Source organism: Haliotis rubra, unplaced genomic scaffold (genome assembly GCF_003918875.1).
Source record: "Haliotis rubra isolate DU_JTF1 unplaced genomic scaffold, ASM391887v1 Scf164, whole genome shotgun sequence".
NCBI classification, from domain to species: domain Eukaryota; kingdom Metazoa; phylum Mollusca; class Gastropoda; order Lepetellida; family Haliotidae; genus Haliotis; species Haliotis rubra.
This window is the reverse complement of record NW_025765603.1, coordinates 962,528-1,106,706: the sequence shown is the minus strand read 5'-3', so window position 1 is coordinate 1,106,706 and position 144,179 is coordinate 962,528. Positions and strand designations below refer to the sequence as shown.

General features: G+C 41.8%; 9 protein-coding genes and 2 long non-coding RNA genes across 18 annotated transcripts; 4 read left to right on the top strand and 7 right to left on the bottom strand.

Annotated features, from left to right (window-relative positions):
• Positions 1–34,513: 34,513 nt before the first annotated feature.
• LOC124271852 lies at positions 34,514–35,332 on the top strand. Its single transcript, XM_046707003.1, has one exon. It carries the CDS (start codon positions 34,514–34,516, stop codon positions 35,330–35,332), a length of 819 nt encoding a protein of 272 aa, XP_046562959.1.
• A 5,734-nt stretch (positions 35,333–41,066) lies between these two features.
• On the bottom strand, positions 41,067–46,023 carry LOC124271838 (perlucin-like protein). The gene is made up of 5 exons (XM_046706988.1): positions 45,934–46,023; positions 45,465–45,529; positions 43,908–44,130; positions 42,215–42,367; positions 41,067–41,206 (listed from the first exon to the last, which is right to left on the bottom strand). The coding sequence occupies exons 1-5, from the start codon at positions 45,989–45,991 to the stop codon at positions 41,160–41,162; spliced, it is 546 nt and encodes a 181-aa protein (XP_046562944.1). The 5' UTR covers positions 45,992–46,023; the 3' UTR covers positions 41,067–41,159.
• Positions 46,024–49,893: 3,870 nt separating this feature from the next.
• On the top strand, positions 49,894–57,707 carry LOC124271837. Its single transcript, XM_046706987.1, has 5 exons — positions 49,894–50,071; positions 50,156–50,437; positions 50,980–51,120; positions 52,370–52,414; positions 53,668–57,707. The coding sequence occupies exons 2-5, from the start codon at positions 50,161–50,163 to the stop codon at positions 57,522–57,524; spliced, it is 4,320 nt and encodes a 1,439-aa protein (XP_046562943.1). The 5' UTR covers positions 49,894–50,071; positions 50,156–50,160; the 3' UTR covers positions 57,525–57,707.
• A 1,231-nt stretch (positions 57,708–58,938) lies between these two features.
• LOC124271851 (glycoprotein 3-alpha-L-fucosyltransferase A-like) lies at positions 58,939–60,328 on the bottom strand. The gene is made up of 2 exons (XM_046707002.1): positions 59,814–60,328; positions 58,939–59,077 (listed from the first exon to the last, which is right to left on the bottom strand). Exons 1-2 carry the CDS (start codon positions 60,326–60,328, stop codon positions 58,939–58,941), a joined length of 654 nt encoding a protein of 217 aa, XP_046562958.1.
• A 6,115-nt stretch (positions 60,329–66,443) lies between these two features.
• Positions 66,444–78,610, top strand: LOC124271888. Of its 5 annotated transcripts, none has more exons than XM_046707058.1 (5): positions 66,444–66,509; positions 71,518–72,041; positions 72,593–72,715; positions 73,128–73,169; positions 74,882–78,610. In XM_046707058.1, the coding sequence occupies exons 2-5, from the start codon at positions 71,861–71,863 to the stop codon at positions 78,145–78,147; spliced, it is 3,612 nt and encodes a 1,203-aa protein (XP_046563014.1). In that variant the 5' UTR covers positions 66,444–66,509; positions 71,518–71,860; the 3' UTR covers positions 78,148–78,610. The 5 variants fall into 5 exon arrangements, with proteins under 5 accessions (XP_046563014.1, XP_046563011.1, XP_046563015.1 ...); XM_046707055.1 differs by having other exon boundaries at positions 66,450–66,557; XM_046707059.1 differs by having other exon boundaries at positions 66,470–66,513.
• On the bottom strand, positions 67,434–70,164 carry LOC124271891. 3 transcript variants are annotated; one of them, XR_006897172.1, is made up of 4 exons: positions 70,021–70,164; positions 69,821–69,870; positions 67,557–67,606; positions 67,434–67,506 (listed from the first exon to the last, which is right to left on the bottom strand). It is a non-coding gene; the product is annotated as an uncharacterized LOC124271891 (long non-coding RNA). The 3 variants fall into 3 exon arrangements; XR_006897170.1 differs by lacking the exons at positions 67,557–67,606; positions 69,821–69,870; positions 70,021–70,164 and adding exons at positions 67,817–67,866; positions 67,967–68,173 and having other exon boundaries at positions 67,443–67,506; XR_006897171.1 differs by lacking the exons at positions 67,557–67,606; positions 69,821–69,870; positions 70,021–70,164 and adding exons at positions 67,667–67,866; positions 68,217–68,239 and having other exon boundaries at positions 67,466–67,506.
• Positions 78,611–78,922: 312 nt separating the features above from the next.
• Positions 78,923–79,118, bottom strand: LOC124271889. Its single transcript, XR_006897169.1, has 2 exons — positions 79,014–79,118; positions 78,923–78,978 (listed from the first exon to the last, which is right to left on the bottom strand). It is a non-coding gene; the product is annotated as an uncharacterized LOC124271889 (long non-coding RNA).
• A 5,044-nt stretch (positions 79,119–84,162) lies between these two features.
• Positions 84,163–93,023, top strand: LOC124271884 (signal recognition particle receptor subunit beta-like). The gene is made up of 7 exons (XM_046707051.1): positions 84,163–84,298; positions 85,738–85,832; positions 86,848–86,925; positions 88,229–88,308; positions 91,174–91,233; positions 92,131–92,262; positions 92,754–93,023. Exons 1-7 carry the CDS (start codon positions 84,184–84,186, stop codon positions 92,965–92,967), a joined length of 774 nt encoding a protein of 257 aa, XP_046563007.1. The 5' UTR covers positions 84,163–84,183; the 3' UTR covers positions 92,968–93,023.
• Positions 93,024–95,837: 2,814 nt separating this feature from the next.
• LOC124271885 (26S proteasome non-ATPase regulatory subunit 10-like) lies at positions 95,838–96,905 on the bottom strand. Its single transcript, XM_046707052.1, has one exon. The coding sequence runs from the start codon at positions 96,884–96,886 to the stop codon at positions 96,197–96,199; it is 690 nt and encodes a 229-aa protein (XP_046563008.1). The 5' UTR covers positions 96,887–96,905; the 3' UTR covers positions 95,838–96,196.
• Positions 96,906–97,035: 130 nt separating this feature from the next.
• On the bottom strand, positions 97,036–104,011 carry LOC124271883. The gene is made up of 4 exons (XM_046707050.1): positions 103,940–104,011; positions 103,490–103,727; positions 100,910–100,954; positions 97,036–99,954 (listed from the first exon to the last, which is right to left on the bottom strand). The coding sequence occupies exons 2-4, from the start codon at positions 103,641–103,643 to the stop codon at positions 97,046–97,048; spliced, it is 3,108 nt and encodes a 1,035-aa protein (XP_046563006.1). The 5' UTR covers positions 103,644–103,727; positions 103,940–104,011; the 3' UTR covers positions 97,036–97,045.
• Positions 104,012–108,062: 4,051 nt separating this feature from the next.
• Positions 108,063–137,760, bottom strand: LOC124271887 (SH3 domain-binding glutamic acid-rich-like protein 3). 2 transcript variants are annotated; one of them, XM_046707054.1, is made up of 4 exons: positions 137,635–137,760; positions 111,234–111,401; positions 109,125–109,220; positions 108,063–108,621 (listed from the first exon to the last, which is right to left on the bottom strand). In XM_046707054.1, exons 1-3 carry the CDS (start codon positions 137,677–137,679, stop codon positions 109,134–109,136), a joined length of 300 nt encoding a protein of 99 aa, XP_046563010.1. In that variant the 5' UTR covers positions 137,680–137,760; the 3' UTR covers positions 108,063–108,621; positions 109,125–109,133. The 2 variants fall into 2 exon arrangements, with proteins under 2 accessions (XP_046563010.1, XP_046563009.1); XM_046707053.1 differs by lacking the exon at positions 137,635–137,760 and adding an exon at positions 129,434–129,603.
• Positions 137,761–144,179: the final 6,419 nt, after the last annotated feature.

Sequence of the window (144,179 nt, the reverse complement as noted above, 5' to 3'; positions counted from 1 at the left end):
CTGAGATTACCACTTATAGGATATGACTTGCTGATACTGCAGATCTATTATGTTCCAAGATTCTAGCAGAACAAAGCAAGACTGGCACTGACAGGCTAATGTGACAAGCTGGAGTACTCTTGCAGGGTCACCATAATAGCGCTCATCGACTGTTGCTGTGACAACCTATAGGTATATGTGTCCTCTGCAGTGACACAGATATGTGCCAGCTTCCTCTATGACATGGTCGATCCTGTACTGGACATTAGCAGAAACCACAGACATGCAATGTGTTATAGACATTTAATCTGCATCCGAAACATCATTGACTTTCTGCCTAATGGGATCAGCCCAGATTTTAGATTTGACAGATTGCTTGCTCGGTGGTTTGGCAAACTGTTCTTCATATTGTCTTTGTCATTGATATTTGATGTCTGCAAGTGGATTCATTCCTAGACGGAGTAATTATGACGTGTAAGGGTCGGTCTCTAGGTCTTGATGAAAATTTCATGACTGTACATAATTCAAATGGAAACTGAGTTAAATGATGAGCTGGTAAGGTGTCAAGAACATTTCCCTAAAAGATTTCACCTGTGTAGGATGAAATATCAGGTGAAATAATCAGTAAGTGAGTATTTTCAGCTTCTAAATTCTTGATATGAGTCAACAAAGCATTCAACTTTTTCAAACAAGCATGTCTGATTGTATCTTGAAAACAAATATAAGGGATTAGTCCTGGATTCAAAACTAAGTGCCCAAGGCATGGTAATTGGGAGGAAAAACTAATAATTGTCTTCAAAAATTTGGATTAAAAATAATATTCTTTGTCCCAAAATCAGAAATTTCCAAACATTCAAGCTAAGTGTTAGTGATATTGTAAAGTTAATTGTTAGTGATATTGTAAACTAAGTGTAAGTGGTATTGTAAAGCTAAGTGTTAGTGATATTGTAAAGCTAAGTGTTAGTGGTATTGAAAAGCTAAGTGTTGGTGATATTGTAAAGCTAAGTGTTGGTGATATTGTAAACTAAGTGTAAGTGGTATTGTAAAGCTAAGTGTTGGTGATATTGTAAACTAAGTGTAAGTGGTATTGTAAAGCTAAGTGTTAGTGATATTGTAAAGCTAAGTGTTGGTGATATTGAAAAGCTAAGTGTTGGTGATATTGTAAAGCTAAGTGTTGGTGATATTGAAAAGCTAAGTGTTGGTGATATTGTAAAGCTAAGTGTTGGTGATATTGTAAAGCTAAGTGTTGGTGATATTGTAAAGCTTAGAGGAAGTGGTAGTGTAAAGCTAAGTGTTGGTGATATTGAAAAGCTAAGTGTTGGTGACATTGAAAAGCTAAGTGTTCATGATATTGAAAAGCTAAGTGTTGGTGATATTGAAAAGCTAAGAGTTAGTGGTATTGTAAAGCTAAGTGTTGGTGATATTGAAAAGCTAAGTGTTGGTGATATTGTAAAGCTAAGTGTTGGTGATATTGAAAAGCTAAGTGTTGGTGATATTGAAAAGCTAAGAGTTAGTGGTATTGTAAAGCTAAGTGTTGGTGATATTGAAAAGCTAAGTGTTGGTGACATTGAAAAGCTAAGTGTTCGTGATATTGAAAAGCTAAGTGTTGGTGATATTGAAAAGCTAAGAGTTAGTGGTATTGTAAAGCTAAGTGTTGGTGATATTGAATAGCTAAGTGTTGGTGATATTGTAAAGCTAAGTGTTGGTGATATTGAAAAGCTAAGAGGAAGTGGTATTGTAAAGCTAAGTGTTGGTGATATTGAATAGCTAAGTGTTGGTGATATTGAATAGCTAAGTGTTGGTGATATTGTAAAGCTAAGTTTTAGTGGTATTGTAAAGCTAAGTGTTGGTGATATTGAAAAGCTAAGTGTTGGTGATATTGTAAAGCTAAGTGTTGGTGATATTGAAAAGCTAAGAGGAAGTGGTATTGTAAAGCTAAGTGTTGGTGATATTGAAAAGCTAAGTGTTGGTGATATTGAAAAGCTAAGAGTTGGTGATATTGAAAAGCTAAGAGGAAGTGGTATTGTAAAGCTAAGTGTTGGTGATATTGAATAGCTAAGTGTTGGTGATATTGTAAAGCTAAGTGTTGGTGATATTGAAAAGCTAAGAGTTAGTGGTATTGTAAAGCTAAGTGTTGGTGATATTGAAAAGCTAAGTGTTGGTGATATTGTAAAGCTAAGTGTTGGTGATATTGAAAAGCTAAGTGTTGGTGATATTGTAAAGCTAAGTGTTGGTGATATTGTAAAGCTAAGTGTTGGTGATATTGAAAAGCTAAGAGGAAGTGGTATTGTAAAGCTAAGTGTTGGTGATATTGAACAGCTAAGTGTTGGTGATATTGTAAAGCTAAGTTTTAGTGGTATTGTCATTGTAAAGCTAAGTGTTGGTGATATTGAAAAGCTAAGTGTTGGTGATATTGTAAAGCTAAGTTTTAGTGGTATTGTAAAGCTAAGTGTTGGTGATATTGTAAAGCTAAGTGTTGGTGATATTGAATAGCTAAGTGTTGGTGATATTGTAAAGCTAAGTTTTAGTGGTATTGTAAAGCTAAGTGTTGGTGATATTGAAAAGCTAAGTGTTGGTGATATTGTAAAGCTAAGTTTTAGTGGTATTGTAAAGCTAAGTGTTGGTGATATTGTAAAGCTAAGTGTTAGTGGTATTGTAAAGCTAAGAGTTAGTGATATTGTAAAGCTAAGAGTTGGTGAAACTTCCAGTTTATTGGTCCTGTTGTCAGTGTTTCCTCTATAAAGCAACAACATTTCCCTCACCGCCTCATTCTTGGAGGGAGGCGGGGTAACCTAGTGGTTAAAGCGTTCACTCATCACGCTGAAGACCCGGGTTCAATTCCCTACATGGGTACAATGTGCGAAGCCCGTTTCTGGTGTCTCCTGCCATAATATTGCTGGAATATTGCTAAAAGTGGCATAAAACTAAACTTACTCACTCATTCTTGGTGAACCAATCCTTGAGAAAAGCACAATATAACTACATTTTTGAAGATAGTTCTGAAAAAAAGGCTTAATTTGAAATATCGATACAAACATGATTCAAAGGCTTGAAAAGTTTGCTTAAACTCACGTTGCACATGGTGCATAGAAAAGAAATGATAACCTGTAATAAATTAGATTTAATTCTAGTCATGTATTGACATTCCTCATCGACCCGACACCAGTCTCACTTCAGTTTATTACACTAAACCCTTACAGACAATCTAAAAAGTCTAGAGAGTCCCCTAATTCCTTGTTTTAATTCTCTTGCAAACACGTTGCCTACTAGACGAGCATACTGCAATGCGATAGAATGCCGCGGGACGTAAACACAGCAATATGGTTTGGCACAGGAGTAAATCAAATCCTTGACTACTACGATGCTCCCCACTACAGAATCAACCAATACCAAGCTATTGATTTTCTAAGAGGAATGACGTGAACTATCTTACTGACTTTCACGTTTGACGGACCTGTCGACTCCAATTTCCAACATGGTACCTATGCAACATTAGAAAAACTGTCTTAAGAGCATTAGACCTATCTAAGACTCTGTAAGTCTTTTATACACAGCCACATTAGTCTCCAATTCGAAACACAATTACCAAAATGACTTATTTTTTTTACACTGTTTTCATGTTTTGTCAAATAGTTTGATGCATCAGCTAAAATTTCATCATATTAAAGAAAGATTTTGATTCAACATGACATAAAGAGCTTTCTATTCCTAATATTTCAAATGACAATTTGTAGAAATGTCCCAGATAGTATCACTGTCTTTCAGCATATAGAAGGTAAGAACAATTTGGTTATTTCTTCTACAGATTTTTGTCACAAAATACCTGATCAAGCTAATGGCAGGAAATAATTTGGTGGTCTTTTTTTCATGAAAGAAAAATGATTTTCGAAGAGGAAAGCTGATGATTAAATCCTCGCAAGACAGCACTTGACATTTTGTCACAAGCGCTTCAATCGTTTGCTGCCACTACTACAATTATATATACAACAGCAGGCACAAATTGTTTAGACAAAACATCATATTTCCTTGTGAATGGAATACACTTTTCGCTGATAACATTTAGATAATGGATCTACTTTCTTGATATTTCCTGATGTTATACATCACAGGTATCATAATTACTATTAATTTATTTTCAGTTCATCTTGAGCCAAAGATGAGTGAGTGAGTGAGAGTGAGTCCTATGCCAGTGTTTAAGTGTAGGAGTCACTACTGTCTTCAAGGACTGTAAGCTTCTACAAGTTACTGTATAGTGAAGCTCCTAACACAAGCATGGGTACTGCCTTTAGATCTCTGTCACACACTGTGACCATCAAGTCCTGCTAATATTATGCTCTTACTACAAGCAGGGGTTCAGGTCCATATTCTGCCTTCAGGTCTCTGTCACACACTATGACCATCAGGTCCTCCTATCAGCATGCTCCTTCTACAAGCAGGGGTTCAGGTTTATATTCTGCCTTCAGGTCTCTGCACCCTATTTCTGGTGTCTGCCGCTGAGATATTACTGGAATATTGCTAAAAGCAGCATAAAACTCAACTCACTCACTCAGATCACTGTGGCAGGTCAAGCATGGGTTGAGGTCCATATTATATTTCAACCAATCACGTCGTAGATCGTGATCACGTGAGAGAACGAGGCGAGCCCAGGAGTCATTACGAATCGAGACCCTAAGGAGTTATACACGCTAATTAAGCTCTGACAATTCGGCGCTTGATTACTGGTGTTTTGCTCAATTGGTACAATTATCAATTGAGGCCACTTCAATTTGACACAATTGTCACTTGAGTGGGTATCATCTAGACTGCCGGCCATCAGCGAAGACATACCCGGCCGGAAACGTTTCTTGCCTGCGAGTCAGGACGAGAGCAGCCATTTTGAAAAATGGCGACCAACATGCTGCAATCAGCTGGTCCATCCCCATCACACTGTGAGCCTGTGAGTGAGGTCGACGGACAGATCGGTGACCAGAACATGCCTGGCAGGATAACGGGTATGTTTGACACTAGCGCTTCACACCCTGAGGCCGAGTTGACCATCCCTACAGGGGACATGGCAGAGACAGAGCATGTCAAGATGCTGTCCGCCGTTATGGCGCAAAATTTAAAAACTCAACAATTAATTGAAGGAATGGCATCATCCTTCTCCATGTTTGGAGACAGAGTTGCGAGTTACATTGGCAACGATAGCAAGGCTGGTCACAGACAGGGCGTGGGAAGGAAAGGTGGCGAGCATAGGTCGGATTATGCAACTCCCAGCACCAGTGCTCCGAGAGTGAGGCCGACATGGACGAGTTGTTCAGTGACTCCGCTCCCAATACACAGAGTGTGTATTCACCACCTCTAGATAAACCGTCAGAGTGTCAGGAGGATCATGATTTTGTGAATTGTGAAATTCAGGAGAAAGACTGTGAAGCTGAGGAGGATTTCTTCGAGTCTCTGATTGACGATTTCACATCAGACGACAGTGTTGGTGCTCCTATTCACGCCAAGTTGGCAGGGGCAATGAACAAAATGATGTTCAAAACAATGCCTGAGGAGAAGTTCAAGGACAAGAGCCAGGAATATGTAAGGCCTAAGAACTGTGAGAAGCTTCAGCCCACTCGGGTGAATGCTGAAATATGGACTAAGCTTCGGGGACAGTCCCGATCCAATGACATTAAACTGCAGAAGTTGCAGACTGGCATTATAAAGGCCACAGTACCAGCGTTGCAAGTGGCAAATACTCTCCTTAAAGTTAAACAAGGAGAAATCTCTTTGGCGAAGCTTGATGTGAGCAGTCTTGCCAAAAGACGACAGACTGCATTTCCTTTCTGGCACATGTGAACACTGAACTGAACCTCAGACGACGTGAGCTCCTCCGTCCGTCTCTGAACACACAATACCAGCAGCTGTGTTCGCCACAAGCACCAATGTCAACCCTGCTATTTGGAGACGACCTGGCTGAGACAGTGAAAACCTTGACCATCACTAACAAGGTCAGCAACCAACTCGCTTCTGGTGGTTACCATGGCCACAGGTCAGACCGCCCGCCTGTAACCCACGGAAGCAGGGGACAGCCCGCCTCTCGCAGATATACTGGTCCTGGCTACGGTCGTGGCAAAGGTTTTTAGGAGAGGTCAGCCAACTTAAAGAGGAGGAAGTTCGGGATGGACAGGAGATACTGAGCGCATCTACAGGAGACTCAGAGGTAAGCTGTCACAGTGATGCTACTCTTGCTGGTAGACTTCGATTTCATGTTAATGAGTGGGAGAAACTTACATCTGACCCCTTTGTCCTACAAACTGTGCAAGGTTGCCTTTTTGAATTTGACACTATACCCTGTCAAAGTCGTGTTCCAAACCCTATTCAGTTTAACGCTCAGGAATGTGCTATCATTGACGTAGAGAGCTCGAGAAGCTCCTAGCTAAGGGTGTTGTATCTGAGTCGGTCCATGAAGAGGGTGAATATGTGTCTAACATTTTCCTCGGGCGCAAGAAAGATAACACTTTTCGGGTTATTTTAAACTTGAGAAAGCTTAATGACAATGTGGAATACGTCCACTTTAAAATGGACACTCTGTCTCGCGGCTATTTCGTTAGTCAGACGAGGGTTGCTACATGGCTTCCATAGACCTTAAAGACGCTTACTACACTGTGCCAGTTCACTCATCGCATCAAAGATATCTGAAATTCTTTTGGAAAGGAACTTTGTACAAGTTTACTGCTATGCCAAACGGACTCAGTTGTGCGCCGAGGTACTTCACTAAATTGTTGAGAGTGCCCTACTCGGTTCTCCGATCACGTGGTCACACCAATGTCGGGTATATTGACGATTCCTTTATTGCTGGAGATGATTTACAGGAATGTAGTACTTTTGTGGAGGAAACCGCTGAACTCTTTACCAAGTTAGGTTTTGTGTTACACCCAACAAAATCAGTCATGGTACCTCAACAGGAACTAACGTTTCTCGGTTTTGTTATAAATTCAGTAGCAATGACTGTGTCACTCACACCGCTTAAAGCCGACCGGATTAAAACGGCATGTGGGACTCTCTTGAAGAAACGGCGTGTTTCTATAAGGGAACTTGCTGAAGTTGTGGGATATATGGTTGCTAGTTTCCCGGTGTGAAAGCAGGACCTCTGTATTACCGTCGCCTTTGACAACGGCAAGTCACGTGCCTTGGCGAGCCGCGTCTGGCAATTTTGACAGTGTATTCGAGCTAACTTCTGAGCACATGGTCGACTTGACCTGGTGGGTGACCAATATCCACGCCCGCTAACAAGCCTATTGTTGTTGCGCCTCCGGTTCTCACACTCCGTCTGATGCTTCGGCTACTGGGTGGGGGCAGCTTGTCTCGGTCAGTCGACCGGAGGGCGCTAGTCACGTGATGAAGCATTACGGCACATCAATTATCTTGAACTATTAGCAGCTTTCCTGGCGATCCGAACTTTCTGCTCATTGAAGTGTGACTGTCATGTGAAAATTCTAGTGGATAACACAACCGCAGTAGCTTACCTGAATAACATGGGCGGTAAGATACCTGAACTGAATTCTCTCAAAGGGAGATATGGGAATGGTGCTTGGACAAGCGGTTATGGTTAAGTGCAGCACATGTTCCTGGGACAGACAATGTTGTAGCAGATAAGGAATCTAGGGTGATGAAAGATAACACTGAATGGTACCTTGTGTCAGATGTTTTCTGTAGAATATGTCAGAGACTTGGTTCTCCAGACATTGACTTATTTGCATCACGGCTAAACTATCAGATTCCACAGTATGTGTCGTGGAAACCTGACCCGATGCATGTGCTATTGATGCATTCAGTTTTTTCATGGTCGTCTAAGCTGTTCTATGCTTTCCCACCTTTCAGTGTTCTGAATCGGGTTATCAAGAAGGTGGAGGAAGACCAAGCTTGCGGCATCTTGATTGCCCCGTGTAGGGCCGACACAACCCTGGTTCTCCAGACTGCTGAGACTGCTGACCCAACTGCCGCTCCTCCTACCCCCAGTCACTCAGATCCTCCGCCTGCCTCACAGCGAGGACTCCAGACACCAGCTCAACAAGATGAAGATTGCAGCATATCGCTTGTCCGGCAATCTCTCTCACGGAAAAGCATTTCGAGAGAACTACCAACATCATTCTCCAGTCTTGGAGGAATTCCACGAGATCCCAGTACTCAACCTACATCAAAAGGTGGATTAACTTTTGTGTTAAAAGGAAACAGATCAACTGTGTCCCACTGTGGTAGATGTGCTAGATTTTCTCGCGGAATTGTACCATGAACACAACCTTGGCTATAAGCACTGAATACAGCCAGGTCGGCACTGTCTACTATGCTCACTCTAGACAATGGATCTATTGGCTCACATCCGCTAATAATCAGATTCATGAAAGGTGTGTTCGAGTCTCGTCCGCATTGCCTCGAACTCTGTGACATGGGATACGAGTGTGGTGTTGCAATATCTTAGAACGCTTTCTCCAGTACATGACTTATCGTTGAAAGATTTGACATTGAAACTTGTGGCACTTATTTCTTTGTTGTCAGGACAAAGAAGCCAAACTTTACATAGTTTAGATATTAGAAACATTACCGTTACTGACAGTAGTTGCACTATTAGAATAGCTACTTTGCTTAAGCAATCTAGACATGGATTCCACCTTGGAGAAATCTCTCTCCGCATACCACGACCCTGATGTGAGGTTATGTGTTGTGACAGTGTTGAAGGAGTATCAAACAAGAACCGCCAGCCTGCGCGGGACAGAGACTCAGTTGCTAATTAGCTATGCCAAACCACATAAGGCTGTGACCAAAGACACTGTTTCCGCTGGGTGAAGGTCGTGCTCATGCGCAGTGGTGTGGACATGAGCATCTTCACCCCCACAGCACACGCATGGCTGCTTCTAGCGGCCTCGCAGCGGCACTCAGTGCCTCTGCAGACTATTTTACAGACTGCTGGCTGGAGCACCTCCAGTGCGTTTGCGAAATTCTACAATAAACCTGTCAAAGATCACGCATTTGCTTTATCACTGTTAAACAATACATGTAGTTAGAGTGTTCTTATATTATGTCTCACCATTGACAATGTTTTTGATATGATTGGATGTTTGCTGAAACCCATGTACATTTTTTCTATTGCTCCTTATTAAAAGTTGATGCTTAAACTTTGGGTTGTCTGTTTGAAACCCTGTGACTTTAAACATCTCCGTGATCACGATCTCGGCGTGATTGGTTGAAATATAATCGAAGATTAAGCGAAACTTACCTGTAAGTTGAAGGTTGATCTAGATTATATGAAACAATCACGCAGTAGGAGGGATCAAGTGCCCTCCCGATGCATTCCCACCCTTTTTTCTACAGGTTTTCAAACACTTTAAATAATGACTCCTGGGCTCGCCTCGTTCTCTCACTTGATCCCTCCTACTCGTGATTGTTTCATATAATCTAGATCAACCTTCAACTTACAGGTAAGTTTCGTTTAATCTTCGATTCTGCCTTAAGATCTCTGTCTACCATTTCTGGATAAGTGACATTACTGGAATATTGCTAACAGTTGCGCGAAACCCAACTCACTCACTCACTCACTCACTCACTCAGATGTCTGCGGCAGGTCAAACACTAATATTCCACACCGTCTCACTTACTAATTATTCCACAAAGCAGCCGATCTTGTATGCTGGCTAGAGAGGCATAAACTGGGTTAATGAGGTGAAAATGTAGAACTGTAACCTGATTGCAGTAGAAGACTGGCTCTCAGTTGATACTAAATTAACCATTCACTGACCTCTGTGTTCTACAACTGTCTCAACCAGCTTGTGCCGTCAAAACAGAGGGAACCATAGCACAGTTACTAAAGACACAGAAACTGTTAATTATGTTCTGTTTCAGACTCAATGGTATGAGTACATCAAACTATACAACCCTTCCAGAACTGGCATGACTGCAGGAAACAAATGACCATATTAGGTTAACCTTTTTTGGAAGGCCGAAAATGTTGCAAAAAAGCTGCTTTTTGATCCATATATTCAACAACTTGTTTTATTAAATACCTTTCATAGGAAAGCTAGACCCACATTGAGAACTATTCGGACTTTATATAACTCTGTTTCAAAACTTTGCTACTAAGTTAACTACCAAATATTTAAATTGTAAAGGCATTTCCACCAGTCCACCTACAGAGGTTAAAGTGGCAGCAGGTGGTGAGTGAGTTGGGTTTCTGTGTTACCTTGGAGGTGAGGTGAAATTGGGTTTAATGTCGTGCTTGAGAATATTTCGCTCATATGACGACGTGCATGTGTGTGTATGTGTATGTGCGGCTGCTTGTACTAGCCCAGACTGAAGCTGGTTTTATAGTGCTAGCCCACTGAGATACCATGCCGCAGTGAAGCATGAATACCCCACTCAGACACATTATACTGACTCCGAGCTGACCAGTCCTTGTTGTACCCATTAATGCTGAGCCCCAGACAGGGACCAACAAGTACCATATTTTAACGTCTTTTGGTATAACGCGGTCGGGGATCGAACCTGCGACCTTCCGCTCTCCGGGCGGACACTCTAACCACTACACCACGGAGGCGGTGGTGTTACCTTGGAAGGTCAGTTTAATGGGACAGTTAAATTGACTTTTGGTAACCATGGTAACCATCCATCTTCGATAATTAGCCCCAATTACAAGCATGGAAAACTGGAAACTGATTCTGCCCCCGAATTCCCCATAGAGTTTAATGTTTAAGTTAAAACTTGGAGTGAATTTTCATTTCACCTCAGAAGATCCTGCGATTGAAATAGGATGCAACTCTGCATAGCAAATTGGGAATGCTAGGACTTGAGTGCTAATGTAAGTTTATTTTCCCCATTAACCCACAATAGTGTCTTATATTCCTGTTTATCTGATGTATACCGTACTGCTACACTCCGTGTATATTCCTTCTGTATTACAGTGGCCGGTAAATAATCAACAAGACACACCTGTGATTGATTTTCTGGACCAGACAATCCAGTGACTGACATTATGAGCACTGATTCATACATTTAGGACACAATGACCAAGGCCTGATCAACCACACTTTGCTTGGACCTATTCTCCCTACAAACATATCTCATGTCCAAACACTTATATCCTTCAGGGGTGGAAATAACCCATTGCCCGACATCCGAGTCCAGTGTTTTTTTCTGTCAGGCAAGCAAATTTGTATATCACACTGTACCGGTGTCCAGTTGACTTTCCAATGTTAATTATGTTGCTTATTTAAAAAATCAACAAGAAAACGGCTGGTACAGTGGAAAAATTATCAGGGCAAGTGAGTTTACATGTGCCCCTGTACCGGAGTACACTAGCAATTTTAAAGTTATTTCCACCCCTGTCCTTACACGTCCGTATCACAGTAATGTCAATTCACAATGTGAAGTACAAGGCTATTTTCTAATGACTCCTTCTATTCCATCAATGCTCGTTAATCCATACTCTTCATGTCTATTGTTTATACTCGCACCATGTCCAGATATCCAATATTTTAGTAACAACCCAATTTTAGTGGAGACCTTTCAAGAAATATTGGTCACAAAACAGTAATTTAGATCACAAACCAATTTGGTCTCAGAGAACTGAATTAACTTCCATCATAACCACATGCCAAATATAATCAAATAATCTAAGTTATAGTTATCACACCAATAAAGGATAACTCGATCCCCATACACATGTCAATCATTTTAGGACAAGGCAAACCGTGATGTAACTGGAGGCAGTTCAAGTTTCGTGTGGGGTAACTGACATGTAATGTGCCGAGAGGGTGGTCTTCCTTAATATCTAGTAATAGAGCAAACTATGTCATCAGCAGTGTGCCGCAGAATCATCATGTCATCTGGATGCTATATCTTGGGATGCCAGTTAGATGTGGGGGAGGAAACCCTCAAATGATGCAGTATTTCAGTTATACCCCGAGATGCAAGCTAGATGTGGGGGAGGGAACCCTCAAGTGATGCAGTATTTCAGTTATACCACAGGATGCCAGTTAGATGTGGGGGAGGGAACCCTCAAGTGATGCAGTATTCCAGTTATACCACAGGATGCCAGTTAGATGTGGGGGAGGGAACCCTCAAGTGATGCAGTATTTCAGTTATACCACAGGATGCCAGCTAGATGTGGGGGAGGAAACCCTCAAGTGATGCAGTATTTCAGTTATACCACAGGATGCCAGTTAGATGTGGGGGAGGGAACCCTCAAGTGATGCAGTATTTCAGTTATACCACAGGATGCCAGTTAGATGTGGGGGAGGGAACCCTCAAGTGATGCAGTATTTCAGTTATACCACAGGATGCAAGCTAGATGTGGGGGAGGGAACCCTCAAGTGATGCAGTATTTCAGTTATACCACAGGATGCCAGTTAGATGTGGGGGAGGGAACCCTCAAGTGATGCAGTATTCCAGTTATACCACAGGATGCCAGTTAGATGTGGGGGAGGGAACCCTCAAGTGATGCAGTATTTCAGTTATACCACAGGATGCCAGTTAGATGTGGGGGAGGGAACCCTCAAGTGATGCAGTATTCCAGTTATACCACAGGATGCCGGCTAGATGTGGGGGAGGGAACCCTCAAGTGATGCAGTATTTCAGTTATACCACAGGATGCCAGTTAGATGTGGGGGAGGGAACCCTCAAGTGATGCAGTATTTCAGTTATACCACAGGATGCAAGCTAGATGTGGGGGAGGGAACCCTCAAGTGATGCAGTATTTCAGTTATACCACAGGATGCAAGCTAGATGTGGGGGAGGGAACCCTCAAGTGATGTAGTATTTCAGTTATACCACAGGATGCCAGTTAGATGTGGGGGAGGGAACCCTCAAGTGATGCAGTATTTCAGTTATACCACAGGATGCCGGCTAGATGTGGGGGAGGAAACCCTCAAGTGATGCAGTATTTCAGTTATACCACAGGATGCCAGTTAGATGTGGGGGAGGGAACCCTCAAGTGATGCAGTATTTCAGTTATACCACAGGATGCCAGTTAGATGTGGGGGAGGGAACCCTCAAGTGATGCAGTATTTCAGTTATACCACAGGATGCAAGCTAGATGTGGGGGAGGGAACCCTCAAGTGATGCAGTATTTCAGTTATACCACAGGATGCCAGTTAGATGTGGGGAGGGAACCCTCAAGTGATGCAGTATTCCAGTTATACCACAGGATGCCAGTTAGATGTGGGGAGGGAACCCTCAAGTGATGCAGTATTTCAGTTATACCACAGGATGCCAGTTAGATGTGGGGAGGGAACCCTCAAGTGATGCAGTATTCCAGTTATACCACAGGATGCCAGCTAGATGTGGGGAGGAACCCTCAAGTGATGCAGTATTTCAGTTATACCACAGGATGCCAGTTAGATGTGGGGGAGGGAACCCTCAAGTGATGCAGTATTTCAGTTATACCACAGGATGCAAGCTAGATGTGGGGGAGGGAACCCTCAAGTGATGCAGTATTTCAGTTATACCACAGGATGCAAGCTAGATGTGGGGAGGAAACCCTCAAGTGATGCAGTATTTCAGTTATACCACAGGATGCCAGTTAGATGTGGGGGAGGGAACCCTCAAGTGATGCAGTATTTCAGTTATACCACAGGATGCCAGTTAGATGTGGGGGAGGGAACCCTCAAGTGATGTAGTATTTCAGTTATACCACAGGATGCAAGCTAGATGTGGGGGAGGGAACCCTCAAGTGATGCAGTATTTCAGTTATACCACAGGATGCAAGCTAGATGTGGGGGAGGGAACCCTCAAGTGATGCAGTATTTCAGTTATACCACAGGATGCCAGTTAGATGTGGGGGAGGGAACCCTCAAGTGATGCAGTATTTCAGTTATACCACAGGATGCCAGTTAGATGTGGGGGAGGGAACCCTCAAGTGATGTAGTATTTCAGTTATACCACAGGATGCAAGCTAGATGTGGGGGAGGGAACCCTCAAGTGATGCAGTATTTCAGTTATACCACAGGATGCAAGCTAGATGTGGGGGAGGGAACCCTCAAGTGATGCAGTATTTCAGTTATACCACAGGATGCAAGCTAGATGTGGGGGAGGGAACCCTCAAGTGATGTAGTATTTCAGTTATACCACAGGATGCCAGTTAGATGTGGGGGAGGGAACCCTCAAGTGATGCAGTATTTCAGTTATACCACAGGATGCCAGTTAGATGTGGGGAGGAACCCTCAAGTGATGCAGTATTTCAGTTATACCACAGGATGCCAGTTAGATGTGGGGAGGAACCCTCAAGTGATGCAGTATTTCAGTTATACCACAGGATGCCAGTTAGATGTGGGGGAGGGAACCCTCAAGTGATGCAGTATTTCAGTTATACCACAGGATGCCAGTTAGATGTGGGGGAGGGAACCCTCAAGTGATGTAGTATTTCAGTTATACCACAGGATGCCGGCTAGATGTGGGGGAGGAAACCCTCAAGTGATGCAGTATTCCAGTTATATCATGGGGTGCCAACTAGATGTAAGAGGAAAGCCTGAATCGATGCAGTATTTCAGTTATATCATGGGATGCCAGCTAGATATGAGAGGAAAGCCTGAATCGATGCAGTATTCCAGTTATAACATGGGATGCCAGCTAGATGTAAGAGGAAAGCCTGAATCGATGTAGTATTCCAGTTATAACATGGGATGCCAGCTAGATGTAAGAGGAAAGCCTGAATCGATGCAGTATTCCAGTTATATCATGGGATGCCAGGTAGATGTAAGAGGAAAGCCTGAATCGATGTAGTATTCCAGTTATATCATGGGATGCCAGCTAGATGTAAGAGGAAAGCCTGAATCGATGCAGTATTCCAGTTATAACATGGGATGCCAGCTAGATGTAAGAGGAAAGCCTGAATCGATGCAGTATTTCAGTTATAACATGGGATGCCAGCTAGATGTAAGAGGAAAGCCTGAATCGATGCAGTATTCCAGTTATAACATGGGATGCCAGCTAGATGTAAGAGGAAAGCCTGAATCGATGTAGTATTCCAGTTATACCACAGGATGCCAGGTAGATGTAAGAGGAAAGCCTGAATCGATGTAGTATTTCAGTTATACCACAGGATGCCAGCTAGATGTAAGAGGAAAGCCTGAATCGATGTAGTATTCCAGTTATACCACAGGATGCCAGGTAGATGTAAGAGGAAAGCCTGAATCGATGCAGTATTCCAGTTATAACATGGGATGCCAGCTAGATGTAAGAGGAAAGCCTGAATCGATGCAGTATTTCAGTTATAACATGGGATGCAAGCTAGATGTAAGAGGAAAGCCTGAATCGATGCAGTATTCCAGTTATAACATGGGATGCCAGCTAGATGTAAGAGGAAAGCCTGAATCGATGTAGTATTCCAGTTATACCACAGGATGCCAGGTAGATGTAAGAGGAAAGCCTGAATCGATGCAGTATTCCAGTTATAACATGGGATGCCAGCTAGATGTAAGAGGAAAGCCTGAATCGATGCAGTATTTCAGTTATAACATGGGATGCCAGCTAGATGTAAGAGGAAAGCCTGAATCGATGCAGTATTCCAGTTATAACATGGGATGCCAGCTAGATGTAAGAGGAAAGCCTGAATCGATGTAGTATTCCAGTTATACCACAGGATGCCAGGTAGATGTAAGAGGAAAGCCTGAATCGATGCAGTATTTCAGTTATACCACAGGATGCAAGCTAGATGTAAGAGGAAACCCTGAATCGATGTAGTATTTCAGTTATACCACAAGATGCAAGCTAGATGTAAGAGGAAAGCCTGAATCGATGCAGTATTCCAGTTATACCACAGGATGCAAGCTAGATGTAAGAGGAAAGCCTGAATCGATGCAGTATTCCAGTTATAACATGGGATGCAAGCTAGATGTAAGAGGAAAGCCTGAATCGATGCAGTATTCCAGTTATACCACAGGATGCAAGCTAGATGTAAGAGGAAAGCCTGAATCGATGTAGTATTTCAGTTATACCACAGGATGCCAGGTAGATGTAAGAGGAAAGCCTGAATCGATGCAGTATTTTAGTTATACCACAAGATGCAAGCTAGATGTAAGAGGAAAGCCTGAATCGATGTAGTATTTCAGTTATACCACAGGATGCAAGCTAGATGTAAGAGGAAAGCCTGAATCGATGCAGTATTCCAGTTATACCACAGGATGCAAGCTAGATGTAAGAGGAAAGCCTGAATCGATGCAGTATTCCAGTTATAACATGGGATGCCAGCTAGATGTGAGAGGAAAGCCTCAAGTGATGTAGTATTTCAGTGATGCAGTATTTGAGTTATAACGTGGAATGCCAGCTAGATGAAAGAGGAAAGCCAAACAGTGATGCAGACAAATACCATTTTGCTGAAAACCATGACCACAGCTATGATGCAGGCAAACCTAGAAATATAATAAGATCAGTTCTTGAATTTAAACCTGCGAGTTAGGGATGCATCTCTATACCGGAAACAACAGCATCTTGGACGACCCATCAATACAAAAGGTCCCTACCATACGATTACATCCAGCATGCACAGTCTTCAGTACAATCACTGGCTTTACGTGTGACATTTCCCACTGACGTTATCTACCTATTTGATCAACACACAGGGGCAAAACTCAATCCTTAATCAGGACAATTTCACTAGATAATGGCATTGATTAACATAGTTTAACACGTTATCATCTTGTAATGGCATATGTTAATGACAATAATCACTAATTGTGCTTTGCTCACGGGTAAGAAAATCGATTGATGCCGTAATTACAGCTTTTGGTGAACGTGTCCAACAGCGTGAATGTTTGTAATCCATTCTACAGCTTAGAACTGTTGTTTAATGCTGAAATAATCCAAACATTCTTCCTAAAATACTTATTATTTGTTTATTGACATCCCAAACAACCTCAATTTTGTCAGTCAAACATTGCAAAGTTAAATTTCCATGTGATTTGACCTGAACATGCATTCTGTGATAAGTATCTTATTTTGACTTATGTATCATGATACGCATTGTATTGTATCATGCTCTTTCTGTATCAAGTCTTCCCTAATGACCATGAGATGTGTGTGTGTGTGGAGGAAACATACAAGACTGTACCATCTGTGGTCTTTTCAGGATGTTCCTTAGTTTACTCCACTTACCATTTCTATAGATAGGCAGAGGCGAACAAGAAAACAGAAGACAGGGGACTCAATCACACCTCTTAAGGGACCGTTCATAATTTATGGCTTTAGGGGAGAGAAGAGAGATGATGATTATTATGGAGAAGCAAATACAATGTGAATGACCCTGCCTAAAATATATATACAACGTAAGTGACTCCCCCCTCCCCTGCATGTCATGTACAAAATTGATGACCCCCAGAACAAAATAGGTGAAACCCCAACCACCAACAACACCCCCACCCCACCCCCACCCCACCACCACACACACACACACACACACACAAAATTTAAAAAAATAAAATCATCATCACCACTCCTAGCCATAAATTATGAATGGTCCCTAAACAGCAAAATTACTCAGCAAAAATCACATCCTTCCTCGCTTACTCCCCCACACTGGATGTCGGTAACCCTCCAATTAACTCTCCATGCTACTCTAAATACCTGAGTCCGGACCAGACAAACCAGTGATATATGTTACAAGCTAAGGTCCACGCCATCTGGGTACAAGTTTTAACTAATATACAGACTCATGTTTGGAGCCTTGATTTTGACCAACAATCGCCACTGGGGAGACATTTGCTGCGGACCAGTGCTAATCATGAATCACCGCTGTGAGATAAGCATAGGCTGTTAAAGATCTCTTCTTCATAACTATCCAGATCACACACAAAAAAGAAAACATCCTTTCTCACTCACTCACTCACTCACACCAGATGCCCATCTTGTTACTACTCAAGTATCAATCATCAATGTCAATCATCTGAAACCAACCCACTCACTCACCCGTTCTCTCATCCATTCACTTGCCCACCGTGTTTACACTGAACCACCCATTTTATTCCCCTCAAACCGACCAACCCATACTCCCTTCCTTCCTCAATAACTCCATTTTATTCCCCCCAATCGGACCAACCCAAACTCTGTTCCTTCCTCAATAACTCCATTTTATTCCCCTCAAACCGACCAACCCATACTCCCTTCCTTCCTCAATAACTCCATTTTATTCCCCCCAATCGGACCAACCCAAACTCTGTTCCTTCCTCACTAACTCGAGCTGCTCGCTAACAACCAACCTAATATCCTTCCCCAAAGCCTCAACATCAGCGTAGTTCAAGACGTAATTACATTATCTCCCCTATCCCCAGCTTTGACTCTACCAGTGAAGGTTATACTTAGACTGCCTTTTTGACGCAGACATGCTACATTCTGGCGAGGAAAACAAGAGTTTGCCTTTCACAAAGGATATACAAAAGGTCATCATCAATCCAGGATCTTCTCCTGCCATTTAACCTGCGTAACCACTTCTTGTCCTGAGGCCTGAGGTACCAAATAGTACTCCTTAATGCATTACAAGCAGACAATGTAAACAGGCTTGTCTCGCAATGTTGAAAAAGCGAGGCTCGAAGTCAAAAGGTGTTGAGGTGAATATCACCAAAAGCTGTGTACAAGTCCCCAGCAACTGTTGGGCACGCCAGACATCGATAGGGTCCTTAGATATTCAGACACTTAAGGAGCAGACCTTCAGGAAACTTGCAATGGCAATGTGCTCTCATGAACTCACTGCCCAAGTATCACACTTGGATTTACATACTGAATTAATTATTCATTATAAGACATCATTAATCCTCATAGAATCTAACAGCCGGCTTTGCCAGTCACAATCTTGATTAAAAACTTATGTTGGCAACCAGGCTGTTCTTTATGCAGTGAAGTGTTGGACTGACTGACTGATCAACATCGCACCAAAATAACAGTACCTGCTGGACCAGCTTCTAGTTAATGAGTGAGTGAGTTGAGTTTTACACTGCTTTTAGCAATATTCCAGCAACATCACGGCGGGGACACCAGAAATGGGCTTCACACATTGTGCCCATGTGGGGATTCGAACCCGGGTCTTCGGCGTGACGAGCCAACGCTTTAACCATTAGGCTACCCTACCGCCCCTGCAGTGTTGGAGTATTTACTTATAACATATCCTTTAGAAAGAATATTGATATTTGCTTCAGGAATTACCATAACTACAAGTTTCCTTGTGGCATCAGTTTTCGCTTTAATTGGAGATTCAGCAATGTATTTGTACCGAAGCAAACAAAGTTAACTGGGTTATGGGGACAAAGTGTGAGTAAATTAAGGAAATACACAGTTTATGTAGCCCTCTGTCCAAAAATGTCATAATATTCTACTGTCTCATTCTTCATATATAAGAGTGAGTATGGTTTTATGCTGCTTTTAGCAATATTCCAGCAATATAGGACACCATATGCGGAATTGAACACGGGTCTACAGCGTGACAAGCGGACACTTTAACCATTAGGCTACTCCTTCACCCCTCATATATGAGAAACAAATTCTACTGCGCTGTTGGAGAAGGACCCCAGTTTTGTTCCTTGTGTGTCAATGACATCGTACTCAACAGGCAATTAGCTGTAACCCACTTTTGTCTTCACTTGTGAACAGGGTGGTGGGGTAGCCTAGTGGTTACAGCGTTTGCTCATTACACCGAAGACCAAGATTGATTCCCCACATAGGTACAATGTGTGAAGTCCATTTCTGGAGTCACTCGCCATGATATTGCTGGAATATTGGTAAAAGAAGCTTAAAACCAAACTCACTCACATGTGAGCACACTCTCTGCTGTGCTCCCTCAGAGGGATTTGAAATCTGTGCTTTCCTTAATATGATTACACTAACTTCTGGCTATAGCAGTAGGATTTAAATCCAGACTTGAATTCCAGAGTAAGCAAAGGCCACTAGAGGCAAGTAACACTTCACGACAGCTGCATAAACATATACTACACTGAACATACAAGACTATTGATACTGTGAACGTACAAACAGAGGTGCATGACAACATAAACTATAACACAGGAATCACGAGAAGTGAGGGAGTCAATCAGTAGCCACAGTTGGACATACACCAGCAGTAACTCAACAATAACCCAGCAGTAACTCAACAATACCCCAGCAGTAACTCAACAATACCTCAGCAGTAACTCAACAATACCTCAGCAGTAACTCAACAATACCTCAGCAGTAACTCAACAATACCTCAGCAGTAACTCAACAATAGATCAGCAGTAACTCAACAATACCTCAGCAGTAACTCAACAATACCTCAGCAGTAACTCAACAATACCTCAGCAGTAACTCAACAATAGATCAGCAGTAACTCAACAATACCTCAGCAGTAACTCAACAATAGACCAGCAGTAACTCAACAATACACCAGCAGTAACTCAACAATACCCCAGCAGTAACTCAACAATACACCAGCAGTAACTCAACAATACCACAGCAGTAACTCAACAATACACCAGGAGTAACTCAACAATACACCAGCAGTAACTCAACAATACACCAGCAGTAACTTAACAATACACCAGCAGTAACTCAACAATACCTCAGCAGTAACTCAACAATACCTCAGCAGTAACTCAACAATACCTCAGCAGTAACTCAACAATAGATCAGCAGTAACTCAACAATACCTCAGCAGTAACTCAACAATAGATCAGCAGTAACTCAACAATACACCAACAGTAACTCAACAATACACCAGCAGTAACTCAACAATACACCAGCAGTAACTCAACAATACCCCAGCAGTAACTCAACAATACACCAGCAGTAACTCAACAATACACCAGCAGTAACTCAACAATACACCAGCAGTAACTCAACAATACTACAGCAGTAACTCAACAATACCTCAGCAGTAACTCAACAATACACCAGCAGTAACTCAACAATACCTCAGCAGTAACTCAACAATACCTCAGCAGTAACTCAACAATACCTCAGCAGTAACTCAACAATAGATCAGCAGTAACTCAACAATACCTCAGCAGTAACTCAACAATAGATCAGCAGTAACTCAACAATACACCAACAGTAACTCAACAATACACCAGCAGTAACTCAACAATACCCCAGCAGTAACTCAACAATACACCAGCAGTAACTCAACAATACACCAGCAGTAACTCAACAATACACCAGCAGTAACTCAACAATACACCAGCAGTAACTCAACAATACTACAGCAGTAACTCAACAATACCTCAGCAGTAACTCAACAATACACCAGCAGTAACTCAACAATACCTCAGCAGTAACTCAACAATACCTCAGCAGTAACTCAACAATACCTCAGCAGTAACTCAACAATACCTCAGCAGTAACTCAACAATACACCAGCAGTAACTCAACAATACACCAGCAGTAACTCAACAATACCCCAGCAGTAACTCAACAATACACCAGCAGTAACTCAACAATAGATCAGCAGTAACTCAACAATACCTCAGCAGTAACTCAACAATACCTCAGCAGTAACTCAACAATAGATCAGCGTAACTCAACAATAGATCAGCAGTAACTCAACAATACCTCAGCAGTAACTCAACAATAGATCAGCAGTAACTCAACAATACCACAGCAGTAACTTAACAATACCTCAGCAGTAACTTAACAATACCTCAGCAGTAACTTAATACCTCAGCAGTAACTCAACAATACCTCAGCAGTAACTCAACAATACCACAGCAGTAACTCAACAATACCTCAGCAGTAACTCAACAATACCACAGCAGTAACTCAACAATACCTCAGCAGTAACTCAACAATACCTCAGCAGTAACTCAACAATACCTCAGCTGTATCTCAACAATACATCAGCAGTAACTCAACAACAGCTCAGCAGTAACTCAACAATACCTCAGCAGTAACTCAACAATACACCAACAGTAACTCAACAACAGCTCAGCAGTAACTCAACAATACCTCAGCAGTAACTCAACAATACCTCAGCCATATCTCAACAATACCACAGCAGTAACTCAACAATAGATCAGCCATATCTCAACAATACCTCAGCAGTAACTCAACAATACCTCAGCCATATCTCAACAATACCTCAGCAGTAACTCAACAATACCTCAGCCATATCTCAACAATACCTCAGCAGTAACTCAACAATACCTCAGCCATATCTCAACAATACCTCAGCAGTAACTCAACAATACCTCAGCCATATCTCAACAATACCTCAGCAGTAACTCAACAATACCTCAGCCATATCTCAACAATACCTCAGCAGTAACTCAACAATACCTCAGCCATATCTCAACAATACCTCAGCAGTAACTCAACAATACCTCAGCCATATCTCAACAATACCTCAGCAGTAACTCAACAATACCTCAGCCATATCTCAACAATACCTCAGCAGTGAACAAATCATCAAAACTGAACTCATATACACCAAAACAGAACAAAAACCACCAAAACTGCAACAATATCCTCTAAAACCGAAACAATACATCTGTAATGGAAGACAAATCATTTGAAATGGAAACAAAACTCGCGTATGAGCTACAAGAGCGCGCGAGAACGGTCGCCGAGCTTTCAAAACGGCATTCATTAAGCATCCCAACACTACAGTCAAATGATCACTTAGATATGCAATTCACGGAAAATGAACAAAGTTTTTGTAAACTCGCCGCCATCTTTGACGATTTGTATGCCGTTTCGGGATGCTATGACTGGCGTGTTGGGATGCTAGGAATGCCGTTTTGTAATGCGTTCAGCACTATCTACCATTCTCGTGCGCTCTTGTAGCTCATACGAGAGTTTTGTTTCCATTTCAAACAATTTGTCTTCCATTACAGATGTATTGTTTCGGTTTTAGAGGACATTGTTGCAGTTTTGGTGGTTTTTGTTCTGTTTTGGTGTATATGAGATCAGTTTTGATGATTTGTTCACCGTTTGTATGGTAGGCCTGGTTAAGTTACTGCTGACAACACCTCAGCAGTGACTGACAAAAATCTCAACAGTAAGTTTAATCAGCCATTTAATCAGTAACTCAGCCATAGTGAATGTCAGCAAAAAATCTCAGCAGTAACTTATATCAATGTCAGCAATATCTCAGCAGTAACTTATATCAAGGTCAGCAATATCTCAGCAGTAACTTATATCAATGTCAGCAATATCTCAGCAGTAACTTATATCAATGTCAGCAATATCTCAGCAGTAACTTATATCAATGTCAGCAATATCTCAGCAGTAACTTATATCAATGTCAGCAATATCTCAGCAGTAACTTATATCAATGTCAGCAATATCTCAGCAGTAACTTATATCAATGTCAGCAATATCTCAGCAGTAACTTATATCAATGTCAGCAATATCTCAGCAGTAACTTATATCAATGTCAGCAATATCTCAGCAGTAACTTATATCAATGTCAGCAATATCTCAGCAGTAACTTACATCAAGGTCAGCAATACCTCAGCATTAACTGACATCAATGTCAGCAATATCTCAGCAGTAACTTACATCAAGGTCAGCAATATCTCAGCATTAACTGACATCAATGTCAGCAATATCTCAGCATTAACTTATATCAATGTCAGCAATATCTCAGCAGAAACTAAGTGATATTAATTTCAGCAACATCTCAGCAGAAACTAAGTGATATTAATGTCAGCAACATATCAGCAAGATAAGCAGAAACACAAAAATACTGCAGAAATATCAGCAATATCTGTTTATGAGCAATATCTTAGCTAAATCTCCATGATATGAGCATAATCACAACCACATCAGAGCACATGGGATAGTGGGTAGTCAAGTTGTAAAGCCATGGTTCATCACACTGAAGCCAAGGCCATGAGGTGAGGTGAGGTGAGGTGAGGTGAGGTGAGGTGAGGTGAGGTGAGGTGAGGTGAGGTGAGGTGAAATTGGGTTTAACGTTGTGCTTGAGAATATTTCCTTCATATGACGACGTGCATGCGTGTGTATGTGTATGTGCGGCTGCTTGTACTAGCCCAGACTGAAGCTGGTTTTATAGTGCTAGCTCACTGAGATACCATGCCGCAGTGAAGCATGAATACCCCACTCAGACACATTATACTGACTCCGAGCCGACCAGTCCTTGTTGTACCCATTAATGCCGAACGCCAGGCAGGGCCAACAAGTACCATATTTTAACGTCTTTTGGTATGATGCTGTCGGGGATCGAACCCGCAACCTTCCACTCTCCGGGCAGACGCTCTAACCACTACACCACGGAGGCGGTCGCCCCAGGCCATGAGCTGGAATACTGATGAAAGTGGTGAAAAACCTCATCTACTTTATGTCGGTTTCTAAACACATACCAGAATGATACTGACAAGGTCAATGAACAAATTGTGTGTCTTCTGATCTGAACCTGTCTTTCATTACAATTTTCAGTACAATTAAGCGATAGTGTATTGACTTTATTTGGTGATGGGGCCACAGGCCCTTTGCACAGAGTATTACACATCAGAATATTACAGAAACACAGGAAGCACCTGCAAACTGAGAGACACTGATGACAATAGAGGCAATTACTGTCAATGGCAAAGAATCAAGAAGCGGAGTGATCATGGTGATAGAAACTTATTCTGCAATTTAAATGCAAGAAATGTGTACTTTCCAAGATTAGTTATTCTTTCATTATGAGATAACAGCAGCTGCTTAAACTTGTCGGGAGATGGAAATTCACAGTAACATTTAGGATAAGATGTTTTCTGAGATCATCATGAAATGCACACTCTAAGGTGAAGTGGAACTCAGTTTCTACCACAGGAATAACACAGAGAGGGCAAAATCGCTGATCTCTGGATAATCCTAATTTGCGACCATATTCAATCCTGAGACTGTGGCTGGAGCACCTAAGAAAACATAAAGAATTACTGTACACTTTCACTGGAATGCTTGTGAGATAACTCTCAAACTGGACAGTATTTGAAACTGACTTATAGAGTGTTAGTTTGGAGAACTTGTTTAGGTTATCACACCATATCTGTTTATGAATATCGATACATCTTTGCTTAAAAGTTGGAAGGAATAACTGGGTATTTATAGTGTCCTGATGGAGCGATAGTGTTAGACTATGACTAGCTGAGTTTACTAGACTGAACACAATTTTACTCGGCACATGTTTCAGGCTTATACGATCCTTATCAGGAAAATCTGGGATTTGAATTCAGAATCTGCAACGAACTCTCCACAATGACTTTCTTAGACATGCTCCATGTAAGGATCCAGTGAACTTTGATAATGTTGAGATTCCTGAAGAGATTCCTGAAGATATGATTCTGAGAAATTTGGTATTAGAGAGAACTGAGTCAAAAGTACAAGCTACTTCAGTACCTACAGAGAACTCTACTGTTCAACAAGATAACTTGTGTGCTGATTTAGCTGTAGATCTCAGTACTAATGTGACTGAACCTGAAGAAGAAAATGAACTGAGTGGATCTGCTACACAATCAGCAGATACTGCTTGTTTAAGAAGATCTCGAAGGACACATCGTGCTCCTGCATATTTGAAAGACTATGTAAAGAAATGAACATTTAAATATGCTATATTAAGTCATTATGATTTATCAGTATGGTGACTTGTGTAATTATGAAAGTGGGATATGTTTGATGGTATATTTATTTGTTGAATCATATAATTTATTACATGTTTGAATGGTGGTAGATTTTAATATTTTCAAATTTAATATTTGAAAATAATTGGTATTTTCAGTACTAACTTTGGGAGGACTGTAGTATTCTCAATGAGTTGTACAACCTATATTATCTCCATGATTACTTTATGTGGATCACGTGACTTGTGTGCTACGTCAGAATAAAGCGGGTGATTGGAACTACTCGCATGTCATGTTGTCCCTTGTGTGTGTTAACAAGAGAGCCCATGAAGATACTACACAGTGTAAGAGAACATCAGGCCACAACAGCTTCTCACTGGCAGACACACAACAGTTGCACAACACAACAGTTCATGACAGACTATTCCACTACTCATACCTTTCGCATCGGAATCCCAAACATTTCAGCAAATGTAGACTGAAAAAACACATAGCAAACCTAAGGCAATCCATACAAATAAAGTATAAATAGTATTTCCTCTAATAACCACCCTGGCACATATATTTCTACAAGCTTCAAAACCTTGTGGGCAATGGAGGCCTGGTGCTTGATATTTCAGGTTGATATTTCAGCTGCATAATCATAAATGGGATACTTTGTTTCGAAGCTTGTATTTATTCCCGGCTGAATCAATAAAATCAAACTTACTAGTTACTTTCTTTGACCTAGCTCTTATTAGAGAAGAGGTGCCTGAGTTTCATATCTGGCACTTATGTAGGCTGGCGCCTATTGGCCGACTACGTACACACAGATTATTAGAGGAAATATGGTAGATATAATACAGACAATATTTCATTCCAGATTACAATCAAGAAAGTTCAGGCAAAATGTCATTCATAATTACATCTGAAATATACAAGCATTATTCTGCTAATGTATTAAGAACAGTCATGTATGTCTGATATATCAATGGATACTCTTCATGCATCACCAAACTCAAGTCTGAATAGATCGACATCCAAGCATAATTACACAAGGTACATCTACAAGTGAATTTCAGAAATAAAAGCATGTTGTTTTTTCTTGCAGATCATATCATGAATATTCACCTAAAGCATAATTCAAGATAAAGTTCATGCCAACTTTAATTTAGGTCTCTAGTACTTATACAAGGCCTGGGCATATTTACATTCACAATTCTTGTAAAGTTCTTGGATTGTGTAATGGAATATCAGGAACTACAAACATGTTTTCAGACCATATATCAGGTTATTTCCTTCGATAGAGGAAAAAATATTGTCATCCATTCTACATCTAGGACAATACAGTGGTTTTCCGATTAATTGAAATAATTGATTGGTAGTAATGACCAAATGGCCAAGCAATCGATAACATTTTCTCATAATCGAACACAAATTATTTTGGAACTACTGTTTTAGTGTTTGACACACTTGTCGATGGAACATATCTTAGATGTTGTCAGGTTCTGAAAATGTGTTTTATTCTTAGAAAACTCACTTCACTTACTGAATAGACATGACAATAATTCATGAAGACTCTTGGAAGTTTATGTTCATGATATATTAGTCATTACTTTAACACTTTTGTAGCAAGTTGCATCATTATACATTGGATGTGAGCTTTGCAATTTCTAAATAAAACAAAAAACAACAGAGAACCACATGTTTTTTCTTTATACTTATCTGCAATAACAACCTGAACAGAAAATCTGAAAATGGTGCAAACCAATTTTTTCGATGATTGCTTGTTGAAAATGAATCAATCATCAATTGTGAGATTTCAATCAATTTCCAACACTCGTTCACTTTCCTCATATCGTGATTGATACACAAATACATAATTAATGACTAATTGATTGTTTGCAGTCCACCTGTGACATCATCAGATCAATCAGTGACACTTATAACTAATCTCACATAATGATCTGTACAAGGTGTCAGTGCTGGCTCAAAGTTTTGATGTTATTGGTCACATATACAACACATGCAACCAATATTTTGATTGTCATCCATACTGAGGTTTGGGCACTGACCTTTTTAGTTGTAAACTGTTAATTAACAATCATTTGTTTGAATGATAAATACAAATGCAGAGTTTGCATAATCAATGCGGTGCTTTCATTTATCCATTCTTTTCTCCTCATATGCTAAACTGGATAAACAAATAATATAGGGCTCCTTGCAGTGAATAATCAGTTCTGGTGATGTGCATGTGCAAGGTGTAGTTAGAGATTGGTGTACATTAGTGGGTTATAATAGTGAGTGAGTTGAATCATAACACTATTTTACAGGTCACTTAATGGTATGCCATCTTAATTTTGAGAAGAAAGTCTTCATTTAATTCTGCATTTAAACTATGATCAACAAGACATGTTTACTCTTTTTGAAAACTCCTGGTAGGGCTGGGACGATACACTTAGTGACTAAGTCACGATACGATACATATCGCGATATTTTCCCTGCGATACGATACGTATCACGATACTTAGACCTTGAAAGAATGACACGATATCAAGATTTAAAATGATTTATTTCAAGGTATTTGTGTTTAACAATAACACTGTTGTAATAAATATTCAAGTAACTCCATCATACTTGTGTATATTTCTCTAAATAAGTACTGTAACATGTTTAAGATAGTACTGTTTTGAAAAAAGTTCTGTATCGTTTTGTATCGATACACCAGTCCACAATACAATAGCTGTATCAAACTTAAATGTATTGCGATGCATCGGTAAATTGTCCCAGCCCTAACACCAATTGTTATCACTATTATTTAGTGGTCCATTCAAATACATTTGTACAGCTGTTGTGTTGGTTCTGTTTCACTTACAGTAGCCTGTTTCAGCCTATAACTGTGATAATTCCCAGGTGTAATTTTTGTATTTTGGTGAAACCTACATGCTCTTGTATGGTTCTGACAGCATCATTTGACACAATGGCCAGAGTGAGTTTAGTTTTATGCTGTTTTTAGAAATATTCCATTATATCACGACAGGGTACACAAGAAATGGGCTTCACACATTGTACCCATACCGGGTCTTCGGTATAACGAGCGAACGCTGTAACCAATAGGCTGCCCCACCGCTCCCAATGGCCAGAGGTTTGTGGCCTGGACATTGACCTGACATGACACATTGAACCACTTCAGGTCACTGAGCCACTTGTGCTTAACAGAATAAGCCAGGTGCCTGTGTGACAGGTGCACACACTGACCACAAGACCACTCTACTATCTCTGAAGAGTATTGGTGTTAAGGAAAGAAGTCATAGTATGATAACAAAAACTGTATGAGATTGAAGAATGGTTTATGTCATTCACATAAAGGTAATATTGACATGTTTCCGGTCAAGCGACATCTGATCACATGTACCCCTACTGAAAGCGAAATGGCTTAAGTGGATAACCTTGAGTACAGAGTGAGTGAGTGAGTTTAGTTTTACACAGCCCTCAGCAATATTCCAGCTATATGGTGGCGGTCTGTAAATAATCGAGTCTGGACCAGACAAGCCAGTGATCAACAGCATGAGCACCGACCTGCGCAATTGGGAACCGAAGACATGTGTCAAGCAAGCCAACGAGCCTGACCACCCGATTCCGTTAGTCGCCTCTTTCGACAAGCATGGGTTACTGAAGGTTCATTCTAACCCGGACCTTCACGGGTACAGAGCAATTATAAAGTTTTGGGGGTAACTGTGCTACTGTCATTCGCTCTTCAATGTGTTTCGCTGGGTGGCCCTCTAGGACCAAAAACTTTATGACTGCTCTGTACTCAAGCTTATCCACTTCTGCTGTTTCAATAGGGGTATATGTGATTAGATGTCATTGCCTAACCTGATCAAAAGTTATGTTAAAAATACATTTATTCAAGGACAATGTTTGAACTGGCAGTCCTAGTAAAATTTAAGTCATCCCATCCCTCATTGTTGTCTTTTATCTCAAGTTCAATGATGACAGTCAATTCAGTATTTAATGATTTATACCCTTATTAAAAAAACTAATGTTTTTGGATCAGTGCAAATAAGCTACAGAATAAAACACTCACTTAAAGTCAGGGCAGTATAAGACTTCCGATTGTTCAAGTCACTAATAAAATTATATGTTACTTTAAATTAATTAAAAACATATATTAGATATATAACAGCAACACGAAAGTGAATTTGAGATGAATCAAATCATGGTTAGGGTTAGGTTACTGCCTGTAAAGTCCACTAGTTTACTGGAATCAGATAAAATACATTCCATTAGTGCCTGAAACAAGTATTATATGGGATGGCCTTATCAAGTTCATAAAGCAATTAGACCATTAGGAATCCAGCCCAAACACATTCAGTTTAAAGTCGTCATGGCGTTAGTCGTTCAGGGTATCAGCAGAAAGGTTGACTGAGATTTTGTCGAACTTGACAACAGTAACAAGCTGGACTCTCCTCAGCTTCCGGCTTATGTTTTGACAGTTGTGACCTGCCCGGGGGCTATCAGCTGGAAACCGCTGCTGCGAAAATACTTAACTAAACTCAAACACGTCACTCATGCATCTACTCACGGTCTCTTATCCAGTTTTCGGACCGAATGCGACGATAAGATCGATTCTTTCTCTTTCTTCGTTAAACTCCGAGAAAACAAGGCTCTCTGTCTTATGTGTTTATGTTTTCATTTGCCGCCATCTTACCTCACGTATACTCTCGTTAGCAAAATGCATGCTGCGTAAATATCCTATTATTGTTGCATTAGCTTGAAGATAGAAGCACATTTCTTTTTCCCATCAACATAATCACATTTCGCATTTATAGCAATCTGAACATACAAGAATATCATTACAGACCAAATAGTTAGCATGTAAACAAAATACGGTTCGCTGTTATAGCATACAAGTCGTCAAAAGTTGTCTCCCTTTGGAATTTTATTACACACGTTTTGCCTGGGCGCGTTGCTTAGCACCTTCGAGGGCGGTGGGTTGGCCCTGTGGTTAAAACTTTTGCTTGTCACGCCGAAGGCCCAAGCTCGAGTCCCCACTTGGCAACAATGTTTAAAGCCCATTTCTGGTTTGTTTTTAGCATACTTCCCCCGCCGTGAAAGTGCTGGAACATTGCTAAAAGCGGCGTAAAACCACACTCACTCACTCACTCACTCACTCCTGCGAGCAGATCGAAGAGAGTCTGCATAAACTTGTTCTGTGTGAATGAGTGAGTATGGCGTCATGCCGCCTTAACGGTATTCCGGTACTGTCACGGCGGGTCTTGTGCGGAACAAGTGAACGCTTTAACCACCGGACTACCCGCCCCAAACTCAGGTAGCAGACTGATATCAATTTAGAATAGCCTACTTCATTTCTCGTCAGTGGTAGTTCCGTAAAGAAAACATTATCTTAGCATTTGTGTTTCACGGCATGTATATTGGGGTTCAGGTTAATTATTTGTTTGTCAGCCATACAGTACATAAGTTAGACATCCCATTTGTCAGACACGTTAAAACAACAAATGTTATGGTTGGTTGCACGAGGGAGACTATAGAAGGTTGCACTCTGGGGTCTAGGACAAATGTCACCCGGACAAAAACCACCCGGACAAATGCCACCTAGGACATATGCCGCCCAGACAAATGCCACCTAGGACAAATGCCACCCAAATAAAAATAAAAACCATCAACACAATATCATGTTTCCCAGATGTATTTGCATGATAATTCATTTTCATTTACACACTTTCATTATTGCTTTCATTCTCATCATTTTTCATTCACACTTTCATTAGGTGACATGATATGTTTCCTACTATGATGCCGAGTAAAAAAAAAACACTATAAGATGATGAATGAAACTTGTCCGTTTTGAGCGGATGATCCAGAAGTAAAACAACGATTATATCACATGGTTAATAATGCTGTATTGTACGATGTCACATGAAAGAGAATCTGGTTTACCAAAAATATGTGGGAGTACATGCTAGTGCTAGATGAAAGTGTATATATCCCACATTTGAACTGGACGTTATCATCTGCCACTCTATCCCCGAGTCTAGGACAAAAAGCCCCTTAACCAAGAGCCCCTCTGGGCAAAAGCCCCACGAAAAATAACCAAAAGCCCCTCACTTTATGTATTAATGGGAAAATAAGATTACAGACAAGAAATGATTAATGACATGGAAAAATGTTATTGCTTCATAAACTTAATATAATGACCCTAAATAATATATGAATTAAAATGTAATTAGTGAATAAGAAAATAATATCATCAAACAAATGATAACAAATTAACAAGAAATGATTAATGACATATTGCATTATAATTAATGATTAAACAAATCAACACAACCCAATGAATGCAGGAGTTAAGGTGTGAGAAATGTTTGTTTTGCGATATACCAATTTCATGCATAGTTTGCAGACTATGGGTACAATGTGTGAAGCGCATTTCTGGATGTCCCGCGCCGTAATATTGCTGGAATATTGCTAAAAGCGGCGTGACAGACAGACAAAATAGTTTATTTATGTGTCACGTGAATGTACATGTCAAAAATGCCAACAGTAAAAAGATGATAGCTTACGCCGATGCATACGGCTAACTAAAGCGGCCAGTAGATTAACAATAATGTCTGTTTGTAAGAGGAATGTAGCTTGTTCAGTGTTTGATAACTGAGCAAAATTGTGGTTTAAGATACTAGATTTTCTAAACAAATCATACCGAAGATCAGAATAATAAAGACAGCTAACTAAGAAATGGACTTCGTCTTCGACAGCCTGACTACTACAGTGACGACAAACGATTATCTTGAACTCCATCCAACCAACATTTGACTCCCATGCCAAAACCCCAGCCCGAGACGGTCCAGCAATCAAAGAAATAGTGGTGACAAGTTGAAGGCATATTACTGGTAACAGTCCGAAACATCAACCATTTTCAAGGTCGTGGTCGGACGGTAAGTAAAGGCTAGTACCCTCAATATACAGACTATGCACTATATATACAATTATATACTGGATATACACTAACATTATGAGATATACAGACCCCCGCATCACGCCCCGGTGAGGATGAGTCTGTGGAGGTGGGATATACATGTAATATACATGTCTATATCACACGGTACAGACACACACATGGTAGTCTAGAAGTTAAAGGGCGCCTTTCTACTTTGTCGGCGTGGTCATCATATTAGTTACATATGCCTCGGCCTATACCGTAGACTAACAACTAGTCTCTGAAATGAACATATTTTACAGAAAAAAGTCTCATAGTGAAAAAAATATAACAAAAAGGAGCCCTGAGACTTTCTTCATTTTCTAAACTTGCCACATTTTCTAGACTTGCGTGGGAATTCTTGGATATATTTGCTTCAGGGTCTGTATGACAGACTGACTACCTATACTGATGTAAACTACCCTTAACCACGCCCTCTTCCTTATTTGCATGGTTTGTCCATAAAGTGATACTGACACCCCTCTCTCAACCCTGACAAAATTCCAGTTCACGAATTCTAAATTTCCCCCCCAAACATACCCACGTAATGGTTGGTTATGTGGGATTATATGCGACCTAGAAGGCCGGTTTTGATGAGAAATATACCTAAGGCTTTGAAGGTTGGGGTGTTATTTAGTGGTGACCGGACAAAATCCACCCGGACAAAATCCACCCCAAAATTGCCACCCCGGACAAAATCCACCTCTTCTTAACTAAAAAATTGACAAAATCCACCCTTCTCATATTGCTGGAATATTGCTAAAAGTGGCGTAAAACTAAACTCAGTCAGTCAGTGTTCGTGAGTGAGTATGGGTTTAAGCCGCTTTTAGCAATATTCCAGCATTATCACGGCGGGGAGCACCAGAAATGGGCTTCACACATTGTACCCATGTGGGGAATCGAACCCGGGTCTTCGGGGTGACGAGTGGACGCTTTAACCACTAGGCTACCCCACCGCCCGGTGAATATGGCGAGTAACATCTATGCGTTAAATATGTATTTAGTGCAGGTATATCAGACAAGATATACAGGCAAACCAAATGGCTTTGATGAGCCCGTGTAGCAGCAGCAGCAGTAGTAGTAGTAGTAGTAGTAGTAGTGATTATGGAGAGGCATGTACAATGCATAATGTGAATGCCCCCACTAATTCTTAAGCATCATTTTTAAAAATAATTTAATGAACAAAATTGTCCCCCCACACAATAACACAACACACACGTGTGTACAAAATTGATGACCCACCCCCAACCTCCCTAGTACAAAATGGGTGACCCCCCTTAAAATCATCATCATCACACCCACACCTCACGCCATAATTATGAACGGTCCCTTCTCAACACAAACACAGTTCAGCCCTCGGTCATATACCCTCATAAACTACTGTGTTAATGAGGAAGCGGGTTACTGATGTACCGCCGCAACACTGTTTTTCTTATCCTAATAAACTTATGTCATTGTCGATATCCGCGTCATCCAGATGTAAAGGAACAAGCGGTGATTATTCACCAACGTCTCATCGTATGAAAGCAAATTGCTCGTGCGTACACATACCCCGGTATATACCGGCCGTTGTTGAAGACATGAGTTCTTGGTGGAGATGCCTGTATGGCGCCCCCCCCCCCCTTCCCCTTGTATGCCCCCTCTTCTCTGGGCAAGTGTCATCTGATTGGTTTGTCACAACTGAAGGCTTTTAGGGGGAGGTGATTCCAGATCTTCCCACTGGAATCTTTAGGGGGTGTTGGTAACTGAAACCTATCTGAAGTGTCACATATTGCCATTATTTAAGGATGTCTGTCATATATTCAAGAGCATAAATAATGTACTAGTAAGTTTGAATTAAAAAGAAATTAGCACTTACCATACGTCATGGTAAATAATTAAACAACCACCTGACCACCCTTGCCAAGATTGAAATGGGTTCGCCTAAAATACTACGCATTACTACAAGGGGTGGTAGAATTTTACTCTCGTCAGCTGTTCAGCCACGTGCATCGCTTCAACGACGTTCCCTACTCCACGCACCGACATGGCGGGTTATTCCCCTTTCAAAGACTACCTTGGATTTTCTGGTCTAGTTTTCTCCGAAGAAACGAAATCTAATTCTTGTCGCGGAGACCCATCTAAGTTCGAGGGCAAAGTTTCACCAGTGCAAGTTGGAGCTGAACGGACGGTTGTGAAATCACCATCAGTGGTCAGTGACCGTCCCCGGAAAACCTCCGTGTCTTCTGTTGAGACCGACGTCAGTGACGACACATGCGCCAGTCGGGACAGCGACTCAACCTACAGCTTCTGCCTTCCTAACATTCCCGAGTTCACCCGACCGATTCTACCTCAGAAACAAAGCCGACCTGTGCCTACTTCTCCCATTAATTCCGAACGGTTCAACCCAAGCCCGTGTCTTGAAGTTGAAGATCGAAACTTCATTGGCACTGATTATGATCGGGAAGACGTCTTGTCGTCTGCGGCAGATCTCCGAAGCTCCCTACATCGTCACGACGTCTCCGCAGCAGCGTCAACCGTGACAGGAATGATGGAGAAATTGGTAATGGACGCCGTGGAGAGGAAAATGAGAGACACGGCCGAAAAATTCAACCGTCCTACAGTTTGTGTTTTCTGTCAACGCAATGGCGAGACAATTGAGTATTACTCTACTCATGTTCTGAAGGACAACAGAGGCAAGGTAATATGTCCAGTATTGAGGAAGTATGTGTGTCCGAAGTGTAGTGCCACTGGGGATAACGCCCACACCGTCCGTCACTGCCCCCAATCCAGGACTGCCCTGTCCATTGCCGATACATTCAAGACCCCTCGGACCAGTTCCGGCTTCAGGAAAACGACATTCTAAAAGAGACAGACCATTGATGTCACCATGGTTACGGATTTAATACGGACTTTGAGGTACTTTTGGGACAAACATTTGGTTTGACTACTGCTTGTGAAATCTATAAGAACCAGTTCATCTTCAAGGAATAATTTTACGGATGTAGAAACCCACATTGTGGAAATTTGAACTAGCTGGTTAAGTGACAGGTAGGTCCTCTTGGATGTCAATATCATTGATACAAAAAACATTACTTTGAAAACAAAATCGCATGTGTTCGGACCGGTCATTTATTGTGGGAAGTTGGAGTGTTGGATGCGCTGACATACTGACAACAGCGAACCTCCCGTAATGCTCGTAATGTTTATGAATAGCCGCTGCCATGATCTTTTCAAATACGAGCATGTTAATGATTATTTTTATACGATTTTATCTTTATTGTCATCGAGTGTAAATCTTGTAAATCTGACGAGACCTATTTTTTTTATTCTTATATACTTTTTTTACTCAAAGGATGATTCCTTCGCAAATATTTCAGATTTTGGTGCTCGGACACTGATATTGTCGTCATGTCCGGGGTTCCGTCTATCGCGACTCTGTCAACTGGTGCCATATCTATAGGATACCCGTATGTACGGCTGTGGCGCTTACAAGCCAGTAAGACCCGTGAAGACCTAATTTTGTATTCTTATATACCTGTTTTACTCAAAGGAACATTCCCTAGCAAATGTTTCAGATTTTGGTGCTCTGACACTGATGGTGTCGTCATGTATTGTATTTGCAATTATGCACCTGTGTTTGATATTATAGACGTGTTTGCATCTTTATTCTTCATGGTATTGCCCCTGTATAAGCCAATATTCTTTTATACAATTCTTTTGAATACTATTTGACCATGTCATGACACCAGTTAGCAATTGTACATTGACATTGCGTTTAACAGCCATGACATGCTATTGTTACAAAGTCCTCGCTAAAGCATAATAGGAATATCATATTACTTCCCGAGGAACCAGTGGAAATCAGGATTTATAATGATATTTATGTTGAATACCCAGAAACAGTTATTGATACGATCGTAATTATACCCTTTGTTTTGTTTCTACTGAAACATGATAATATGGAACCCCACAAGAAGTTTATATTAATCATAAGTGTAATGGGGAGTACTGCACTTTACCGGGCGCACTTTTTCAGCGCTCCTGGGGTTCCCTAACCCTAACCCCTAACCCTAAGGATCGTAAAGGGTGCCTAACCGGGGACTATGGAGTTGGGGGTGCGCGTGCGGGTGCGGGAGGGGAGCGAGGATGGAGAAGGGAGGGGAGCCTCAAATTACCTTTTTTTTTAAACTTTTGCACGATTTTGTGATGGATGAATGAGTATTTCAATTTTCAATTCCATGTACATTTGTATGTTTTCTGTGCCCTTCAGCTGATTACTATACCTTGCATGTTTACTTTAATCATGATGCATTTTATTCGCCAGAAATGCGTGCACCAGTGACGCTATCAAAACCTTCATCAAGTTATGATACAATGATCTACTCATAATTATATACTTACATTCATTTGAATTTAACTGGAATATTGTTACCATTTTATATAATTAGTCTAGTTTTAAAATTTAAACTTTCATATTTAGCTATTTACAGAAGAAATATATACACATCTTGATGTTATTCATATATGTGATTAGATATACCACAGGTTTTGTAACTTGCTTTTAGTAGGCTTATATACACCCATTGTTTTATAACCAATGGTAATGCATGTTAGGTAGAGGTTAGCTGTGATATGACCAATGAAAATGCATGTTAAATTATCACAAATTTGTTTGATTGGATAGGGACTTTCTGAATCGGTTGCATATTGATTTGTTACTGACTAAAATTATGATTAAATCGTGCCTTCTTGCCACAACATAAATTCTCGCTGTACCGAGAAGTGAAAGCCCCCCGTGTTCATGTACTTAATATGTTTTGAATAAAAGTCACACTTTTGTTGAATAATTCAGTTTGTGTTTGTGTGTTATTGTGTTTTTTAACACAGGAGGGAAGCCTGATGTTCAAAGCGTCCGCTCGTCACTCTGAAGACCTGGGTTTTATTTTATGTCTAAAAGCGGCGTTATACCATACCAACTCACTCAGTCCGGGGTTTCGTCTATCGCGGCTCTGTCCATTAGAGTCATATCTATCGGGTATTTTCGAAACCCGTATGTACGGCTGTGGCGCTTACAAGCCAGTAGGACCAGTGAAGAACTGGGTTAGAATCGGTCTTCAGCAACCCATGCCTGTCGTAAGAGGCGACTAACGGGATCGGGTGTTCAGACTCGCTGACTTGGATGAGCAACTTGGATGAGTACTGCACTTTACCGGGCGCACTTTTTCCCGATTAATTAGTGCTGCTGGGGTTCTCTAACCCTAACCCGAACCCCTAACCCTAAGGCTTGTAAAGGGTGCCTAACCCTAAGAATCGTAAAGGGTGCCTAACCCTAACCCTAAGTGCATTCTAGCCCAACCAATCCACTAAACGCCAATAATAATCAGCGCAAATCTGGGATTAAACAGCCAGCGAAGGATGGACTGTTGATCGGTTGGTCACAGTGTGTAACCTGCTTGAGGCGAGGAGGGCGTGAGTGAATATGAGTTCCAGCAACATCACGGCGGGTGACACCAGAAATGGGCTTCACACATAGTGGGGAATCGAACCCGGGCCTTCGCCGTGACGAGCGAACGCTTTAACCACTAGGCTACCTCACCGCCCTTTTGAGGCGAGGACTGGTGTTCATGATCTAAAGCATAAGTTTGTCACAGCCTTCGTATCTCACTCACACACACGCATTCACTCACTCACTCAGGAACCCATCCTCATGGCACTCACTAATGCTATAATATGGTAGAATGGGTAAATAACTATGATTGTTGGTCGCTAAACCTTCAAAGTGGGCTGAAGTAGCTTAAAATAATTGTCCATAATTGTACGTAAGTCCAATCTCATGCAAAGGTTGTTTCATTCTCTGAATTTTAATAGCATATTTCAGGAGCGTAGCAAGCCATATTTTTCATGTAAGCCCGGTAGGTTACAAAGCTTTATATTTAGATAGCATTGAGGGCTTGCCCAGCCTTTTTAGCAATAATCACGTGTAAGCCCGGGCTTTTTTTATTATGGTAGCTACACCCCTATATTTGTTCTTTGAATGACAATAAGTATGGCAAGTTCGCTAAACAATCGCCAACACCTGAAGGTATGACGTAAATCCAGGTAGGGTGCATGTAGGTAGCAAACGTAGGTAGGGTGCATGTAGGTAGCAAACGTAATGTAAGTCCCCATGGTTCCTAGTATGGTGATCTACCTTCAGTAGCTGGCGATCCATAGCCCGATTTTATATTGTATTGTTCGTTTATGATTACATGCTAGTTTTACCGTATCTGTGTTACTCTAGCATTTATACTGTTCATCGTCAACAGGTTTTTAATTTCTAGATTTATTGATCTTCAATATGATAACTGATTGTTCTCGTCACGATATGGCTGAAATATTGCCGATGTAACGATAAATATTAACTCACTCACTCAATCACAATGTTGACTGAAACTAACATTTCTTATTCTTGCTCTTAACAATAACGGTTAATATGCTCACTGGCTTTCATTCATTTTCAAAGCACTTCCAGAGAAATGTTAGCAACCTTTGCCCTGATACTGTTTGAAAGGGCACGTATAAAGGGTATTGGATTTCAGATGGCGCCAAGCTTGTCACATCAAGGTCCAAGTTTCGCGCGGGAAGCCAGTATCGCACGTGCTCTTCTCGTGCGCGCGTGACTTTATGCACGTAGCTTATGATTGGGCCTTTGGTGTTAAAAACGAATTACGACATACAAACAGTATGTATGTAATAAAAGTATTTTTGTTTATTGTTTAACGCTGCACTCAGCAATTTTTCCTGCTTTATGACGGCGGTCTGTTTATAATCTAATCTGGACCAGACAATCCAATGACTGACATCATAAGCGTCAGTCTTCACATTTGAGTACATTGGAGTTCAGCCTGGTTCTGTACTTCCACAGTCCCTGAACCCAAAGACAATATTATATGGTGTCTGCTGAACCACATTATTTTCCCTATGTACAGCAATGCTGAAGCCCTAAATCATAGGCGGATCCAGAGAGGGGGTGTGTGTGTGTGTGTGTGTGTGTGTGTGTGTGTGTGTGTGTGTGTGTGTGTGTGTGTGTGTGTGTGTGTGTGTGTGTGTGTGTGTGTGTGTGTGTGTGTGTGTGTGTGTGTGTGTGTGTGTGCATGCAGGGGTGCGCACCCCCCTTTTGTGCAGAAAGTTTGTTAAATGACCATTGAAACTCGGGTGAAAATGAAGTCCAGATTTCGTCAGTTTCGGTTCCTTCAGTAGTCTCATGTAATGGTCGGTGAACTGACCAATGTACCCTGTCTAATATGCCAGTGGCCCCTTTATGGATTAGGGGTGGTGGGGTAGCCCAGTTGTTATTTAGCGTTCGCTCGTCATACTGAAGACCCGGGTTCGATTCCCCACATGAGTACAATGTGTGAAGCCAATTTCTGGTGTCCCCCTGCCGTGATTTGGTTGGAGTATTGCTAAAGCGGCGTAAAAATATACTCACTCACTTTTATGGATTAAACTCAACCATTCCTCCTGACCCGCATCACGTTAGGCTTCCCTCCAACTCAAACCTGACACACCCTGATTTAACAAAAATTACCCGTGAAGGTCCGGGTTAAATTAGAATATTGATCTTCAGTAACCCATGCTTTTCGTAAGAGGCGACTAACGGGATCGGGTGGTCAGGCTCGCTGACTTGGTTGTTCACATGTCATCGGTTCCCATTTGCGCAGATCTATGCTCATGCTAATGATCACTGGATTGTCTGGTCCAGATTCGATTAGTTACAGACCGCCTTCATATAGATGGAATATTGCCGAGTGCGGCGTAAAACTAAACTCACTCACTCACTTTAACAGAAATATTGATACAGATGCTTCAAAACCCAATTTAAATGTTACGTAGGGTTGCGCCCTTTATTGCTACAGTCCGTTTGATTTCATTTGAGACGAATTGCTCACTAACTCAAAATCTAATAATTCCACCAAAGCCAAATTTGGCACAGTCACATGAAACTGACGACCGCCTCCGTGGTGTAGTGGTTAGAGCGTTCGCTTGGAGAGCGGAAGGTCGCGGGTTCGATCCCCAACCGCGTCATACCAAAAGACGTTAAAATATGGTACTTGTTGGTCCCTGGCTGGCGCTCGGCATTAATGGGTACAACAAGGACTGGTCGGCTCGGAGTCAGTATAATGTGTCTGAGTGGGGTATCCATGCTTCACTGCGGCATGGTATCTCAGTGGGCTAGCACTATAAAACCAGCTTAAGTCTGGGCTAGTACAAGCAGCCGCACATACACACACACACACACACGCATGCACGTCGTCATATGAGCGAAATATTCTCAAGCACGACGTTAAATCCAATTTCACCTCACCTCACATGAAATTGACAGACCAACTCTGATGATTTGTCTCATAATTTTGGACACCCGAATAAAAAAGTTGTTACACAGATTTTGTGTTAGTGAGCAATTCATCGGTCTCAAAAGGAACTGTAGTCAGAACTGATAGGTTCGAGCCCCAGATACTTCACAGGTCAGAATCTTTGGGTTTGTCTGTAACTCAGCTGTATCATTACGTCATAAACGGTGTGGAGTCGGTAATCAATAATGACACGTAAACTGCATGTTTTGGGAATGCTTATTGCAAGGTTTAATCACCATGTGAGCACCGAGGCTCAGCAACGCTTTATCTCTAGCCTCAAATAGTAGCTATTGAGCTTCATACTGTCGGAATCCCCGGAAGGCTGGTTGTTGTCGGTAGCATATCTGTAACATAAAGCAGGACCATTTAAAACCATTCTCATCTTTCCGTAATCTCCATGTCATTCGTCACCACTCGCCCCATTCCGTAACCTGAAAGAAGACTCGTCCCCCTAACGATGAAATACGAAAACCCGACCAGAAGGCGCTAATACTTCAAGTCCTTCGGTCAAACAATTTTCTCCTTTACATTCGTTTTGTATTTAAAAGAATGCCCGACATAGTGAGTGAGTGAGTTCAGTTTTACGCCGCACTCAGCAATATTCCATCTATATGGCGGCGGTCTGTAAATTATCGAGTCTGGACCAGACAATTCAGTGGTCAACAGCATGAGCATCGATCTACGCAGTTGGGATACGATGAAACTTGTGTCAACCTATAGTCGGCGAGCCTGGCCATCCGATCCTCTCACGACAAGCATGGGTTACTGAAGACCAATTCTAACCCGGATCTTCATGGGTCTTGAGTTAATCAAGTTTTATCATATTGTATGTCAACGTACGGCCGATATATTTGAATGAGTGAGTTTAGTTTCACGCCGCCTTTAGCAATATTCCAGCAACATCACAGCGGGGGTCACCAGAAATGGGCTTCACACATTGTACCCATGTGGGTGATCGAACCCGGGTCTTCGGCGTGACGAGCGAACGCTTTAATTTACCCCACCGCCCCGCGATGTTTGAAACAGCATCTGCATTATGTATGTGATATATGGGGTAATCCTCTGATCGCGATAACAAATGACAAGAAGCTGTTCTTGTCACATCACAATGAAGTCAACTACCGTATTGTCACATTTTGAATGACAAGAAGACGCTCTTATCACTTCATGATGAAGTCTCCCTACCGTATTGACAAATTATAAGAAGCCGTTCTGTCACATGACAATGAAGTCTCCCTGCGGTACTGACAAATGACAAGAAGACGTCCTTGTCACATCACAATGAAGTGTTCCTACCGTATTGACAAATTATAGGAAGTCGTTCTTGTCAGATCACAATGAACTCTCCCTACCGTATTGACAAATGAAGCCGTACGTATCCCAGAAAACGCCGCAGGGAAGTTCTATCCATTTTCCATCGACAGATCGCAGTAGAGCGCAGTCTTCTGCGAAACCCAGTATTCCTCCATGGCCAGGTTCCCAGTTACTGTAGGACACTGTACCAGCTGGAGAGACAAACTCAACATCCTGATTTCCATCATACCCGGAGACTTTATGTGTTATTCACAGTGTTCAACAGCTTTATATGGCTTGGAGTTGAGTTGAGTTGGGTTTTGCGTCACATCGGCATTATTCCAGTCATATAGTGACGAGAACAAGTTTGCATTAATAAACATTTTAAGTACATACTCGGAATGAGTTTTATTTCAAAAACATATATTCATTACATTGTCATTTAAAAGCAGAAAAAGTCAAAGCACCAAATTTAAAGGTAGGCAATTTGTTGGTCACATTTCACAGTTACAATTTATGATAGTCACATTTTACAGTTACAATTTATGATACTGATCAACTTCCCTCAGGTAGTTCACTATCAGATGAGCGCTCACGCGGGAGTATACGGCTTGGAAGCGATCGACTATTAGATATCCTGGTGATGGGAATGGCTAAGGATGGGACACTTAGATTCTTGTTTCAAAACAAGTTTCTATTCTTAAAATTCTTTACTGGCAAAACAGAAATGAGTTAGTGAGTGAGTTTTGTTTTACGCCGCTTTTGGCAATATTCCAGCAATATCACGGTGGAGGAAACCAGAAATGGGCTTCACAAATTGTACTCATGTGGGGAATCGAACGCGGGTCTTCGTTAAGAGCGAACGCTTTAACCACTAGGCTACCCCAGCAGTCAAGTAAACTTAGGCTCAGTATTATTCCTTACATTATAGCAGTGTAACGAATAATACTGAGCCTAAGTTTACTTAAACTGGCTACTCCAGAAATGTGTGAATGACTGAGTCAGTGAGAGACAATATCTGTGGAATGTCACAGAATATCAACTTATTGTGGAAGGAAAGATTAAAGTGAGCAGTCAATTTACAAGCACGGTAGGAGGGCGCAGAGAAGCAAAAATTCGAATGCAGCTATTGGCATTTCCGTGCCGCTTTCAACAGTATAATCAGCTCTTCAGCTAGAATAGAATAGAATAGAATAGAATAATACTTTAATGCCTTTTCAGGAATTTGTGTTACATCAGCAGAGCTACTGACACATTGGAGAGATACCAACCATATTTACATAAATTCTTTGATTTAGGTATGTTCACATTTGTTTAAGAGATATATGGTACTTGGAATAAAGGATGTACGGGCTCTCTTAGTTTTCACAATTGGAACTTTGCAGCGGCGGCCTGAAGGGAGGATGTTGTATTCCGAATTTAAGTAGTGAGTAGGGTCAGATATGATTTTGACAGCTTGATTCACGATTTGCCGCTCATATATTGATGATAAACATTCAAATCTGACTCCAGCGATTTTACTTGCAGTGTTAACAATTTTGTCTATTTTAGATTTGAGATGAACTGAGAGAGACCCGTACCAACAATAGATATATCACGCGTGTCGGCATCATGTGAAGGGATGCGTATATTAGAAACCCCACCAGCATGTTAAACATGAACTGATTGATCTGGGATTCGAACCCGCGATCATATGTTGCTGTCACATCTAACGGACCCCCACCTTGCCTTATCGTCGAAATGAACTCTGACCTTTGACCCACTTCCAAATACCCTCGTTCTCGGAATCTGTTAAGCCGATCCACACGCCTTTCTCCGAGTAACCCAAACTTTGGATGGCGGCGAGAATGAAGTCTTGCGTTGGTCGGTCTTTGATGATCGCGAGGGTTCCTCCTTGACTTTCACACGACGTCTTCGCCGTGTTCCACGTTCTGTCGTCGTAGGTTACGAAGTCGTAACACTGGTCTCGGAACGCCTATCAAACAAACACAAGCACATCTGTATATGTACTCATCCTCAATCATCTTTTTTATTATTATATGTTCCAAAATGATATTTCATTTGAACCCATTCGCAACTACAGCGTCGTCTTGGATTCTGTTTACATCACATTAGCACCGTCTCAACATCCTGTACATCATCTTTTCCAGCAGAACGTTCATTTATGACAGTTGTCAGACTTGATTATAAATACCGATAGCTAGCTTCTACGAGACTGCAATATTGAATACACTTCTATCATAAACTCACAAAAGTTTTATTTGTTGAATTTAAACTCACGAGTGAGATAAAATCAGTGTTTAGTGTATAAGTCGTAGTGGAATGCTCTTTAAAAATATATTCGATACAGCCCTCCATAGAGACAAAAACAAATTCAAGTAACTCCGACAGTGTACATTACACTGACAATTTACATGGTGTCTACTTGACAGATCTTTATGGTCAATTTTCAGTGCGAGGCCAATTGATCATTGTAACACGTACAACCTCACACGTCACATTTATGGTGTCGGCCATTTTGACCTCATATATTCCATGTAAATGAGCTAGGTCTGAAATTTAATTATCCTTCAGATGATGATATTATATGAATCTGTTTGATGTAACCAAACTACAAAATAGTTTCTGTAGAGCAAGTTGGGCATTCATACACTCATGTTTACATCTTGTTTGAGGAAATATTCCTTTCCATGACACACATGGTTGTCACATGGCTGTCGGTGTAAACAAAAGATCGTGCAATACGGTGATGTGAAATAGGGTTTCACGTCGTACTTAAGAATATTTCGTTCACATGACGTGTATACGTGCGTGCGTGCGTGCGTGCATGCGTGCATGCGTGTGTGGCTGTGGCTGCTTGTACTAGCCCAGATTTCAGCTGGTTTTATAGTGCTAGCTCACTGAGATACCATGCCGCCGCAGTTAAGCATGAATACCCCACTCAGACACATTATACTGACTCCGAGCCGACCAGTCCTTGTACGCATTAATGCTGAGCGCCAGGCACCTGAGGCAGGGACCAACAAGTACCATATTTTAACGTCTTTTGGTATGGCGCGGCCGGGGAACTTGTGCAATACATCCATCGAAGTATAAAAATAATAAAATAGTGCTATTTAAGATGACAAAAATTGACTTTCATCTTCATGCTGAAAGGGCCAAACTGTATGGACGTCATCATTAGCTCCGACGTTCATATAGTTTGTTTAAAGTGAGAGACGCATGCACGCACGCACGTATTGACGCACGCACGCTCACACATCTTCTCCATGTAACCCTCTTTGAAAACCTTCGGAGAAGGAGCTGTACCTTTAAGTACGCTCCTCTGTTGAGTTGTGTCGGACATCGGTCCAGGCTCCCGTTCTGGCATCCTCCTGGCAACACAGACACGAGACATGGGGATGATGGGAATCATAAGGAACTCCTCACAGGGTCAATACAGAAAACACAGTACGAGAGTACTCATGTGTGTGTGTTCGACATACTTACATCTCCCTCTACATTATATTCTTGGAAACCTCTACAAGAATAGTGTTAAAGACAAAAGGCAGTGGGGTGTATCAATACTGTATATGTGCAGTACTTGTAATATGACTCATATCTTATCGGTTTGGTAACAACTTCGTTGTAAAATATCTAATCATACAACAGATAATGCAATTTCCAACACACTTACTAACCTGTGTTTGTTTGTTTGTTTGTTGTTTAACGCCGCACTCAGCTTTATTCCACCTGTATGACGGCGGTCTGTAAATAATCAAGTCTTGATTACACTTACCTGTGAATATGTAGGTAGTTATTACAAGAACATTTCCAAGTGAGAAGGCGCGGGTCATGATCAGAGGCGCTCAAGCAACAGGGCACCGTGGGTAGTTAAAGGTGAAGTCACTGGTTTAGCCTTGCACAAGTCTCTTAGGTAAAAAATAATAGTTTAAAATGATAATTTCTAAAAAACATAAAATGAGTAACAGACTGGGTGGGCATTCGTAACTACTCGTGTCATTCCGGCAAGCCTGCTTCTTCTTGCAGCATTCGTGACCAACTCGTGTTATTCCGAGACAAGCCGAATAGCGAGGTTACGGAAAGAGGCGAGTGGCGACGAATGTTCTTGTAGGTAAAGGAAAGAGGCGAGTAGTTACGAATGAGACTGCGGTCCTTGTACTGTCCGCTTATCTAGACTTGCCTCTTTAAGGATAGAATTACTATACATCTATGGGCTCAGCATTTGGTACAGCCTTGGAGCAAGGCTAGTGGTCCACTTATCTAGACTTGCCTCTTTAAGGATAGAATTACTATACATCTATGGGCTCAGCATTCAGCACACCCTTGGAGCAAGGCTAGTGGTCCACTTATCTAGACTTGCCTCTTTAAAGGATAGAATTACTATACACCCATGGGCTCAGCATTCAGTACAGCCTTGGAGCAAGGCTAGTGGTCCACTTATCTAGACTTGCCTCTTTAAGGATAGAATTACTACACATCCATGGGCTCAGCATTCAGTACAGCCTTGGAGCAAGGCTAGTGGTCCACTTATCTAGACTTGCCTCTTTAAGGATAGAATTACTATACATCCATGGGTTTAGCATTCAGTACAGCCTTGGAGCAAGGCTAGTGGTCCACTTATCTAGACTTGCCTCTTTAAGGATAGAATTACTATACATCCATGGGCCTAGCATTCAGTACAGCCTTGGAGCAAGGCTAGTGGTCCACTTATCTAGACTTGCCTCTTTAAGGATAGAATTACTATACATCCATGGGTTTAGCATTCAGTACAGCCTTGGAGCAAGGCTAGTGGTCCACTTATCTAGACTTGCCTCTTTAAGGATAGAATTACTTCACATCCATGGGCTCAGCATTCGTTACAGCCTTGGAGCAAGGCTAGTGGTCCACTTATCTAGACTTGCCTCTTTAAGGATAGAATTACTATACATCTATGGGCTCAGCATTCAGTACAGCCTTGGAAGCAAGGCTAGTGGTCCGCTTATCTAGACTTGCCTCTTTAAGGATAGAATTACTATACATCCATGGGCTCAGCATTCAGCACAGCCTTGGAGCAAGGCTAGTGGTCCACTTATCTAGACTTGCCTCTTTAAGGATAGAATTACCTCACATCCATGGGCCTAGCATTCAGTACAGCCTTGGAGCAAGACTAGTGGTCCACTTATCTAGACTTGCCTCTTTAAGGATAGAATTACTATACATCTATGGGCTCAGCATTCAGCACAGCCTTGGAGCAAGGCTAGTGGTCCACTTATCTAGACTTGCCTCTTTATGGATAGAATTACCTCACATCCATGGGCCTAGCATTCAGTACAGCCTTGGAACAAGACTAGTGGTCCACTTATCTAAACTTGCCTCTTTAAGGATAGAATTACTATACACCCATGGGTCTAGCATTCAGTACAGCCTTGGAGCAAGGCTAGTGGTCCACTTATCTAGACTTGCCTCTTTAAGGATAGAATTACTACACATCCATGGGCTCAGCATTCAGTACAGCCTTGGAGCAAGGCTAGTGGTCCACTTATCTAGACTTGCCTCTTTAAGGATAGAATTACTATACATCCATGGGTTTAGCATTCAGTACAGCCTTGGAGCAAGGCTAGTGGTCCACTTATCTAGACTTGCCTCTTTAAGGATAGAATTACTATACATCCATGGGCCTAGCATTCAGTACAGCCTTGGAGCAAGGCTAGTGGTCCACTTATCTAGACTTGCCTCTTTAAGGATAGAATTACTATACATCCATGGGTTTAGCATTCAGTACAGCCTTGGAGCAAGGCTAGTGGTCCACTTATCTAGACTTGCCTCTTTAAGGATAGAATTACTATACATCCATGGGCTCAGCATTCAGTACAGCCTTGGAGCAAGGCTAGTGGTCCACTTATCTAGACTTGCCTCTTTAAGGATAGAATTACTATACATCTATGGGCTCAGCATTCAGTACAGCCTTGGAGCAAGGCTAGTGGTCCGCTTATCTAGACTTGCCTCTTTAAGGATAGAATTACTATACATCCATGGGCTCAGCATTCAGTACAGCCTTGGAGCAAGGCTAGTGGCCCACTTATCTAGACTTGCCTCTTTAAGGATAGAATTACTATACATCTATGGGCTCAGCATTCAGCACAGCCTTGGAGCAAGGCTAGTGGTCCACTTATCTAGACTTGCCTCTTTAAGGATAGAATTACCTCACATCCATGGGCCTAGCATTCAGTACAGCCTTGGAGCAAGACTAGTGGTCCACTTATCTAGACTTGCCTCTTTAAAGGATAGAATTACTATACATCCATGGGCTCAGCATTCGTTACAGCCTTGGAGCAAGGCTATCCCTGATTGTACAAAGTGAGTGATTGGGTGCGTGAGTGTTATGGTGAATAAATGGGTGATTGAGTTTTTCGGATGAGTGAATGGGTGAGTGAGTGGCTGGGTGGGTGTTTGAGTGGGTGAGTGAGTTGGCGGCTAGATGGAGGAGAGCGAGAAGTGATACGCGACACCACCATAATAGGTTTCCGGCACGCAACAATGGACAATGGAAAATATGCAAATGAGGGACGCTAGCAGGAACTACTTTTAAATCTCCTTTCCTTGGTTCAGTGTCTGCTTTACATTTGTTTGTTGTTTAACGCCGGGCTCAGCAATATTCCAGGCTAATGGTGTCAGTCTATAAATAATCGTGACTGGACCGGACAAACCAGTGATCCGCAGCATGGGCATCGATCTACACAATAGGGACACGATGACGTAAGTCAGCGAGCGTGACCATCCGATCCCGCGAGTCGCCTCTTGCAACAAGCATTGTTTGTCGAAGACCAATTCTATCCCGGGGTCTTCACGGATCGTCTGCTTTATAACCAGGTAAGGAATTGACTGTGATATGTTTGGTGATAATGTGAACAAACACGGTTGCTTACAATTAGACACTACATCAACACTGTATTCATGCGCGGTCACTGAAATATGCTTCATTACGTCGCTTTTAGCAATATTTCAGCAATATCACGACGGGGGACACCAGAAATGGGCTTCACACATTGTACTCATGTTTGGAATCGAACTCGGATGTTCAGCGTGACGAGCGGACGCCTTGACCACTAGTCTACCCAATCGCTCTCTTCTGACATGACAACCGTCTCAACAAGAGATTTTATTTACAATTACTATAAGAGTAGGATTTTAGTATCTTGTGATTTTTGTCGTGTTTGAGTGCTCTTTAACGCAAAACACGTCCCAAGTACCGATCACCCACGTCTATAGCCCTTGAGGCGACATCTTCAGCCAACAGCTACCATCAACATATATTTATGGCAGTGATGACGCCACAGCGGAAATCCGTGTAGCCGACACTTCCTCCGTGTTACGAATGGGGTCCTGTTCGTTTGTAATGATTACCTGATAAACAAACTTGGACTTACTAGCACGTAAGTAATATAAATACATGTTTTGAACACATGATATATATCACATATTCTAGTGTGTGATATATTGATTATTCACATGTGCAGTAACACTGAACGCGCATGACAATACAGTGACTATTGAATGGTGCGGCTTGTATACAATACACTGTGAAGAGGGAACTCAACAAGAACAGTATGTGAGCTAATATCGTATGTCCCCAGTACACCAAGATTGTTGTTTAAGGGGATTAAAATGAGGATCGGATTGTCCGTGTATGACCTCGACCACGACGGCACCAATCGTTGCTTTGTCAACTCTTTTATTTACACGCTGTCATAGCGGTTTGCAGTGTAAAACAACACTCGCTCGTCCGCAAATATGACATAGAATGTTGTAATTGCTTGAGTCGCAGACCTTTCATATAGATAGATCAAAGTCCTGAACCAAGTTTCTGTAACTGGTGCTGATCGCTTTGTACAACCGATGGCCTCTTTCTGTACTTCAGAGCCTGCACAATGAAGGTAAGGCTGTGTACTTTAGCATGTGCTGACAAGTAGCTTCATCATGGGTTCAGTTGGGTTTTACGTCACATCGTCATTTTGCAGCCATCATGGACAGATCAACGGAGAAGAGGACCAACCGGGACGAAATCACAAGTGATTCTATTCCAACAAGGCCCAAACGGTTATGTGACGCGGAACAAGAAAGCTGGTTCGGAACACGACCTGGTGATACAGAGCAGAAAGCTGTTCAGGAGCACCTTGGTCTGTCAGGAACTGGAATCATCCCAGATACGTCAGGATGTGTCCCTGGTGGCAGAGATCGTAGGCAGGATTCGGAAGCTGTCCAGGAGCAACTTGGTCTTTCAAGAGGAGGAACTACCACAGGTACATCAGGAGGTGAAAAATAACACAATATATAAAAAAATTGGAAATACTGTCTTCTATGACAGCAGAGGATTTGCTGCACGTAAAGCAGTAGTGCTTTAGACCTAGAGCTTCTATAACTAGATTCAACGACCGTAAACAAACATGCGTAGCTTACATCATTATCGGACAGCGCATATGAAGTCAAATGTTATTCTGGATTTTTTTTTTTTTATGCCTACACTTAATTTATTTCCTGGGTACGCCTTTGCGGGCTAAACATGTCGGCTGATGTATTGTCATAACACCTTGAACGCTAGGTATGTTTTTAAAGAAGGTTCTCAAGTGTTGACCCTTGGGATATGTTAGGTCCATTCATTAGTGGATTGGTCAGGATTCTGATGATGGTGTTTTTAGCACCATGTTCTTAGGTTTCACAGATGAAGAGATCCGGGGTCCGGGCTAGACATGGCCTCCTGCTGCCACCTGACGCTTTCTGATATGACTTACTTTCTGTTCAAATCGTTGCTAAAATCAATAAGCCGCTCAAAACATACTTTCAGGTACTTCACAAACAGAGGCGACATCTGCAGTCAGCAATTATATCACAAGCTGTGACAGACCAACGGTAATAAACGATATTCAATCCGACACTGCAACCATCGCTTCTGAAACTTCATATATCAACAAAGTCATATACAAAGGTATGTATCTATTTCCGTGGTTTTATTATGTCAGTTTTACTATTTGTTTGTTTTTTTCGTAATCAGAAATATACTACATATTATAACGTCAGCAGGTAGCTTAGTGGATAAAGCTTTCGCTCGTCACACCGAAGACCCGGGTTCGATTCCCGACATGGGTACAATGTGTGAAGCCCATTTCTGGTGTCACCCGCCGTGATATTGCTGGAATATTGCTAAACGTGGCGTAAAACTAAACTCACTCACACACTATATTACGTCGACATGTAAATAATCAAGCTGTGACGGTTTTAGGTTGTCGAAACACTGTGCCAAATCTGAAACATAACACAGGTTTCAGGGTTCTGGTGAATGTAAGGGTATTAACGCCTGTTCTCCTATCACACATCACATTTGAATAAACTGAGAAAATGTTTTGCCGTTAACAGGTAGCAATGACCATGCCAAAATTGCTGAGAATCGAGTTTAAAAGACCGACTGACTGACTGAGTGAGTTTATTTTTGGGCTGCTTTTAGCAATATTCCAGGAACATCACGGCGGGGGACACCTGAAATGGGCTCACACATTGTACCCATGTTGGGATTCGAACCCGGGTCTTCAGCGTGACGCTTTAACCACTAAGCTACCCCACAGCCCCGAGTTTAAAAGACATGTATGGGGTTAGTTGTGTAGGCGGTAGCAACATCTTCATACAGAGACCGGATCACCCTGTAACTCTTGACTGTTTAGAAGTTCTCTCCCTTGTGATTAAACTGATAGAAATAACATAGCTAAGACGCGATTCCAGAATAATTCTCTCGCTTGTGAGTGCATAATGAGATGTTAGCCCTGTAAAGGCAGATTATTTCATTCCACGTGTTTTTGAAAACGCATGAAACTTTGGGTTCCAGTGAAAATATGCTCTTAATGATTGGATGATTGGGTGGGATGATGGTTGGTTTCGCTTCGTAGCATAGACTTACGTCTTCATCGTAAAGTAAAAAAGTTGACACTCTTAATTTCTTTCCTTTGTGATAAAGATTTACAGGGTTGACATCTCATTACGCACCCATAAACGAGAGACGTTATTATTTAAGCACGTAGCTAGTTTTTTAAATATATTTCTATCCATAAATTCCCTCTCTTGAGATTACGCGGATAAAAATATGTATGAAGACATAACTATGTGCTTTTATAATAACATATCTCGCTTGTAAGAGCGTAATGAGAGGTTAGCCCTGTAAATGTTGAACCTGTTTGTGTCTACAGATGGAACTACAGAGGCCCACCCATCTCACTTTGAAAACATCGTTGGTGAGTATTTCTGGGCTATTACGATCAAACCTGTGACTCCGCATACTGAGCGATGTACATATTTTGAAACCAGTGTCACCAGATCCGAGAGGACAGAACAGAATTCATTTAAATATTCATTGTTTCAAAGAAGACAGCTATGGTTGTTTTAACAGGGAAATGTTCTTGAGAAACGAATAAGGGTTTGAGTCTTCAAGAGTGAGTGAGTGAGTGAGTGAGTATGGTTTTACGCTGCTTTTAGCAATGTTCCAGCAATATCACGATGGGGACACCAGTAATGGGCTTCACACATTATGTACAGTGTGACGAGTGTGACGAGCGGACGCTTTAACCACTAGGCTACCCCACCGCCCCTCAAGAGTGTATGAGTGAGTGAGCTGGGTTTAACGCCGCTTTGAACAGTAGTCGACCCTCAAGATCCGGATTAGAATCAATCTTCAGTAACCCATGCTTGTCGTAAGAGGCGACTAACGGGATCGGGTGGTCAGGCACGCTGACTGGGTTGACACATGTCATCGGTTCCCAATTGTGTAGATCGATGCTCATGCTGTTGATCACTGGATTGTCTGGTCCAGATTCGAATATTTACAGACCACCGCCATATAGCTGGAATATTTCTGAGTGTGGCGTAAAACTAAACTCACTCACTCACTCACTCACTGAACAGTAGTCAGTTGCATCACGCTGTTTAACCTTAATGATGGAGGAAAGCACTAAGTGATGCAGGTCTCCGATGTTGCCCACGTTGTTGAAATCCACGAGCACGGATGTAGGCCATGTATGTATCTGAATGTTGGTGTCAGCAATGTTCCTAATGTGGCAGATGAATGTCTGAGTTTCACATAGGGCGACAATTACAACATGGAAATTGGATTCAGCCATAGTGTCCCTCTTCGATGACAATCTCAATATCTTAAAACATAACACGGCGATGACAACTGAGGAAGGTAAAAGAAAGTCCATATGTGCCACCGAGCACACAAACAATCGGGTAACACAGTGGCGGATCCTGAGACACCCCGACCCAATACAGAAATAATACCCCACCCCCTCCGATCCCCTCCAAAAACCAAAAACAAACCAAAAGACAAACAAAACAAGACGAAAAAACCAGATAAACAAACTATATCAAAACCAAACCAAACCAAATCAAATCAGACAACAACAAGCCTTTAAATACATTTTGGATTATGATGGTAGGGTATATCAAATTATATATTTGTTTTAAAGTAACACTCAATTCGATGTTTTAGGTTCAACGTGGTTATTGCTCACAAACGTCACCTTAAAGCCGTACATCTCAACCAGAGCCGGGAGGTCCGCCATGCGTAGTCTCAAGCAATGCAAGGTGCTCGTCATAGAAGGAATGTCTGGATCTGGAAAATCTACGCTGGGGCTGCATCTTATGTCCAACATGTCTAAGTTAACCGGAAGGACACCAGTAAAATTGTCGTCATGGAAACAGTGGGATTTAATTCCCCGGAATTCATCCAATGATGACAGCAATTTGAATGGGGGATATATTGTGCTGTTTGATGATATATTTGGCTCGAATAATCTTGATCCACAACAGGTAGAAGCATGTGAGAGATATTTTGATGTGATGTGGCCACATGCTTTAACCGGGCACATAATGTTCATATTTATATCAAGATCAGAAATATCTGCATTGTGTAAGCATCAGTTGAAAAAGTGTGAACTCATCAAGAAAGCACATGTTTTAAACCTGGATGGAATCAAACATTCCTTAACAGCAAATGAGAAAAGGAAAATGTTGAAAACAATATGCAAAATAGATGAAAAGGATATGGATGACATTGTGGATATAGATATATCTCTTGGATTTCCCCAGTGCTGTACCTATTTTGCAAATAGTAAGGGTGCACAGAAGAAAGGGGTTGCTTTTTTTGAAAAGCCTCATGAATTTATTCTGGAGGATGTAGATATCCTACAGGAATGTGACGGTGCTGGCTACCTGGTCCTCCTGCTTGTGTTAATGACTGGCGGGAACTTAGGCAATGAACAGCTTGACCCTCTAAAATGTCAAATAAAACCACTGATAGCCAACCTCCGGGAATGTTGTAACAATATCTCAGACAGTCTTACACTCTGTGACATAGCTAAGAAGTCAGACTCTCTGTGTGGCATGTACCTTCATTGCTCGGACGATGGATATCAGTTTCAGCACCAGTCTGTGTTTGACGCCGTTTTCGTCAGCATTTCAAAGAGGTATCCTGATATATGCATTGACATTTGTCCAACGAACATGTTGGTAGAGTTAGTTAGAACTAGCTTAACAGACACAGACACATCTGACAGTATGTTGTGTCTGTCAGACCAGTATTTTCCTGCATTTGCTGGTCGAATTACAGAGCTTCTTATGTCTGAAGACTATGTTGATATTCTGTGCCACCCCTCTTTCCACCACGAGGAATTCGTGCACCAGCTGTTAGAAACATGGACTGGTGATAAGATGACAAGTCTTCTGAAACAGGAACACAACTCCACAACTGTAACCTCTCCACACCCATTTATGATAGAAGGTACAGTGCAGTTGTTTTCATACTGTACACTCTTCTCTGCTGTCGTTCTGAAAAAGATTGCTAATGTCTTCAACTATGTCAAAACACGAATCACAAATGTTCCACTCGACCTTCCTAACTGCTTGGCATGTGCTATATACACAGACGACACAAGTGCTGCTTTGGATCTGCTTAGGATGGGAACAGTTGCTGATGAGAGCTGTTTAAGGGCGTACTGTCAATCTGAATGTATGGAAGAAAACATAACTGACGCAATCCGTTCTTATGTGTGGAACAAGCTGGAAAGCATAAGTGATCTCGGGGATCTGTTCGGCCTTGCTGTGATGTCTGGTCATTCTCCTGCAGTAGATATGCTTGTCGCCAAGCTGCAAGAAAATAAAAGCTCCAAGATGTTCAAGAAGTGTTTGGAAACACTTCTGATGGATCTAGGCAGAACACCTCCTGCCGAAAGAAGTCCTGCTTTGAGACATGGCAAAGACGCCTCTCGTTATCTCGGTGTTGTGCAATCATTGTTTTCAACAGGATGCCACAGTGACACAAGTTATCTGGTGTGGTTGTCAGCAGGCCACCCAGATGATGCAATTCTTAGATTCTTCCTTGCACAGCCGGATGTTAATCCTTTGAAGACTTACAGGGATTACAAGTATGAGAGGAAAACTACAGCCTTACAGGAAGCAGCAGCGTATGGTGGCGAAGACAACGTGCAGAAACTCCTGAAATATTTCAAGGAGAAGGACATATCTCCGGCAGAGTTCCTGAATCGATCACAATCTCATTCAGACTATTTTGAAGGAGAAAATGCATTTGACGAAGCTTTCAAGCATGAGAATTTTAATTGCCTAAAACACCTTATAAAGTCAGAATCTGATGTAAGACAAAGGGATTATCTGGGGAGCACACTGCTTCACCGAGCTGCTGAGGCAATGCATCTTGAAACCTTGGAAACACTGCTAGAAAAAGGAGCATGTGTGTCTGATAAGGACAAATGGGGCTTCACAGCTTTTACGCATCTTTACAATGAAGCACTTGGGGATCTCTTCTTTAAAGAAGACCTGCAACAATCCTATTTGGAATCAGTTCAAATCCTTACCAAGGCAGGGAGTGATGTCAACGAAAAGGACAGAAATGGCGAGACCTGTCTCCATAAGGCCGCAAGGTATGGAGATGTGGACACTATGAGATATCTGTGTGAGAAAAGTGCAAATCTAAACCAGACTGACACAGAAGGAAGAACACCGTTGCACAACGCCATAGACAAATGTGATCTGGACACAATCAGATATCTTGTTTCTAAAGGTGCCAGTGTCGAAGCAATAGACAGCGGTGGAAGAAATGTGATTCATTTTGCTGCAAGTTCAAGAATGGACCCTCTGGAGAAAATCATTTACTTTAAGGACACCCATAACATATCCGTGCATGTAGAGGATAGTCTAGGTAGGACAGTCTTGTTCTATGCTGTAGAGTCTGGAGATGAGGAGGTTGTGGAACTGTTTGTAGATATGGGATTGGACACCAATACTCAAGACAACGAGGGAACATCACTCCTGCATATTGCATGCGGAAAGACCCAAACTCACTCAGAAGTATTTTCATATAAAGTAATTGATTCATACATTGTGAATTTTCTGTTAGAAAAGGGTACTGATCAATTCCTTCAAGATAAAAATGAGTGTTTTCCATTGCACTATTTAGCCAAACAAACTGGTAGGGGGCAAGATTTGTATTTACTGATCGAGAAAGGTGCTGATCCAAATGCAAGAGACTGCAACAACTGCACTCCCCTACACTATGCAGTATTGGACGATGGTGTTGAAGAAAACATTGAAATCCTTCTGGAAAAGGGTGCTGATCTGGATGCCCGAGATAAAGATGGCTGTACACCCTTACATGTTGCAGCAAGAGAGAGTGATGGAGGAGATACCACCAGGCTGCTCCTGGAAAAAGGAGCCGATTTAAATGCACGGAACAACCAAGGATGCACCCCATTACACTGTGCAGCTGACGAAAGCGACTGTGAGGACACTGTTGAATTGTTTCTAGACCAAGGTGCGGATCCTTGTACTCAAGACAAAGAAGGTCATATTCCTTTGCATTATGCAACACAGAAGGGATGTGAAGAAAGTATGGAGGTGCTGCTGCAGAAGGATGCTGGTCTGTCTACACGAGATATGCATGGGCGTACCCCCTTACATTACGCTGCAAAACAGTATTGTGGTACAGGGCCAATGGAGCTGCTCTTAGATAGAGGCGCTGACCCTCTAGTACGTGATGCAGGTGGTTGTACTCCGTTACACTATGCAGCTGAGCAGTATGGCTATGAAGCGTATGTTGAGGTACTCATTGAGAGGGAAGCTGACGTTAATTTACAAGACAATGATGGCTTGACGCCATTACATTATGCAGCAAGGCACAAAAGGTGTAAACGTACGGTGGAAATCCTCCTACAGAACGGCGCTGATCCGAGAGTAGAAGACAAGGAGGGTTCTACTCCCCTGCAATATGCAATCAAAGCAAGTGACTGTTCTGCTACTGTAAAGTTACTTCAGGATTTTAATTCTCAAACTTGAACCAGAACAAGACGTGTCTTTTATCAGAGTTATAACATGGAAGGCACGAGTGAAGTTTTCAAAAAGACAATGTAAAGCAAATGTAAAATGACATCGTCATTTTTATGCTCAGACGGGAGCATAAACGTGAAATAGAGATTCAGAGTGTTAACCCCACCCACTCACTCACTCACCCGTGAAGATCCAGGTTAGAATTGGTCTTCAGTAACCCGTGCTTGCCGTAAGAGGCGACTAACGGATCGGATGGTCAGGCTCGCTGACTTGGTTGACACATGTCATCGTATCCCAATTGCGTAGATCGATGCTCATACTGTTGATCACTGGATTGTCTGGTCCAGACTCGATTATTTACAGGCCCTATAGCTGGAATACTGCTGAGTGTGGCGTTAAACAACAACCAACCAACGGATCAGGGTGTTAACATTTGAAAGCCATTAGTAAAGTTTTTAAAGAGATTAATTTCGGCCAGGCTGAGGACATTTCCATTTGATGCATCCATAACTAAAAAATGTTCAATGCTGGTCCCTTTTTACATGCACGATATTATTATATGATATATTCTCATGTTCTTTTCGGAAGAACACCTGACTTAACTGTGCAAGTGTGTCACTGGTTGGGCAGGATTCGCGAACATCTGATGCCAGCGCTATTTGACAATGCTTCCCATGTACATGCTCATGGTGTAATCGGAGCCTTCAATCGACTCAGTTTAACAGAGGTATCAATATGGAAAGAAATGTATCACTTTATCTTTCAATGTATATTTAGAAGTTCGTGTTTGATGTTAGTGAGATGAATTGCTCGGTGGGCATGCTTGATGTCCCGAGAATGTGTTGCTAAAAGGAAATACGTGACAGGACGAAGGGAGACAGTGTGTGACTTCTCTCAGTGACCCAAGACATGGCTTGTCGGCCTACATAAATATGGAACAAGGCAGAGGTAAAATGCATCAAATATAGTAGTGTAAATGTTAATAATATTTGGTCATTTGTCGGATCAATATTTCATATTTAGTGGCATAATACAGAACGAAAAGCCTTAAACGTTGGATGGTGAAAACACTCGGTTAACCAAACCAATTTCGGATGTGACCACCGATTGCGTTGATACATGTGAGGCGACAGAGACCCGGCGACTGGACACAGTTTTGGGAATGTGGCTCCAAGCATCATCCAGATATGGTACAACAACCGTGTCTAGGATGTCAGTGAAGTGTCGTTGTCCATTCAGATTTTGTCTGGTAGTCACAAGATCAAATTTACAGTCATGTGAGAGGCACCCACACCATCAATGACACCTGGCCAAGATATTCTGTTGTCCATATATATAGTGTTTCTGTTACTAAACCCGAGCTCGGCCATTTATTGTGAACAGAAATTGACTCTCGTCCGACCAGTGGACCCTCCCAGTGACGTCAACCTTGACAAAATGCTAGTGGTGCTGCTTTGTGTTCTGGGGATAACAACGGACCTCTGATAGCTCGCCTGGCTCCATGACCGAGTTTAGGCGATTTCGAACCATTCTGTTGGACAATCGACAATGTGGATGCCACTCTGTTTTTAACACACCACATGATATGAACGGATGAAGTCTAAAAATGGCTGTATCCTCCCTAGCAGCTGTCACATGTGGTCGACTTAAACGCTGACGGTCCTAGTTTGCTGTTTTGTCGATGGATGATAGCCTACATCTCTAACAATGACCTTCAATGCTTTCCGCATACAAATAACTTGTCATCTGTGGTTGGCATTACGCATACACATAACTTGCCATCAGCAGTTGAGAAGACTCCACATTTGCCCATTAACAACGAATTCAAGTTATCGAGTTGTAAGAACAGTTTACTGAAACTTTATATTTGCTTAATGACAGGTGCACATATTCATGCTCGCCTTTGATCGTAGCATGTGCATATTTAAAATCAATGGTGGGTCAGCATACTCATACAAAGAAACATAAATGATATATGGGGGTTAACATCGTAAGTGTTGCGATATTTCTTTCCATGTGTATACATAATAGACCAATGATTATAATTGTGAATCTATAAGCTGTTAAACTAACAATAACAAGTCCGTATTCTGATTATCCAGATATTACATATATGTAGCAGGATTTCGACAAAGCCCCCTTTTCCACCATGGCAAAATATCAGGAATGGTTTTCCTGTGGTGTGTGATATCTCTCAGTCTCCTGCACAACTCACACAATGGTTCCTGCTCGTAATAACTTTCCAGGTACCACGAGCCTGCTAAAAAGAAAAGATACTCCTCATTTTGATAATAATACTGTTCCTTGCGCTTAAGGATATCGATATATCTGTCAGTGTTGTTGTTCAAGAACCACAAGTAATCAGCCAGTTCTTTGGGGGACTTGAAATTATCCACATTCAGGTAAGTTTTAGGCGGAGCATCACGAGAGTAGTCTCCCCCTCCTCGAACAACCGTCACAAGGTCAAGGTTAAAGTAACTGAAGAACTTCTCACTGATATAATCAAGACAGAAATTGTTTTCAAATGCCAAATAAAACTTGTACGTTTCATTCAGATGTGCCATCCAGTCTTTATTTCTGTCTCTCTTAAAAACCCTCTTTCCACAAAATCCATAAATATCAACCTGGATGTGCTTCTGCAGCTCCTTGACGTATGAACGTCTCTTGCTCCAGTCTTCACAATTACTCACCATCCATGCTACAAGACCAGTCTTCTTCTCAACAATGCTGGTATAGTTCTTGACAGGGATGTTTTGTCTTCTTCTGAGTACTCCATAGGGTCGAAATATGTCCGAGTCGTGTCTAAAAGTCATAGTCCAGTTGAAAGAAGAAGACCATGGTTTTCTATAATACGGTGTGCTGTAGGCCCTCACGTATGGGACGTCGCTGTTGTGGAAGATCCACACCTGACCTGGTTTCCGAGGGGGAAGGGCACCTTCGATATACTGTGAGTTAAATATGACAGCATCACTTTCTGGAAGAAATGTTCTATTTCGCGTCACGAAACAGTTCGACTCTGGGCATGCAGGTAAGGGAACTTTGCTTGTAATATTTTTGGGTATATACCTCGGTGGAAAGTACCAGAGAATCGTCTTGGGAGAATTAAAGGTTTCTTCTGTTTTGTTTTTTATCACGTCGTTTGTAAGATTCCACTTGTTCTGTTTCTGAAATTGGTGACGTAATTTGGTTCTCCCTTGCATCCCGATGACATTAACCGTTCCATAGTGATACAACACTACCGGAAGTCCGACTACTACCGCTGATATTGTAATTATCAACCGGAAGGTGCTGAAAAGACACGGAGATATATGAGCAGCAGTGATAGGCTTGTCAGATATGCTTCTTCTTTTTTAAGTTAACCTCTTTCGCAAAACTGAGTTGGCGGGAAGGGGGGTATTTTTGGGTTTCCCCAAGTAAGTGACAAATGTATAAAGTTAATTCAATTCAAATGTACTTTACCTCTTTGCACGACAACCAAGAAACTTCAAAAAGTTCAAAGTCCATGACTATTGATGCTAGACAAGTTGACAAAAGGATGACATATGAAATTTGTCACACATGCACACGCACGCACGTGCGCATGCACACAGAGAAGGCATGATATTCGTCTGTTAGGTATCAACATTATAAGAAGGTACTCACAATTTTGTCATTGTTGGTGATGCTGTGTGTAACGAGTTCCAACCACACCGTTAACGCAGACAGGCATCCAATGATAACCAATCACGATGGCTGCAACAGATGATCAGTTTTTGAAGTTCTCCTGCAGCACAGATTCCACACTGTCAGCCCTCTGCCTGATACCCCTCAATAGCCTCAGTTGTCCAGAATCTGTCAATGCCGTCAGGAATCAATATTGAAACTGGCCCTTCGTCCCACTGTGTTACAAAACGAAATTGTGCAGCGCGGTTTGCTTCCACGTCAACGTCAGGCACGCCGCTCTGTGTGTCGACAGCATCTGAGGTTCAGAAGAGATGACAAGGACGGTTGAACGTGTTAATGTGTAAGTTAATACAATAGATTAACCAGAAATCTCCCTAAAAGAAGTCGGTGTCAAACCAACTAACCACAAAATGTTTTACAACTAACGATTGTATTATAAAATTAATTGTATAAAAATAAATAAAACTTCCTGCAAAGGAATCACAATACAGTCCGTAAAGGAACCGGGTTTGAAACCAACAAACAACAAACAAATGTAATGTAATGAACAGTCCTTTAAAATTAAATAAGTTCACAAAGCAATACAATTGTATACACAGGTATCACTATGACAGTGCAAAATAGAGTGGTAGTAGTCTAGACCATTCGCTTTGTGTACCTCTGAGAAGTGTAAATTGGCATGGCTCGCACGGCTGAAAGCTATGAATACGCAATGCCATTTAGAAAGTGGTCAAATGTAAGACATGTTATAATTTGGGATTACACTTTCTCATTAAAGTACAGATTCTAGTACTTTTGTTAGGTTGGGTCACATCCGGGATTCGAACCCACACCCTCAGAGTCAGGGACCTATTCGTCTCGGTATCTGAGTGAGTGAGTCTAGTTTTACACCGCTTTTATCAATATTCCAGCAGTATAACGGCAGAGGACACCAGAAATGGGCTTCACACATTGTACCCATGTGGGAAATCGAACCCGGGTCTTTGGCGTGACGAGCGACCACTTTAACCTCTAGGCTACCCCACCGCCCCTGGTATCTGAGTGGGTTTGACGGCTGAATTTGTCTGCTGTCTCAATCTGCCGTTGTACGATGACCTCAATGTTCACCAGAACACTGTCAGTCGTTTACACAACGAACCATGCCCTGTGCTGTGAGGACTACATCGACGGGTCCAGAGGTGCAATAAATCTACAAAACTGGCAACGTGTCTGGTTCAGTGACGAGTCACGCATTCTGCCACAGAGCCGTGGCGGAAGAGTACGTGTCTATCAACGTCGAAATGAACGTTTTGCCAAGAATTACTTCAACCAGGTTGACCGATATGGTGGTGGTAAGGTCATGATGAGGGGAGCCATTTCCTACACGCAGAAATCTTACTTTGTGCGCATTCAGGGCAATTTAACTGTTATAAATTCGGTACGGAGGCGAAATCTTAAGGATTCCGATCATTGACCGCCACAGGGAGTTGTTCCATCAAGGGTTAGGGTCTCACACAGCAAATGGAACTATTAAGTATCTTAAATTCAGTATTCGGAATGAGAACATCACAGTAATTCCATGGCCTTCCACATCGCCCGACCTCAACCCCATCGAGCATTAGTGAGATGACCTCGACCGACGCGTACGTGAACGTCAACCGGCGCCCCAGACGTTAGATCAACTGTCGCATGCATTGCAAGAGGAATGGGCCAGATTTCTACATAGTCGAATTCAAAGACTTATTTAGTGAGTGAGTGAGTGAGTATAGTTTACGCCGCTTTTAGCCATATTCCAGCAGTCCACGCCGGGACGGTGCAGAGCAGTAGTTGTGGATCATGGTGCTCACAACAGACACTGAGGAATGCAAGAGGAATGGGCCAGATTTCTACATAGTCGAATTCAAAGACTTATTTAGTGAGTGAGTGAGTTTAGTTTACGCCGCTTTTAGCCATATTCCAGCAGTCCATGCCGAGACGGTGCAGAGCAGTAGTGGTGGATCATGGTGGCCACAACAGACACTGAGGACAACGCCAAACTGGGAACAGACGCCTTCACGTATTGAATCTTATATCAGCTATACATGTTAACAGGCATTCGATCTTTTATACTGTGAGGGGGCGGTGGGGTAGTCTAGTGGTTAAAGCGTTGGCTCGTCACGCCGATGACCCGGGTTCGAATACCCACATGGGTACAATGAGTGAAGCCCATTTCTGGTGTCCCCCGCCGTGATATTGCTGATTGCTAAAAGCGGCGTAAAACCAAACTCAGTCAGTTATACTGTGAGATTTGGCTGCAACTGATCAAGAATTGGATGTGTTATCTCCCTTTAAAGTTAAGAGATTAAATTCGTTAAAATGCACCCATGCGTTTCTTTTTTGGACAATATATTTGAACGACTACGTTAAAGCAATTCGTGTTTAAGCTGTTCTGTGTCGTATATAACGACATGAGGAATGGAACATTTTACATAATCAAATTCTTATACATAGTGATAACACATCAAACTACAGAACGATTGGCTGTTGTAACCTATTCTGTGAGCGCGTATGGGAGGTTAATCTACTCATACAATATTTGATCGGCGGATTGTCGGAAAATATGGAATAACTGACCTGCATATACTTTCCACATTGCTTGACGTAGTTGTGAACTGATCTTGTGACTAATCTACTGTGTGCTACTTCACTGTAAGAGAATCTAAACTGTTTACTTATCTAACACGTTGAAGGATAAGACTAAATGGACTAATCCATGGACCGGGGATATACATACAGATGTCGGGACATAGAACAGAATTGTTGGTTTGAACATTAAAGACCCTTGAGGAGAGTGAGTGAGTGAGTGACTGACTGAGTACGCCGCTTTTTGCAATATTCCAGCAAAATCACGGCGGGGGACAGCAGAAAGGGCTTCACGCGTTGTACCCATGTGAGGTTTCGAACGCGGGTTTTCGGCGTGACGAGCGAACGCTTTAACCACTAGGCCAGCCCACCTTACGGGACAAGACGACACAATACCCAGGGAACATTACTGGATGGAGTCTAAGTATTATACGGTCATTCAGAACTAGCATGTAGTTCATGTGGTGCGGGGGTGGTGGGGTAGCTTAGTGTTTAAAGCGTTGGCTCGTCACGCCGAAAACCCGGGTTCGAATCCCCACATGGGTACAATGTGTGAAGCCCATTTCTGGTGTCCCCCGCCGTGATGTTGCTGGAATATTGCTAAAAGCGGCGTAAAACCAAACTCAGTCAGTCAGTCAGTCATGTGGTGCGGATTCCATAAAGTGCTTCAAATAGACAATAATTACAAAAGAAATGAGAAGTTAAGACAGAATAAGTTTTCTTACCTTGAGACAAGAGAGGAGAGAGCTGTGAGTCCTCAAGTTTATTCAAGCTAGGATCCTTGGACACCTACACGTTTATTAACAATTTCTCTGATGTTACAATTTCAAGATGACGCATCTGCCCCATGGCGTCAAAGTGCGGACCGGATGGTAAGAACATAATCTCGGTATTGCCTAACCAGAGTTGATTTTAATTATAGTGAAGCCACGGTCACCCATGGACCAGCTGGTAACTAAATATCTATCAGCGCTTGACCATGGCATTTACGACAGGAGGACGGGGTGGAGAGATGAGAAAGATGACAATCTCAATATTGTTTAACAAAAGTTGATTTTTAATTACAGCTTGGTCGATTGTCAAACACACACCTGCTAGGGAGGGTGTATCTATCTGCTCTTGACTGTGAGATGTACAAGAGAAGAAAAGCCGGTAACGTCAGCTCACTGACTTTATCTTTGATTAATTAAGTTAAGGTTATCGTGAACACGTTATATAACTGACTGCTGGTGTGCTGGACAAGCAATGCTACAAACGGGACACACTGTGCACAGCAGCTTGAAATATACGGTCTTTCCTTTGTTAAGAATGTTCTCAAATATCCCAAAGTTTTCCTTTCTTCCTTTGGCAAGAGGTCTTTCCAATACGCTCGTCCTACTTTGTCGAATTCTCCCTCTCTCCATATAAAGCAGTCTCCCACATTGGAAACTTTCAAAATTAAGGTGAAAACTATCCTTTTCCCAAAAGCCTTTTTCGAAAATCAGTCTTTTAGTCATCAATTTCAATGCATTCTTATTTAACTATTATATCCATTTGTATATATTGAGTGAGTGAGTGACCTGCATCGCTTAGTGCTTTCCTCCATCATTAAGGTTAAACACCGTGATGCAACTGACTACTGTTCAGTGAGTGAGTGAGTGAGTTAAGTTTTACGCCGCACTCAACAATATTCCAGCTATATGGCGGCGGTCTGTAAATAATCGAGTCTGGACCAGAAAATCCAGTGATCAACAGCATGAGCAACGATCTCCGCAATTGGGAACCGATGACATGTGTCAACCAAGTCAAACAGCCTGACCACTTTGTATGTATTGTATGCGTTTATGTAGCGCCTTGAGCATCTACCAGTCGGTGGATATCCATTATTATTATATGAAACATGTAAAAATGTATCAAGAAATATATGTCACTGTAATACTTTCTTAATTTAAACATTTCAATACAGCGACGCCGACAGAACATGTGGTTTCGGTCATGAGTTTGTTGGAGGGAGTAGTGCCTTGACGTGAGAGACTGCAAATGTAGTAGTGATAAGATATAAAGCGTTGCGAAAGCTACAACAAAAGCAAGAAAGTGCTGATCGTAAACCCTCCTACCTCTCCCGTTGTTGGTCTGCAGAAATACCAGCGTTAGGAAACAGTTGTGATTGTGTGTTGGTCACTCTTTTGACAGAGTGAGTGAGTGAGTTAGGTTTTACGCCGCTTTTAGCAATAGTCCAGCAGTATAACGACGGGTGACACAGGAAATGGGTTCCACACATTGTACCAATGTGGGGAATCGATCCCGGGTCTTCGGCGTAACGAGCCAACGATTTAACCACTAGGCTACCCCACCGCCCATCTATCCATTGACATGTACACACACGCCTGCATTTACGTCATATGTATATAATACACATATTATTTATATGATTTATGTCTCATGCATGTAATACAGATGGTATACAATACATGTCTACTGCATATATGAATGAATTTGTTATCATTGTATATCATATGTCTCATATGTATTATGTTATATCTACATAAGTTAAGAGCGCTACGAGAGCATATATCAGTTTCGCATTTTTTTATATTTATATGTAACAGACATACGCCAACGATTAAAACACATTAGGCGTTTAAATATTGCAATTGCGTGTATTCCGCTACGCCTTTCAAGGGAGACAACTCCAACCAGTTTCCTGGGGTTTTCCAATGTTGACCGAGACATGACCAGAACAACGAAACAGTAGGTAAAACAAAGGCCTTTTGTTGCAATACAGAAAACCACTAAAAGGTAGGAACTATATATTTCCCAGTATCGATCAACACCTTTTCAAATAACGTCTTTTCTTTAGTTTCACTAAACTTTATCTCTACTGAGTACATTTACTTCCGGGTTGCCACCATCATCGGGTGCGTGTTGTCAATGTCTGTCTTAGGGAGAGTCGTAAGTCGTGACGATAAATGTCTGCATCACACCTCACGGTGAAGGGCTTTTCTTGACTGCGGGACACCACCATGACACCTTATGGTGAGGCAGGGTCTAATCTTGACTGCGGGACACCATCATTACACCTTATGGTGAGGCAGGGTCTTATCTTGACTGTGGGACTTATCTTGACTGCGGGACACCATCATGACACCTCACAGTGAGGCCTGGCCTTATCTTGACTGCGGGACACCATCATGACACCGTGCGGTGAGGCCTGGTCTTATCTTGACTGTGGGACACCATCATTACACCTTATGGTGAGGCAGGGTCTTATCTTGACTGCGGGACACCATCATTACACCTTATGGTGAGGCAGGGTCTTATCTTGACTGTGGGACACCATCATTACACCTTACGGTGAGGCAGGGCCTTATCTTGACTGCGGGACACCATCATGACACCTAACAGTGAGGCCTGGCCTTATCTTGACTACGGGACACCATCATGACACCGTGCGGTGAGGCCTGGTCTTATCTTGACTGCGGGACACCATCATGACACCTTACAGTGAGGCAGGGTCTTATCTTGACTGCAGGTCACCATCATGACACCTTACAGTGGGGCAGGGTCTTATCTTGACTGTGGGACACCATCATGACACCGTACTGTGAGGCAGGGCCTTATCTTGACTGCGGGACACCATCATGACACCTTACAGTGAGGCAGGGTCTTATCTTGACTGCGGGACACCATCATGACACCTTACAGTGAGGCAGGGCCTTATCTTGACTGCAGCACACCATCATTACACCTTATGGTGAGGCAGGGTCTTATCTTGACTACAGGACACCATCATTACACCTTACAGTGAGGCAGGGTCTTATCTTGACTGTGGGACACCATCATTACACCTTACAGTGAGGCAGGGTCTTATCTTGACTGCGGCCCAGTGCGGGACACAATCATGACACCTTAGGGTGAGGCAGGATCTTATCTTGACTGTGGGACACCATCATTACACCTTATGGTGAGGCAGGGTCTTATCTTGACTGCGGGACACCATCATTACACCTTATGGTGAGGCAGGGTCTTATCTTGACTGTGGGACACCATCATTACACCTTACGGTGAGGCAGGGCCTTATCTTGACTGCGGGACACCATCATGACACCTCACAGTGAGGCCTGGCCTTATCTTGACTGCGGGACACCATCATGACACCGTGCGGTGAGGCCTGGTCTTATCTTGACTGTGGGACACCATCATGACACCTTACAGTGAGACAGGGCCTTATCTTGACTGCTGGACACCATCATGACACCTTACGGTGAGGCAGGGCCTTATCTTGACTGCGGGACACCATCATGACATCTAACAGTGAGGCAGGTCCTTATCCTGACTGCGGGACACCATCATGACACCTTACTGTGAGGGAGGGCCTTATCTTGACTGCGGGACACCATCATGACACCTTACAGTGAGGCCTGGCCTTATCTTGACTGCGGGACACCATCATGACACCTTACAGTGAGGCAGGGTCCTATCTTGACTGTGGGACACCAACATGACACCGTACGCTGAGGCCTGGCCTTATCTTGACTGCAGGACACCATCATTACACCTTACCGTGAGGCAGGGTCTTATCTTGACTGTGGGACACCATCATGACACCGTACTGTAAGGCCTGGCCTTATCTTGAATGCGGGACACCATCATGACACCGTACAGTGAGGCAGGGTCTTATCTTGACTGCGGGACACCATCATGACACCTTATGGTGAGGCAGGGTCTTGTCTTGACTGTGGGACCCCATCATGACACCTTACAGTGAGGCCTGGCCTTATCTTGAATGTGGGACACCATCATGACACCGTACTGTGAGCCAGGGCCTTATCTTGACTGTGGGACACCATCATGACACCTTACAGTGGGGCAGGGTCTTATCTTGACTGTGGGTGGGACACCATCATGACACTGTACGGTGAGGCCTGGCCTTATCTCGACTGCGGGACACCACCATGACACCTTACAGTGAGGCAGGGTCTTATCTTGACTGTGGGACACCATCATGACACCTTACAGTGAGGCAGGGTCTTATCTTGACTGTGGGACACCATCATGACACCTTACAGTGAGGCAGGGCCTTATCTTGACTGTGGGACACCATCATGACACCTTACAGTGGGGCAGGGTCTTATCTTGACTGCGGGACACCATCATGACACCGTACTGTGAGGCAGGGTCTTATCTTGACTGTGGGACACCATCATGACACCGTACGGTGAGGCCTGGCCTTATCTTGACTGCAGGACACCATCATTACACCTTACAGTGAGGCAGGGTCTTATCTTGACTGTGGGACACCATCATGACACCGTACTGTGAGGCCTGGCCTTATCTTGAATGTGGGACACCATCATGACACCGTACAGTGAGGCAGGGTCTTATCTTGACTGCAGGTCACCATCATGACACCTTACAGTGAGTCAGGGTCTTATCTTGACTGTGGGACACCATCATGACACCGTACTGTGAGGCCTGGTCTTATCTTGACTGTGGGACACCATCATGACACCTTACAGTGAGGCAGGGTCTTATCTTGACTGCAGCACACCATCATGACACCTTATGGTGAGGCAGGGTCTTATCTTGACTGCGGGACACCATCATGACACCTTACAGTGAGGCAGGGTCTTATCTTGACTGTGGGACACCATCATGACACCTTATGGTGAGGCAGGGTCTTATCTTGACTGTGGAACACCATCATTACACCTTACAGTGAGGGAAGGCCTTATCTTGACTGCAGGACACCATCATGACACCTTACAGTGAGGCAGGGTCTTATCTTGACTGTGGGACACCATCATGACACCGTACTGTGAGGCAGGGTCTTATCTTGACTGTGGGACACCATCATTACACCTTATGGTGAGACAGGGTCTTATCTTGACTGCGGGACACCATCATTACACCTTACAGTGAGGCAGGGTCTTATCTTGACTGTGGGACACCATCATTACACCTTACAGTGAGGCAGGGTCTTATCTTGACTGCGGGACACCATCATTACACCTTATGGTGAGGCAGGGTCTTATCTTGACTGTGGGACACCATCATTACACCTTACAGTGAGGCAGGGCCTTATCTTGACTGCGGGACACCATCATGACACCTCACAGTGAGGCCTGGCCTTATCTTGACTACGGGACACCATCATTACACCTTACAGTGAGGCAGGGCCTTATCTTGACTGTGGGACACCATCATGACACCTCACAGTGAGGCCTGGTCTTATCTTGACTGCGGGACACCATCATTACACCTTACAGTGAGGCAGGGTCTTATCTTGACTGTGGGACACCATCATTACACCTTACGGTGAGGCAGGGTCTTATCTTGACTGTGGGACCCCATCATGACACCTTACAGTGAGGCAGGGTCTTATCTTGACTGTGGGACACCATCATGACACCGTACTGTGAGACAGGGTCTTATCTTGACTGTGGGACACCATCATGACACCTTATGGTGAGACACGGTCTTATCTTGACTGCGGGACACCATCATGACACCTTACAGTGAGGCAGGGTCTTATCTTGACTGTGGGACACCATCATGACACCTAACAGTGAGGCAGGGTCTTATCTTGACTGTGGGACACCATCATTACACCTTACAGTCATGGCTCTTTGGTGAGGCAGCACCTCGCCTTGGCTGTCGGATCCAATCACAACTCTCAGTGAGGTTAGGCCTTGCCTTGGTCCTGCAGGGTGTTGTCAGGATCTTGACATGTGACGTTGTCTTCCATGCCACACCGACTCATTTCTTACCATGTGTATATTCCTGGGGTTTAAAACTAGTATGTGTGCCCGTTAGCTAGTGGCAAGAAATGTAGGCCTAATGGCCCCAGAGGCTAATAAGTTTTGGGTGTTGTTTTCAATACCACAGAAGCTGAAAACTAAACTGAACACTACATGTATCTGTATGGCTGCTGCTGGAAGCAAGATTATATATCTTTAAAGATACACATTGAACATTGTCATTCCTGACAGAAACATTCGCAGCGAAATTGATTGGTTTACTTTTCATCCAAATAAATTAATCATGAGTACATAATACTTGTTGTTTCTATCTTAACAGGGTCCATTTTAAGGGCCGAACCATTGTATATTCACATGTTATATGTGTGCTTGCATGGACATGTGTGCATGCGTGTTTTTGTGGAATTGGCAGGGCAGGGCAGGGTGGGGTGGGGTGGGGTGGGGTGGGAAGGGGTGGGGTGGGGTGGATGGGTGTGGTGGTGGTCTCCCACTGCTTTAAGACATTCTATAAGATGGCAATGAACATGTTTTCACAAAAAATACTATTCACACTTTGCTAAGGATCACATCATTGATTCAACAGAAAACTCTGATGTGGGGTCTAATTTGGTTTAAATATCTAAGCTTATTGTAAGCATGGATCCTAGGTTTCAGTATGTCATTGCATCTTGTGGATCCGATACCTGCTATTCACAGGTGTTGTGTACTTGTCAATCACTCGTTCCATGATTTGCAAAATGTTTGATTGATGCCATGAAAACCATTTCTATGGTTACTCATGTATCAAGTGCATAAGGTTAGATTAATGTGGCTGTTTGCCTAAAGAGGGGTTACCATATCATTATTTATCTAGTTTTAAATGGATACAATTTCAAATTATAAATCTATGTTTAAGTAAAGTTGAAGATTTTTGTGATCCTTAGCAGTGTGAGTAGTATATATTCTCCCCTGAGGATATGGATTGTTAAACTGAATATGAACATTTAATGCTTTTCCAGGAATATCAAGGTTTGGATACCAAGATGGGCTTGACAGACTGTATTATCACGGGAACCAAACGCTTCAACCACTGGGCCACCCCACTGCATAAACAATCGGTCAGAGGATGGAACCTGCTGATGACGTTGGACCCACTCCTGCTTGAACACAAGCACCTGTCACAAACCAGAAGAGGTCATGGACGGCTGTTGTGACACGCAAACATGACAGTGATAGAAATGACCCAAAATTCACATCACAGGTTTCAAATAGCATGATCTGGCATTACAACTGGAGGCCATTTGCACAATTACGGACCAAAAACATTCTGACGAAAATTTCTGAGATTGCATATTAGAGAATATGTCTCTCAAAGAAGAACCAATGGCGCATCACGATGTAGAGGGAATAAGGGGTAGACAGTCACTCCCCCCTGGCTGTAACACCTGGTGTCCAGACAGCTATGCATCATGTGTCGGCGCTGATGCCGGTCGGAGTCAACCGGAGGACATGGATGTTTCGGTCAACACGTTTATGTCGCTTGGTAAGAAGTTTACAAATTCAAGATGGTCTCTAGTAAACTCTGCATACTAGTATGTGCTGTTTCATTCAAAATATAGGAATGAAATGATATAGTCATGAATGTAAACAAATAGGTAAAATCTGTTTTCAGGAGAAAGAACACTTTGTTGAATATACTTTTCTAGGTGTTTGCAAAATAAATGTTCTTGAACGAGATACCCAACGGGTTTGAGACTGTTCCTTGTCTATATATTTATGTAAGAAGACGTCAGGAACATTTTGAAAATCTAGCTAAATTCAAAAGTACATGTGAATAAGATTAGTTCCAAAGTCTTTCTCTTGACCTCACTTTGACTCTTTCCTTGCAATGACAGAAAGAACCTGGTTCATAGGACATGTCTGAACAAACTGTGGTCCTGTGGTCCTTATATTTGTTTGCTGTTTAAAGGCACTCTGAGCAATATTCCAGCTGTATGATGGCGGCCTGTAGGTACCGAGCCACACCACCAGCCCGACCCGCGTAGACTTCTGAGACCCTTGTAACCCATACCCCGCGGGGTTGTTTCCTTGCAGATGGTACACACACAGTCAACAACATCAGAGGGTGTGAAGACATCGTGGTGATAAACAGCATCAAGGCGAGGGATGTCGCCATCAGAAGCAAGACTTCCGTCATCAACACTATCGAACATCAAGGTAGATGGTGCTGTGTGACTTTCAATGTAATTGCTATTGTGTGTTTTTGAATTCTTCTACAATATTTAGTGTTTTTGGTCTTTGTTATTCGCCGAAAATACATGCTGCTGTATTGAGATATTAATCTCAACATGATGAGCATGAGTGAGTGAGTGAGTGAGTGAGTGAGTGAGTGAACAAGCATTGGAGGTTGAGGTTACCCTCCTTTTCTTCTTTGTTCTTGATCCTCTATCTAGAAAATGTGTTTGAGGAAAAAATGGTACTTAAAAACATTTCAAGGCTTGAATTGAAACTGTTTACCTGAATCATACAAAGGGAACAAGTCACACAACCCCTGTAACAAAAAATCAATTTAATGTTTGACCCAGCAACAATTTGTTGTAAAATAGTAACATTGTGTTTATTTCCCCAGGAACTGAGCAGTCCAGTCCATCTCCATTTGAAAACCTTGTCAGTAAGTATATCCCGACCCATCCCTCGATAATCTCCAGGGTATACGTTACGATCACTCTCCACTATACCCTGGAGGCATCCACGGCTTGGGGCGATGATTTTATTACCTCCCTTGGCTGGCTCCGCATTCTCACAATAGCCAATCAGCTAAGCCGCCATTACAACCGAGCTTGCCAGTGTCAACAAAGATTGCGGCCGCAGTCGCAAAGGTTTGTTCGCAGTGCCACTCAGATTTTTTGGGAAATAATAAAGACAAACTCCCGGATCTGAAACTTTAAAAAGAATATATGAAAAAACTCCTTCTACTTTTTTCAGAGTACCAGTGCATCAATTGTGTTGCCAAGTTTAAATGGTTAGATAATTTAAGACGCGAAAGTGAGTAGTGATTGGTACGCTCAACTTTCCAGCGTAGGCACCTGACTGGATAAAAATCCAGCCAAGGGAGGTAATAAAATCATCGCCCCCCCAAGCCGTAGATGCATCCAGGGTATAGTGGAGAGTGATCGTAACTTATACCATTATCGAGGATGATCCCTACCTGACATTAATGAATGGGCTTAACATGAGTAGTTTTGCTGATATATTTTGCAGTTTGATCTGTTTTTAGGTGCTACTGTGGTATTCTGTCTAGAATAGGATCCAGGCAATATGTGTTCATCATCTGAGGTGAATTAATGGATTGGGTTGTTTTCTACACATCTTGAAGAAAGGGTCAAACCATTGCAGCTTGCTGCAATCTCTGTTGGGAGTGTTCAATGTTTTTTTGAGCCAAATAAACTGAAAACTAACTCTCACATTGATAGAAAGTCTTAGGGACCATTCATAATTTATGGCTAGGGGGTGCTGATGAGTTTTATGGAGAAGCATGTACTATGTGAATAACCCCCAGGGCTCCAGATAAGGGCCAGCTGAACAATTATGGGAAAGTGAGGAGAGGGGGTCATTGATTTTGTACATGACTTTTAGTGGGGTACAGGGCTCCAGATAATTTTTCAACATCAGGAGTATGTACTCCTTATTTGTTCAATATAGGAGTACTGGAAAACCTAAAGTGTACATTTAGAGTACTGAATGGAATTAAATGGCATATCAGTAATCTTGTGTTTCGTTTCTTTTATGCACCACAACATTGCTACTCTTGTGTAAGCAGGTCAATAAACAATAAACCAATACATATTCCGATAAATACATCCTGTAAATGATTCTAAGACCGTACACCATTACTGTGGTGGGTATCTGCTACGTTTTCCAAATCATTTCCTACCGTATCGTGCATATTTTTTATGTGTACATACGTCGATAATACATTTTGAATATTTTATATACAATATTGCTGACCCCACCTAGTACATGTGTACAAAGTGATGCCCCCCATACCTGGACCCCAGAACACAGTGGATGACCCCCATACCTCCCCAGAACACAGTGGATTACCCCCATACCTCCCCAGAACACAGTGGATGGACCCCCAGAACACACTAGATGACCCTCTTAAATCATCATCACACTTCTAGACATAAATTAAGAATGGTCCCTTATGTCAGCCTTATTGTTACTCTGAGGTAGGGTTGATGCCACTTTGAACTGCATGTTAGTTGGAAATGAGGGGCGGTGATTAGCAACAAGGAGGTTATGTTCAAGATTAATGTTGTTTGGGATGATATGCTGTATTGGAGTACCTATATTAACAAAATTTAATTTACTGAATTTTAGGTTCAACGTTGGGACTCATTCATGAAGCTGAAGCGAAGCCGTATGTTTCAACTCGTTCTGCTCGAACAGCGTTCCGTCTTCTTCATCAGTACGGTTCAATATTCATCAAAGGGAAATCTGGCTCCGGGAAAACCAGGCTTGCCTTACGTCTGCTGTCGCACATTTCAAGGAAAACAGGCAGAAAACCAGTTAATATATCTGAATGGCAACAGTGGGATTTCATCCCAAAGACATTTAACAAAACAAAGTTTGTGGTGTTGATTGATGACATATATGGTTCAAACAACTTGAATAATGATCGAATCAGAGAGTGTGAAAGATATTTTGATATCATGTGGCCTCAGGTTGAATCGGGAGATATCTTCTGCATCCTTACATCCAGGTCCGAGATAGCCATCTTGTGTAAATACAGGATGAAGAAATATGACATCGTGAAGAAAGCTCTCTGTGTGGACATGGATGGCAACAAGTACCCCTTAACGAGCAATGAAAAAAGAAACATGTTGAAAAAAATATGTGGTCTTGATATCAGCGAAGATGATTTTGTTAGGATAGATGAGGTAGAGATATCACTTGGATTTGTTCAGTGTTGTGTGTTTTTTACAGGCTGCAAGGAAGCTCAAATGAAAGGGATTGCATTTTTCTTTCAACCAACCGAGTTTATTCTTGCTGAGGTAAACAATCTACAGGTCAATGACAGTATTGGTTACCTGGTCCTACTGATAGCTTTGATGTGTAAAGGGGAGTTAGATGTGCGACAGATCCATCCAATCAAATGCCAGATTGGAACGCTTATAGCAAATTTGAAGGAGTGTTGTCACATGGCAGGCGATGTGTCTCTTTCCTATATTAAAGACAAAGCAGACTCGTTGTGCAGCACGTACCTCCGCCGCACTGGACTTGGCTACGCGTTCCAGCATCAGTCTGTACATGATGCTGTCTTTATGACCTTCGCCAAAAGGTATCCAGGCTTTTGTATAGACGTGTGTTCTTCTGACATGTTGATAGAGCTGGTTAGAACTGACACTGATGGCAACACTGTTAACACTGTTTGTCTTCCTGAACACTGCTTCCCCTCGCTGGCAGGTCGTATAACCAACCTGTTGGTGTCTGGTGATAGTCAGGTTCTCAACCATCCCTCGTTTCACCATGAGGACTTTGTGCAACTTCTTTTGGAAACATGGACAGATGAGCTCCTAATAAAACTGTTACTCCAGGATTTGAAACCAACAACTGTTTCCATTCCACATCCGATGTTGCTATGGAACAAAATTCATATGTTTACATACAGTAAATTGTCAACCGCCTTCATCCTAAATAAACACAAACATGCAGTCAAACAGCTGCTGTCAAGAATGGGAGACAGGTCTAAGTTTACATCCACTGATTTGGCCTGTGCGATTTATGTTCAGGATGACGACATCATCAGTGAGTTGATTCAGATGGGGGTGACACCTGATGTGGACTGTTTCAGGGCTCTGTGTCATTCAAAATGTGACAATAACATAGCGTATGATATTTACCAGCACCTTGAGAGCCAGATCGAAAGTGTGATTGATCTGGAGGACTTGTTCAGTCTTGCTGTTATGAATGGAAATACCTATCTGGTACAACTGTTGGTCCGAAAGCTGAAACAAAGCGGACAACATATGGACATGTTCCAGAACCAGTTGGTGATGTTACTGGATGCGAGTGGACGCACAAGCTTGAAAGGAAAGCACACTTTGAATGCAGGTAGTGGGGAAAAGTGCTACTTTGATATCATTGTTGCCTTGTTTACAACAGGGTGTGATACTGACATCAGCTACCTTGTGTGGCTGTCAGCCTGTCATCCAGACGCGACAGCCCTGAGATATTTCCTCCAGAACCCGAATATCAACCCTCTGAAGAGGTTCAGAAGTCCCGATCTTCTATACAGACACACCACATCCGTCCAACAAGCAGCAGCATTTGGTGGTACAGAGTGCATGCATGAACTCATTGAATATTCCACACAGAAAGGGATATCGATATATGAATGCTTGAATGGATTGGTAGACGAAGATGACAGTCCACTTGAATTAGCATTGGCATATGGTAATTATGACTGTATGACGTACCTCATCACTCAAGGAGCTGATGTGAGCAGACGGAATACATTTGGAGAAACGCTGTTACATGCAGCTGCTAGGGATATGAATTTGGATGCTGTCAACATCCTCTTGGACCACGGAGCTTCTGTAAATGAAGCGGATGGTAAAGGATCCACACCATTTACGTATCTATACCCTGATGATCAGTATTACAGGAACGAGTTTTGTTCATCGGCTACTGGAACTGTCAGAGCTCTTCTGGAAGCAGGAAGTGATGTCAATGAGTCTGATATTGATGGAAACACTTGTATCCTGAAAGCAGCTAGGATTGGTGACATCCAGACTGTCAGATACCTGTGTGATAAGGGTGCAGAACTGAATCTCAAATACAAAGAGCGAAAAACAGTGTTGCATCAGGTAACAGAAAACTGTGATTTAGAAACAACAAAATACCTCATTGCCAAAGGTGCTGAAGTAGATGCAGTGGACGACTGGGGCAGAAATGTTATGCATTATAGTGCATGGTCAGGGAAAGACACAGTAGAGAAACTCCAATACTTCAGAGCTGCCCACAACGGGGCGACTAGTGGGACAGACAGGTCTGGTAGAACGGCCCTGTTCTATGCTGTAGAGTCTGATGAGGAAGCAGTGGAAATGCTTGTTGAGGCAGGCTTGGATATTCATGCTACAGACATGGAGGATGCAACCTTGCTCCATGCAGCGTGCAGGCAACAGAAGAGACCCAGCTGTGAATCCATTGTGATGTTCCTGCTTGAGAAAGGTGTTGATCCGCATCTGAAGGATAAACATGGAAGAACCCCATTACACTATGCTGCTAATCAGAGACATTGTGAGAAGCTTGTGCAGCATCTTCTGAACTCAGGGGCGGATCACAATGCCGTGGACAATGATGGTAGCACCCCTTTACATTATGTGGCAAGGGCAGGGAGTGTTGGCCTGACCCTACAGCTGCTGCTGGAAAAAGGGGCTGATCCAGGTGTGCAGGATGAATCAGGTTGTACTCCACTACACCTTGCAGTGATGTCGCAGGGTGAAGAGAGTGTGAAGTTACTTCTGGATGGTGGGGCTGATCCATGTATTTCTGACAATGAAGGGCGCACAGCATTAAATTATGCCGTACTATCTCATCAAGAGGATATTGTCAAGTTACTTGTAGAAAAGGGAAACTTGTGAAGTCCTAAGACTAAATGAGCTTCTGGGGTTTGTGTGGGAATAAGGTGTGGATCAGGGTGGCTGCAGTGGAAACAGCGGGGGGTGTTGGGATGGGAATGGTTGTTGTAATCGGTTTTGGGGTGTGGTGGTCGTAGGATGGGTGGGAACTACTGTTCTGTCTGGGGTTGTTTGTTTGAAAGAAAATATGTTCTACAGTGAGTACTTTGAAATGAATAATTTCTTTGTCTGAAAAGAGGAGTCACACATGGTTGTTTTAACCAACAAAACTCACTAACTCACATACACTCACTCACTCATACTCCATATTGTAGTTTGGTTATTATTACCAATCATTATTTTATTGTTTATTTCACTGTTTTTGTAGTGATGTAATGTAATTCTCGCACAATCAGTAATGTTCTTCAGCATGGAATCTTGTTCATTCAGTAATGTTCTTCAGTGTGGAATCTCATTCATTCAGTAATGTTCTTCAGTGTGGAATCTTGCTCAATCAGTAATGTTCTTCAGCATGGAATCTCGCTCAATCAGTAATGTTCTTCAGCATGGAATCTTGTTCAGTCAGTAATGTTCTTCAGTGTGGAATCTCATTTATTCAGTAATGTTCTTCAGTGTGGAAACTCGCTCAGTCAGTAATGTTCTTCAGTGTGGAATCTCGCTCAATCAGTAATGTTCTTCAGTGTGGAATCTTGCTCAATCAGTAATGTTCTTCAGCATGGAATCTTGTTCAGTCAGTAATGTTCTTCCTTGAGTGTGGAATCTCATCATTATTTTATTGTTTATTTCACTGCTTTTGTAGTGATGTAATTTAATTCTCACACAATCACTAATGTTCTTCAGCATGGAATCTTGCTCAGTCATTGGTATACATCATAGTGGAATCTTGCTCAATCAGTAATGTTCTTCAGTGTGGAATCTCGCTCAATCAGTAATGTTCTTCAGTGTGGAATCTCATTCATTCAGTACTGTTCTTCAGCATGGAATCTTGTTCAGTCAGTAATGTTCTTCAGCATGGAATCTCATTCAGTCAGTAATGTTTTTCAGCATGGAATCTCATTCAGTCATTAATGTTCTTCAGCATGGAATCTCATTCAGTCAGTAATGATCTTCAGCATGGAATCTTGTTCAGTCAGTAATATTTTTCCTTGAGTGTGGAATCTCATCAGTAATGTTCTTCAGTGTGGAATCTCATTCATTCAGTAATGTTCTTCAGTGTGGAATCTCATTCATTCAGTAATGTTCTTCAGCATGGAATCTTGTTCAGTCAGTAATGTTTTTCCTTGAGTGTGGAATCTCATCAGTAATGTTCTTCAGCATGGAATCTTGTTCATTCAGTAATGTTCTTCAGCATGGAATCTTGTTCAGTCAGTAATGTTCTTCAGCATGGAATCTCGTTCAATCATTAATGTTCTTCAGCATGGAATCTCGTTCAATCATTACTGTTCTTCAGCATGGAATCTCGTTCAATCATTAATGTTCTTCAGCATGGAATCTCGTTCAATCATTGCACCTAAGAAGGAACCCAGTTACCCCAGTAACCATTCCTGTGTTCCCTTATGTTGAAAACTTATATTTATATGTTTTAAAAGATGTTTAAAAGAAGTTTTAAAACGTGTTTAATAAATTAATAAAGTTTATCACAAACATGCCTTGGCTTTTGAAATATTGGATATGTTATCACACGTCAAGGTCTTAACAGCCTCAGCTTGATATGTAATGCCATGTCAGGCTCCTCGCGGCGTTTTGTGTATTTGGTATACAGAAATGATCCCCAGCCACATCAGAATACAGCAACGTCCCCCAGGACGATTCCATTCTGCACTGTATCGTTTTCTTGATCGGAACTGTCGTACTGTTGTAATAGATAATTTTTGATGGAAACGAGCATACAAAATATATACGTAAGGAATATTTCACGATGCACAGTATTACTCGTAATCAGCTGAATACGGGATCAGTTTGAGGTTGCGAAATATATACCCGTCCGTCGTGTAGGGTACCGGGTGCGTTTCTGTAGTTTGACTTTGTTTAGTGTACATTTCTGTACACAGAAACGTACCTGGGGTACATATCTGTAGTACAACGACCCCTTCAGTGGTAGTGGGAGTAGCTTGGATGGTCCAATTTTAGAAAGATGAATGTTGGCCTTTATACAAGGTTGTAACGAGGCCGCAACAGTTGCCATCTCAGAGGTAAGATGTTGCCATGTGCTGTAAATATTGAAGCAGACTGATAAACCGGAAAGCTGTGTCTTAAACCTAGCCGGACACTAGTCTGCTACCATGTTTAATGAAAGTATCTGCACACATAATGAGTGGTGGCACAATGGATCGAGGTTTTCGCAAAGTTTTCATTTTTCATATTCATTTGATCATCAGTTACCTTTGGCATTGTATGAAATAAGCCAAAACCCCAGTCAGACATCAGGGCTGGTAACTTCAAAATGTTACCAGTCCAAAATGGATTTAACCAGAACAGACACCAAGATATGTCTCAGATGTATATAACATATATTTTTTTACCAGACCATCATCGGGCTGGCGAGCTGTAAATCTAGACCGTCCCTCTGAAATCAAACCCGTCTCGGTCGGTCGGACGGGCCTTATTTCATACAGTGCCTTTGGGTTGGTAGGAGGCCTGACAGTAATTGCGTTGACCATGGGGAGAAGGCTCGGGTCGACATTTCTGTGAGGGATCTCTTGCTTGAGACAAGCTACTTTAAAGCCTACATTCACGAAAGGGGCCACCAAGAATGAACACATTACAAGAAGTGGGACCCGGGTCTTCAGCATGACGCCAGCAAGTTTTACACCCGTTTTAGGAATAAGCAGCGATTTCAGGCGTCTGTTGTGAATCCAATGCCATTGGAGTGGGTGTGCGTTATTTTCACGTGTTGTGTTGAAAGATGGTGAATGTTGTTGTTTTTTCAATTTATCGTGTTTTGCACTGTTTTCTGAATTTCTTCGTAAAAGTTTCTCCTATTTATTAAGAATTTTCAAACGTTGATCAATTTGATTCAATAAAAATTACAGAAAACTTGAGAAAATATCACTCTGGACAAGAAAATGTGTACATTGAAACATCAGACAAGCAGACAAGTTTGCATGAATAAACAGATAAATTCATAAACACTGAAAACACTTAACATTGTACATTGAAACACCGGAGATCGAATAGCTAACAACCGGCTATAATATCAGCAGCGAAATGTGCACTGACGGGAAAGAGACTACTAGGGTTTCACGAAAAAGATAAAAAGACGTTCCATTTGTAGCAGGACAACCACAGGGGTTCGAATCACTGTTTGCACAATAATTTTTAAAAATAAAAATCTAGATTTTTGCAACCGTATATTGTTTTTATATGTTATGAGTAACTTATATGTCAAATTTGAACGAAATCGGTGAAGAAATGGATTTTTTAGAAAATTCTCCGCTACACTCATTACATAAAAATACACGTGTATTTTATGTAATGAGTGTAGCGGAGAATTTACGTGTATTTTATGTAATGAGTGTAGCGGGAGAATTTTCTAAAAAATCCATTTCTTCACCGATTTCGTTCAAATTTGACATATAAGTTACTCATAACATATAAAAACAATATACGGTTGCAAAAATCTAGTTTTTTATTTTTAAAAAATTATTGTCCAAACAGTGATTCGAATCCCTGTGAAGACACCTATACGCAGTGCTGTTTCACTGGGTCTGTTGGTTCTGGTGTTGGCAGGAAAACTGAATACCTCTTAGTCGTAACGTAAGATTTCATGACAAAAATATTAATAGACTTTGACAGGTGTAGATTAAACTTATATGTCTAACAGCACATGCATCAAGGGGAAAACATGATGTATGGCTGACCACTTAAAGATCACCTACACCATACGCATCACTTTTCAGAGATAAATATGCGTACATTCTCCCCCCCAAAAAGACTGCAATCTGAAGATTATACCAGATGGAACGCGCAAGCCTATTTTGTAATGAAATTAGATGGAAAGTACAGGGTGCGTGAGGGAGTGTGGTTTGTCGCCGTCTTCTGCAATGTTCTAGCAGGGATACTCTACAACATGATATAGTCTCCGTGGTTCTAGTAATCTCAATGCATGGGACACCAGAAACTGGCTTCGCAGATTGTATCCCATTCGTCACCACTCGATCCTTTCCGTAATCTCCAAGTATTCGGCTTGTCCCGAAATAACACGAGTTGGTCACGAATGATTGTATCCATGCACAGGCAAATTGTAGCGCAAATAGGGATGCGCATCAAAGAGAAAAATGACCTCGCTCGCATATAGGAAGACTGGTCAAGTTCTCGTTGTTGCGCAACCCTATTTGCGCTACAATTTGCCTGTGATCCATGAGTGATAACATCCTCGGCGTGATGTGTAAATGATTTAACCACTAGGCTATCGTCCAGAATAACTTGAGGTCACTTGGCTTTTCCTGCCAAAATACTTTCTTATTTCATTGAATGACTTCACGAAAAAGACATTTTCAAGAATTTCACCTTTTACTCGTACAATGTCCGTCTCAGCAACTGTCGTATGCGAGCAGCGCAAGCTAACCAGTCTAATTACTGTTCCACTCGAGTGTAGCATCATTTTCTCCAGACAATGCTTCACCACTAAACATAAAATGAAAGCACCATGTCTTTAGTTGTATACCAAGTTTTATGAAGTGAGTACAGAAACAATACCACGTTCTCGAGGTAAAGTTGGGAGATAACCGGATTATACAGCCCTGAACAGAGGTTTCCGATGAAGACATCTCAACACTACAACATAACACTATTAAGCAGTGAGCTTACGTTTACGCCGCTTTTAGCGATATTCCAGCAAATTTATCCCGACGGGGGACACCAGAAATGGGCTTCACACATTGTGCCCATGTGGTAGATCGAACCCGGGGTTTTGTTGGGGTTGGGTTTGTTTTTATTTAGGGGGGGGTGTGCTTTTAACCACTAGGCTACCCAACCACCCTAATCATCAAAACGGTGGTGGTATTTTGTGGCGCAATGAACAAAATTCACAAATATGATGAAAGTATTAATTATTATCGTGTGCAGTATTAATCTTCGTGAATACATATGACATTCTTTGGCATTAGCCATCATATTAGGTTTTGCATCTTGAGTGCTCTGCCGTGATATTGCTTGAATATTGTTAAAAGCGGCGTAAAAACGTACTCGCTCACTCACTCACTCACCAGGAGTGTAAAAGGAATGGTGCACTGCGTATTCTTCCATATAATCAGATACAGGCCAACCCATTCGAAACATAAAGTACATATATTGTGGTCATTAGCTCTAACTTAACCTGATCTAAGATATTGCATCTTGTACTCTCTTAGATAGCTTCCAGGCTCACTACATCTCGAGAAAGTTCTACATGTGGTAGATAGGCCTATGCCGTTGATTGTGACAGATATGTACTCTTACACAGAGAGAAAATTAACAAAGCAGTTTTTCCCATCCTCGTTGACAAACTGGATGTTGATAGTTATATTCAAACTCAACCCTTGGAAGAGAATGATTTGGGGCTTCAGTTACAATCTGGAATTGTGAAGCGTATCTCATTCATAGTGTGAATAGATCGTAATATTGAAAAATGCACTAGAATCACCCCATCCCCAAAACCACCCTACAAAACGAAGTGTGTCTTTATTTGTCAGCTTAATTGTGCCAAAACACGTGTGCCATTTTACCGGAGAAATTAATCATTTTGACCAGAAAAGGTCGATGACCAGTTAACTGGGCCGTTTTGACAAAATTCCCTTAGTCCCTTTTTATCCCACAAAATAAAATTCCAGTCTAGACTATAAAGGGTGTCACGTCTGATGTCACATTTTATTACTCTCATCTTTAGGTCTTAGCTTGGATTAGTTAGCCTTTGGGCAAATATTAGTTTCAGAACAACGAGTCACGTCAGCCGGAGGCAAGTTTATTGCGTGTTGACTTGTTGAAAATGGTTTCTTCCGGTTAGATTGATCCGGTTTATTTATCAGAGCGGAAGTAGAATTAGAAGTGAGTTGACACATCATGGCGAACGACGGCATGAACGAGTTTGTCTCCTATGTGAAAAATGGTGTTCAAGCCGGTGATCCAACAGTCATCGGTATCTTAGTAGCAGTCATAGTAGGATTGTTCACCCTTGGTATGTTCTTTCTTATTCATTTTGTCGTAACTGTCACCCATGCTGAAATATACATCCATATGGCAAACCATATGGCGATATTTTGGTTTCGGATTTTACTTAGTCAATCAGGTTGGGGAAACCTACCGATCGGCCTATAATAGGCCTAACGGGATGTTATAGGCCGTTCTGCCTATTTTACTATAGGCCGATCGGGCTATATTTGAACATTTTTCTAATTATTTCACAAATGATCAATTTCCGAACGAAGTGGTCATATTTTATCATTGAGATGAATAGTTAATCGACCTCCTCAGCTTGAAAAAAATAAGATTTTGGACAAAATGGAAATTTATAGCATGTTCAGGAAAAGATGTTCCATTAAGACAACAATTTTTCATAGATTTTCCTTTTGAAATCTAAAACTGAATATTCTATGTCATTAATTGTCAGTGAAAATTGTCAAAAATATTATAGACTTATATTTAATTAGCAATTTTCAAACTCCTTTATTATGTGATGAAAATTCTCAAAAAGGGTTTGAATGAGAACCTTAGGACATTTAAGCTTGAATGATGTTAGTATCCTCATGCGGAAATGCACCACTTCAAATTAATTTGATAAATATCATAATTATAGGCCAATCAGCCTATAGCAAAATAGGCAGAACGGCCTATAATACTCCGTTAGGCCTATTACAGGCCGATCGGTAGGTTTCCCCAACCTGTCAATATGTTTTCCGATAGATCGACATGTTCTCAAAAAATGTGTTAAGACAAATTTCTATTAATTTATTGGAAAGACTTCCGCCCGTATCCCCTTATTCTAGTCAAATCATCTCACCTGAATATGATATATTCCTCATCTGATAAGGAGTTTTAAAATGTTAGTTTAATTGTATCTAAACATACCGAAAGACATATCCAACTTCTAAACATGCGACTCAAAGAAAATTTTCCCCATGTTAAAATTTAGGGGGGATACGGGCGGAAGTCTTACCATCAGCTGTTTGAAATGTTAATTTCGTCTGTGCGTATTGGTTTCGTGTCATTATGTATCCTTGTTTGGTTACACGGAACGCTATATATGTATTTGTTCTTTTATTTCTAAACGATTTTCCTGATACTACATAAATTAATAAAGACTAGAACCAAAGTCCAGTCAACGATATGTTAAAGCGTATCCACTAATGCCAATAGTATTTATCTACTTTATGAATTTCCATTGAACTGTTTTTCTGAAGTCAGAATATTAACAATTTTGACACTGTAGCTTCTGTAAGCTAGTAACAAGATAATAACAAGAATAACATCTTAATTTTACAACTTGACTGTACTCTGTACATTCTGCAAACAGCTGGTGTAAACATGATCATCATGGTCATCTCAGCTGATTGGTAGATGTTTCTAGCTTGAATGTTGCATATTGTTGCATTGATGATTGATTGTTCACCTTTTCAGTTATATTTGCCTTCCTTAGTGGGAAACAAAACAAAAGAAGTGGCGTCCTACTCCTTGGTATTTGTGATGCTGGAAAAACCCTACTTTTCTCAAGGGTAAGATGATGACAGTGATTCCTTATGTGACAGACAATAATTAACACGGTTAAGAGGCAGGTCTCCAAAATAAGCTGTCGACTTGCATAGGATATGCAAAATAAATCACCATTACTATCTTTGCCATAAATGCTTGAGTCCACTAGCCTGAATTTGGCCTTCAGCATAATGTTTTGTACATTTACTGTTATCATCAAGATCATATTGTCTATCAGCTGAGTTTACAGAACAGAATTATATTCGACTCAGGCTTTGTACAAGTGGGGAACAAGGGGGTGTAAAGAAAACATTTATGATAACCACTGTAACTTGCACACTGGCAATACTGAGGAAAACATGAAGCCTAGTCATTCTGTAAGAAGTGAGAAACAGTACAGATGGCAAAAACAGTCATCAATATCGGGACGGTGAAAATATATATGATACAACTAGAGTAAAGTATTCAAAGAATGTTTTTGGTCAAGACACCATATTAGATTGTTTTGACAAGGCCCTAGATGAAGAGGGGCGATAGAGATGTCAGTAGCGATGGAATTAACTACAGAGTTGCATCCCTTAGTTGTGCATGGATCTGATGTTTTTGGATTCAAATTCCAGATTTCTCGAAGATTATGACACTCATTATGTTCATTTGTACATTACCAGTGAAGATCTGGGTTAGAATTGTTGTTTAGCCATTTATGTCGTAATGGTCATCAAACAGTGGTCAGGTTTGCTGGTGATTAATGGGTGTCTTCATATTGCAGTTGAGTATTTTGATGCTCATAATGTCAGCCACTTGTTTGTCATTTACAGTCTTGATTGTTTGCAGACTGTCATGTATAGCTGGTATAGCTAGGATATTGCAGAGTATGATGATAATACAACAAACATTCCCAATACTTGTAGATTTCATCAGAGTAAAACATTTTGAAGGCCTGAATCACTTTGTCATCTTTAGCCTTTCATGTCTCAAAAAGCTAAACAGATCAGCACTTACACATGAATACATGAAATATTATTTTAACTCTTACAGCTTGTGTACAAGACATATAAGGAGACGTACACATCCACCAAGTCCAATTCTGGAAGCTACACTGTACCAGACTCAAATGTAAGTACACATACTTCAAGTATATGCTTCTAGTCATGCAATATAGTGGGGTAGCCAAGTGGTTGAAGTGTTCCCATCAAGACGGTGATGGTATTTATTAGAGCTATAAACAACATGTGATGAAATAATATTGTATGCAGTATTAGTTATTGTGAATACATATAACATTCTTTGGTATTAGCCATAATACTAGATTTTTCATTATGAGTGCCCTGTCGTGATATTTCTGGAATGTTAAAAGCGGCGTAAAACTAAACTCATTCACTCACTCTCGCTTTGGTCATGTTTTTGTTAGATGCAGATTATTTAAGAGTGAGTGAGTGCGTGAGTTGGGTTTTATGCTGCTTTTGGCAATATTCCAGCAACATCGCGGCGGGGGACACCAGAAATGGGCTTCACCCATTGTACCCATGTGGGGAATCAAACCCGGGTCTTCAGCGTGACGAGTGAATGCTTTTACCACTAGGCTACCCCACCACCCCAGAATATTTAAGAGAGAATGGATGTAAATGATATGGCTTGCAAGCTGTGCAGGATGGAACAAGGCTGTATGAAAAGGTCTATCTTGCATATAGGATGTAGTATTTACGTCCAGTTGACATGATTAAAAGCTGGCTGACCATGTTAAATCATGTTAAATACTAGTTTCTTATTGACATATTCCAGTGATCTGCACAAAGTATGAACTCATGTACTATTACATAGCTGAAATACTCATTCTCTCACTCATTAGATGCTCATGCTGTTGATCACTGGATTGTCTGGTCCAGATTCTATTATTTACAGACCACTGCAATATAGCTGGAATATAATAAGTCATCTTCTGTAGCGCCAAACACCAAGTGATTGCTCGCGCCGCTTAATCAGAATCTGATTCTTATTACCCCGGATAACCCAAGCTGCCTGTTAGGCGTGAGAAGGTTATAGTCACATGACTTTTTCCAACCGGGTACCCATTTTCTGCTGGGTGAACAGAGACAATTGGAACAAACTCACTTGCCTAAGGTGAGACCACATGCATCACATGTGCTTCGTTGTGGGGCAGGACTGAAGTCCTAGAAACTGTCAGGTCAAGCTGCCAAACACAGTCACCCATCCAAGGATTGTCCGAGCTCGACGTTGCTTAACTTCAACTGATTCGTGACCTGAGCTCTGTGCACAGGACCACGCACCACCACTTCTTTGATTACTTAACACAAATACTCTCCATTTAAAGACAATATTGTGTGCAAGGAGAGACCAAGCTTAAGAGACCCGTCTGCCTGTGTGACCTGAAAATATTTTACAAAAACTTTGCTTTCAGAAAAGTCTGAGAGTGATTGATCTGCCTGGCCATGAGAGATTACGGTTCCAGACAATGGAGGAACACAAGGGCCTTGCAAGGTATTTCTACATACAGTCAAATCCCGATGAGTCGAATGCCGGGTGTCTCGAATATTATGCATAACTCGAAGTCCCTGTCGGTCCCGACCATTCCCTGTTATAGTTGTCATTATGTGAATACCGGTTACACGAATTCGACTCATAAATACACACGATGACTCGAGAAGAAAATTTGGTCCCATGAGATTCAAACAACAGCAATCTTGTATACATAAGCCGAAGTCAGTTGATGAGAAGTTGATTGGTGTAGCAAACTGATCCAATTAACAAACCAGCGCGGCTCACACCTTTCCGCCTTTGACGGGGTGAGTTCAAAAGGCAGATTAGTGATTTTACGGAAATCACTGTCTGTGCTAATCAGACTGGAACTGATAAGGTGCCCTATTAGTGATAGGGTAATCATTAGATAAACAAATGCTTAGGCGGAAGAATTAGGACTTGATCATCTATTTTTCTACCCTCATAGACATACCTATGTCTCGAATACATCGATAAGTCGAATTTATTACTTGGTCCCCAGAGATTCGACTCATCGGGATTTGACTGTATCTCGGTTGACACAACGTCAAACTACTTAAGACAACAATTTAGTTTGTTTTGAAGTGTTCTCATGACTGGATACATAGATTTACATGATTCCTGTTTGGTACATGTACATGATGTATAGTAAACTACAGGCATAACAAACTCAAAGACAAAACTAAAGTCAGTTCCTTATAACCATGGTAACCGTAGTTTGGTGTATGTATTTCGACTACATATGCAGCAAGCAACCAGTTTAACATATGTTATATTTAGGATTACACTACCTCAGCATTGTGTAAAATCAGTGTATTCAAAGCAACCAGTTCTTATTGAGCATGTTTGTTAAACATATAGTTAGCTGTATATGGTATGCTGTATATGGTATACTGTACATGGTATACTGTATATGGTATACTGTATATGGTATACTGTATATGGTATACTGTATATGGTATACTGTACATGGTATACTGTATATGGTATACTGTACATGGTATACTGTACATGGTATACTGTATATGGTATACTGTTTTCTGGTTCTTCTTCAAGTAATCAAAGAAGTAAACACCCAACATATTTATTATAGTATATAAGTTGATTTATCACATGTTGCATGACATTTCTTTAATATTGCCAAAATTGGCGTTAAAACCATATTCATTTACATAATTATGTTAAAGAACCACTAAACTTTGTTTTTTGTTACTCTTTTAACCATTACATATGAAAGATTTGTGGTTAGTCTTATGCGGAACACCAAATTTATTCTTTAAAAACTTGTGGTTAATTAATACCGAGCGATTAAAAGTGGCCAAAAAGTCGCCTGCTTCCCTCTCGCCCGCCATCGAAACCACAGACAGGTTACGTAACTCTGTCGCCAGAGCACTGCAGTGACGTCATATGAGGAACGATTTTCAGTTAGTTGTATAGAAAATGTGTAGCACGCTCATCATTTTGATGATTTCTCGACATCAACGACGACATGCCGAATCGTTGCTTTGTCGTCAATTGCTCCTAGGGGTCGGGCGATGGGAACAATATCAGGCCATTACCTTGTTCGAGGAATGTATCCATCAATATCCACAAAACTGTTCCAAATGATGTCTTTTAACAGTTTAATATACGAAAAAGTGATAAATCTTTTCAGGTATTGGTGTATAGTCTCATTGGTCACCCAAGATAGCACACCTGGCAACTAATTGCATAATGTCCGCCTTTCTTTAAAAACAGTAATTTAGTTAGCCAATAATGGGCAATCAATCAATGTATTGCCGGTTAATCCTTTGAAAGAAGGACGTTGTTTTTACGCAGACACCGACACGACAGAGTGTATTCAGTATAGATTAGTAAATCTACATACATAAACACTACCTTTTGACAAATCCGCTGTGTAAGATAAAAGTAATTAATCAATCAGCGTGTTATCGGTTAATCCTTTGATCGATGTTTATAATGTTGAATATTTACTCCAGACACAAGAAATGCCAAATGGGAACCTTTGTCGGGTAATCTAAGTGTGTTACCACTAATTATACCTGTTATAAATTCATTAACTGACCATCAAGTGAATGATGACAAATAACATGTGTAGGTTTATACCACCTAACACGGGTTACAACGAGGGAGTATTAATTGCTGTATTGCATGTGAAAACTTATGGGCCGACACTGTTTTGAGAATACAAACAGATTTTTACATGACATGATTAAATATCGAGGTAAAACAACACAGAAATGGGATCAATTTGGATCAGTCATTATACAAATAGGGCCTAACGACACCAATCGATTTTGACAGAATCGTCTATGAAAACAAGTTGTAACTCGGAAACTAGGCAAAGCAGGAGACAAAATTAAATGACAGTAGATTGTGAGTACATATAGCTTTCATTTTCCACAACAATTGTCACGATTTCAGGTTTATACAAGCCTGTAAACACGATAATTTACCCCCTAAAATGTAGATGAATTCTGCATCGTCTCTCAAAGCTATTCCTCATATGACGTCACAGAGGCGCGCCGCTCTGATTGGTTGAAATTTCGTTCGCGGGTGAGAATTGTGCACTGTTGTCAAAAAGGTCGATTTAAGTCAATTAAAGGTCGAAATGAGTAGTTTTAATGACGGGGTTTCATTTATAACGATGCCAGTTAGTGATTTATGTATTTGTACCCCCTAGGGTTTATGTGACCTTTAATACATGTTTGACAGTCTGTAGACAGTAGGTAGCAGTCTGTGTCGAAATAGATTCAGTAGATTAATACTGTTATTTATGTATTAAATCTGTACAGTTACAAGAGATTGGTCTGCACCCCCATACATGTCTGTGTTGTGTTTATCCAGGGCCATCATTTTCGTCATCGACAGCTTGACTTTCCAGAAGGAGATAAAAGAGGTGGCTGAGTAAGTGAATAACAGGGATAGAAATATTTTTTTATCTAGGTGTGCCTAAGGGCACCAGACAAATATTTTAGGTGTGCCTTTCAGAAATGAAGTGTGCCCACATGTTTTTGGAATAAATGACAATGATGATGATCATTTGAAATTTATTGTTAAATAAAGAAATGGGTTTATGAGCATTCAAATATGTATGGTATTATTTAGTTTGGAAAAAAATAATTGTTTTGGGGATTAAATGACTGAATGTGAGTTATGTGTCTAGAAAATTGTGTCAAATAGGCGTGTCAAAAGGCCACAGAGAACATTTTTCAGCCATGCCATTTCAATATTTACTGTGCCATGGCACACTAATATATGGGGTATTTCGAACCCTGGAATAACCTGTCTTTATGCAATATGATTTTGTGAGGTGATTTCTGGAGATTACATGTAGTCCCAGAATATAGTTTTTTATTTAAAAGTAAGTCTACAAATTAAAGAATAAAATCCAGTTACAACCAAGAACAATACTTAAATTCACAGTGAAGCAACTTAGACTTGAGTTGGAGTCATTTTTTAAAAGACAGGTTTACAAGTTTTATGTCTCACAACATGTACTACTCAGTGTCAATGTCAATACAAAGGAGATTATATTTTAAGTCTGTAATTGTCATTGTGTAAAAAATTAATTAACTGACGTAGCAATTACAGGTAACCATGGCAACCTCACTTGATAGCATCCACCAAATTTATTTGTCACCATCTCTAAGGACAGTCTGACACTTAGGTTTTTGGGGAGGGGAATATGTCTCAAAATTTAAGGAATTAATTTTTTTTCCATCCTCCATAGAACTTTATAATTTCCAGTCAACCATTGTTGTCGAAAATTAGCGTTCATGTTTGTTGTTCCTTTGTTGACAGACAGCTTTACACGGCACTCAGCGACAACACCATCTCCAGTCTGGCTCCACCCATCTTGATTCTATGTAACAAACAGGATATGACCCTGGCAAAGGGGGCAAAGGTCATCCAGGGTCAACTGGAAAAAGAGATGTAAGTTTGAAGTTTATCCTTCTATCTTAGGCTTTGTTGAATGAAAGATTTGGAGAAAGTTGGGCAGCATCTGGGGTTTGGGTGGGGGTCCTGGTGGAGGAGCATGTGTTTGGATGGGGGTGGTTGGGTTGGATGTGTTTGGGTGGCTTTCCGGGTGTGGATGGGGGTGCAGTGTTTTGGGTGGGGTTTGAGGTTAATGTGTTTTGAGTCCTGGTGGTTTCTGTAATTATGATATCAATTTTGAAGCCATTTTTATTTTAATTGATTAAGGGTCATTGGCTTGGTTCGTGTTTAGTTAAAGGTTACGGGAGATAAACATGCTTTGTGTTGAGGTCATGGAACTTTTCATTGGATACTTCTAATTGTAATTTGGAACTATGCACATTTACCATATCACAGTCTTCCTAAATTGTGCTGAAACACCATGATTTAACTGAAACACTTGTCAAGGAGGCTTACATCCATTTCACTCACTCACACTTTACTTCCAGGAATACTCTGAGAGTGACCAGGTCTGCCGCTCTTCAAGGAACCGACAACACATCCAATAATAACACATATCTCGGCAAAAGAAATAAGGATTTTGAGTTTTCGGATGTAAAGCCTTTCAAGATCACATTTGCAGAATGCAGTTGCAAAGGCAAGGGAGATAACTCTAAAGCTGACCTGTCTGATGTTGAATCATGGCTGAGCAAAGTGGCTTAAGCAAATGTGTGTGTCATATGTTTGTAGCAATGTGTATAAAATCTCATCACATCATTCGCTCTCTACAGATTTATATGTCCATAAATTTTGGAACTCTTGTGATGGAATGTAAAAATGGTATCATTGAAACTGAGGTGATATTTATATTTATGTTAACTAGTCATAAGATAACACACAGCTAACTAGAAAGTTGGTAAAAGTTATAAACATGCTAATGAGGTAATGAAATACTTTATAATCAGCTTTAACAAATGTCTTAAAGCTAGAATTAGTCAATACATAAGTGGAAATATTTAACATAATTATACTGCACAGACATTTAATGCATTTGACATACATGTCAGCCAGTATTTTCATAGAGCACCTGTATTTTAATTGTTGTAGCAAGTATGTTAAGAATGCATAGGTTTGGGATTAATGCATGAGCGTATAATATGCAGGCGTTCAAAAATCCCATCGCCCGACGCCCGGGGCAAGTAAGTTTCATTTCGGGCAATGAAATAATGGTATCTTACTTGTCCGTGGTCTACTAGATAATTTCCACTTATGGTTTCAACCTGCAAATAAACTTGGATTTAATTTCATATCTGCTCAAAATGTAGCTATTAAATTTCGCAATCATTATAAAGTAGAGTTATCTTTCTTTGCTATTTATATCTTTTCAATAAATAGTCCAGTAAGCATTAACATCAAATACCATGTTGATTTATTCTTTCATAATTACATCATCATGATTATTTCATGAAATCAGGACAAGCTGAAAATTGGTCAGGACAAGTTACTTTCTTAAAGTCACTTGCCCTGTGGCAAGTGGCTTTTTAAAAAAAAATTGAACCCCTGAATATGATAGCAGAAAGTAGGTATGTAAACTGTCGATTCATTAAGATAATTTGAAAGATAACAGGAGGAGAAGAGGAAAGAGAAAGAGAAAAGAGGGGCGGGGGAGTTTGGGCACCTGCGATACTTTAAGAGATAAAATGTTTGGTTGGTTGTTTTTTTCTCTTCTTCAATAGATAGATTTGTTTTCCTTTGAAAGGTGTCAAACGGTTTTATTCTTCTTTTTACAACACATTGTTTGAGGGCATCAGTTATGTCCAGGCAATTTTATGACCTTTCTCTTTGTTAAAGCAGAAACATGTACAATGTATATTTGTTTTCTTTCGTATTTGTGTTTTGCACTTTGTATTGTTTTCAAAGGTCACAGATTTGTCAGCTTAAGTCAGCATGGTCAAGGTTAGGAAAAGCAGAGAAATTGATATAGGATGACAACATAGTGGATAATGAGGTCTTCTTTACAGAATTCAGCGTGTTGTTTATTTTGTGAGAGAATGGTGAATGTTTTTGGAATAAAAGGAATTTAACATTTTCAGTTTTCTTCCTCTGTGATCACTAACATCACCAACACCATCCCATATATTATGTATGCGCAATGACACTTCATGTTGATGAGGACCGCCTCCGTGGTGGAGTGGTTAGAGCGTCTGCCCGGAGAGCGGAAGGTCACTCATTCGATCCCCTACCACGTCATACCAAAAGATGTTTAAAATATGGTACTTGTTGTTCCCTGCCTGGCTCTCGGCATTAACGGGTATAACAAGGACTGGTTGGCTCAGAGGCAGTATCATGTGTCTGAGTGGGGTATTCTATGGAAATTTTTGGATTTTCCAGCAGGACAACGACCCAAAACATTGTTCTAAGCATTCACAGGCCTGGTTTCGGACCCAAAATTATTAGATTGGCCAAGCTATAGCTCTGACCTAAATCCAATAGAAAATGTTTGGGGACTTATGAAGGAAAGTGTCAATAAGAAAAATCTGACATATATTGCTGAAATGAAAGAAGAGGTGGTCCGATATTGGGACAGCATGGACCACGACTTTCTAACTTCTTTGCTCAGTAGTATGCCCCGCCGCATTGAAGCCTGCATTGCTGCCCAAAATACTAACTGTTCACCTGTCTTTGAATCTGGAGTTATGTTCTGCTAATATTCACATTTAATACGTGAGTAATGAGTGAAATTTAAAAAAAAATTACAATCTTAAATTCTTAATAATTTCTGGTGCTCAGTGCCATATCCATTTGCAATAATTTTCAAAACACAATAACAGTGGACAGGGATGCCTGTTCTACTTTAAATCACTTTAGCTGATCTGATGTCATTGTTATAATACTCTAAAATCAACTTCCTCTACTCTAAATCATCCATACTGAGGATCACTGAAAATGTCGTCTGCTAGCAAGTAAACAAAGGGGGATAACTCTTCACAAACTAATGAAAAAAGATTCACGGAGTCTCTCTTGAATGAACCCAAGCACTTGATAGCTGGTCAAGGTTGTTTATACTAGAAAAAATTCAATTAAACATATTCCTAAAATTCTCAATAATTTCTGGTCATACTATATAACAGGGCAGTGGGGTTGCTTAGTGGTTGAAGCGTTGGCTCGTCACGCCGAAGACCCAGGTTCGATTCCCCACATGGGTACAATGTGTGAAGCCCATTTCTGGTGTCCCCCGCCTTGATGTTGCTGGAATATTGCTAAAAGCGGCGTAAAACCAAACTCGCTCGCTCGCTCGCTTAGTGGTTGAAATTTTTGCTTATCATGCTGAAGACTGGTTCCTCCCAAGTGGTACACTGTGTGAAGCCCATTTCTGGTGTCCCCTGCCGAAATATTGCTGTGATATTGCTGAAAGCAGCGTAAAGCTAAACTCACTCACTCAAAGGTTTAATGTGATAACAATGCATCATATATAGGTTTTATGTCATATCCTGGATTCCCCACAGTACTGCATTGTTGGATTCCATTACGCTGTCATGTCAATCGGATGATTCCACGGAACTGCATCAGATATATTAATTCTTGAAACAAGGTAATATTTTCCATTAAAAATGTTTCATTGAATAGAACATCACAGAGTCACTGTCACTTGACACAATTTCTCCACCATAGGTATACACTGTACTACATTTCACAAGTTGGTTTGTAATGAGATTGACAAATCGTTCTGTAATCTATGTGAAGCTGAGGAGTTATACAAAATAATAATTCATTCCAGGAAGAAACTGTGAAAAATATGATCTGACCTCAATTTTTACATCCAAAAATATTTGTTCGCAGGACATGCTGGATGGTAAATAAGAAAATGTCATTTTGGTTTCTTCTTTTCGTTATGTCCTTTCTTTTCACAGAACAAATATGTGTTTTGATGCAGTGGCGGGCAGAAATGACCTCATAGGAAACACTGAATACCTGATTCTCGGGCGTAATCCTTTGGAGTCAGACCATCACTGTCTGGTAGAGAAGGATCAGCGCCTTTCTCAAGGAGTATCTTTGTAACGAGTATCTTTACCCTCGGGTCACAGTGCCTTAGGTTGGCGGCAATGTGTAATGGGGTACGGCCATATTTATCTCTCGCACAAGCATCAGCCCCTTCCTTCAAGAGAACCCTCACCTTTTCCTCGCCACCTTCCATTACTGCATAATGTAATGGGCAACGACCTTCTTCATCTTCTGCAGCGACACAGGCACCTCTCTGTATGAGTAACCTCACATTGTCCTTGCAGCCACCTTTGGCAGCACGGTGCAACGGGGTTCTGCCTTCTCTGTCAGTTGCATTCATGTGTGCACCTTTCTCCAAAAGCCGGGTCAAGGTGAGCTCGGACCTTACAACACTTGCTGAAAGGTGAAATGGGGTACATCCATCTCTGTTCCGAACACAAGGATCTGCACCTCTGTCAAGGAGAAGCTTCACGTTATTGTCCCCACCATATGCTACTACCGCGTAGTGTAATGGGGTTTTACCGTATATATCCTGCAAATCGAAATCAACATCTTTCTGAAGGATCATCTCCAGATTCTTTCCTCCACCTAGCACTCTCGCTGCATAATGTAATGCAGTGCGACCATCTTCATCTTCCATTCTTGGGTCGGCGCGCCACTGTCGAGAAGCATCTTCACGAGTTCTTCGCAAGCCCTTTCATTCGCTGCATAGTGCAACGGCGTGCGCCCACATGTATCCTTTGCACACAGATCTGCACCGTTTTGTATGAAGAAATCAACAAGAGATGTATCAAGATCGTTAGAACTTTTTTACCGCAATATGTAATGGAGTGGCCCCTTCTCGGCCAGCGTGGTTTAGATCAAGACCCATGTCAAAACACAATTCAACTACCTCCTCATCACGGGACTCGGTTGCATAGAACAAAACTGTTCTACCATCGTTGTCTAGAGAAGATACAGGTATCCCATGGATGTCTTTAAAATACTTGATTTTTTCCACAGTTTGAACAGCGGATCCTGCAGCATAGTGAATGGCATTCCTTCCCTCGTCATCAACTGCATGAACATCGGCCCCCTTTTGGATAAGATACCGCAACACCTCTACATCACACTCGTCTATTGCATAATGTAAAACTGATTTTCCTTCTGTATCTTTCTGGTTCAGATCCGCACCCTTTTCACACAAATAGTCAATAGCTTCAACGTCTCCGCGTTCAGCAGCCTTTTGAAGACACGACCGTCCATACCTGTCCAATTCATTAACATCACTTCCCGATTCAACTAGCAACTTAACTAAGCCAACGTGCGTGTTTTGTGTACCAAAGAGAGATTGTCGGTCCATGCCCCGTGAGTACAGTGACGCAAAGGCAGTGCAACCATCGTTGTCCCTCTCGGACACGGGTATCCCTAATTCCAAAAGATACTTGGCAAATTCAGGATGCATCCGCTGGGCAACTTTGTGTAAAAGTGTCTCCCCTTCAGCGTCTCTTCTCCTTCCATCAATCCCTGCCTCTAAGACTCGCTTCATGTTCTCATACCTGTCGTGCCAAACTGTTAAACCCAGGACGCTGTCTCTGTCAAAATATGAATCAGTTAGCGTTGTTTCACCAAGGAACTGGGATGGTGTAATGCCTCTGTTGATGAAGAAGTCAATGATTTCCTGAACACACTCTGCTCCACCGTAGGCCGCTGCTTGTTGCAGAGACGTGGTTTTCTTCCATACCTTTTTCTCAGATATAAAGTACCTGTTTAACGGATTAACATTCGGTTGTTGTAGGAAATATCTGAGCAGGGTTGGGTCTTCAAGGGCAGCTGACAACCATACTAGATAGTTGATGTCAGTGGTACAGCCTGTTTCATACAAGACACAAATGATATCACAATATCGTGATACGTGACTGTCAAGCTTCCAGGCCTTGTTTCCATGTATTGAACGAAATTCATTCCTTCCAAGTTTAGACAACAACATTTCCTGATACTTAGCGAACATGTCCAGGTTGTCATCATTTCCATCAAGCTTTGACATCATAAGTTTAATCAATGTGGTATTTCCACGTATCACGGCAAGGCCAAACAAGCCATCATAATCATTCATAGTTTCAATGTCCGTTCCAACTCGGGCAAAGATTGCTCTAGTTAAGCGGTCTTCTATGGACGGGGAATGGCAGAGAGACCTGAAGCAATCGTCATCAGGAACTACTCCCAACTCAAGCAACGTCTTCACGCAGTTGTTATCATTCATATAGATAGCACATGCCAGGAAAACTGATGCATATTTTGAAGAACTGTTTACCCTTGCTAGGACATGCTTTAATACACGGTTCAGCTTTCTCAAAAGGACAGCAGCCAGCATAGTGTTATAAGTAAAAAGATGTATATTTTCTTTTTCTTCCAGTGGATGTGGGACAAAGATGGATGTTGGTGTATGTTCTTGAAATAAAAGTGTCATCATTGTTTCTGCTGACCAGGATTGTACTAAGTGCTGTACAAATTCCTCATCTTGTAGTGACGGGTGACTCAATATACAAGCATCAGGACAGTCTCTTATCAGAAGTAGGTCAGTAATGGGATCAGCAAGTAGGTCAAAGTATTCTCTTGGCAGACTTACATGTAAAGTATCTTCGTCTGCAGAGGATGAATCTTTTACGGACTGGGTCCGAACTAGCCCCACTAGCATGTTTGCAGGACATGACTCAATGCATATGTCTAGATACTTCCTTGAAATACTGATAAAGACAGAATCAAAGATAGACTGATGTTGAAAGCCATACCCACATCCGGTGTGGCTTAAATACACACCACACAAAGACTGAGCCTTTTCATGGAAGTCATAAAGGGTTAATTCTTGTGGTACATTGACACAACATTCTTTCAACGAATTGATGAGAGATTTTAGAGGACCATCGATTGCCTGTGCTTGTTTGTCCTCCAAGCAGCCCGAGCTCATCAAGACCGTTAATAGGACCAGGTATCCTGTACCATCATATTCCTGCATTTTGTCTATCTCCTCAATGATGAACTCATGGGGATGGTGGAAAAAGTCGACCCCTTTCTGCCTTGCCGCCCTGCTGTTGGCATAAAAATCACAACACTGGGGAAACCCAAGGGAAGCATCCGCGCGGACTATTTCAGTCAGCTTAAAGTCGCCAACATTCAAGTTGCATATTCGTGTAAGCATTTTCTTTTTCTCATTTTCGGTAAGGGAATACCTGCGATCGTCGAGATTGATGAACTTTGCATTCTTCGTGACTTCATACTCCACCAGTTGTCTCTGGCACAACGCAGCTATCTCTGTTCTGGAAGTCATGACGAACAAAACATGTCCAGACTTGGCTTGGGGCCACATCATATGAAAATATCTCTCACAGTTCTCTATTTGTTTAGGATCTTTGTTGCTAGCGCCGTAAATGTCGTCAATCAAAACTACATATTTATGACGACTCGGGCTTTCACGTTCTTCTTCCTTCTTCGGGAGTTCCTTGGGGATACAATCCCATTGCTGCCACGCTGATAACACCACTGGTACCCTGTCATATTCTTTTGCAGTATGTGACAGGATCCGAAGCCCTAATGTTGTTTTACCAGAGCCAGACTTTCCTTCTATGAAAACTAATCCAGTTTGGTTCAGTAGGTGCTGGGCTGATCGCTCAGCTCGAGTTGAAACATGCGGTTTAGACTCTAGGAGCTTGATACGCTTCCACGTTGAAACTGAAATGTTGAAAAAGCTCACTTGGAAAAGAAATATGATGATTTAACACTTCTTGTCATAAAATTTAATTGGTCAGTTTTTACTTTTTAAAAAGTTCTGACTGGTGCAGTCCTTGTCACGTGACAACTGACTTGACTCACGTGAATAACGTTAAGAGTCCCAGGGTAGGTAGACAAGGGGTATAACTCTCACTAAAATATCTTTTGTATAACAAGGGTGACAGTGAAGTACAGTAAAGAGGGTGATCAGAGGAGGCACGAGGCTTTGCCAGATGTTCGTGATTCACCGCATTAAGGCTGACTGACTGACCGAGTTTAGTTTTACGCAGCTTTTAGCAATATTCCAGCAATATCACGGCGGGGGACACCAGAAATGGGCTTCAAACATTGTGCCCATGTGGGGAATCAAACCCGGGTCTTCGGCGTGACGAGCCAACGCTTTAACCATTAGGCTACCCCACCGCCCTCACGGCATTAAGGGATGGTGGGGGTAGCCTAAAGGTTAAAGCGTCCGCTAAAGATCTGGGTTCAATTCTCCACATGCGTAGAACGTATGAAGCCCATTTCTGGTGTCCCCCGCTGTCATATTGCTGGAATTTTAAGATCGTCATTGTTTCTGTTGAAATGCATTCGTTTTTGTTTGCAGATATACATATCAAGGTAAAATACTAAAATCGAAATCAATCTAGTACTTATCATATTTTGTGGGTGAGGCCAGAGGTGGCCTTGTCGTTTGGAACACCGCAATTCGCTATGCAGAGTTGCGCCCCTTGGTATTCCAACCCTGGTGTTGTCCATGATGTTTCTTGGTTTGTCGGGACCATGGATTTCACCATAATGGTAAACGTGTAAGACTTGATTCTCCTTCCTCCAACACCAAGAGGACAGGCCGCGATTGAACAATAATACTGTTGAAAGAGGCTCAAACTCACTCACTCATCCACTGCATACTTACGGACGATGTTTTCAAATTGAGACGGGCTGTCTGGTTGGCTACGACCTGCGCACAAAAAGTCCAACCATGAACATAAATATTTTCATAATTTTCATTATTTTCGTTCTAACATACGCATAATACTTTACGAGAATCATTCGTCTGGTATGGCTGGCGAGTTCAAGGAAATGTTCACAAGCGCGGACTGAAAAGTCAAGGAAATGTTCACAAGCGCGTACCTTCACGTAATGTTCTTGCAATACACAGTAAGGTCCTCCTCTCCAGAACCCGTGAAGATCGGGGTTAGAATTGGTGCCTAACGGGATCGGGGGGTCAGGTTCGTTGATTTGGTTGACACATGTCATCGTATCCCAGAAGCGTAGAACGTTGCTCATAATGTTGATCACTGGATTGTCTGTTTCAGACTCGATTATTTACAGACCGCCGCCATATTGGACCCGACAATCCAGTGATCAACAACATGAGCATCGATCTACGCAATTGGGATACGGTGACATGTGTCAACCAGTATTTGACATACGTTTGATACCTACATACATAGATGCATATAATTTGCATCAGTTCCCTCTTTCTGTGTTGTAATTAATCTAACATATTAATCATTTCCAAATTCAGCTGAATCTTTTCCCCATACTTTTGAGAAACTCGAACCGGGTTAAATGCAATTTATATTCCCTCAACGACAGTGAAAATAGTGCAACCCACTAACATCGAGATACAAATCAACCACTGTATAAGAAACGAGAAAGCCCTGTCCGTTTCCAAAAGCAGAGTCGACTGTACCATTTACTAGACTGACTGACTGAGGTTGGTTTTACGCCGCTTTCAGCAATATTCCAGCAACATCACGGCGGGGGACACCAGAAATGGGCTTCACACATTGTACCCATGTGGGGATTCGAACCCGGGTCTTCGGCGTGACGAGCCAACGCTTTAACCATTAGGCTTAAACCAACCTCCCCCCCCACACACCCCACCATTTACTAGAGTCTGAACATGTGACTATGAATCACTATTATAAAGTGATGACGCCAAGTGTGTATGCAGAACACTACTATCGCACTCTACATCATGTAGACAGTGAGTCTGAATAAAAAAACCAGCACGGAAATATAATTGTCAATGTTTCAAGTTTTTTGTTTTTGTTGTTGTTGTTGTTGTTTTTTGTCGGCAATACAATTAGAAGGGTCGGTCGGGCGATGAGAAACAGAAAACACAAATGCTGCCCTTACATGTGTGAAATCGCAAACTTGCTACGTTTCACTGAAGGAAAATTCACAAGAACTTCGTGGCCTCTCCTTTGTCAACACAAATAATGCCGGTGTCCTCCCCGGGCGTGGGACACGATCTGACTGAAACTCAACTCACCTGCTGAACACCTGCTGCATTTTAAAATGCCTCCTTTAATAATTGAAATATGATTTATATATGTGCGTCATGTCAATACCACGTCAGGTGTCACTGGCCCACCAGGATTATTGTATGTCTTCAACTCAGCAAGAACGCACATCAAAATACCTGAACACTGCGAGCACACAGAAAGATATTTTGTTTTGTCATTTAAATTAACCCAGAGAGTCTCTTTCAGGACGGACTAGCTCAACGTTTACACCTTGACTGAGGCGGGCGATTCAGAACGAATGAGTGAGTGAGTGAGTGAGTGAGTGAGTGAGTGAGTGAGTTGGGGTTTACCCCGTAGTTAGCAATATTCCAGCAATATCACGGCAGGGGACATTGTACCCATGTGGAGAATCGAACCTGGGTCTTCGGCGAGACGAAGCAACTCTTTAACCACTGGGCTACTCCCCGACCGATCTTTACATAGGCCTTCTGATGCTGACTGTGCGGTTAGCCTTAACTCAAGAATCTTTTAACGTGAAGGTGGTAGCCGAATGGTTAAAGCGTCTGCTCGTCGCGCTGTAGGTCCAAGTTCGATTCTCCACATGGATACTATGAGTGAAGTCTATTTCTTTTTCTCATTAGACTTTATAATTTCAAATTGAATGTATGCAGATAATATGTTTTAATGGAGTCATGAAGCCTCAGAGCATCGCTGCTTTTCGTGACTGATGTAATAGATGGTTCGTTTGTTGTTTAACAAAGCACTCAGCAATATTCCAGCTATATGGCGGCGATCTGTAAATAATCGAATCTGGACCAGACAATCCAGTGATCATGAACATCGATCTCCGCAATTGGGATACGATGGCATGTGTCAACCAAGTCAGCGAGCCTGACCACTCGATGCCGTTAGTCGCCACTTACGACAAGCATGGGTTACTGAAGACAAATTCTAACCTGGTTCTTCACGGGTCTACCAGAAAAATATTCTTGTCCATTACAGTAATCCTTCACAACACAAATCATTGTTTGCTGTTAAGGATAGAGGTTTTGCTGTTGATTATTTTGAAACTACCGCCGTCATTTAGCTGTAATACTGCCAACAAACAACAACAGCTCCCCTGGCCGAAGTAGGAAGTCCCTCCTTGAGATCTTCATGATGTGGGAAAGTGAATACACAGCTGCATCACTACAATTCTATGAATTCTTTTCTTCATGCACTACAAGGACACTACTTGCCTTTGTGAGTAAGTCTGTTAATGTAAGTTGTGTCGCTTTCAACGGTGACAGTCGTGGCTTCGATCTCATTAACAAGTGTTGGCTTCTCACAGCAGGACACGCCATTGCTGACACTCGGTTGTGTCATGGCGAGAGGGGTACGTCTCCCAAACATGTTGTCATCAGACCAGGTTGATAGTGGTAATTGTTGCAGCCTTACTCACAAGTATCATCTACAGACACCAATATTCATACAAACCTGAAACAAAAAGCGGAAACTTTCCCTAGACGCTTTCAGGGGAAATTACAATGGGTACAGCGAAAAAGATGTCGCACTGTCTGGATGAAGTGTTGTTTATTTAAACGGACTGATTATTATCGATGAAATTTTGCAATTTCGATCAGTATGATATCAATATGTATATTAACTGTAAATATGAAGCAACTATATGAGACAAATAAAATACATACCAGCGGTCTGTGGGGCGTGATGTGTAATTTCAAAGTGAACAGTTTGTGACATGTCCGCTTACTGACAACCGGACATGGACTTCCTTAAAGACAAGTAGTTGCTCTTCGTGGACACTCGTGTCATTTCGGGACATGAATTGTTCCAGCGATATCACGGCGGGGGACACCTGCCATGGGCATCACACATGCCCGAGGCACCTGTGAATAGTTTCCTTGGTGTGAGTTTACCCGGTGTCCGGCTCTCTATGTGCATCGGGGGTGGTCGGGTAGCTTAGTGGTTAAAGCGTTCGCTCGTCACGCCGCTTTTAGCGATATTCCAGCAATATCACGGCAGAGCACTCAAGATGTAAACCTAATATGATGGCTAATACCAAAGAATGTTATATGTATTCACGAAGATTAATACTGTATACGATATTACTTCATTATATTTCTTCATTGCTCTATTAAATACCACCACCGTTTTGATGATTAGGGTGGTTGGGTAGCCAAAAATATAACCGGGTTCGATTCCCCACATGGGTGCAATATGTGAAGCCCATTTCTGGGACACTAGAAATTAGCTTCGCACATTGTACCCATGTGGGGAATCGAACCCGGCCCTTTAACCCCACTGCCCCTATATCTGAGCTTGCCGCAATATACCAAATGGTGCACATACAATCTGACAATGGATTTCCAATAATTGGTATATATATTATTCCCGAAAGGGTACGTCACATGTGTCATTCATAATTCTCAGCTGTTAGATGTCTACACAAATATTAGAATAGAATATTTATGTCAACATCTTCACATATGATGCAAGTACTCGTATTTCTTCGCAAATTATTCATGGGTTCATACAACGTGATTTCTCTGTTTCAGGTGATACACGTATTGATACGTCAGGTCTTGTTTCAGGTGATACACGTATTGATACGTCAGGTCTTGTTTCAGGTGATACACGTATTGATACGTCAGATCTTGTTTCAGGTGATACACGTATTGATACGTCAGGTCTTGTTTCAGGTGATACACGTATTGATACGTCAGGTCTTGTTTCAGGTGATACAGTATTGATACGTCAGGTCTTGTTTGACACGTGATGCGAGGCGTCATATTTGAAGATCTTTCTATGGTGAGCGATTCATGTACAACGTAATGATAAGTCAGGTCTTTCTTGGCACGTGATTCATGTATGCATACGTCAAAACATTTCTTGATGCGAGTGACCATGTATGAAGGTTTTTCTTCAACATAATATTAAACATATTTCTTCACGGGTAACGCAAATAGTCACACCTTAAAGTCTTTCTTTACAAGTGAGGAAAGTACCCAACATCGTGACCTTACCTTACAAGTGATGTGCCAAAGTCTGTCTATGCAAATGATGCAAGTCCCCATATGTTATGATCTTACTTTACAAGTGATGCAAATGTGTCTCTCTTAATGACTGATGCAAGTGTTCATATGGTCTTACTACACCAGTGATGCTGGTATGTCTCTCTTCACGGGTGAGGCAAGTGTTCATACGTCATGAATTTTATTTACAGGTGTTACAGGTGATGCAAGTGTTCATACGTCATGATTTTACTTCACATGATGCTGGTATGGTGATGCTGGTATGTCGCTCTTTACAGGTGATGCAAGTGCTCATACGTCATGATTTTACTTTACAGGTGATGCTGGTATGTCTCTCTTTACAGGTGATGCAAGTGTTCATACGTCATGATTTTACTTTACAGGTGATGCTGGTATGTCTCTTCACGGGTGATGCAAGTGTTCATACGTCATGATTTTACTTTACAGGTGATGCTGGTATGTCTCTCTTCACGGGTGATGCAAGTGTTCATACGTCATGATTTTACTTTACAGGTGATGCTGGTATGTCTCTCTTCACGGGTGATGCAAGTGTTCATACGTCATGATTTTACTTTACAGGTGATGCGAGTTTGTCTGTCTTTATGGGTGATGCAGGTGTTCAAGGTACCCTTGCAACAGAAAACCCTGGTATTTCATGACACTTGGCCGCATGTCGCCCTTTAACTCCTTTGACCAAGTCATTTTCCCTTTCATTTTTCAAAGAACATGTGTAATCGGCTTCTTTCTCTTCCGACCAGTGTCATCGAGCTTTGGCACAGTAAGTTGCGTCCTGTTAAACACATAGGGTATTTTAAGGGAAACTGAGCTGCGGCCTTTACACGAGACACAAGCTATCGGAAAGACGCACCCAGAACATACAAGAGACACTCATATTGTGATAAACATGTATTGTTTTATTGAAAAGTCGTTAAAAATCTTGTAAATGCAAGTCTTCAACATAATACACACACTCGCCTACAGGGAACAAAGGACTGGTTACTGAGGGTCAACTGGGTTCCTTCTGATCCAGGCTAATACGTTTAGCTGTAAATGGGGGTAAGGGCAACCTTCAGACAATAACTGGTATACTGAAACGTAACAATTCAAATGTACATAGATGTATATGTACTATTATAATACAAGTATTCAATATGTTCCTAGAAACAAACATTCGAAAAAACTGCCCAGTCACTTTACTGGGTATACATTGACACAGTATATATGTTTTACATGTTAGTTAGCCTTCTATTCTTTAAAGGGATGGAGCGACACGCCACTAGAAGTAGAAGCCATAGGGCATAGGGCTGGCAGTAACCGTTGGAATTTTCACATGGTCGAATACTAGACAGCAATTGATGATGTCTGTACTGTCCAACTGATCGAAATTGTGACGGCCATGTTGACCACCTCTATCATACGATCGCCATTCCAAAACGTACTGATGTGTTTCATTCTGAAATATTTCTCAGTGAAAACGATTCTTTACAAGACGTTAAGATGAAGACAAACAAGGGCGTTTCGAGATGTAAATTTGTCAAAAAATCATTCTTTCTGCAGGTACTACAAATATAAGCTTGTCATGATTTTATGAATGTACAAACCTATTTATGAATGCAATACTTAACTGATCTGAAATATCTGATAACAAACAAAAACAAAATACTGACTTGACAGATCCCGAGACCTGGATGACTGAGCGTGACTACTGTCAAAGGAGATACACATTTACAATCAAAGCATACGCGTGAGTACATTTGTAAGCCGCTTCCAGCAACAAGACAGTAATATCACGACGGGGGACACCAAGACTGGAACTCACACATTGTACCCAAGCGTGGAACCGAACCCGGGACAAGGCTTTACCACTCGGTTATCCGTCCCATCAAACATTAGACTAGCAGGCAGAAATTAGATTGAAGACTGAATATGTTTAAGCGTATTTCTAAGGAACAGAAAACTGGTATTGGCCAGAATAGCGTTACAAATTACACCTCAGATTAAGTGAGTGAGTGAGTGAGTTTGGTTTTACGCCGCTTTTAGCAATATTCCAGCAATATCACGGCGGGGGACACCAGAAATGAGCTTCACACATTGTACCCATGTGGGGAATCGAACCCGGGTCTTCGGCGTGACGAGCGAACGCTTTAACCATCAGGCTACCCCACCGCCCCCCTCAAATTAAGCAAAGCATAGACACTACCTTTTTTGGCAATATGAATATACAAATATTCGCACTTATGAAACCGGGAGAGATGGGTTAAAGCTCTGGAATGAAGTCTATTCTTCTGCATTGGAAAGTTAGTCTGTGGCAAATGTTGTCGACACCTTTTTCGTACATATTACATTTTGAAATACCACCATGGGTCCGTCACCATGGAACCCAGAAATGAGATGACAAATGATTCGTTTTCACTCGCATCTCTCGGTCACCATTCGACTTATCCCGAAACGATACGATCTGGTCCGGAATGCCTACGATACTTGAACACCCCGAGACCAGGAATATATTGCTGTACTCTTTTAAAATTTATCTAACTAATAGACTTTTTTTTAAAGCTAACCTGTTTGTCTTAGTACGATAAAGTTAACTGAAATTTTTACATCATGCTTCGTGTGAAGTATATTAATAATAATGTTTTGGTTTGGTTTGGTTATCTCCCTTTGGTACTCTTTAAGACCATCGAATTGTTAAGGGTGGAGAGCCGGTGAACGTTCACTGCATGTTCATGCACGATGTAGGTGATCTAGGTACCGAACCAATGCTACGAATGGAAGTCAAATCTGTTTGGTTACATGTATATGCTGCGCAGTGAAGCGCTAGCGCAGCATACACAGGAAACTGGGCTAGTTTTGCATCATCTACCGGAGTTAGCCGTGAACATTGAAAGAAGAAAGGGAGATAACCACACCAAAAACAGCATGTCACCTCATTGTATAATTATGAACTGGATTTATAATGACATTTTGAATACTAGCTTATACTGGCACTCTTCTATTTTGATTATCTAAATTCAAACTAGTCTACCATTTACATCGCCATATATTTTTGCGTGAACTCAGAACATGTACAAATATAAATATATTCTTATGGACAATAAATGATGTTTGAAAGTTGTAACAAAATAGGCTTTACATCTGACAATACAAGATACAACAGAAAATACCCTTTAATAGTAAAGAGGAAGGTATATATATACAAGTACAAACGCTGTCACGTGACATCTAAGTGGCGACGAAGGCATGTCCGAGCAGTTCCTACATTCAGGGTGCCGTTCTCGCCTAGTTTCAACTGGATCTGTTTTGAATTCAGTATTGCATCAAATCCGGATAATAAAAATCTGAAAAAGAAACATAATGTTTTGTTTAATTTTAATCCACTTAATGTGTACACAGTACACCTGTGTATTTTGCGATAGTGTCAAACAGAGGTCGTTAGATTGCGCCATTTGGTAAGGTCGCTGTAGAGTCCTGGGAAATGGCGTTTCAGTACGGAGTATAACCTCCATCAGCCACTTCGGTATCATCAGAACACACAACTGACTGGAATGATTGTCTAAACACGTACCACCCGCCTTGACTTATGTCCAATTTCATCTAATTTCAAACATTTGTAATATTTACGTTTCTTTTGGAATTCAGTATACATACCTCAGGTACTGAACAAAAGTTCAAGTGCCCCCCCAAGCGTGACTTGACTACTACATAACCTATAATGCCATTTCGTAACCACGAGAATAGGAACCCACTAAAACCATGGATTAAAACCCAGGTGTTATTGTAGCAAGTGGAAGCAGTGCCTGCTGAGCTAACTGTAAACAGGGTATGTAAAATACAACGTTACCTCAGTGTCTTAGCTTTGTTCTTTGACGGGGTTCGGGAGTTTCAAGAAGTCAAACAGCTCGCCTACTTCGTTTGCTTCAGCAAACGTTTCGTAATTCTGTGATAAAAGTAAGTGAGATTGGGTGAAGACTGAATAACATTCCTGTTACATCCTGTCTGTTGCATAACGCCATATTCAACGATATTCAAGCTGTATGACTGCAGTCTGTGAAATAATCAAGTCCTGACCAGACGATCCACCCGTTGGCTGTAAAATCTAAGAATGTTATAATAATACAGGCATACGAGTGAGTGAGTGAGAATGTTTTACGCCGCATTTAGCAATATTCCAGCAATATCACGGCGGGGGACACCAGATATGGGCTTCACACATTGTACCATATGGGAAATCGAACCTGTGTCTTTAGCGTAACGAGCGGACGCTTTAACCATTAGTGAGTGAGTGAGTTTAGTTTTACGCTGCACTCAGCAGTATTCCAGCTATATGGCGGCGGTCTGCAAATAATCGAGTCTGGACCACACAATCCAGTGATCAACAGCATGAGCATCGATCTGCGCAATGGGGAACCGATGACATGTGTCAACCAAGTCAGCGAGCCTGACCACCCGATCCCGTTAGTCGCCCCTTACGATAAGCATGGGTTACTGAAGATCAATATTCTAACCCGGACCTTCAGGGGTCTTCAACCATTAGGCTATCCCATCGTTCCTACAGGCATACGACGTTTACAACTTTGTGAAACCAAATAAACACCTGTATGTGGTGGCGACAAACACGGAATACAATAATAGCCAGCCGGGAATCGAAACTAAGGGACGCAACTCGTTAAGGACTTGCACATTCGTCACCACTCTCCGTGACCTCGCTATTCGGCTTGTCCCGGAATAACACGAGTTAATAACACTTGCAGCGTTACGTAGCTCATACAAATTCACCACTAGCGCCCCTAAGTGTGTTACATCCAGATACACACCCACAACGGACAAAGAAATACTTCACAGGAATAGTTTATTAGACATGGCATAATTCACTCAAAATATTTCCTCATGGTAATCTCTTTTGCCGCTATATCCTGGTGTTAAAATGCAACAAATGCATAGGTGACAGGTTAGTCTGAGAGAGTTGTTTCCCCTACACCGCTTGCATGTCGATGCAATTTCTCCTGGCGATTGCTCTAAAGCCACATCACACGAATTTGAAACATGATATCCTAGGCCTGAACCGTATGGGATTAAGTGACATTATAAGAGATAATTCTTAGTATATGTAGCAACGTCTTTATGCGTTGGCATCAATGGCAACAGTTGTCAACTATTCCCTGTTCTCCTGGGCCATGTTGGGAGTATGTACAATCCATATCCTATTGCCTTTTTGAAAGAACGGTATACATGTATTTAGAGGTAAAAGAAACCAAGTCTTCCCGCCTAATTATCAAACGCCACACTGGGCAATATTGCAGCGATACGACTGTAAACCATCGAGCTTAAACCACCTGTGGAGATCCCGGTTAGAATTGGTCTTTAGCAACCCATGCTTGTCGTAAGAGTAAGGGGATCGGGTTAATACATGTCATCGTATCCCAGTTGCGTAGCTCGATTGTCATGCTGTTGATCACTGATTGTCTGGTCCAGATGTGATTATTTACAGACTGCTGCCATAAAGCTGGAATATTGCTGAGGCCGACATTAAAAAAAATAAAAATATAAAAAAACAAAAACATAAAAAAATACTCTACAAGACAGGTATGATACTGACAAACCTTGAAACACAATCATCGCAAATCTTAGATTCGAACCAACGATCGTGGATTTCTTTCATCCCCAAAAAGACGTAACTTTACACAGCGTTGGTTCAGATGACTGGGCCACCCGTGCAACTTTCCCTGCAACTACATGGCACCATGCCTGTCCCTACTGAATAACAGTGAGTGAGTGAGTTTCAGTTTACGCCGCTTTTAGCAATATTTCAGCAATATCACGGCGGGGGACACCAGAAATGGGCATCACACATTGTAGGCAAGTGGGGATTCGAACCCGGCGTGACGAGCGGACGCTTTAACCGTTAAGGCTACCCCCACCGCCCCGTACTTGTACTGACATCAATACTTACTCCACAATAAACGTTTCCGTTACAGATTTGAGGGGCAAGTCCATGGTCGTCCCCCATGATGGTCCGCATCTCTTCCTTGGACTCAGCGTTGGAAGCAATGTCGATCTTAATGAAGTTCACTCTCTTGGCTTCAAGCACCTGCTCGATCTTGTTTTGTTGGGTCACAATCTGGAAGGGAACAGAAATCGATAAATGAGTAAGTGGGATGAGAAAGTGTATGCCAATGTTTGTATTATTCCATCAGCATCGGGACATGCTACTCTAGTATTGGGCTTCAGAAATTGAACTGAAATGAAAAACTACGAAAAATAATCAAGGTCAAGGTCATGAAAAGTGTTAAAGAAAAAAGGTCAAGGTCATGTGATCATTCTCGATTTTCAAGGTATAATGTTGATTGTATATTAATAAATGGCGACGTATTTCACTGGATAATCGAGGGTGGGTTTGAGTGAGGCTAAGTTTAGAGCCCCTGCTGACCCAAACTCAAGTCAGACGGCAAACATTTGTTTTCTAAAGATACCAGCTTTTTCCAGCAAATCTGCCGTACGTGATGCAATGTGAACAGCAAAGTGACAGTCTCGCGATGAGTTCACATGGATGCTTAGACAATGTTCACGACTCTTTGTCAACATTCGAACCCCATCTTTGCACAGATGAGCAAGTTTTCAGTTTGACTGAGACGTGAAGAAATATTCCTCACCAGCAAGGTTCTGGCCACAGTGGGTCAAGTTTTCTTTTCGGGCTCAAATTAAGAGTATGTGAGTTTGGTTTTAGGCCACTTATAAGCAATATTCCAGCAATATCACTATGGGACATCTGGAAAGGGCTTCACACATTGTACGCATGTATGGGGAGCTTTCAGCGTGACGAGCGAACGTTTTAATCTCTTGGCTGCCCCAAAGGCCCTTCAAAATTGAGAGAGGCCTCCGCGATTAGACTTGGCAAGAGTCGTCCTTTCCTTATTTTCTAATACTGGCGCCAACATGATGTGGTACCTGTTGAATGCTATTTTATTTGCTGCAACCAAAACAGGCCATTGGCGTTTACCTACGTCGTGAACCCTCATGAAAAATCTTGGATTCGAACCCAGAAACAGCGGACGACCCGGATATAGTTGATGGACGCAATGATGTATTGAAACTCGACGATAGGTAACACCGACCTGCAGCCTTCATTATTTGAATGAATAAATATTGCTTCACGCCGTAAAATATTATAGGCGATAATCGTTTTCTTCTTGTGTGTCCAGTGTACTAACCATTTTACAAGAATTATCTGCCATATTACTTTCATGTTGGTCCAAAGTGTATCACATTTTAAGGGGTGCTCCTAATATCTCCTGACTTAACCTAACTGTTTGTGCCTCGTGTATTGGTGTTCAGAAGCAGCATTATCTGTAAGAAATGATCATGCTTGAATATAAGCAACGAAACTCGATCGAGAACAAGAAATTAACTGAGTGAGTGAGTGAGAGTATTTGACGCCGCAGTCAGCAGAGCTCAAGCCACATACTGACTGACTGACTGAGTTTGGTTTTACGCCGCTTTTAGCAATATTCCAGCAATATCACGGCGGGGGACACCAGAAATGGGTTTCACACATTGTACCCATGTGGGGATTCGAACCCGGGTCTTCGGCGTGACGAGCCAACGCTTAAACCACTAGACTACCCCACCGCCCCCTCAAGCCACATAACAAAGAGTCTGTATATAGAACGGGGATACCGAGTCTGACCACACAACCCAATTGTCGCATCTGACTCCAGCATATAGGTTCGTGTGATGTATCTATGTATACATTCTGTTCCTGAAGCCCTACTCGCTAATGTCGCTGATTTTCGTTTGCGCGTTAGAAACCATGAAATGAAGGTAACGACTGCGCATACGTTGCATTCGCAAACACAACAAGGAACAAACTTGGCCAAAATACTTTTCTGCAAGGAGACGCTGGCATGTTGCAAGGTGAGGTGGCACTAGGCATCAAATCCCAATGGCTGGGCTGTAATCCACCGCAAATCCTCTCAGTCTTTGCAGAGTGATGCGACACTGTCTATGGCCATGAACACCGCCAGATTCTTGGTCCAGCACCCTGTCTATATTTGACATTGTCCTTTAGCGAATGCGTTACACTGAGTCACTAATTCAGAAGCTGCGGATAGCGACAACTGTGATTATCCTGAATGGAAAATGAATGAATGTTGTTTTACGACACAGTCAGCACTATTTCAGCCATACCACGGCGGTCAGTAAACAACGGAACGTGTTGCAGGTAATCTATCGTCTGTCTGAGATGATCAACCACCGAGCCACACCTATTTCAGTCGACTTTTCCGACAAGAGTTTAGATACTCTTGCCAGAACAATTGCATGTACAGTGAGTGAGTGAGTGAGTGAGTGAATGGGTGCTGTGTCTAGAGTGAGTGAGTGGGTGAGGCACCCCAGGAAGCAAAGGTCCAAAACGTCCTCCCGAATCCTCGTTTGGGTATGAGTTCGCCCATCTACTCGCATAGGGACACACCCTGGACACTCAGGTCCAGGACGATCCCGGTTATTTAAGCTTGCAGGTACCATTATCACAAAATCTCTCTGAGCCAAATGTATGGCTCTCAAATCTCCCCTAAAACCATGACAGGAACACTCAAATCTACCTTCAACAGTATGGCAGGTACACTCAAAAACACCACAGCAGGCATACTCAAATCTACATTCAACATCATGGCAGGCACACTGAAATCTACCTTCAACATCATGGCAGGCATACTTAAATCTACCTTCAACATCATGGCAGGCACACTGAAATCTACCTTCAACATCATGGCAAGAACACTCAAATCTACCTTCAACGTCATGGCAGGCACACTCAAATCTACATTCAACATCATGGCAGGCATACTCAAATCTACATTCAACATCATGGCAGGCATACTCAAATCTACCTTCAACATCATGGCAGGCACACTCAAATCTACCTTCAACACCATAGCAGGCATACTCAAATCTACATTCAACATCATGGCAGGCATACTCAAATCTACCTTCAACATCATGACAGGCACAGTGAAATCTACCTCCAACATCATGGCAAGCACGCTCAAATCTACCTTCAACATCATGGCAGGCAGACTCAAATCTACCTTCAACACCATAGCATGCACACTCAAATCTACCTTTAACACCATAGCAGGCATACTCAAATCGACCTTCAACATCATGGCAGGTACACTCAAATCTACCTTCAACACCACAGCAGGCATACTGAAAACTACCTTCAACACCATAGCAGGCACACTTAAATCTACCTTCAACACCATAGCAGGCATACTGAAATCTACCTTCAACATCATGGCAGGCACACTCAAATCTACCTTCAACACCATAGCAGGCATACTGAAACCTACCTTCAACATCATGGCAGGCACACTGAAATCTACCTTCAACATCATGGCAAGAACACTCAAATCTACCTTCAACGTCATGGCAGGCACACTCAAATCCACATTCAACATCATGGCAGGCATACTCAAATCTACATTCAACATCATGGCAGGCACACTGAAATCTACCTTCAACATCATGATAGGCACACTGAAATTTACCTTCAACATCATGGCAGCCATACTCAAATCTATACCGCAGTTATAACGAGGGAAGAACTGGGAACTTGCCAGTAATCCACCCGCTCTTCCCCGGGGATATATTCAGGGTCTTATTGTCGAGTCCTGGCCATGATAAGGTATGTGAGCTATTTAAGCTATACAGGTAGGTTTCAACGCTGTCAACAGCTATAGCAAAACACCTGGCAATAAAAACAGCTTCACTTCGCGGACACTGTCAGGTTAACCGGTTGTAATGGATGTCGCATACAATATATTCTCAGTTATTCAGTGCACTGTGTCTCAATGCAGTGGAGTTGAAATAAACTGGTTAACCGAGTATGTCTCTGACGCGGAATAGCTTGACTATACCACACCACACTTCTCTAAAAATAAATAATGCACTTCTCTCAATACTGCCAACTATCAGCCCTCCTGAAGCTACCATATAATTTCTTCAAAATAAAAATAAAAAATAAAAAAAGATTACGTATCTACATTTCAATATTAAATTAAAAAGTTCGAAAGAATTAACGTTGCACTAAATCGACTCTCGCGCCCTCTTCCGGTCGAACATTATTTCAAGCGAACCCCATAGAGTTATGTCCCTTGACATTGTGTGAAAATGTGTGACACTGTGCCTTTAATAATGTGTGTAGATACCCTCAAATTGAGTGAGCGAGTCTGCTCAAGTGGTCTTTTTGGACGTTTTATCATTTTGTTGAAGCCCACCAGTACAGGTATGATACTGACAAACCTTGAAACACAATCATTGCAAATCATAGATTCGAACCAACGATCGTGGATTTCTTGCATCCCAAAGGGACGTAACTTTACACAGCGCTGGTTCAGATGACTGGGCCATCCGTGCCACTTTCCCTGCAACTACATGGCACCATGCCTGTCCCTACTGAATAACAGGTAGTGAGTGAGTTTTAGTTTTACGCCGATATTAGCAATATTTCAGCAATATCACGGCGGGAACAGCATAAATGGGCTTCACACATTGTACCCATATGGAAAATCGAACCCGGCTCTTCGGCGTGACAAGCGGACGCTTTAACTGCTTGGCTACCCAAGCGCCCCCTACAGAATGACAACTCAGAACAGAAGCACCAAAGTTCTCATACAGAATTATGCATAGTCTCGACATAATACAGAGTACAACCAGAGCACTTTCATACGTGCAACAATCACTGCTAGTACAACAGACACACGTATAGGTTGAACACATACATTCGACATATTTATAATTGCCACTGATATTATTCCCTGATAGGCAAGTGCAAATGCAGAGGCAGCTGGCCGTGTTTACCGCCCCCTGGTGACAAATAGGTCCGACCCAATCACACGTGTCGAGTGTTCATATACACAGATTGCAGTATCCAATCTGCTGTGTCATGTTTCATACATTTGGTGTATAATAACGGTATACAATGCCCTACTCTGGCAAATATGCCATTGATTATCTACCTGTGAGCACAGCTGGCAGATGCAGCCTGTAATCAGAAACGTGCTTCGTCACAGGCGAACGTACTGAGTATATCGTGAATATACTACAAACTGCCTTTAATATTCACAGGACAATGGTCTCAAGCCCTAGCCGCTGATAACTTTAATACTGTTACCATATTGGATACAACCTTTTTTAAAGGAAGAGTGAAAAATATTCTTCTGTTTCACAGCGGTCTTTATGTAACGTGTTTTGTTTGAGATTAAACTTAAAGTACTAATTCCATTAATTTTGGGGGTTGAATCCCATCTGGGATTCGAGCCAACACTCTTAGTGTCAGGCACCAAGGCAGTAGCGTAAATAATGTGGTTCAGGGACTGTGAGACAGACTAGCACCAAATCAACACACAAAGTCAGCGATCTAATCACTAAGCCAGCGATGCTGTGTCGAATCTGGACCAGACAAACCAGTGGCTGATATTACGAACAACGCTACCAACCAAGACACCGAGCTCGACCACACGACCAATTGAAAGCAAAGGTTTCTGGAGACTCGCTCACGAAGTCAATTCTCTTGCAAGAATCCTAAATCCTAGCATGTCAATGCCAAACGTGTTTCTAATATTCTTATGATAGGTTCTCCGGACGATCTGCCCATTTCATAATAGGCCGTTACATAATTCATATAGATTCTCTTTATAATGCCTTATATCTGCTGAAGGCAATTATATAAGTCCTACTAAACTGACGTACAAAATAAACTACACACCTGGTGCTTTTGGATTACTTTCCAAAGAGCGACGTAAATGATCTATAAGTCAGTGATCTATAAGTCAGAGACTTTCCTAATATGTTGCCAAAACACCACAGATATCGTGCCCAATTGCGAAGTTGTCAGTCAAAATCACAACACTTTTCAAATAATATCAAAAGACCAGATGTGTACTTACTTTTGTACGTCAGTTTATGTTGAGTTATGTTATATATGTAATATTTTTAGTATAGATTTTGTACCCTGCTCCTTGAGGGTGTAAAATAACATATCTTGAATCATATTCAGACTCAGTAAACATCTGTCGGTACGAGTTTATATCGACCTATTCTGACGATAAACAATACAGACGTGATTACATATTTGTATTCTATCACGACTAGTTGAGCCAACCAGATCAACATTCTGACAAGGAGTAAGATAAATTAAGTTATCTTAAGACGCTTGGCATTTACAGAAACCGGAAGAGACTGTTTCAACACGCAGAGTCAGCGCTTCCGACATTTTGAAGCTATCCTTATCTCAGAAATACAATGCCGGAAGACGCGACAATGAATGCGAGGCATTTCTGTATGATCTACAGGAGGTCTGGCTCGTCAACGTGAGGCATTTCTGTATGATCTACAGGAGGTCTGGCCCGTCAACGTGAGGGATTTCTGTATGATCTACATGAGGTCGGGCCCGACAGCGTGAGGCATTTCTATATGATCTACATGAGGTCTGGCCCGTCAGCGTGAGGCATTTCTCTATGATCTACATGAGGTCTGGCCCGTCAACGTGAGGCATTTCTATATGATCTACAGGAGGTCGGGCCCGTCAGCGTGAGGCATTTCTATATGATCTACATGAGGTCTGGCCCGTCAACGTGAGGCATTTCTGTATGATCTACAGGAGGTCGGGCCCGTCGACGTGAGGCATTTCTGTATGATCTACAGGAGGTCTGGCTCGTCAACGTGAGGCATTTCTGTATGATCTACAGGAGGTCTGGCCCGTCAACGTGAGGCATTTCTGTATGATCTACATGAGGTCGGGCCCGTCAGCGTGAGGCATTTCTATATGATCTACATGAGGTCTGGCCCGTCAGCGTGAGGCATTTCTGTATGATCTACAGGAGGTCTGGCCCGTCAACGTGAGGCATTTCTGTATGATCTACATGAGGTCTGGCCCGTCAACGTGAGGCATTTCTATATGATCTACATGAGGTCTGGCCCGTCAACGTGAGGCATTTCTGTATGATGTACAGGAGGTCGGGCCCGTCAACGTGAGGCATTTCTGTATGATGTACAGGATGTCGGGCCCTTCAACGTGAGGCATTTCTGTATGATCTACAGGAGGTCGGGCCCGTCAACGTGAGGCATTTCTGTATGATCTACAGGAGGTCGGGCCCGTCAGCGTGAGGCATTTCTATATGATCTACATGAGGTCTGGCCCGTCAACGTGAGGCATTTCTGTATGATGTACAGGAGGTCGGGCCCGTCAACGTGAGGCATTTCTGTATGATGTACAGGATGTCGGGCCCTTCAACGTGAGGCATTTCTGTATGATCTACAGGATGTCGGGCCCTTCAACGTGAGGCATTTCTGTATGATCTACAGGAGGTCTGGCCTGTCAACGTGAGGCATTTCTGTATGATCTACAGGAGGTCGGCCCCGTCAAGGTGAGGCATTTCTGTATGATCTACAGGAGGTCTGGCCCGTCAGCGTGAGGCATTTCTATATGATCTACATGAGGTCTGGCCCGTCAGCGTGAGGCATTTCTGTATGATCTACAGGAGGTCGGGCCCGTCAGCGTGAGGCATTTCTATATGATCTACAGGAGGTCGGCCCGTCAACGTGAGGGATTTCTGTATGATCTACATGAGGTCGGGCCCGACAGCGTGAGGCATTTCTATATGATCTACATGAGGTCTGGCCCGTCAGCGTGAGGCATTTCTCTATGATCTACATGAGGTCTGGCCCGTCAACGTGAGGCATTTCTATATGATCTACAGGAGGTCTGGCCCGTCAACGTGGGGCATTTCTGTATGATCTACAGGAGGTCGGGCCCGTCGACGTGAGGCATTTCTGTATGATCTACAGGAGGTCTGGCTCGTCAACGTGAGGCATTTCTGTATGATCTACAGGAGGTCGGGCCCGTCGACGTGAGGCATTTCTGTATGATCTACATGAGGTCGGGCCCGTCAGCGTGAGGCATTTCTATATGATCTACATGAGGTCTGGCCCGTCAGCGTGAGGCATTTCTGTATGATCTACAGGAGGTCTGGCCCGTCAGCGTGAGGCATTTCTATATGATCTACATGAGGTCTGGCCCGTCAGCGTGAGGCATTTCTGTATGATCTACAGGAGGTCGGGCCCGTCAGCGTGAGGCATTTCTATATGATCTACAGGAGGTCGGCCCGTCAACGTGAGGGATTTCTGTATGATCTACATGAGGTCGGGCCCGACAGCGTGAGGCATTTCTATATGATCTACATGAGGTCTGGCCCGTCAGCGTGAGGCATTTCTCTATGATCTACATGAGGTCTGGCCCGTCAACGTGAGGCATTTCTATATGATCTACATGAGGTCTGGCCCGTCAACGTGGGGCATTTCTGTATGATCTACAGGAGGTCGGGCCCGTCGACGTGAGGCATTTCTGTATGATCTACAGGAGGTCTGGCTCGTCAACGTGAGGCATTTCTGTATGATCTACAGGAGGTCGGGCCCGTCGACGTGAGGCATTTCTGTATGATCTACATGAGGTCGGGCCCGTCAGCGTGAGGCATTTCTATATGATCTACATGAGGTCTGGCCCGTCGACGTGAGGCATTTCTGTATGATCTACAGGAGGTCTGGCCTGTCAACGTGAGGCATTTCTGTATGATCTACAGGAGGTCGGCCCCGTCAAGGTGAGGCATTTCTGTATGATCTACAGGAGGTCTGGCCCGTCAGCGTGAGGCATTTCTATATGATCTACATGAGGTCTGGCCCGTCAGCGTGAGGCATTTCTGTATGATCTACAGGAGGTCGGGCTCGTCAACGTGAGGCATTTCTGTATGATCTACAGGAGGTCGGGCCCGTCAACGTGAGGCATTTCTGTATGATCTACATGAGGTCGGGCCCGTCAGTGTGAGGCATTTCTGTATGATCTACAGGAGGTCGGGCCCGTCGACGTGAGGCATTTCTGTATGATCTACAGGAGGTCTGGCCTGTCAACGTGAGGCATTTCTGTATGATCTACAGGAGGTCGGCCCCGTCAAGGTGAGGCATTTCTGTATGATCTACAGGAGGTCGGGCCCGTCAGCGTGAGGCATTTCTATATGATCTACATGAGGTCTGGCCCGTCAGCGTGAGGCATTTCTCTATGATCTACAGGAGGTCGGGCCCGTCAACGTGAGGCATTTCTGTATGATCTACAGGAGGTCGGGCCCGTCAGCGTGAGGCATTTCTATATGATCTACATGAGGTCGGGCCCGTCAACGTGAGGCATTTCTGTATGATCTACAGGAGGTCGGGCCCGTCGACGTGAGGCATTTCTGTATGATCTACAGGAGGTCTGGCCTGTCAACGTGAGGCATTTCTGTATGATCTACAGGAGGTCGGGCCCGTCAACGTGAGGCATTTCTGTATGATGTACAGGATGTCGGGCCCTTCAACGTGAGGCATTTCTGTATGATCTACAGGAGGTCGGGCCCGTCAACGTGAGGCATTTCTGTATGATCTATAGGAGGTCTGGCCCGTCAACGTGAGGCATATTTTATGATCTACAGGAGGTCTGGACAGTCAACGTGAGGCATTTCTGTATGATCTACGGGAAGTCTGGCCCTTCAACGTGATGTATTTCTGTATGATCTACAGGTCGGGCCTCTCAACGCGAGCCATTTCTGTATGATCAACAGGAGGTCGGGCCCGTCAACGTGAGGTATTTCTGTATGATCTACAGGAGGTCGGGCCCATCAACGTGAGGTACTTCTGTATCAAGGATAATTTGGTCGCCTAATGACCAGAGTAGAGTCCGAGGTAAGTGATCCGAATTTGAAAAAGACTTCTCCTAAATGTAGATAACAACAGATGAAGCTGACCCGTTATGACTGTGAAAGGTAAGAGTATATATATATCTCCAAGTGACAAAATACTCCGTGGTGACAATACTCGCTGGACAACAGATACTGAACGTTTAGGGGGTGGTAGGGTAGCCGGGTGGTTAGAGCGTTCGCTCGTCACGCCGAAGACCTGGGTTCGATTCTCCGCATGGGTACAATGTTTGAAGCCCATTTATGGTGTCCACTGCCGTGATATTGCTGGAATATTGCTTAAAGCGGCGTAAAACAACCAACTCACTGAACGTTTACGGGACCACTGTGGGAAACACACCTGATCTTAAAGAGGTATCCATTTTCTGGCCTCAGAACTGACAAGCACCCTCAGTATGGAGAGGCAAACACTAACATACACAGATCGAAGAATGAGTCATTATTTTGACGGGACACAAAAAAAGTTTACACCGGTTCCTCCATGTGGGTCAGACAGGGCTCAGTGCTAGGTCACCGTGACCTTATATACATGCATATATATCGACAAGGGAGGTCTAAATACGCATGACTTTCCATGGAAAGAGACCTGGGTAATTTTTACATATCTTTGAAATACGTGATATATTCTCACCGCGTTGTTGTGTTATATAATACTGTTGTTTTTGTGGTGGTATGTGCGTGGTTTACGAGCTGGTTGAAAATGTTTCAGCTGAAAGCCCCCTATCAGTATGATTCATCTAGAATATTTGTGGACGCCCGAGGATAATCTGATATGCCGCTTTGCGAGATTTAAAGGGCAGAGGCCCGTACGGGTTGAACAATGTTTTTATCTTGCTTCGCTGATTTTGAATAAGTTATATAATTTTACAAAAGGTCAGTTCGAATTTAAAAATATTGGATATTTCGAAACGCCTGTTGAATATTGGTCATTAAGTTGTTTCATATCTTTCAAAATAGGAAATGCGAGTAAAAGTTTGAAGTTATTATATTTTTAAAGAACTCACGCAGTCGAGGACACGATACCTCGAAAGTAGAAATTATAATACGACTAACGCTTAGTCTCTGAATATACAATGTATCTAAGTTTGATTGTAACAGTGAGTTTAGTTTTACGCCGCACTCAGCTATTCTGTCTATATGGCGGCGGTCTGTAATAATCGAGTCTGGACCACACAATCCAGTGATCAACAGCATGAGCATCGATCTGCGCAATTAGGAACCGATGACATGTGTCAACACTTAATTTTCCCTACTGCCTGGCCCTTCTCACTGGGGCTCATTTTCAATGTAAATGGGTTTATTTGTTACTATCTAAATTATATAGATCCAGGGACAAAGCGTTAGTCTAGGCCGAGGGGAAAATAGGCTGGTTCAGGGACTGTGAGACAGACTTTACAACGACCTTCCGCCCGGGAAGGAGGAAGTGGAAATCAAGACGAACAGGAAACTCTCTTCAACTCTGAACGTAAAATGCATTGAAATCATAACGCCATACCCTTGGTTCATTCTATTTCACAAGTGCTACTATCGAATATACATCAGGCGAAAGCAAACAAAAACGAGTGTTTCAATATTTGCGGAGACATTCCTCAAGAGCTAGAGTATTTTAATGTATATACATAGAAAGCACGCCTCAAGCGGTGTCAATACCTGGAACAACACCCACAAGCATATGGGGCACAGTTCTTCATGTCAAGCGTCTCGGATATACTGCCTCAGGCCTATATGATTTTGTATGCGGACAAATAAATGTTCAAAGATAATTTGGCGTGTGGAAATCATTATCTTTGTCAGAAGGTGTTGTTAATGGAAATACAGTATACTGGTCTCAAATCAGGGAATGTTAAGCAATGCTGGGCATGGAGAGAAGTGGATGGTTGACAGGCACGCTTCACCAGATAACTTCCTCAGCTACTGCCCTACTCCCACTATGAAATACCTGTTACGCATATGTTATATGTGGTATATCCTGGAGCAACTGAACATGTTCGAATTGTCTCTATTCACCTAGCTGTAAATGGGTACCCGGTAGTAAGAGACGCCATCTGGGTTATACATTGTGAAATAAGGCTGAAAATGAAATTCGATTTTCCGATGTATGTCATATTAAGCAGGGAGAAGATTCAGAAAGATATGAGTCCTAGCCCAGGTGGTTTATGTTGTAGAGTGAGCCAGTGAGTGAGTTTAGTTTTTACGCCGATTTAAGCAATGTTCCAGCAATATCACGGCGGGGGACACCAGAAATGGGCTTCAGACATTGTACCCATATGGGTAGTCTGTCTCACAGTCCCTGAACCACATTAATTTCCCTACAGCCAAGCCCTCTCTGCAGTGCTAAAGCCCTAAATAAAGCAAGTCCAGATTTCCTCAGGTTCTGAATCTCTGGTCTCCCTAGGGCTCCTTTTCAATATAAATGGGCTTGTTTGTTACTATCAAAATTATATATATTCAGAGACTAAGCATGAGTCTACCACGTGGGGAATCGAACCCGGGTCTTCAGTGTGACGAGCAAACGCTTTAAACACTCGGCTACCTCACCACCCTTTATGTTGTAGAAACACAATGATGTCTGTGTGTCATATCATAGCTACCTAACGACTAAATGTAAATCCCACACATGTAATGTATCTGTTCCACACACGGCACAACTATCTCGGACTGTTATTGTTGGGATATGTCTCTTCACATACTGGAGTCCATCAGTGGATCCAGCACACTTTATTGCATGGATGTCTGAATATGCACTTACATGACAGAGCAGCCAGGCAACATCACAGAGGCGATCGTCAGAACACCTGCCTGGGTCAAGTCCCTCTTACAACAAGAATTCAACGTATATACTACAGCCCCGTATAGTATTACGGTACATGTATGGTCAGCGTGCAATATCCAGCACCTCATCCACAAATTGGCACCTTGACCAGCCGGTTAATTACTAAGATTAATTACGCGCAGCTGACTAGCCTTGCTCCAGGGCTGTACTGAATGCTGAGCCCATGGATGTACATGTATAGTAATTCTGTCCATTGAAGAGACAAGTCTAGATAGGCGGACCCCAGTCTGTTATTTATTAGTTTTTAGAAATTTTCATTTAAACTGTTAATTTTGACCTTAGAGGCTTGTGCAAGTCTAGCAGCTGTACATGGCTGTGCTGATGGCCTTGATAATAATAAGCTGCTGTTATTTAATTCATATTTACAGCACTGTAAATACTTAGATACACAAGTTGTGAACTTTAACTTAACTCAGGGAATATACAAATATGTCTGTACGCCCTGTTAAAACCCATATCCCGCCAAATTGCCTACGATACAGCGTCAACACTGAGATCGGAAATACCCTCAAGACAGTGTAACGCAGTCTCCCTTTAATTTTCTCCACGGGATTACACAGAGGCAGTTGGTATTCCCACATAGAGTGAAGGGCGTATGGGTCAAATGACCTACGATAATGACAGGCAGGTTTATCGACGAAGTCTCTCCAACAGAATTTCATTATTTTGTATTCCTACAAGCTTCGGTGTCTCAATCGATCACTCGACATGTACAAATAACATTAAAACAAGTTCCATGTTGGTAAAATACACAGATTACAGAAAAGAGTAGACCACTGCCGCTACGGTTACCTAACAATAGATCTGTGTGCCTACTTAGCAGCTATTTCCACGTTACTCTGACAAAGATCAGACGCTCCTTATATTTCAAGGGCAGCGACGTGTACAACAGACACCTGCTTAGCGCGAGGTCGGTGACACGCAACGTTGTTGACATTATTTGCTGGTTCATCTTCTTTCGAGGCCAACTCGAGTCATTCCGGGCTTTCTTGTACATTTAGCTTACGGAAACATCCGAGTAGTGCTGAATGGCCCTTCCTTTGTTGGATCGCCATATCCCCGACATCCAACCATTGAGGGAAATGTTGAAGCACTTTTCCTCCAATATCACAACCACCTTTCAATAATGAGTGAGTGAGCGAGTGAGTTGAGTTTTATGCCGTTTTCAGCAATAGTCCAGCAACATAACGGCCGTGGACACCAGAAATTGTCTTCACACATTGTACCAAAGTGAGGAATCGAACCAGGGTTTTCGGCGTGACAAGCGAACGCTTTGACCACAAGGCTACCCCACCGCCTCCTTTAAATAATGCCTCAGTTGACATGATCAACGCCCTCCTACCCACGCCATTGGGGCCCAGCGACGGTAGCACTGACACCTGCTTGGATTAATTACACGTGTACTTGAGTTCTTTTGGACGAGTGCTGTTAAGACGTTTAATAATTACAAACATTAAACGCGTTGTGTTCTCTTAAATAAATGAGAGACGGGTAGGGTTTAAGCGGTTTTAGCATTATTTCAGACACATCTAGGCAGGGAGAGTCAGAAATAGGCATTGAGTATGAGTATCGAAACCCGACCTCCGGAGTGAAAGCAAGCGAACACTCTAACCAGTGGGCTACCCCTACTCAACGTGCGTGACATTGATCTTCCTTGTGTGTTTTTATACATCATTTTACCTGCGCAAAGGATTGTTTAATATCAGAGAAATAATGTGATTATTAAAACTGTTAATTATTGACTTAAACTGTAAACCAGACACAGGAGACTTAACTACCTGACTGAAATCTCGCAGATCTGTTCACCTGTCAAAATACATGAACTGATATAGTTATCCACCATCTAGCTTTTGAACAGATCCCTATTATAACTGTACTTTAAAACTGGGCCTCCGTGGTGTAGTGGTTAGAGCGTCCGCCCGGAGAGCGGAAGGTCGCGGGTTCGATCCCCGGTCGCGTCATACCAAAAGACGTTAAAATATGGTACTTGTTGGTCTCTGTCTGGCGCTCGGCATTAATGGGTACAACAAGGACTGGTCGGCTCGGAGTCAGTAAAATGTGTCTGAGTGGGGTATTCATGCTTCACTGCGGCATGGTATCTCAGAGGGCTAGCACTATAAAACCAGCTTAAGTCTGGGCTAGTACAAGCAGCCGCACATACACATACACACGCATGCACGTCGTCATATGAGCGAAATATTCTCAAGTACGACGTAAAACCCAATTTCACCTCACCTCACCTGGGCCATTCGTCATCTACAGATGAAAGAAGTACCCTGTCAGCTATACCACAGCTTTACGACGTATTAGTCAATGAAAACTGCTCTTCCGCTCTACAACGTATCATCTTCACAGCCATTACAGAACTAGTGTCGCGCGTCTAATATTATAATGCTATATCATAAATTTGAAAAAGCGCACTTTCACATATTTAAACTGCTGAATTCCGCTTAGGCCACGATAGATCGTATTATTACTCCTATCACTGGATCAGTCTTACCTTAATTCTCAACTCCCCGGGGAGTAAACAAACCAAGCAGCCTATAATGTGTTGGGAGGTAAACAGTCTTTACTATATCATGTTACCAAGAACTGATTCACAACTGGGCGAACTGAGGCAAGTGTGGAACAGCCACATGTCAAAGGAAACACTACGTGGTGGCTGTGCTTCGTTGTGGGACAGGACGGAAGCCCTAGAACCTCTCAGTAGAGCATGTACGATAGCCTGTCTCACAGGCCCGCAACCATACTATTTTTCCAACAGCCTAGCCCTCCCCTGCAATGCTAAAGCTCTAAATAAAGCAAGTCTAGATTTCCCCAGGTTCTCTCTGGTATGCCTGGGGCTCCTTCAACTTAAATGGGTATATTTGTTACATGATAATTGTGTATATTCAGAGACTAAGCGTTAGTCTACCTGTTCGACAGTAGCTGGACAAACACTTACGTCTCTGAATATGTATAATTATGATAGAAACAAACAATTCCTTTGAAGTTGAAAAGGAGACCCAGTGAGAAGGGAGATTTAGAGCCTGAGAAAATCTAGATTTGCTTCATTTAGGGCTTTAGCATTGCAGGAGGGGTTGAGCGGAAGGGAAAATAATGCGGTTCAGGGACTGTGAGACAGTCTAGACAGTCGGTCCTATACAGGTGTATGTTGTTGTTGCCTATTATATACAAGAAAGATTTGCGAACTGGAACATACTACAACATAATGTCCACCTGTTTTGAGAGACTGTGGCCATTGAAGCGTGTTTCACCTGTACATGTATGCAGCATTGTACCAACTGTGCCACAAGGTCTGAAAGCCGATGTCTAACTACCTGTAAAGCCTTTATTCCCGAAAGGTTTCGCTATACATGTATTCATATTTCTGTTCTTATTCGAATAAACGCTTGAAGCTTTCAGACATCGCGCCGTGTAGCCTCATAAATGCTAAGAGTATTTATTCGTCAATATCCACCATATGCCGCAAGTATTGACACATCAACGTCTTTCTTCATAGATGGTGGGAGCATTCGCACGCCAAGGTCTTTCTCAACAGAAGATGCAAGAAGTCATATATCAATTACTTCATTGGGGATATAAATATTCAAACGTCACAGACCTAGATGATATAAGTAGTTATACACCAAGGTTTTCCATCACAAGTGATAACGTACTCACACGTCAATGTCGATATTTACATGTCATACAAGTATTCATATGTGGAGGTTTGTCATCAAATAGGTATCCCATCATCTGGCATCTCCACATGTTTTACCACTATATGTCAGTAACCTTTTTGTGTTTAATGAATAGCCTTGTAAGCCTCTCCACCAATAACTAGAAACAATTAGCTTCAACTAAACGTGACAACATTGTTGTCTCGACAGATTCAGGAGATTTATGAATCACTCAGCTTTCGCTCTCTGCACGGAAACAGTCTATGGGGGAAGTAGGTATATAAGGAAATACTAACACTTAGTGTCTGAATATATACTATTTTGATAAATGCATTTAATTCCTTACGAGTTGAAATGGGATATACTGGCTGGAAAGGAAAATAATGTGGTTCAGGGAACGTGACAGACTAGAAAATATCAGATGGTGGGTGTTGCCTCAAATTCAAACTTATTTCAACATATACAATCATGGACCTTCGACTAAAAATAAGTTCGATTTTGTATTAACGGTTTAATAATACCCTTTTTAGAATCCACAGGTTCACAGTTTGTGATGCCTATGTGTCCTCTGCCATGCATTTGCTGGAATACCGCTTTAAGTGGCGTAACCTCAATATTCACTCCCACGAAAACGGGCGAAAGATAATGGTGTTTAACTGTCGGGTGCCAATAACAATGACCCACGGCCGTCTACTACAAACTGATTCAGTACAAGACATTACCGACCCAATAAACTTCGTTTAACACTGCTGAGGAATTCTGGGTTAGATTAGGTCCACAGCAATTGTTGATTGACTTACTGCATCGGGACGTCATGCTCGGTGACATGCTTTGATTGCTGACATGACATGCAGACCAATGATGGCCCTCGTCCATTTTATGGCTTCACTGTCTGGTGCAGATTCGAATAATATTTACATGTCGCCGTCACATAGCTGAAATATTTCTGAGTCAAAAAACAGTTCTGCTTCCCGTGACAACATGTCGGATTGGGATTATAATCGTCGACCAAGAGACAATCCACAGGTGCGTGCAGATGGTTGAGATTTCAAACATATAAAAGTAGCAATGATTCTTTTACGAACCAGGCACATGCTGCTCTCGTGATGATTGTTAATAACTGTAAGGACGCTGATAACAGTAATATATTCACGACAATGATGGTTATTATAAATCAAAACCTGGCAATATCATTATCAACTGAAGCGTTCATTTGCGTTAGTTGAAATCTGTGTTTTTTGAACGACTGATAACATACAACACAATCCCTCCATAAATGTTGACGATAAAGGACTGACGGCATATGAATGGCAGTTCGTCAACAGGCCATGTCATGTCCGAAACACAATGATAATTTTGTGCAACAAAAAAAACACACAATCATATGTTCCCGGTGTAGACTGAAAGGTGACACGCGTCTCCCGTTAGTGCGAGTAGCGGCGCGTTATAACGGGGTGCGTCGGGATATAACAGGTTTGGGAGCAGACGAAACTATGCGATCCCGTCTGTCACGTCGCTGACAATGTCGGAGACAATGCCCCTCCCCGCCCTAAATGCCCCCACGTCTAATACCACAACCGTTCACCCCCCGGTCACCAACAGTTAGCAATGACCCCATTTACTGTCAAACACCGTCTGTCGATTTAAATTCTATTTAGTCGACGCACGTGTGAGTCATATCTTGAACTATTACGATTCAGTAATTAGTATTATGATATAAATTATTAATGTGATGCTGAGGTGACTTAGAGGGAAATTTCAAGAGGAAAATGTTCCGAATTCACATCCTTGTATATGGGTGTCGTCCTGTGGCTGTGAATAAAATAGATTTTAACATGTTCAGTTCAGGCTTATTATGATAAACAGATTTACTCACATTTGACTTCCCAGACATGGAAGTGGTATAAACCCTGATCTGTGCGTCTTCGCTCGACATTTTAAGTTTAAGATGGAACAGTATTATCCACACCGCGCTCGTCGACAATATTCGCCGTCTATGGATGTCAACAAAGACCCAGTGTCCTCTCACGCCTGACAGACGACCTAGATAACATCCGACGTTACAATACTATCAATTGTGACGGAATTCGTCATTACAAGGGAGACAACTGGTTTTGTGTTTTGTGAAAATCTCATTCTCTTACCACTGGAAAGGATAAACGGGACGGTTTATTCTCTTAGAGGGGATGCAGGTTGTGTTATTAAATATTGATGCTTAAGTGATTACATTACACCGAAATTGTACCCATACTTTTATACAAACTGGAGGTATTCAACAGCGCTGGCGTTCATTCTGTCGATAAATGAATGCCAGTAACATAAGTATAATGAAACAAGATTGACTTCAGACGAACCCACTGTCCCTTACGTAATACCCAAGACGAGCGAGGAAGTCGCGTGTTGAACGTTACTGATATGGAAGGAACTAATTTGTAGACATGGATTTTTAAATAAATCACAGTGTATGCGACGGTCGGGCTTGACATAACCAAAACGATCGATTTTCTCAAATACAAAACGACGGGCCACTCTGTTCAGTAAATTATAGTTTAGCAGTGAGAAATTGCAAGTGTCCGGATAAGCCAAGTTCGACTGTATACGTAAAGAGTGAGTATATGGTTTTACGCCGCTTTTAGCAATATTCCAGTATCACGGCGGGGGACACCAGAAATGGGCTTCACACATTGTATCCATGAAGGGAATCAAACTCGGATATACGGAGTGAAGACCGAAAGCTATAACCACAAGGCTACCCCACCGCCCCATACATGAAAAGGATTGCTGAGTTTGAGCATATATGGCTACCCACCCCCATCCTGTCCCTTGTACCCCGAATACCATGTAAGTTTTCACTGTGGATATCATTGGTTACCCTGAACCCCGAAAACTATGGATCATAAATATCAAAAGCATTGACAAAAGGGTGCTATTGAAAATATGTATGTGAAATATATATATTCACCGTATATATATATATTACATCAAGGAAACTTTTGCAAACACCCCCATTTATAAAAATGAAATGTTGAATCTTCGTCCCGCATACTACTGACTGACTGAGTTTGGTTTTACGCCGCTTTTAGCAATATTCCAGCAACATCATGACGGGGGACACCAGAAATGGGACAATGTACCCATGTGGGGATTCGAACCCGGGTCTTCGGCGTGACGAGCCAACAACAACAAACACAACCCCAACCCCAACCCAACCCCACCCCACCCCACACACACACACACACTACAGTTGTCGAGTACCAAAAGAGGTGCGGTGGGGTAGCCCAGTGGTTAAAGCGTTGGCTCGTCACGCCGAAGACCCGGGTTCGATTCCTCACATGGGCACTCGGGTTTGGAAACCATGGGACGCCTTACGGAGTCCAGAGCTTTCGACACCCAGGTTGGTTGGTTTGTTGTTTAACGCAGCACTCAGCAACATCCCAGCTATATGGCGGCGGTCTGTAAATAATCGTGTCTAGACCAGACAATCTAGTGATCAACAGCATCAGCATCGATCTACGCAATTGGGATACGATGACATGTGTCAACCAAGTCAGCGAGTCTGACCACCTGACCCCTTTAGTCACTTTTGACGACAAGCATGGGTTCCCGAAGACCAATTTTAAGCCGGATGTTCACGGGTTTCGACAAGCAGAACAACTGGGCCCCTATAGCAGACTACGACATACCAACATACCTGAGATACCTGTTGTAGGCTGACCTATATACGAGGTCACTGATGATGATGTATATGAAATTGTAGATATATATAACAGGAAGGTATTTGTCGATGGTTGATTTAGTAAGAGTAGGTGAGTATGGTTTATGCCGCTTTTAGCAACATTCAAGCAATAACACGGCGGGGAACACCAGAAAAAGGCTTCACACATTGTGCCTATGTAGAGAATCGAACCCGGGTCTTCGGCGTGACGAGCGAACGCTATAACCACTAGGCTATCCCAACGTCCCAATTTAGTAAGACTCTTGGAAAATAAGGCTTCACGGATTCTACCGACCTGTTTATAGTAAAGCGTGAATACAAAATATTTAAGCAAAAAATATTTGAATAGATTTTAACAAATGTAGCAGACAAGCCTTTACCAACTGTTCACACGACAATGTATGCAGACAAACTAACCGAAGAACCAAAGAAATATGAATTAACCTTAATTCAGTTGTACCTACCCATCATTGGGGCGGAGGGGTAGCCAAGTGGTTAAAGCGTTCGCCCGGGTTCGATTCCCCACGTGGGCACAATATGTGAAGCCCATTTCTGGTGTCCCCCGCCGTGATATTGCTGGAATGTTGGTAAAAGCGGCGTAAAATACAACTCACTCACCTACCCATTATTAAATGATAAAGTAGAAAACAGTCTGGCCTAAACTGATCATAGATTAATCTTGTCCCACATAGTATTTACAGGAACACTTCCTCACTTTATCCTTTATATAATCCTTATATAATGCCCTGTTGTGATGCGGAACTATACGCCATCTTGTATCAAGGGCGAGGTGTGATAGGATCTGCATGATTTAAGGAATAAGGAAAACCTTAAATTATCTTTATGAAATTTATCAGTTAATGTGAATGAGTGAACGGCAATTATGCTTCGATGTAAACTTGCCCACCATACGCAGACTTGAGGTAAAATAGGTCGGTCAAAATTGCTGATCTTAGACATTTTGGAAAGAGCTCCCCTCGTGTGTGAACATGATTTCGGGCAAGATCTTGGCTCAAGCTGGTTCATGAGTGACACAATACAAAGATTATCTGCAAAATTGTTCATATTGTTACATTTCTACAGACGAACCATGTGATCTATATTTCGACAATTTTTAACACCATTGTTGTCCCCATTCAGTTATTAAACATGTCAAACAACTTTCATACAGGCTGTTACATGTCATGTGTGGTCCAGATCTGAATCTTCGTATTAAATCACAGATTGGACACTGATGCTTCACATTTATTCAAATACAGATTTCAACAAACACAATTTTTTCTTTGCCACAAGAACTGGGTTCTTCAGGATACATTCGTGATAAACTACATAAATACATCAGTCACAACAGTAACAAAAATGAATATACAGTACTGACCGCGCCAACTAAAACACGAATTAAAGTTACTCGATGTATGATCATTGCACACTAAAGCGCAGTAAAATCTCTCTTCAAAGCTCTCTGTGAGAAACACTGGTCAGAGTTACTTCCCTTGGCTTAACGTTCTGTCCGCTATTCTCATCAAATAGTCACTACCTATTTCTATTGGCAGCTAATGTCAAAATAAAGAAGCATTCAGACCTTTCAGGCAAAAAGACAATCTGACAATGACACAAGCCTCTTATGGTGAAGATCCGAGACAGACTTATTCCATTAGGTAAACTTTCTAATTAGCCAATCAGCGTTGACGTCTCTTCGTTATCGGTACTGGTGACAGAATCATTCAAACTAGCATACCTGGTTTTTGTATCTCGACAACGAACACAGCCGAGCAATACCGAATACGTAAAGTAGTGCCCAAAGGGCGTACTGTCTGTGTCAGTTTTCTTTTGATAGGATCGAAATGGGCGGTCAGAAAATGAAACGAATCTGGTTAAAGTTCGATCGAGGTTCACCTGAAGATTTGACGAGAGTTGTCCTCATAGTTGTTTCTGACCAGAGTATAAGATCTCGGTTGAATGAGTGCTGATATAACCAGGCTCCATTCGCCATCATAGCATACCATTTTTATCAATATATTGTATCACCAGCTTAGCTGCTTAGAGTTTTCGCTGAAAAGAGTTAAAACGTTTCCACATATTTCCTCATTCAGCATTTTCAAAAGTCGTCAAATAATACATCGATGAAAAATACGGCCAGTTGTCGCAAACTCCCCTTCGTTATAGTTTTCGTTCTTATCTGTGACAGGGGCGGTGGGGTAGCCGAGTGGTTGAAGCGTCCGCTCGTCACGCCGATTCCCCACATAGGTACAATGTGTGAAGGCCATTTCTGGAATCCCCGCCGTGCAAAAAGCGGCGAATAAAAAAAGCCGTAAAACCATACTAACTCACTCACTCTTATCTGTGACAGGGGCTCGTAGAGATGGCTTCAAAATAGCTGCTGTGGTGTGAAGCACTATCCACTCACTCACTCACAATCAGCTCTCTTCGACTTACAGGGGCGGTGGGGTAGCCTAATGGTTAAAGCGTTGGCTCGTCACGCCGAAGACCCGGGTTCGAATCCCCACATGGGCACAATGTGTGAAGCCCATTTCTGGTGTCCCCCGCCGTGATGTTGCTGGAATATTGCTAAAAAGCGGCGTAAAACCAAACTCAGTCAGTCAGTCAGTCTTCGACTTACAGAAAACATGTTTAGTAGAACGTAAAGTAAATACTTTCCTAGCAATAAACAGCTGTTAAAGTATTACAGTGTGTAATTTTCATGAAACGTCTCCACCTTACTGCGAATTCATTTTATCTCTAGCGCCAGCAAACACTATCTCCATCCAACAAATGTTCATAAATATCTACGCGTGCCAACGTACACGTTAAAACGAGAACTCTGACGCACACGTGTACTATACTTAATTCTGCAGTATACTCCCGAGGAATGGTGATGTTTGTTTGTTTGCTTTTTCATTCAAAACGTAAACACAACCTGGCTTGTCAATCATCTAACATAGCACATGGTCTTCGCGTATATTCGTGAAACTCTGGGCAAGCAAAGTGCGGAATTCAAATATTATCAAATGTTATCGTTGTTGATAGGTAAGTTATAGAACACTGTGAGTGCAACGTTGATCATTCCCAGAAGTTCTGTGTAAGGTCGTTATGTTGAAATGGGGACGGCATATATATTTGTTGCGTGAGACTATGTTGTTATACTTCATATACGACAGCCTGGTTCCCTGGGTCTGTTGCGCCTGCGCTAACGCTCCGACACTGTCTTACGATTGATTTGTGAACGTTTACTAACGTTCTCTGCCTGCTACGACGATCGTGGCTGAAATGGTTTGTTTTAGCTTTGAAGATTTCGTTTTTTGAACAATAGGACGGGTGGTGAAGATAAATGCATCAAAATTCGGTATTACGACACGAGAGTCATAATTCCCGAGTGAGGGCGGAGTAATACAGTACTATTCTTATACACGGTTCGTAAAATCAGTGTGACACAACGCCAGTGAATATTTTCGTCTTTTTCTTTTGACAAATTATTTTTTAAAATTCTGTTACACACACACACACACACACACACACACACACACACACACAAACATACACACACACACACACCACAAACACACACATAGAAAATGCACCGATAATGACGTCGCCGTATCTTGTATAACGTCATTCCGACAGTCCGAGAGAAGAGTGAGTGAGTGAGTGAGTTTAGTTTAGTTTTACGCCGCACTCAGCAATATTCCAGCTATATGGCGGCGATCTGTAAATAATCGGATCTGGACCAGACAATCCAGGGATCAACATCCGAGAGAAGATGAAGTAACATTTGCACAGTAATGATTTGTATCAACTCGATTATATGTAACCATTTTGGTAAAAAATACATGACTGTAAACAACCAAGCACAACATCAATAAAGTATGACATACATAAAACATCGTGACACATGTTCGGCATATGCTTACGGCTAAATTGCATCATCAGATAACCTATTATACAACGCTTAAACAGGGCACAACGTTACCAAGCAACAGCCCTAAACGTTCGCGTGTTCTTGATCTCTGCCAAAGTTTGAGTGATGAGGTGCGTTTGATTGTTAATATTCAAGTGACCTGACTCAGCCGAGGTTACCACATTTATGGGCGCCAGGATAACTAGACTCAGTAGAATGGTAACTGACAGCAGTTTCCGAAATTAAAAACACAAAAGGAAACCTTACATACAACACAAACTGGCTGCCGTGAGACGGAGAATCGCTACAGACTGTGCGTTACTCTAACACACACCTTGAAGAGGTTTCATCCCTTCACAAAGCTGCCATAGTACTCATATAAAGTTCAATTTTCCTAGACTACAAACACAGTGTCAATACCCCGTTAAATAAAGTCATTACACATCTTTTCGGTCCTGACTGTATCAATGACAAAATCATTCCATGCCGATGACGTCATTTGGAGGCTGCTAAAATCACACCCACGAGTGTTCCAGCGTAGGTTTGGGCGACTTAGGTGTCCCGAAGTGTGACGTCAATCAGTTATTTAGGGTAAAACTGGTGGTATAAGTGGGTTATACCCTGGTCAGCACCTAGCTCATCTAGGGTTTTTTAATCCAACACAAGCTCGGTTACTGAAGCCAGGACAGCTGATGCGAACAAGCCTCCACATTTTTAGGAAATGACGTGCTGCTATTTTTAGACTGGCTTTGTTTACATGCCATTGTTATTATTAAAAGGTTTGGGTAGATTCGCGTACTGATAAAGTTACTGGCGGTATTTTCGTCTCTTTTCACGATACACTGACTAATGTATTTCAAATATGCTAAGGGTGTAACGATATTGTTTTGAAGATCGGATGTGGTGAAATCTTATAACCTTGTAAAACAAGAGGAATCGTTTACGTGTATGTCGTTTCTGGTGATGAGTTTTTGAGTGAGTTTTTGAGTGAGTGAGTTTACGCCGCTTTCAGCAATATTCCAGGAATATCACGGCGGGTAACACCAGAATTGGGCTTCACACATTGTGCCCATGGGGGGAATCGAACCCGGGTCTTCGGCGTGACGAGGGAACGCGTAAACCACTAGGTTACCCCACCGCCTTGTTATGGAATTGAGCGTTACAGCCACTATAGAGATGCACTATAGAGATGATATTGTCTGATTTGTTTAGCATGTCTACCTCATCTCGAGGCCTGCCATACACGACATTTTCATGCTTACGAATGACACGATTACGATCTGCAACCGCACTACGACTCACGCGATGAGATTAACGACCTGAATTTGAGATTTATGTCGATGTGTTATCTCACTGATGTAAGTCACAGTTCCACAGTAACAGTGATAAAGGCAGCAGCCCCGATACGATATATAAAATTTTTAATTTTGTTGAAATAAAAAAATGATGACGATAATTATGATGATCGCTACTCGTGAAAATATTAATATTGGCAGTTCACAATTTGTTATTTCAGAAGGGCAGAGAATAATCCTCTTACTTCACCACCTGATATATACTTTAATGATGCATCCGTTACTTAGCAACAGATCAACAAAGAAAATACAACAGTAGGAACGGTAACATAACCGGAAGTCGAACTGCCATACATAAACTCACATCGGAGTTACCATTTTAAAACAAACTGAAAACATACACAAAAATCGATCCGCTAAACATAAATTGTATCATTGCTACCTAAACAGAAAAATACTGAAAACATACACCCAAATCGAATCTCTAAACATAAACAATATCATAGCTACTAAAATCAAAACACGTTGAAAACATCCACGATCCGGAAGTGACAGATTTTGTATGGGAACCACATGTGGAACCTTATATGCCAGATGACCTCAGCGCAAGACCTGGACATGTGGTCATCGTGACCTAACGGCGACCTCGATTGTCCGTGTTGAGCTGTTACGTGCTGACGAGACAACTGGATGAAGGTATGGGGATTATACCGCTTTGAATTCTAATGAAAGACTCGATTGATATAGATTATATTAACTAATGTTTTAATGATAATTTAATGTTTCATTCTAACATTAAGATTATGTTCATACCGAGACCAAATTCTCTCTCTCTCTCTCTCTCTCTCTCAGGATGATCATGGCGACGTTTTTATAAGAAGTGTACGACGCAAAACTGATTAATAAAGCTATAGTTGTGTATAAATGGAATACCAAAGTGTATCAAATTGTAATTGATACGGGCACCTAAACAAGACGTTTCGAAATCACCAGGCATTATACAGACCAAACTGAGCCTGGAACATGACAGGACCCGTTTCAAGGCCACGACCAAGCAGCTGTCTTCAGACGCCATGTTTTTCAGAGTCTACCCCCCGTATCCGATGCTACCAGCAGAACTAGGCCAAATTATAGGTTTGGGATGAGGAGTTATAAAGTGAGCAAAGTCTTACCTTTTTGTTGAATGGACACGATGTGTAATAGAATGTGATCGCCATGGTGGAATGTTGTGTCTAAACTAACGGGGATGGTACACAAAGTTCCTTCAGTTTACTTATCAGACCCCCCTCGACGGTCACGTGATCTGTGCTTCCACCGACTGGCTTCTGTTGCAGCCACTGTGCAAGGATGCCGTTGCTTCACTTGCTGTTGAGGGGGAGGGTGGCGAGGGTCGCGAGGGAGGGGGAGGACATAGAACAGATGCGGTGGTCGTTGAGAGGAGTCTGAAGAATTGGTAGATTTATCAGCGTTCACCATAGTAATATCATCATCACATGGTTCTACGTGACCAGGTGGTCAGAGAACCAACAGACTACTGCAACTGGAACTCATCTTGACCAGCCACACTTCAACACCGACAATCATATGAGAGTATACGACTGACTGACTGAGTTTGGTTTTACGCCGCTTTTAGCAATATTCCAGCAACATCACGGCGGGGAACACCAGAAATGGGCTTCACACATTGTACCCATGTGGGGATTCGAACCCGGGTCTTCGGCGTGACGAGCCAACGCTTTAACCACTAGGCTACCCCACCGCCCCTGAGAGAATACGAAACATTCCTAGTAAAGGTACTGATATATTTAGGAACATGCATGTTTATGAGGAATCATCGACACCCAGTTCCCTCTATATAATATAGGCCAATGGCAATGGACATCCTCGTCAGCCCTATAATATTCAATATATCCCTACCAGTCCAACTCTTTATATTCATCACTCGTCATTGGCACCCAGGTCTACTTATTTGATATGTTCCCCGTAGTTTCATAATACTGGGCATCCTCGGTAGTCAGGACCATATAGTTAAATTATTTCCCCTGTTGGTCTGTTCTCTATGAAATAGGAGGAATCATCGTTGACAATCGATTTTCTCTAACAGGTCAGAATATTGAGATCTTTTTAAAAAATATATAATCATAAAATGAAAGCGACAAGACCCTGTTCATGACAAATCCCTCCAAGTAGCGTTTGCACGACTGACAATGTGTTGTTTTTTTATCATAGTATATAGGACTATGTAATGTAATGTTCTCCTACAACTATGTGCCAGTAAGACACTTCCACCGGTCTATTCCTGTTCGTTTACTTTTTTTTAGTTTAGACACGAACTGCCTCTCAGTCACAACCTGTAGACTAGTCTGTCTCACAGGCCCTGAACCACATTATTTCCCCTAATACCTAACCCTCCCTGCAATACTAAAGCCCTAAATGAAGCAAGTCTAGATTTCCCCAATTTAAATAGATTTATTTGTTTCTATCAAAGTTCGTCCTTCGTCGGGCAGTTTATGGAAGACCTAGGGCTTCTGCAAATGATAATGCCCTCAAAAATAGCATTACCCTTGTACTGAAAACATGTTGCGAGTACAAAGGCAGCTTGGTCAACGTTAATAACTATTGTCCTGACGTCACTGATTGTCATTGGTAGTGAGAGCAGATGAACGTAGTCTTTGTGACGTCACAATAGAATGCTTCTGCTAAAAGTGAGAACTAACAACCAATGAAAAGAAAACAAGGACGATTAAAATCACTACAGTGTTGGTTTGTAACATCATCATAACATGACACAATAGGGCCCGTAAGTAGGTCACGGCACTTCGCGAGAGATTACGTAGTTTAGAACTTCCGGTGACAAACAACGTTTTACGGCAATGGCGATAACACTGTTACATGGGGTATGCCGTGGATAATCATACTCGACACTCGCTGTGTGAATCAGAAACCTATGCCATGTAACAGACTATGGACTGCTAAAGCACTATGGCAATGCTGCATAAATAGCACGTGAATATTTGCCAAACAGACGCAGAGTTGTCACAGCGTCGTCTTCAGGCTGGCCCATTCATTAATCGAGGTAAGTTTGTTACATGGATTTCTTTGTTTTCATTTAAAGGCTGGTATTGTTTAAGCATGGCACGCACAGTAAGGGTGGAGTTGACATGTGTGCAGATTGGTGAATCGTTTGATTGCCTTTGATATCTTACAGTGGGATTTTATTGTCCCCCGGAGAGGGGACCTAATAAAATATGGCAGGCAGGTATCCGGTATAATGCATGTGTACCCAAAAAACTGTGTCAATAAAGTATCTTGCCGTTGGAATTATCCAGAAGATAGTTTAATGTGCAATGCAAATTCAGGTGTAATTCTAAAAAAATAAATGTAATGAATTAAATAATAATTTAATAGCGCGTAAACAATGATGATTATATCCACACTTTGATTGATACCAATAGCTCTGAAACACTGAATAGGTGTCTCTCACAAATGTATTCTAATATGAGCTTGATTAATATATTATTACAACCCCATTTAGCATTTGGTTATGGTGCAGCATGTTCAGTTAAACATAACATCCACATGCTTGATGTATCAATAATATCTTGATGTCAACATTGTAAGGAACTGTTTACATTTTATTAAGTATATCATACTTGGTCTCACGTGTGTTGTGTATTTTTTTCAGTTGGAACAGATGCACATCTTTAAGAGGAGAAAGAAGGAGGAATAGATTTCTTTATCACCACAATTACCATTGACATCAAGAGCAACACAAACTGAAACAGATCTTCAGATTTCTTTTAACATCTGGTGGTCAAGCAATATACTAGTACATTGCAAATGAAGAAACAGCAAGTCATTGAAGTGTTGTATATACAGTTATAAAACATATAAAAGCCCCACACATCATCCTTTGACACTTGCTGGAACAGGAAATGCTTGTAACCAGCAAGGTGTTATGGAAAGTCTTGTCACATCTTGGGACTCTCAGATAATTCAGTGAGAATTTAGATGAGTGACCATGAAAGAACATTTGTATTCCAGATGATACTGTTACAGTATTTTTTCAGGTTTAGCATCTGGGAAATGCGAAGAATGTTTGATATGTTATGAGTAATTATGTCTTTGGAATAAAATTGCAGAATAGTTATAAAAACTTGTTTATTGTTTTAAGTGTGGATAAAGCAAGCACAAACTGAATGGTTTGGAAGATTTCTGCTTTTAGCCATGATATTGATTTGACAGTAAATATACAAATCGATGGATGTAGGAGATTAGATTTTCAGTGTATATAGCAAAGGTTTCCAAGTGAGAGAGTTGGGTTTTACACCGCTTTTAGCAATATTCCAGCAACGTCATGCTGGGGAGAGCTTCACACTTTGCACACATGTGGGGAATCAAACCCGGGCCTTCAGTGTGACAAGTGTCAACAGTTTAACCACTAGGTTACCCTACTACTCCAGTTTCCATGAAAAAACATGCTTACCAATGAAAAGTTAAACTTAATCAATGGCATAGGCATGTGATTCTACATGACATGGAATTTTGTTGAAATATGAAATTCTTTGTTTTTATTTGCTGTAAGATTACAACACTGGTTCACAGCACAATAACCAGTACACATTATTCTTTTCCATTATTTTAAAACATATTGGTCTAACTGTATAGTGGAAAATATGGAATGCCAGTTACCAACCTTGGCCTCATTGGCAGAATATTTGGAATATATAAGTTACTAAAAATGGGTGAAAAACACTATATTACATGACAAGTAATCATACTCATGCTGCTGTCAGCCAGTGTCTGCAGAATCTACAGTCATGACATAGTATATATGCACATTTAGTTTCCCCATGTATTGATCAGTATATTTTGCAATACAGGAAATGTCTTTGGGTGATTACTCCATATTTTGAGTGTATTTGGTCTTGCATTTTTGCCAATTGTGACTTGAAGGTGCTGTGTGCTGCTTCATATTTTGCTTACAGCATAGCAGAACCTCACCCCTGCATAACCAAGAACTAAGTAACACTCATGTACTTTTAGATCATAGTACATAGTTCACTCTCTCCAAGACATCTAGTACAAAGTGTAATAAATATTGTCCAACAACCAGTTTTTATACATCACCTCTAAAATGATGTTTACATAATTTGATAAATAATTGTTTCATGATGAATATTCATAAGGCTGAGGGTTTTCACATTTTTGTTTTGAATATCTGACAGTAGTAACCAAAATAATTGTAACCATGCCATCAAGGTTATTTTGTCGAGCTGTTGATTGATTTGTGACACTATGATTTCTTGTGTGAATAAAAACGTCACCATAAATGGGAAAGTTCATATATTTATAAAAAAAATTATAATGTTACAAGAACTGCTGTTTATTCCAGGCATTGGGAAAGACGGGCCATTTTGCACATTTGAATAAAAATGCCCCGTTAAAATTTTGAAGTTTACTATTGATACAAGGGCAGTGGCCCATTCTAAATTCAGAAAATGGCTAATAATCCTGAAATTGTCGAAGGTCTCCATCCCAATCCCTGTATTCAATATATCATTATCAGTATATTTACAGCATGGCAAAGAAACATGTTGACATATGCAGATCCCTGTCATCTATCCAAAGTAAATTTATAAAGCATTTTCTTTCACATTTGCAAAACAAAACAAAACAAATATTTTTTGTATCTTTCAGTCATTCTGTCACCTGAACTTGCATACAATCATCCCTTGGACTTGGAAGAGAGTAAAATTATTAAGCCTACCAACTAGTTTACAAAGTATTTATATTAGTACCTCAAGTATTTATACACATGCATTTTACATTGCATAAAGCCAATTGTCTCTATTGAATATTTTGTAACTATTCCAAATTAAAAAACTATTTTTTACATATCAATATTGATATTTGTTAGGAACTATTTGATCTCAAATAGTTCCTAACAAATATATCGAATATGTAAAAATAGTTTTAATTTGGAATAGTTACTAAATATTGCTGCAGCATAACAAATGTATTAAGAAAATAAATAATAAATTAAACAAACAAAAATATTCTAATTTGGAATTACATACTTTTAATTGAAAAGGAAATGACAGATTCAATGTGGCCAAATATGAATAGAACATCAACTTGATAAAGTTGGTAACACATGGCTGTTTTATGAATAGCAGTATATTAATTAATAGTTTTATTAATTCAATATAAATACAGATGACTCAAATGCATTTTACGTTAACCATGTCATTGATTCCCGAAATATGTTTTGTGACAAACACTGTCCGCGATACTGAAAAGAAACACGTTTAGCGATAGAACTGCACTGGTTGTCAAAAATATATTATAGCTAAAGAAAGGTACTCATATGTTTTCGAATTGACTCATGGTTGTCGGTAAGGAACCGATAACCCTTGAAGGAATAATAATTTTTCGATCTTATCGTCCCCAAATGATCCAATTATTACGACTGTCACCAGCTGTGACAGCCAAGCATGGTAGTACACTTGGTCCGGTCTAGTGAGGTCGTATTAGGCGGTCGCGCAATTTGGCACCACAACTGGTTCTTGCGTATTCGCTTGTCACCGGAAATCTAGTAGCGGAAGTAGCGCCTCGCGAGACTTACGGGCCCTATATGGCGGCACTCGGCAGTTATGTATTGCTGAAAGCTGTGTTTTCTTTTTGCTTTCGTCAGAAATAAAAGTAGACTTTCTTTTTGTTAATTGCAGAGTAAATCGTCATTATTAAACAGACAGCATGTTTTATCTTACCTCACACTTAAATGTCGCTTTCTGATTGTCTGAGCGCTCTTCTATTATTTTCAATGTACCCCGCTTACAAGGAGTAACATTTCAATGTACCCCGCTGTCAATGGCAACTCATTTGGTACTTCGTGGTAGTAATTCTTTATCTCGAATCACGTATTATCTTGAATCACGTATGATGTACGGAAATTACCGATGTTTTGCGCATGCAAATCAATGGAAGGAAGATAACTCTAAATCTGTTTTTCTTGTCAGCAAAATCTAGCGATGGCTACAAAAAGATTTGTACCTGTGCTTCAAACAATTCAAAATTAAAATTAAGGTGTTCGGCTCAGGGAACATAAACAAACATCGAGGGTACATCAGCCCATGCCCCCTTCGTGACCAGTGAACAACTTATCATATACTTTAAACTACATGCAGAGGGATTTGGCGTTAGGTCATTCGAATCTCATTGTGACTAAGGTCGGAACGGCGTCATACTAGAAATGTCAGAGTTACAGATTGCTGACGTCATTTGACAATTTGTGGCCTTGATGAGTGCATTTGAGCACCAAAGGATTCGAAACGAATAATAAAGCAATTATATGCCTTTCATGGGTGCCATACTGGTTTCACGAAACTCGAGTAATAGGCTATAAGAATTCATGTATTACAAGAAATACATGAATTCTGGTTGGAGATTTGCCGTCAGCTTTGGCTAACAATCAGACAAATACCAGTTATCTAGGTAAGTAAACCATGTTTGGGTATATTTTAAGTTAAACAAACATTATTATACGAATTATTAGATCGATGAGATGAATCCTGGGAATTGAATAATGGCCAAAATAACATGTGCCTGACGCCAAGGGACACCAGAAATGGGCTTCACACATTGTACGCACATGGGTCTTGAACAGCGTGACGAGCGAACGCCTTTTTACCACCAGGCTACCCAAACGGTTTGA

Bases quoted from the DNA above. Each gene is read 5' to 3' on its own strand.
- LOC124271852 (XM_046707003.1), top strand. From the start codon at position 34,514: ATGGCGGGTTATTCCCCTTTCAAAGACTACCTTGGATTTTCTGGTCTA.
- LOC124271838 (XM_046706988.1), bottom strand. From the start codon at position 45,991: ATGACCCGCGCCTTCTCACTTGGAAATGTTCTTGTAATAACTACCTAC. The intron at 42,368-43,907 runs GTCAGAGTTCAT...TTGTCTCTCCAG, and splicing joins TATTTGGAAGTGGGTCAAAG to CTGGTACAGTGTCCTACAGT. The intron at 41,207-42,214 runs GTAGGGAGAGTT...TTTATGTTACAG, and splicing joins CGGCTTCATTTGTCAATACG to ATATGCTACCGACAACAACC.
- LOC124271837 (XM_046706987.1), top strand. From the start codon at position 50,161: ATGGACAGATCAACGGAGAAGAGGACCAACCGGGACGAAATCACAAGT. The intron at 50,438-50,979 runs GTACATCAGGAG...ACATACTTTCAG, and splicing joins AAGAGGAGGAACTACCACAG to GTACTTCACAAACAGAGGCG. The intron at 52,415-53,667 runs GTGAGTATTTCT...TCGATGTTTTAG, and splicing joins TCACTTTGAAAACATCGTTG to GTTCAACGTGGTTATTGCTC.
- LOC124271851 (XM_046707002.1), bottom strand. From the start codon at position 60,328: ATGACTTTTAGACACGACTCGGACATATTTCGACCCTATGGAGTACTC. The intron at 59,078-59,813 runs GTATTATTATCA...TGTTAAAAACAG, and splicing joins ATCCTTAAGCGCAAGGAACA to AGTGGCATCCACATTGTCGA.
- LOC124271888 (XM_046707058.1), top strand. From the start codon at position 71,861: ATGTCTCTCAAAGAAGAACCAATGGCGCATCACGATGTAGAGGGAATA. The intron at 72,042-72,592 runs GTAAGAAGTTTA...GTTTCCTTGCAG, and splicing joins CAACACGTTTATGTCGCTTG to ATGGTACACACACAGTCAAC. The intron at 73,170-74,881 runs GTAAGTATATCC...ACTGAATTTTAG, and splicing joins TCCATTTGAAAACCTTGTCA to GTTCAACGTTGGGACTCATT.
- LOC124271884 (XM_046707051.1), top strand. From the start codon at position 84,184: ATGGCGAACGACGGCATGAACGAGTTTGTCTCCTATGTGAAAAATGGT. The intron at 86,926-88,228 runs GTAAGTACACAT...CTTTGCTTTCAG, and splicing joins ACACTGTACCAGACTCAAAT to AAAAGTCTGAGAGTGATTGA. The intron at 91,234-92,130 runs GTAAGTGAATAA...CTTTGTTGACAG, and splicing joins GAGATAAAAGAGGTGGCTGA to ACAGCTTTACACGGCACTCA.
- LOC124271885 (XM_046707052.1), bottom strand. From the start codon at position 96,886: ATGGAAGATGAAGATGGTCGCACTGCATTACATTATGCAGCGAGAGTG.
- LOC124271883 (XM_046707050.1), bottom strand. From the start codon at position 103,643: ATGTTTGGGAGACGTACCCCTCTCGCCATGACACAACCGAGTGTCAGC. The intron at 100,955-103,489 runs GCAAGTAGTGTC...TTTTGTGCGCAG, and splicing joins TAACAGACTTACTCACAAAG to GTCGTAGCCAACCAGACAGC. The intron at 99,955-100,909 runs GTAAGTATGCAG...TCAACATTTCAG, and splicing joins TCAATTTGAAAACATCGTCC to TTTCAACGTGGAAGCGTATC.
- LOC124271887 (XM_046707053.1), bottom strand. From the start codon at position 129,493: ATGTCGAGCGAAGACGCACAGATCAGGGTTTATACCACTTCCATGTCT. The intron at 111,402-129,433 runs GTGAGTAAATCT...GTTCCCTTCCAG, and splicing joins CCATGTCTGGGAAGTCAAAT to ATTGTGACCCAACAAAACAA. The intron at 109,221-111,233 runs GTAAGTATTGAT...CTTTTATCACAG, and splicing joins ACGGAAACGTTTATTGTGGA to AATTACGAAACGTTTGCTGA.